General features: G+C 46.2%; 1 protein-coding gene across 6 annotated transcripts; it reads right to left on the bottom strand.

Moving 5' to 3' along the window:
* Window positions 1-35,548: 35,548 nt before the first annotated feature.
* MIB2 (MIB E3 ubiquitin protein ligase 2) lies at window positions 35,549-134,300 on the bottom strand. 6 transcript variants are annotated; one of them, XM_075604815.1, is made up of 19 exons: window positions 134,143-134,300; window positions 68,263-68,615; window positions 65,085-65,256; window positions 60,676-60,782; window positions 59,948-60,142; window positions 59,669-59,811; window positions 59,157-59,264; window positions 57,238-57,342; window positions 55,484-55,646; window positions 53,896-54,029; window positions 52,969-53,117; window positions 51,844-52,003; window positions 49,991-50,145; window positions 43,890-44,016; window positions 43,129-43,347; window positions 42,263-42,441; window positions 41,648-41,832; window positions 40,184-40,249; window positions 35,549-36,411 (listed from the first exon to the last, which is right to left on the bottom strand). In XM_075604815.1, the coding sequence occupies exons 2-19, from the start codon at window positions 68,507-68,509 to the stop codon at window positions 36,170-36,172; spliced, it is 2,856 nt and encodes a 951-aa protein (XP_075460930.1). In that variant the 5' UTR covers window positions 68,510-68,615; window positions 134,143-134,300; the 3' UTR covers window positions 35,549-36,169. The 6 variants fall into 6 exon arrangements, with proteins under 6 accessions (XP_075460930.1, XP_075460925.1, XP_075460929.1 ...); XM_075604810.1 differs by lacking the exon at window positions 134,143-134,300 and adding an exon at window positions 133,798-133,818; XM_075604814.1 differs by lacking the exon at window positions 134,143-134,300 and adding an exon at window positions 131,466-131,485.
* Between the last annotated feature and the right edge of the window lie 9,879 nt (window positions 134,301-144,179).

Genomic DNA, 144,179 nt, shown 5'->3' with positions numbered 1-144,179 from the left:
AAATGCTACCAGGTGAGGTGATCGAACCTGACGAGGCCAGAGACGGTCCTCTGGTGTCAGCAAAGCCTGATGACCCAGCGGTTATGCTATGCAATGTGGGCCATGTCGATGCTACCCATGTGGAGGGCCCGTGCGCCCCAACAAACGTTCCAGGGGGTCCGTGCACCCCGGTTCCAGAGGCGGAACTCACGATGGTGGAACCCACGGAAGAGACTGTGACTGCCCAGGGAGGATGGGGATCGCTATCGCTGGTGGTGCAGAAGCGGGACTGCTTCGTGCCGATTGCAGCTAGTGACGGTGAGGGGACCCAATGTTATTCCCCTGCGGAGATGTCCCTACCCGCCTCGTTGGCCGACGAGTGTGATAGCAGTTCAGCGGGGGTGATGCGCCTACCGGCGGACCCCTACAGCGGTGCTGCAAGAAGAGAGCCACTTATCTGTGATGTGGAGCAGGCTCCGATGGAGGAGGCCTTAGAAGAGGCCCCGACCAAGGCTGCGTTGGAGGAGTCCGGAGACGAGGCCCATCCTAGTGCCTACTTCCGCATGAAGGACATCGTTGACCTCCCGGTACCCCGTCTTGCGGATGGCGTACTTCCTGTGCGGGACCTGACACAAGATGAGGCGACCTCGCGAGAGGATGACGTCACTTACAAGGCGACCTCCGGAGCGGGCTGGGACTGTGCTGCGACCGCTCCGGTGAGTAGCGCCCTCTCCAGGCGAGAAATGGACCACTACATTTACAGGGTGGTAGACCGAGGGAAACGCTGGCCTGTCGTGGCTGCGTCCAAGCAGCCAACGTCCCCTGCGGTAGGCCGTGGCCTAGCTGAAGCCAAGGACTTTGCCCCGGACACTGTTGCTTCCTATGCCCCAGTCTCTGGCCCCATTACCCCTGCCATTGCCCCTGTCCCTGTCCCATCTGGTTCGGATTTCAGATACAGTCACCACGGGTCACTGGGTGAACATGGGGCCCCCAAGCCATTCACTGATTACAAGGACTGGGTGGGTTTGGTTCAGGACTCTGGGGATTTGGGTAATGATGTTGTTCATATTGTGCCTTACATCTCCAGGAGATGCCTTGAGAAAGTGTATGGACATGATCCTCTCCGACCATTAGCACCCATGTCTAAATTATGGGATGATTGTAGGTGTCCAGTATGCCACCCAGAGTGTTATGGTACTTCTGATCTAAACCCAGTGGACCATGCTGTGCGCAGGCCACCCAAAAAGGGTATAGCTAGTACAAGTAAATATATATCCTGAGAGTAGGGTAGTAAAGGAACCTGACCCCAGGCATTACTGTTAGTAGCGGATTCCCCACGTTGGGAGTAATCCTAGTTATTTTGTGTCACCACCAGAGGAGGGTGTATAACCTGCAAATGTAATAACACTGTATTTTGGTGAATAATATGTCATGTTATTTTGTTTTGTATAGGTTGTTCACCTGCAGGATGGACACGCAAATTTAGGTCCAAGTGGGGACCATTGGATTCCACCAGAGGGAGAGTATAGCCCTGGTAGGTTTGGGCTATTATTCTGTCCTCCTTCTGTGCAATAATCCCTGGTAAGGGCAGGTTTACCAGGAGTTAAGATGGGTTCTTCCCACTCACTGCAGATCAGTGAGGCAGAGAAAGCAGTGCAGTCAGGCCTGTGTCCAATAAGGGACAGGGGCGGGCTCTTGTTGTATCTGTCTTAATGATCTGCATTTCCTGTATTGAGTCAGTTGCTCCTACCCTGAGAGGAGCTGAGTCTTACCTAACCGAGCTGTCAGGGACCTGGCAGACTTGAGGCCCTCCCCCTGGGAGAGGCTGGTAGACTGTTCCCACTACTCTGATAGGGGGTAGTGGAAGAGCTAGGCCTGCTTCCAGGGCCCTGACTGGGAGTGAAAGGCCAGGGTCATTCTGAGAAGTACTGCTGTGTTACTGTGTTCCTGTACTGCTGTGTTCCTGTGTTCCTGTACTGCTGTGTTCCTGTACTGCTGTGTATGCTGTTCCAGTGAATGCTGGTGGTGCAATAAAGTGTTCCTGATTTATAAAGAAGCGGTTGTGAGACTGGAATCTCTCATCCCTGAGTGGGACGTTCTATTCCAGGGATTCCACCCAATATCCTGGGGCCTGCAATAGATGGAGGCACTGTCACCGTGAGTACGTACTGGGTATGTCCCCAGAAGCCTGTCCTGACCTTCCCCATAATACCATCAAGCGGGAGACTCAGGAGTCCTGTAAGCCAGCAGGTGCGCCACACTATTATGCCTTGTAACCAGAGCAGCATTTCCCCTAGGAGACCCTATTTGCGATTGGGTGGGGGAATACCCGTTACACTTGCTTTACCAGTGAGCCAGAGTAGAAGGTTTAGGTCCACTGGGCGGCATACTGAGTTTTCTATTTCTGTCCATCTCTTAAGACCTGGTTCTGCGTGCCATTGTATTAATTGGCTGAGTTGGGCCGCTTTGTGGTATGACAACAAACATGGCAATGCTAGACCTCCAGCCATACTTGGTCTTATCAGAATCTCTTTGCTTATCCTTGTTTTTTTATAATTCCAAATAAACCTGGTAATTAATGACTGGAGAGATGATATATCTTTCTTTATTATTGGTATTGGCAGTGTTTGGAAAAGGTATAAGATACGCGGGAGCAAGTTCACCTTAATGCAGTGTACTTTCCCAAATCAAAGCATAGATTAGTGGGACCGCATCACCATGTATAACAAGAGAATTGTGTAAAGTGAGAGGTGCTCTGGAGGATATGGTTATAGTATTAACAGTTTTGATCAAAAGCGATCAGAAAGGTTCCCCTTCTATTGAGCACTCAATCCTGGAAAGTCTAAAGTGGACTGAAAATCGCCCTGTAGTCATTACTACAAAAAACTGGTAAGTTGCCCATTATCACCGCGGAAATCAAAAATAATAAAATTTTATTAATTCTACATAGAAAATGTTAAAAACACATATACATTGTTAAAATCCCCGTGCTGTGTGGCTAATGAGTATGTAGTCCTTTTATAGAGCAATAGTAATTGTATGCCTCTATATTCTCATGTGGCCACAACATCACACTAGCCTAATTAGATAGGCGTTGTATATATTATCAATACCTATATGCACGTAGCCATACTACATTAGTAGATGATTATTGGATGTCACATGAGAATATAGAGGCATACAATTACTATTGCTCTATAAAAGGACTACATACTCATTAGCCACACAGCACGGGGATTTTAACAATGTATATGTGTTTTTAACATTTTCTATGTAGAATTAATAAAATGTTATTATTTTTGATTTCCGCGGTGATACTGGGCAACTTACCAGTTTTTTGTAGTAATGACTACAGGGCGATTTTCAGTCCACTTTAGACTTTCCAGGATTGAGTGCTCAATAGAGGGGGAACCTTTCTGATCGCTTTTGATCAAAACTGTTAATACTTTCCCAAATCAGCAGATATTAAACCCTGACCATATCCTAATGTCCTCTCTAAGGGATTTGAGTAGGTTAGGGTAGTTCGCTTGATAAAGCAATTTGGAGTTGTTAGTAATGTTCCCTCCCAAATATTTAATACATTTGGGTTGCCACCTGAAGTTGAAGTTAGATGCTATAATTTTTTTCCACTTCTTTTGGGAGATTTATATTTAGTGCTTCGGATTTGGAGTTATTAATTTTGAAGCCTGATATTTTGTTAAAGGTTGAAAGCCTGGAGAACAGATTTGGGAGAGATGTCAAGGTTTAGACATTGTGAGAATGACGTCATCTGCAAACAGCGCTAATTTGTTTCACCAAAGCCAAAAGATCAGAGTACTGCAAACATGTAGGACCAATCTATCCGATCTAATGGTTTTTCAGCATCCAGCCCCAGTACCATAGTGGGTATCTTTTTTTTGTTAGCCCAGTCTATCAAATCTATTATCCTTCTTGTATTATCTGTGGCTTGCCTACCTTGTATAAATCCCACTTGGTCTGGGTGCACCAGTGAGGGGAGAATTGCACTGATTCGGCTTGCTAGAATTTTGGAGTATGTGGCCAGGTCCCCCCTGAGTCCCCTTGCCCCCTTACCTCCTGCTGTGGCTGCGACCGGCAGCAGAGACAGGGGAAGTGCGTGGGTGCATCTGGCACGTGCCGGGAGTGTGCACGGGCGCTGTGGGCTGGTAGAGGGGCGATCCTGTCGCCGGAGCTCCTCAGCACAGGCGGTGGCCTTCTTGGGACTCCTCGCGCATGCGTAGTATGGCTCGCGCATGCGCATAGGTCTTCAGAGTTGCACCGGCCATCTTGGCACACCCCACGCATGCGCAGAGCATCACATAGTGGTGACCATTACAGCAAGGGCTTCGCATGGGTAACTACAACCCACAGTAGCCACTGGGGCTGCAGGACCAGGTGGCTAAGCTTAGCCAATCGCGCGTCCGGATTCCCCTTCTCTGACAGTGGATATATTTGGCAAACTTGCAGCCATGCCATTTGGAGCTGGGACACTGAAAGGTAAGGTTGTATGTTCAAGGTGTTTGTGGCCCCTGCACTAGGCCAGAGACCCCCTATTAAGCCCCGACTCCCCTGTAAGTTTGTGGCTGCTACAGGGACAAGCCCCTTAGACAGGGACATTGACCCATTAGCTGATCACTGTCAGGGACACAGCTGAAGCAGCATAAGCGGCTTGTGGTCCGGGACCAGACCACCACCGTATGTAGAGCCAATTAAGGTGAGACCCTCCAGCTGGATACCACCCCACGTGGAGGCGGACTCATCGCTGACGGCGATGGCGTGGAACCGGATGGATCCCGTCATCTGTTGGTGCTTCCAGGTGTTGGAGCACCCAGCATGTATCACACTGTCTATAAGTGCACTAACTATAAACTTACTATGGGCAACGCTGTTACACACTTCCGGTGGGTTGGCTTCTGGGGACACCAGGTTGGGTAGGTGCCCAGTGCATCTCAGTACGTTGGGGACACTCTCAACGGGGTGTGGACTAAGTAGATAGTGTGATAAGGTATGTGGGTAAGGCCGTGCCAGGCCTGAGTATTCATATTATAGTGTTATCATTTGCATGTCAGTAAACCTGTTATTATATATACGCTGGGTGTACTTATTGCATTGGGTCCTGTGAAGGGATTATCCAGCGCTGTCAGGATCCCTCACAGGTGGAGGCGCTGTCACCAAAAGATCCAGGTACACCCCAGGCTCCCAGCAGCAGAGGTTCAGGCCTCCTGTGAGCCGCAGGTAAAGCACCACACACACTTAGTAGCCGCCACATCTCCCAATAGGGTGGGGGAAACAGCGCCACAAGTATATTTTCAGATCTGAGTTGATCAGCGAGATTGGTTGCAGTTTGTCTGATCATTTCCTTGCTTGTGGATTAAAGTGATAGAGGCTTGCAACATGTTAGGTGGGAAAGAGGATCCTGTTAGGATTGAATTAAATACTCTCAGGAGGTGCGTGGCCAGTAGATTGGCAATTTTTTGTGTGATAGAGGTTCAGAACCCGTCGGGTCCTGGGGATTTGGAGAATTTTAGGTTTTTAATGACATACAGAATTTCCTCTAGTGTGATTTATTTTCCTAGTTCCTCTCCCTCTGCTTCATTTAGTGTGGGAAAAATTGCAGAGGCTAAAAAGTTGTTTAGTTCATTGGAAGTTTTTTTACTATGTCGTTATATATATCTGCATATTATCTTTGGAATTCATGTGCCATAGTTCTGGGGTTTGATGTCGTCATGCCTGATCCTAGTTTAACTGCGTGGATATTTCAGGACGAGTGGTTATTTCTTAATTTGGTCGCTAACATGGAGTCAGGCTTATTAGATTTTTCATAGAATTTTCTTTTTGACCAACTGAGAGATGGTTCCGCTTGTGATGTTAAAAGTATATTAAGTTCTACCTTGGCATATTTGAATTGTTTTAGCATGGCTTCCTTTCCATCCTTTTTGTGGGCATCAGAGAGTTCTGTTATTTGTGCTTGGAGTTCTATGGTTTTCTTCATCCTAGCTCTTTTCTTATGTGTTGTTAAGCTTGTTAAGAACCTTCTTAGTGTTGCTTTGTGTGCTTCCCATAGAGTTATCAGGGAGGTTACACTTTCTTTATTATCTCTGATGAAATATTTAATTTCTTTGCCTATGCTTGAGCAGACTTCTGGGATTTTTAATATAGATTCGTTTCCAGAATGTTCCTTGTTACTTTATATTCAGCTGGGTGCAGCTCAATTCATTAGGGGCGTGGTCAGACCAGGTAATATCATATATTGTGGAGTGTGAGATTTTGGGAATTAGACCACTTGACAAAAAATAACCTATTCTAGTGTAAGAGAAGAATTGGAAAAAAATGGGACTCATATACAAGTGTGTGCACTGCATATATTTGCTTCACATAATCATCACTGAAGCATCAGTTAGCACACTGCAACCATCCATTGAACTAAATGTCCATAAACATGTGCAGGGGGACAAATGACCCAGTGGTGTCCACTTGACTAGCGCAGCCACTGGCCATTGTATATAAACCCCTCTCTAAGCCAGAACATCCCCAATGATAGGACCACAGGTAAACATATGGGGGTTAAAGCCCGTTACCTGCCCCTGGGGGTAGCCAGAGGTAATCCAGTGTTGCAGTGTTCTGGAGCGTGCAATCCTGTAGAGTAGAATTAACAGCAAGCAGTGTAGAGCAAAGGAGCACAGCTGCAAAAAGATTTTTCCAAGGAAAAATAATAATTAGAGGGCAACTCCAAAGTAAAAATAAAAGGTATTTAATTCATCAGCTCACAAAAAGTGAAAGAAACGCACCAACACGTTTGATCCCGTGGGACTTTGACAAGGTGTAAATTACACCCTGACAAAGTCCCACGGGATGAAACGCGTTGGTGCATTTGTTTCTTATCTGTTTATCTGTAAACACCCAAATAAAAAATACTTTATAAAAAAATAAAAAATAAATTTTAAACAAAAAATCATTGATTGTCACTGTGGATAACTAGGCCCTCTCAATTGGGAGCCTACATAGCTATAATAATAAAAAGTAAGTTAACAATAAGAAAATATATTAACAATCCCTCTTCATTACCGTAAGGGCTAATCGCTAAGGTAATGAAGGGGTTAACCCATCCCACCACCCCCTGGGAGGTCTAACCACCCACACGGGGCCACTACCACCTCACCCCCCTCCCTCACAGTTAGGGGCAATATTCCTATTAGACAAATGTACCTTATAGGACATTTGCCCATTGAAAAGCATAAAGTGTGAACATTTTAACATTTAACCAATAAAACAATTCAGCATTGAAACCGTAGTCTGTATCTTTATTTTGACTTATCCCGCTCTGGGCCTTCGTCTTAATCATATTGGACTAGACCATGGGTGCGCAAACTGGGGGGTGCAAGACTTTTTTTGGGGGGGCGTGGCTCACTTACCCGGCTTCAGTCTCCATGGCAACGCTGCGTCAGATGGCTATGCTTTACTAAGCACTAAGATGGGCAACAGGGGTTAGATAATTTTAATCCGTTTCTTTTTTTAACGTATTAACCCTTTTTGGTGCCTGTGGTATACCTTGGTAACCACAGGCATCAAAGGGATTCATGTTATTTCTATCATAGGATTCTGTAATAATAGATATTACAGAAGTCTATGATAGACATATTATCGTAATGCGGGGTAATTATGGCATTATTAACGGTCGTGTTAATTCCCGCATCGCAACTTTGCTGGATATCACACCCGGTAAATTATTACCACAATCTTGATATATACCAACTTAAAATTGCAATAATAATGCCTGTCATTTATTTTTATTTTTTACTGGGTTTGATCTATCCGAGCCATAGGCTGAATACTCTCTAAAAATATATATATCAATATTGTCCTCCTTGATGAAAGTTGTGTAGTTCCAATCAAAGTAACTGGAAACTCTCCACTTTCTACCCTAATAGGAGTTCACTATGTCTGTAGGAGTTCGTCTACTTAGATTTGGCAAAGAGGTTAGGCACAAAATAAAGTAAATTGGACTCAGTAAAAATATTTGCACCTGGATTGAAAACTGGTTGAACGATCGACAACAGATAGTTGTCTTAAATTGAACTTTTTCAGGTTGGGCTAAAGGTGTGAGTGGAGTACCTCAGGGATCGATACTGGGACCCCTGCTTTTTAATTTGTTTATTAATGACATTGAGGTGGCATAGAGAGAAAGTCTCCATCTCTGCTGATGACACTAAATTGTGTAACGTAGTAGAATCAGAGCAATTGGAGAGTCTGGAAACGTGGGCAGGTAAATGACAGATGAGGTTTAATACAGATAATGTAAGGTTATGCATTTGAGGAAACAAGAATTAACAGTATACTTACAAATTAAATGGGGATAAATTAAGGGAATTCTTGATGGAGAAGGATGTAGGAGTGCTTGTAGACAGCAGGCTTAACAATATTGCCCAAAGTCATGCAGTAGCTGCAAAGGCAAACAAGATCTTATCTTGCATTAAATGGGCAATGGATAGAAGGGAAGTAAATGTAATTATGCCCCATTATAAAGCATTAGGAAGACCACACCTTGAATATGGAGTACAATTTTGGGCATTATGGCATTATGGAAATAGAGAGAGTGCAGAGAAGAGCCACCAAATTAATAAATGGGCTGGACAGTCTAATTTATGGAGGTGAGGCTAGCTAAATTAGATTTATTTACATTAGAAAAGAGACATAATAATAATAGCATGTTCTTGTATAGCGCTGCTAGTTGTACGCAGCGCTTTACAGAGACATTTTGCAGGCGGAGGTCCCTGCCCCGTGGAGCTTACAATCTATTTTTTGGCGCCTGAGGCACAGGGAAATAAAGTGACTTGCCCAAGGTCACATCTAAGAGGGGATATGATAACTATATACAAATATATTAGGGGACAGTACAAGGAGCTTTCAAAAGAACTATTCATCCCAAGGGCAGTACAATGGAGGAAAGTAGATTTCACCAGCAACAAAGGAAAGGGTTCTTTACACTAAAGGCAGTTACAATTTGGAATTCATTATCCATGGAAACTGTGATGGCAGATACAATTGATTTGTTAAAAAAAAAAAAAGGTTGGACATCTTTTTTTAGAAAGGAAAGATATACAGGGATATACCAAATAAGTAAACATGGGAAGGATGTTGATCCGGGGATTAATCTGATTGCCAATTCTTGGATTTAGGAAGGAAATTATTTTTCCATTTATGAGATATCAATGGATGATGTGACACTGGGGTTTTGTTTGCCTTCCTCTGGATCAATATACTGTAAGTACGGATATAGGATAAAGTATCGTCATCTAAATTTAGCATGGGTTTAACTTGATGGACGCACGTCATCTACTATGTAACTCCCACGCCGGCCAGTATAATACTGAATATATACATATACTATATGTAGGTTGAAGGAAAAAAAGCTTGTATCCTGTATGTTCTCAGTTTATTTGAATTATAATTAGTTACTCCTTCAAAAGATTATTACTAATGCAGACACAATCCAGTGGTAGAACATGATGAAGTGATCATTGAACAATTTTGTACAAAACTAAGCTGTTTATTTCTACTTATTTATTCCCAAAGAAGGGCAACAGAACATAGTGTACAGTTCTTCACTACCATGCGTTGCAAGCCCCTCTGACAGTGCCAAACCTATTGGAAGGTGTTTAGTTACAAGACATGCAAAAATGTAAGTGTAATGTTGTGCCAGTAACAGCCACTTTGTATCTTGTCCCAAGGTGCATCATGTCTTATCATACAAGACCTGAGCTCCCACTAACCTTCCAGGTAAGCTCTGCTTTTATGTATAGATAGAACTTGGGTACCGTTTTCATATTCTTTAAATGTCATGACCCCTTTAATCAGCAGATCAGTTACAATTTCAAATGGTCTTTGAGCGGCGTTATGTGCTTTGTACCCCATCTCCTGCAAACCTTCACATATTCCCACAGTTGCTGCAGTTCATATAATGTGTGCCAGTGAAGTAAGTGCATAGAAGGTGTGTCCTCTCATGAAGGTTCTTGTTTCTGAATTAGAACTACAGCAACCAGAGCTTTAGGAAATGTTCACACAACACTACAGAAAGATAAGCTTTATGTACCAATGTAACCCCTTAACTCTTAGGGCCCAGACTTATATCTGATGCTGAGGTGGGGGCCTGAGCCCTTAAGGATACTTAATGTGCAACGGTCAGAGGGTGAGAAATAAGGACACAGTGTGTTTGTGATACAACTACTTTTATGTACTCACTGTCCACTCTCAAGAACCCTGTCATCCTCAGCAAAGGATTACTACTCAGCTTATAACATACATAGAAAAAACAAGAAGAGCGCACAACTCAGTGTAGTAAATAATGTAATATTTAGTGAAATAGGTTGAAGTAGCGCACGTACGGGACAGATAATACTTAAAAGCATGTCATGCATAAACCAGCATGGTACCATAGACAGGCAATGTAGCCGCACAGATAGACACCGGAGTAAGCTGCTGGCTCAGATGTCGATCAGTCTTTTCCTCCAGATGTTGTGCAGACACAGTCCAGGCTCCGGAACAGCAGGAGAAAAGGATCAAAACACCCAGGGGGTCCCGGCAGTAATACAAGTCACTGGTGAGGGCTCGCACAGCAATATAGAGACCTGTAGCACAGCGGGTGAGCACACACTGATCATCGGTACACAGCAAGCGCCGCGGGGTGATTGGCGGCTCAGATCCTGCACAGGTGAATAGCTAGTTGGTGTTTACTGCAGTTGCAATGTCAGGTGACAAAATAGTCCCGATGGCACAGTTACCGTTTAGAACGGCACAGAAAGTCCTTCTCTACTGGCTAGTAGCAGAGCTTACCGTATAAGCAGAGGGCAATGCTGCAGGGCATCACACTCAAGCAACAATTAAAGTGCAAGGATAATAACGTCCAAACAAAGCCACTCATTTCTGCACGAATAAAGCAAAACTGCTCAGAAGCCACAATAAGAGATACACTTATAGAAGATGAAACTGGCATAAACAACAAACGTCCAACATGTTTCGTAGGAGCAAACCTACTTCATCAGGGATACATTTACAAAAAAACATGCTGGTATTTAAACACCTAATGGGTCTCCCTTAAAGCTGCAGTTCAGTCAATATCCTGCATGTGTGTTTTTTTTAAAATAAATCAGTTCTGTAGTAAGAAAAAATTGTTTTAGCATTTTCTGTTTTTAAAAAAACAACTTTGAAAGACCAATTTTCTTGTATTCTATTTTAACAGCCATTTGCTAAGGCACTGCCCCTTCATGGCCTGTCACAAGCCCTGGCACACCCCTTTGTCAGCACTGCCCTCCCTCTAGCACTTGTCAGTGCAGGAGTGCTCATGAATATTCATGAGCTTCCACTGACTGACAGAAGCAGATGAAAAACATATCCCTTCTCTAATTATGTCACCAAATTTTGCCGATCAATACATGGAGAACGAATTGACCTGCAGCTATACAGTTCTTTAGGTAATTAGAGATTGCCCACATGAAACTATTGAAGTAAAAAAATAATTAAAAAAAAAAAGACTGAACTACAGCTTTAATTGAAGGGTGTGCGTAATACAACCAATCCAGACACTCTGGTGATTGGACAGGTGATAACACTACAATTTATACAAAACTGTTCAAATCTGTTTAATAAAAAGGGGAGCGGAGGGGGGGGAAAGGGGAGCGGAGGGGGGGGGAAAGGGGAGCAGAGGGGGGGAGAGGGGAGCAGAGGGGGGGGAAAGGGGAGCGGAGGGGGGGGAGAGGGGAGCAGAGGGGGGGGAGAGGGGAGCGGAGGGGGGGGGAAAGGGGAGCGGAGGGGGGGGAAAGGGGAGCGGAGGGGGGGGAAGGGGAGGGGGGGGAAAGGGGAGCGGAGGGGGGGGAAAGGGGAGCGGAGGGGGGGGGAAAGGGGAGCGGAGGGGGGGGGAAAGGGGAGCGGAGGGGGGGGGAAAGGGGAGCGGAGGGGGGGGAAAGGGGAGCGGAGGGGGGGGAAAGGGGAGCAAAGGGGGGAGAAAGGGGAGCAGAGGGGGGGAAAGGGGAGCAGAGGGGGGGAAAGGGGAGCGGGGGGGGAAAGGGGAGCGGGGGGGGAAAGGGGAGCGGGGGGGGAAAGGGGAGCGGGGGGGGAAAGGGGAGCGGGGGGGGAAAGGGGAGCAGGGGGGGGAAAGGGGAGCAGGGGGGGGAAAGGGGAGCGGAGGGGGGGGAAAGGGGAGCGGAGGGGGGGGAAAGGGGAGCGGAGGGGGGGGAAAGGGGAGCGGAGGGGGGGGAAAGGGGAGCGGAGGGGGGGGAAAGGGGAGCGGAGGGGGGGGAAAGGGGAGCGGAGGGGGGGGAAAGGGGAGCGGAGGGGGGGGAAAGGGGAGCGGAGGGGGGGGGAAAGGGGAGCGGAGGGGGGGGAAAGGGGAGCAAAGGGGGGAGAAAGGGGAGCAGAGGGGGGGAAAGGGGAGCAGAGGGGGGGAAAGGGGAGCGGGGGGGGGAAAGGGGAGCGGGGGGGGAAAGGGGAGCGGGGGGGGAAAGGGGAGCGGGGGGGGAAAGGGGAGCGGGGGGGGAAAGGGGAGCAGGGGGGGGAAAGGGGAGCGGAGGGGGGGAAAGGGGAGCGGAGGGGGGGGAAAGGGGAGCGGAGGGGGGGGAAAGGGGAGCGGAGGGGGGGGAAAGGGGAGCGGAGGGGGGGGAAAGGGGAGCGGAGGGGGGGGAAAGGGGAGCGGAGGGGGGGGAAAGGGGAGCGGAGGGGGGGGAAAGGGGAGCGGAGGGGGGGAAAGGGGAGCGGAGGGGGGGAAAGGGGAGCGGAGGGGGGGAAAGGGGAGCGGAGGGGGGGAAAGGGGAGCGGAGGGGGGAAAGGGGAGCGCAGGGGGGAAAAAAAAGGGGAGCGGAGGGGGGGAAAGGGGAGCGGGGGGGGGGAAAGGGGAGCGGGGGGGGGAAAGGGGAGCGGGGGGGGGGAAAGGGGAGCGGGGGGGGAAAGGGGAGCGGGGGGGGGGAAAGGGGAGCGGGGGGGGAAAAGGGGAGCGGGGGGGGGGGGAAAGGGGAGCGGAGGGGGGAAAAGGGGAGCAGAGGGGGGGAAAGGGGAGCGGAGGGGGGGGAAATGGGAGCGGAGGGGGGGGAAAGGGGAGCGGAGGGGGGGGAAAGGGGAGCGGAGGGGGGGAAAGGGGCGCGGAGGGGGGGGAAAGGGGAGCGGACGGGGGGGAAAGGGGAGCAGAGGGGGGAGGAAAAGGGGAGTGGGGGGGAAAGGGGAGTGGGGGGGGAAAGGGGAGTGGGGGGGAGAAAGGGGAGTGGGGGGGAGAAAGGGGAGTGGGGGGGGAAAGGGGAGTGGGGGGGGGGAAAGGGGAGTGGGGGGGGGGAAAGGGGAGTGGGGGGGGGGAAAGGGGAGTGGGGGGGGAACGGGGAGTGGGGGGGGAAAGGGGAGTGGGGGGGGGAAAGGGGAGTGGGGGGGGGGGGAAGGGGAGTGGGGGGGGGAACGGGGAGTGGGGGGTGGAACGGGGAGTGGGGGGGGGAAAGGGGAGTGGGGGGGGGAAAGGGGAGTGGGGGGGGGAAAGGGGAGTGGGGGGGGAAAGGGGAGTGGGGGGGAAAGGGGAGTGGGGGGGGAAAGGGGAGTGGGGGGGGAAAGGGGAGTGGGGGGGGAAAGGGGAGTGGGGGGGGAAAGGGGAGTGGGGGGGGAAAGGGGAGTGGGGGGGGAAAGGGGAGTGGGGGGGGGAAGGGGAGTGGGGGGGGGGAAGGGGAGTGGGGGGTGGGAAAGGGGAGTGGGGGGGGGAAAGGGGAGTGGGGGGGGGGAAAGGGGAGTGGGGGGGATGGAGTGCAGTGGGCATATGTATTGTCATAATTTATGTATGTGCATGCCCCACCCCTCCTGGTTCGGCGTGTGGTCGTTCCCCGTGACTCGCCCCCCCCGTGACTCGCCCCCCCCGTTCCCCGTGAGTGGCGGCTCGCCCCCCCCCCCCGCACATGACTCGCGGCTCATGGCTCGCCCCCCCCATTCCCCGTGACCCCCCGTTCCCCGTGACTCGCGCTCCCCCCCCCCCGGCGCCCGCTTGGTCCCCCGATGTGCCGTCCGGCTGAGCGGCGGTAGGAAGAGCGCCCTGTGTGGGCCTGAAGCGGGACGCGTAGTGGGCCTGAGGCTGATGATGTGCCATCCGGCTGTGCGGCGGTAGGAAGCGCCCTGTGTGGACCTGAGGCGGGACGCGCAGTGGGCCTGCGGCTGAGGCGGGACGTGCAGTGGGCCTCAGGCTGAGGCGGGACGCGCAGTGGGCCTGAGGCTGAGGCGGGACGCGCAGTGGGCCTGTGGCTGAGGCGGGACGCGCAGTGGGCCTGCGGCTGAGGCGGGACGCGCAGTGGGCCTGCGGCTGAGGCGGGACGCGCAGTGGGCCTGCGGCTGAGGCGGGACGCGCAGTGGGCCTGAGGCTGAGGCGGGACGCGCAGTGGGCCTGAGGCTGAGGCGGGACGTGCAGTGGGCCTGAGGCTGAGGCGGGACGCGCAGTGGGCCTGAGGCTGAGGCGGGACACGCAGTGACTTACCTGAGGGGGAGGTAGCGCCGGGGAGGTAAGGGAACGGCTGGGGTAGGAGGGCCGCGCTTCCCCTCCGTCCGAAGCTGGTGCAGGGCGGCGCACGTGATGGGGGACGGACGGACAGAGGGGGGGGGGGTGGTGTGTCTGTGTTGAGGATGGTGGAGTGTGTGTGTGTTGAGGAGGGTGGAGTGTGTGTGTGTTGAGGAGGGTGGAGTGTGTGTGTGTTGAGGAGGGTGGAGTGTGTGTGTGTGTGTGTTTTTTTGGCCCGTCACTCTGCCTCAGGCCAATGAGAGGTGTGCGGGGGCGGGCGGGCGGCCCAAGGGACCAATGAGATTTCCCCTAGGGACACCGGACATCCAGACAGGCAGGCAGGCAGGCATACAGTGCTTTCACTAATATAGTATAAGATTACACACAATAAGAAAGGACAAGAACACCAAGGGAGGCTCAAATGAGAGATCAGACACATGAATTAGTCAAACGTGACAGAAAAGATTACTACATATATGAAACAGATACAAATGTATCAGCATATGGCAAAACAGAGTAGAAGGATTACATATGGAGAGCATGACAGGATGCTCTAATTTTACAGCGGTGTGCAAACTGGGGGGCGGGAGATTTTTCTGGGAGGGGGGAGGGGGGGGAGCACGGCTGTTGCAGAGTTTCCGCGCTCTTCCCCCAGGCATTTAATTTAATGCCGGGGGATCACGGAGGCCTCTGCAACAAAAAAAACTTACTGGGATTCAGCCGCTGTGACGCGTCTCCATGGCATGCGGCGTCAAATGACCCCGGAGCGTCATTTGACGCAACTGGTAGGTAGGGGGGGGGGGGCACAGCTTTGGCAAAGGCCAGACAGGGGAGCGCAGCAGGAACAGTTTGCGCTCCCCTGCACTAATACTAGAGCAGCAGCAAAAACCCAAATAAATAAAAGCCTAAAAAAGCAAATGGCCTTAAAGATAGAGGCATTCAGAGATAAAAACAAATGACCGCGCAACCGGATAAGGCATCAAATGAAAACTATTAAATAGTATAAGAATCAATAAAATAAATAAAATACAACAGACCACTTAAAAGATAGAGGCACAAAAACAAAAGCCACTTATTAGAAAATGGAGTTGAGTTTTTGCGCTCTTCTTGTTTGTTCTGTTTTAGTTCCTGTGGTGCTGAGCCGTCCCATCTGATCAACAGCCAACTCTGTTTATATTTCCGTCACTAAGGTCATGTATTCTTTGTTGTAGTTGTGATGTTATGTTTTCACACTTTTCACATTTATTATCGATTTGTTATTCACAATTTTTAGTGCACAATTTTATATCTATCTGTATAACATACATGTAATATTACAATTAACAGTAACGCTGCACCGGTGTGTATCAGTGTCAGTTGAGAGTGAGCCACCCATTCGTGGGTATACAGGCATACCCCACATTAGCGTACGCAATGGGACCGGAGCGTGTATGTAAAGCGAAAATGTACTTAAAGTGAAGCACTACCTTTTTCCCACTTATCGCTGCATGTACTGTACTGCAATCGTCATATACGTGCATAACTGATGTAAATAACGCATCTGTAACAGGCTCTATAGTCTCCCCGCTTGCGCACAGCTTCGGTACAGGTAGGGAGACAGTATTGCTGTTCAGGACGTGCTTACTGGCGCATGCGTGAGCTGCCGTTTGCCTATTGAGCGAGATGTACTTACTCGCGAGTGTACTTAAAGTGAGTGTACTTAAACCGGGGTATGCCTGTATTGGCTTTTGTGAAGGTGCAGGCACACAGTGGGAGCTCGTAGTGCTCTAAAGTGTCGCAGGCCTGTACTTCACAAAAGGTGCTTCGGTATCACTGTAATTGCAGCCGTTGAGGGTCCCCTCCAACGGCACTCAATGCTCTTTGCAATTTTCCAACTTGGGTGTGCTGGTCCTCTCGCCATGTGTACTGCTATCTCTTATATCTGATCTCATCTATCATGGCCATCCTTTTTAAAGGCTCTTCACCCTCTTAGTCCCACCTCTTCCACAGCCTTTGTTACTGGCTGCTTTTATGTCCATCAACACTCTGGAGCTCACTGGAGAGGGCCAGAGGGCAGTGCGAGTGTGTTGATTACATCACACAGAGGGTTACACCAATATTTAGATTCCAGAACAGTACACTTGGTCACATTTGAGCCCCATTGCAGCCGTTAGTTCTTGGCATACAGGACGCTTGTACTGTCCCTTTAAGGGCACGTGCACACTCGCTTGCAGGCACGCTGAGACAGCCTGTGTAACCGGAGGAGGAAGTGAGGAGAGCAGCCTCACGTGGAGGAGAGCTGTGAGCCCCACAAGCAGGCCTCCAACACTGCCACTGTTCCTGTTAACCCCTGGAGGGAGAGTCAGCACGAGAGTCACGGTGCAGCAGGAATCACATCTCTGCAAAGACATCAGCAGCAGCCGGAAGACTCTTTGTTGCATTGCCTGTATTTGCCTTGCTGCTTGTAAGTAGGGCTCTGATTTTTCACATCTGGATGACCAGCGGTGTTCTCATTTGTCCAAACCATTTTATGGCATAGTTCTTTTTATTTAATAAATAGTTTTTATAGTCACTAGGAGTCTCTATGTTATATGTGCAGTGTGTGTATTAGTGTAGACCTGTTTTAACCCTACAGTGTTGCACTATGATCTGTGTCTGTTTGTGTTTTTTCCCCTATATGGCCTGTCAAGCAAGTGTGCTGATCCCCTGAGGAGTACAGGATTATCCAATGAACTTTTGGCGCCAGGTTTTTCTTTGTTTTCACTTTCACTTTCTCTGTCAGTACTGACAGTATTACTAGGCAGTATATATATATATATATATATATATATATATATATATATATATATATATATATATTATATATATATATATATATATATATATATATATATTATATATATATATATATATATATATATATATAAAGGCTGCCTAGTAATACTATATATATATATATATATATATATTGCAATTGTCACACTGGTGTTTTAGTCTTTAGCGCTTGTGCACATTTTTTTCTTTTCCAGAACAGTACCACTACTTATAAATGGTGTTTCTTAATACTGTATCTGTGGCATGAGTGATACCTATCTAAACTCTCAATTCTCCATCAAAATCCAGGAAAAGCTTCTCTAACAAAGCTTCAACTTTTAGGGAGAAATACTCAATAAACATGAGACGTTCCAGCTGGCAGAGAACATGGAATATTTTGCATAAGTTGTTCCAAAATAAAGGCAAATACAGCATATTCACAACTATGTGCCAGAAAAAGAAAGGCTGGAGTCGGAGAACTAGGTCAGTGACTTATTTAAGGTGCATTTCCATTTAGACATTCCTATTTGTTTTGTACAAATCACCTTTTCCCCCCTTTTCATATTTGTGAAATCCTCAGTCTTCACTTTTGGAGAAATATTTATGTAAATTATATTTTTATTAATTGAACCATAGTGTGATAAAAAAAAAAAAAAAAAAAAAAAGATATTACAACTCCCCCACAGTTTCTGGAAACGTCGTAATCTCTGTAATTAAAAAAATCTGTACTGAAGTTACATTGATTCAATTTTTATCCGTGTTGTTTTTAAAATTAGGCTCCCACGTTCAGATTTTCTGCAAACATACAGTACCTTCAATTATGAAACATAAAGTAATACCGTAATGGTAAATAAAAAAGTTACATGGCTGAGCGTTCTTTATTGTGTTTCTAAGCGAGACAACACTTGAAGTATGTGGCTATAGCAATTAGGAGATGGGAGGGAGTATTTTGGATAGAATCCTAAAATATAGAACCCTTTCTGTCCTGTAGAGAATCAAATGTTCAGCCAGTCTTTCCTAGAACAAAATAAATGACTTCTAGAGGCATTTACGTCATTTTTCTGCGATTCCGCTAGCAATGAAAAGGATAATAATTTTTATGTATTTGTGTAAGATAAAAGCTTTGGTCCAACCAAACCAACATAGTTACAGCTAGAAATTGCTGGAGTTGAGTTAGCAGCATGTAAAGGCCACATTTGCCTCTAAATCCTACAACTGATGATTGCCCAAACACAGAGATTCTCATTAGAAATATATAGGCGATGACAGTGGGAGAAGTTACTTACCTTATAGTATCTATGAAGTGAAAATGGAGTTGATGGCCCTGCACTGTGATGTAGAAACTTCCCTTTGAGTCTCAGTGTCATCCCGTTGTGGCCTTGGGGAAGCCACTTTGTCCCAATTAGATTGTACCTGACAACTAACTACAGTTTGGTTCATGTATTTCTCTCCTTCTCTCCCCTCCGTTTCATGCATTCTTCCTCACTCACCCCCTCTCACCTCGCATGTATTTATCTCCACTGCGTCTCACTCTTACTCCCTCCTTTCCTCACTCCCTCACCTCATCTCACTCGCCCCTTACCCAACGCCAATTACCCCACTCTCACTCAATCACGGCACAAAATACATACCAAAAAACCCCACCCCAATACATATTAAAAAGACCCCCATCCGCCCCCTAATACATAGTAAAAAGATCCCCACCAACCCTCCCAATACATAGTAAAAAGACCCCACCCAAACCCAATACATAGTAAAAAGACCCCCAGTCCCCACAGACCCCCACTCCCCCCAATACATAGTAAAAAGACTCCACACACCCCCAATACATAGTAAAAAGACCCCCAGTCCCACCAGACCACCAATACATAGTAAAAAGACCCCAACACCCCCAAAAATAGACTTACCTTGGGGATGTAAATAAACAAGGTAACTGGGGCGCTCCCTATAGGTAATCTGCACAAATTGCAATACCAATAAATTAAACAGAATAAGAAAACACAATATAATTGGACCAAAATAAACATGAATAAAAGAGAGATTAGATCATATATACTGGCCCCTTAACAATACTGCTGCTTGACCAGGAGAAGATCATCGCTTGATCCTCATGAGGCAATGAGGCATTACCGTGGGGATGGTCAGGCTGTCCCAGTGGCTGCAGGGCCCGCGGCGGCCAGTGCTGCAAGTTTGCCCTGAACTCTGGCCAGGCCTGGCTGCCAGACGCGGCCGGGCCCTGGCTCTCTATCAGCTGTAGGCCTCTTGCTCACTCTATCCCACGCCGATCTTCAAAGTCAGCGCACACCGGAAGCTAAGGCCCAGCTAACTTCCAGCGCACTGACGTCAGAGAAGCCCGTCGCGTGCCGTCAGCATTGAAAGCTCGGCATGGGACACAGTGAGGAAGAGGACTGCAGCTGATGGAGAGCCGCGACCGTCAGCCGGGCCTGGACAGAGGTTGGGGCCAACTTGTAGCGCTGGCCGCCGGGCCCGAGACACCTGTCCTGGCTGTCCCCCCATTGGCGGCCCTGGAGACAGGTGGGAGAAAGGAAGGCTGACAGCAGTAGGTCACAGTAATCGAGACGGGAGAGAATGAGGGCCTGAGTCAGAGTTTTAGCAGTCGAGCAACAGAGGAAAGGGCGTATCTTTGTTATATTGCGGAGGAAAAAATGACCGGTTTTAGCTACCTTTTGAATGTTAGAGAAGAATGTGAGAGAGGAGTCGAGTGTGACCCCCAGGCAGCGTGCTTGGGCTACGGGGTGAATGATAGTACTTCCAACAGTAATGTGGAAGAAGGTAGTTGGGCCAGGTTTGGGAGGAAGTATGAGGAGCTCAGTTTTTGACAAGTTAAGTTTAAGTCGGCGGAGAGCCACAGAGAGCTTTTAGCCACAAGAGCTAGATATAAAGGGCTATATTTATTAGGAGCTGCTATTCTATCAGACACCTTCTGGTACTGCAAGACATCTTACAGCTTATTCACTTAAATGGGCCTTCTGCCAATAGGCAGTATTATATGGGATAGCAGTGACCGTTTCCTTGATCAGTTCAATCCATAACCAATTCTATAGCATTGATTAGAAAAACCAGCCGTGACATTTCATTTTGACCTCCATGACAAAATAACAGAACTTCTCATACAACCCATCCTTTTTACAGATGTGTCAGTGCCTTTACCTACGATTAGATCATACTTATATGTATTTTCACTGTAGTTTTAAGTAAGTATTGCTATTTAACTTCAGAAACAACTCGAGCCTGGATATTATTCTTTTTCCCTCCCCGAAGCTTTCATGCAATAGCCTAAGATTTCGGAGCCACAGAATGGGACGTGTAGTTTGTTGAGCTTTGTGTTCTCTATTCGGCCTTGTTCTACAGGTTAGGATGCACCGAGATATATACCCATGTGAACATTGGCTACGCTGCCATGATGCGATTACTCTACTGCAAGTTGTACATCTTACTGTTGCTATCAATGTCCCATGTCTGTATAACTGTTAACAGGTTCGCCGACAGGTGGGGAGAGCCGGGACAAGTGTCCCCGGCCTGGCGGCTGTGGGGGACCTGGCCGGCGCTGGAAGTTGGGCCCGGCCTGAATTTCTGCATCAAGCTGTTGGGCCTCTGGTTGTTGCCGCTGCCGTGCCCCGGCTCTCCCCAGCTGCTCCCTCCTCTCCCCACGCCGTCCTTGCTCTGCCAAGTCAGGCCCAGCTTCCGGTGCGCAGTGGCGGGAGAAGCCCGGTGTGTGAAGAGTAGGCAGCAGCTGGAGAGAGCCAGGGCCCAGCTGTGGCAACCAGAGGTAAGTGGTAAAAGTATTTGGGGTGGTGGTAATTGTATCTGAGGGAAGGGGGGGGGTAGTGGTGGTAATTGTTTCTGGGGGGAGGTAGTGGTAATTGTATCCTGGGGGCAGTGGCGGCTTTATCTGTTGTGTCTGTATTTGGGGGGGTAGTGATGTTTGTATTCGGGGGTACTTTAGTATTGGGAGAGGGTATTGTGTGTGTATGGGGCCGGGGTTGTGTGAGAGGGGGAATTGCATGGGTTTTGGGGGCAATTGCTGTGTTTGTGGCCATGTGAAGAGGGGGAAATGAGTTTCAGGAGGGAGGTTGAATGAGTGAGGGGTAATTGAGTTATAGTGGGGGATGACCAGGGGAGAGAGTGTGAGGAAGTTAAGTGATTAAATATGTGAGAACCAAACAGGAACACTGCAACCTCTTCAGGGCCTGCAGCACATTGCGGAGTTAGAAATCGAAATTTAGACTGAGAATGTATTGGTTTATGTCAATACTAAAAATTAGTTAGACCTGTTCTTATGGAACCCCCTCCTCCTTGGTTAAGCTACCCACCCTACTTTAATCGGCAGGTCCTGATTTATAGCTGTGTTGACCAGTCTATTTAGAGACTTCTTCCTCCAGTAGAGAGGTAAACAGAACATATCCAGGTAGTGGAGGACCTGCAGTAAAGGGTTAAACATGACGTGGTTGCAGTCTTATAATGCTCTGGCCAAATGATTGACTAATGACCCTTACTTATAAGAAGAATAACAGATAGTATTTAAAGCAGCAATATCACATTACCCCGTTCTTTTTTTCTTTTTATATGTAACGGTGTTTCCCCCACCCTCTAGCAGATTCCTGTTACCAGGTGTATGGTGCATGCTACCTGTTGGCTCACAGGATGCTGAGTTGTCCGCCGACGGTTGTAGGGACTGCAAAACAGGCTTCTGGGGTATATACCTGTCATTTACTCCATGGTTCACAGCGCCTCCATCTGCCGTAAGCTCCAGATGTATGGAGGCAATCTCCTATGGTAGAAACGGTTACCTCTCCCCCCAGTAAGATCACGCACCAGGCAGGAGGTATATTCAACTGGAACAGATTTATTCCTGTACACTCAAGCACTCAGCAGTCCTCTATCTAATACAGTCTCTGTTCTGGTCTCCAAACTTAGGATGGCCCCTGGATTTTAACTACGGGTCAAGGGTCCCTGCAGCAGTCCCTGCTTTTCCCCGGCCCTCTAGCAGGACCAGGGGAAAAGGTAATCACTCACTCCTCCCCTTAGGGAAGAGGTCCAGGGCCTGTCAGTGCACAGCAATCCTGAGTGATACCTTTTCTCTCTCAACGGTAGAGACACTACTGAATTTGGGGTTGCAACTACCCTAAGTACAGTTGTTGGAAGGTACTTGGTCTGAACCAAGGATTGGGCAGCACTCAGACCTAATCCCACCTCCTCCCCTGTCACTCAAGGAAGTGCCTGTGTGGGGAAAACCCATAATTGGTACTGGTACTGCCTGCTCTTACCAGGACTTGCATGCCAACGAGGGCAGAATGGTTGCCAGAAACCAGCCATGGCTACATGTAAAGCTTGTGAAAATGTATCATTCTACATTCTTACCTAAACTGGCAATCATTTGGTGCTCCTGTGATAACTTTGGCCGCCTTCTAACTTTGTGCTGCAGTCTGTGAAATGTTGCATCTGATATGTAACATTATATTACTGCGTGTAACACATTGTTACAGCTTTCAGAGTAATAAGACAGTCTGCTGTTTGGAACAAAGCAACAGATCTGTTTGTGATACTTTGTGGCCAAAGGGCTGAGCACAAAAAGGTGTGTGTCGGAGCCCGTTTCAAAAGCAGCAGTGGAACCAAACAATGATCGGTACATTAAAAAAAAAATTACAAATGGCATTAGGAGTTAAAATAAACAATGCAGACAGTATTATCAAATATGACAGAATTGATTTATTAAAAAAAAAAATATATAGTATTTTTTATGTTTTGCTGCTTTAACTTAATAATTTGTCATGTTGTATATACAGTAGCATTGGGGCTTTTTGATCTTTTGCCAAAATAAATATGACAGCTTTGCATCTCTACTGACAAGAGTATGCTGTTCTGCCGGCTCTTTCCTCCTCACATAAGTTAAAGAACTAAGTTTAGAAGAGCCTTCAGTGGATATGCTCTCCCCGAGCAGCAAATGATCGAGGTTTACTGAGGAATTCCTAAACTATTTTGTAACAGATAACAACAGATCCAGCATTCTTTTAATATCTGTGGAGGGAACAAGGCCGGCCTGTGGGAAGCCTCAGCCATTTTAGTGGCATAAAAACTAAATTTAATTTTTTCCAGTCAGCCATTGACATGAGGATGCGTATCCTCAAACTGTACCAATTTAACAAGAACTGTACCAATTTAACAAGAATTGTAGCAGTTTTTTACGTCCTGTACATATTGAAACCCCCTGTACCTTTCGTGCCTATTTCTTGCTGTGTTAAAGCTCTGAGCCCCCACCTAACTAATGCAGCTTGAAGACTGATGACTGATTTGATAAAGCATCATTGTAATGTAGGGAATTTATCCCCACTTCTATTAGTATAGATAAGTGTATATACAAATAAATCCAGAAGTTTTTTTTTTCTTCTTCATAAAAATAATATTTGCCTATGATAAATTGCATGTGTTATTGGGGCTTCATAGGAAGTGCTTGTAAACTCCCGTATCTCCCCATTGACAGAGGAACTAAAGTGTACCTATTTTTATGTGCCCAATGTCGGAGTTTCCGTGTAGCTAGTGGTTGTAGATAAACTCTATCTTCTCAGAAACATAGGTGCTGGCTCTTCATGTAACGATGGGAGCAGACATGTGTAAACTAGTTCCGTTTTATTTCACATCTTTAAGTGTGAATATTGTATAAATGGTGTAAAGCGTTTCTTTTAATGAAAAAGGGGTGCAATATGTAACCCCGTTTTCAAAATTTCGCAAAACTGGCGGAATTAAAAAAACATTTGCCCAATTTTTTGTTTATTTTAATAACTTTGCATATCAGAGTCTTCTGACCCTACACATTTTGGATGGAGAAAGTTTTATTTTGCAATTTTTCTTTTTTTTTAAATAGCAAATTTCACAGCGTTTGCAAAGTTTTGCCAATAGTTCGTACAACTCGAGATGTGTTAGTTAGAATAGGCGAGGTGGAAGGGGGAATGTGCTTTAAAGGAGGCGCAGTGAAGAACCATTGTCTTGCATACATACAGACTACATACTGTAGTTTAACCTCTACAGAGGAGGAAGAGGCATTGATCAGTTTTGTATTGCTTGCCCATCTGGTACTGGAGGGGTTAGACTCAAGGTGGGCAACCCTGTCGCCAATCGCCACAAGTGGCGAATTTGAGTTTGGCAGCTCCCACAGTAAAATAAACTTTTTCCTGACGGCGTGTGCTGGTTTCCGCTTTCTGAATGAGTCAATGACGCAGCACAGCCATCCAATACTCCCCTCTGCCTTCAGTTGGAGTCTAGGTCCGACCATTAACTGTTATGTAGTGACGCAAGTAAACGAAAAGCATGGTGCAGCGATTTTCACTTCTCATTCGCCACACCTGTGGCTACATTAAAAAATAGGTTGCCCATCTCTGGGTTAGACGATGCATAGAAGGGATGGGAGGCCCAGTTTCCTTGGGCTTCTGAAAGCAGTTGGCTCTATTGGAGCAGATTGGATTTCCAGCAGCAGGACCAGGGGGTTTCCTAGAAGAGGCAGATTATGGGAACACACAGTATTTGCATGCTGGCTGCTTCAGACCTGTTTAGCTAAGAAACACAGTAATTATTGGGGTACAGGTTCTCACAGTTTATGTGGACAAAAGCCTCTTGTTTGGTTTATGAAACGGGGTTGCTTCTTTAAAGCTCTGTACATGAAAACACCTGCTGTACAGACCGAGCAGACCAGCTACACATGGTTTAGATTTGCTGACATTGGTCTTTCTTTCTTGGGCTATGAAAAGTTTTCTATTTGGAGAAAGAACAAGGTTTGTGTAAATAACAGACTAACACATGTAAAACAGCTGAGAGCAATGTAAGTAAAGATGTCTATCAATGCCAATTTACCATACAATGTTCATAAAAGAATCTCATAACGTGTGAGGTCCTCCGAACACAGAAGAATGATATAACACACTTCATGTAATCTTTTTAAAGTGCTACTAAACGTGATTGACATGTTGGTAACCCGGTTATGGCTGATGGGCCCACAATACGTAATACATGGCATGGCAATTTGCTGCGGCCCCAAGTGCGGAGATTTGTCACATTAAATTGTCATGGGTACTTATCTTCACTTCCCAGGCGCTTTGTTTAATATGTACACGTGTGGCTGATAATACCTTGTTGAGTTTTTATTGGGTTGGAGTTATAGTCAAGGCTGCCAATTTTTCCAAGCTGAATATTTGTGGCGGTAACTGCAAATACTTTGAATGGAAACATCTCCTGCTTTTGTAGTTGTCTCATAGGTTTAACATGCAGTTTATACCATTGCAACAAAGCACAACAAACATTTAAGTACAATGCTATAATCAAAAAGTATTATTGAGTGTCTGCACACACACAAAAGAGGATTTTCTAAAAAGCATTGGTGCTCGGAGTCCTCTAGAAGCAGTAAAGAAAAAAAAATCTTATAAGCTCCTCAAATGGCTACAGACGTCATGTAAGTGATGGGGAGAAGAGTAAAAGATCGTCACTTGCACCATTGCACTGTCCTGATTTTGCAGTTGTGCTACTCGGAAGAAAATACTCTCTCCCAGCTCAATCATCTTACTGCTCTGGGAAAAGAGGATCCTCCTGGACAACACTAATGCAGTAAGAGGCAAGTCCAGCACAGGTTTATTCATTAGATTTGAAACATTTAAAATCTCATTTTTGGGGGTTGAAGTTTTGCAGGGAGGCAACCAAAGAAAAGAAGTCTCACTTAACTAAGAAAGGGTGAGGGTGGTTGTTGTCACAGGAGACTCCTGTAGCGGGTAGGATCTCAGTGGCCGGAACAGCAGGAGTGTAGTAGGGGTCACAATCAGAGGTCCGAGGCAGGTGGCAGATAGCGTAGTCGGGTAACATGCAGGGGTCCGAGGCAGGCGGCAGATAGTGAAGTCAGGTAACAAGCAGAGGTCGGCAACGAGGAGACTGGAACAGGACAGGGGAGCAGGAACAGGTCTCGGAGCAGGGACGGAGACCGGGGAGCAGGGACTGAGACCGGGGAGCAGGGACTGAGACCAGGGAACAAACAGCGACAAGCCAGATTACCAGCAAGGGCCTTTACTATGAACAGAATCAAATACAGGACTGGTACAGGAACAGATCAGGATCAGAGACAGAAGCATGTGCATAGGAGTCTGACTCAAAACAAAGGCAAATGAACCAACCAGGAAGCAGAAGCTATAAAGGACAGAGACAGGAGCAACAAGAAGACAGACAGAGGAACCCTAGAGCACACAGAAGGCAGCAGCACACCCGGTGAACAAAGAAGAACTATGGCTAGGCAGGAGGCCTAGGTGACCCTGACATTACTCCCTCCTCTCGAGAGCGTTTTCCGGACGATCCTCCAGGCTCTTCCCGGAGGCCTTGATGAAAAGTGGACTCAAGGTAACCCACCTCTGGTGGTTTGTCAGCAGGCAGAGGGTACTCCACAGGTACAGACTGAAAAAGTCCATCAGAAAGCTGACAGAGCAATTCAATTCTCTCTCAGAACAGTTGAATGTCAGGATGCATGAACCCAAACGCCAGAGAATCTGTGAGCAGTAAGCTTGACTTTGCAGAGTAGGTCACAGGCTCAGCAGAGGACGCATCAGATCTTCGTAGATAAACGGAAGAACGTGCGCTTGTCTTCACAGTGGGAGCAGAGGAACCAGTAGATCCTCTTGACAACCTCCAGGTTTAGGCCTCGGTCCCGCTGCGCTCGTTGGCGCGGGCGGCAATGTCGCGAGTTCCCCACCAGCAGGGGAATCCTCGCGAGCCGGTCCCGGTCCCCACTGGCGGCACAGCTGACTACACGCTGTCGCGCGTCAGCCGCTGGAGACACCAGAGAATGGTGTTTTCTAGCTTTGACGCGTGACGTGTGTGGCTGTGAGCCAATGGGGAGGGGAGGCTTCGGGAGGAGGAGAGGCTTCGGGGAGCGGGGAGGAGTGTGGAGTGAAAGCAGGTGAGTGCCTTTCTCTGTGTGTGTGTCTGAGTGCGTGCCTGTCTGTGTGTGTATGTGTCTGAGTGCGTGAGTGCCTGTCTGTGTGTGTGTGTGCCCGAGTGCCTGCCTCTGTCTGTGTGTGTGTGTGTGTGTATGAGTGCGTGAGTGCCTGCCTGTGTGTGCGCCCGTGTGTGTGTGTATGAGTGCGTGAGTGCCTGCCTGTGTGTGTGTGTGCGCGTGTATGAATGAGTGCCTGCGTGTGTGTGTTTAAACTTACCTTCCAGCTCCAGCCCGAGTCTGTGGAGGGAGGGGGGGGAGAGTAGCGGGTCCCTCCGCTCAAGCCACGCCCCCCCTCCCTGTCAAACCGCCCACCTCCCGATCAAACCTCCCACCTCCCGCCCACCTCCGGCTCCCGCTCCCTACAGACCGCAGATCGCGGTCTGTGTATCTCAGCGCACCGCCTGTCAGCAGCGCAGGTGCGCTGACTCTGGGAGCGGGGCCTTAGCCTTAGCAGGGTGCCCCTGAAGGAAAGCCGACTCACGATGGCCTTCGGACAACACTCCATGTTTCGCAGGGACATAGAAATCAGCAACGACTCTGGACAACCCTCCAGGCTCTTCAGGGAAACCTTGATGGAAGGCCAACTTAGTGTGTACGTCAAGTGCTCATGGGAAATCTGTGAGAGGTGCATTTATCCTAATCACAGGAGCAACAGGTACATTGGGTTCTGCAAGGAACCTTCGAATGGGTGCGTTCAACCCAAATGCAGGGGCAGAGACATTAGGAACGTGGGCATCAAGGACGGGTGCAGCCTTTCCACATGAGTCAGTGGGGACACAGCGTTCGCTCTCCATGGTCTTCTCTTGCGACTGCCGTTTCGTGGCATCACCCAATGAAAGACCAGCTATTTGAGTTTTCAGCTCTTGAAGCTGTCCTACTGCACTCAAAGCAGTTGTCAGTTCAGCTTCTTTGGAGTTGAGTCGCGACTCCATATCTCCCAGCTGACTTAGAACAAGGCTTAAATGTGTTTCTTTTTCTTTATTTCTGACCTGTAGCTGCCGGTACTCCTCCCAGACCTTGTCCAGCTCCAGGTGCAGCCGGGCCTTCTCATGGGCTGTGTGATCCAACACTTTGCAGGCATCAGCCATCTTGACCTCATAGCGCAGTGTCAGGTCAGCCACTTGACGGACGGACACCTCCTCCCTCTCTTTTTTTGGCAAGCTGTGGCTTGAGCTCAGCGATCTGCGCCTGCAGCGCTGTGATGTGTGTTCAGCTGTCAGCTTTAGCTCTTTCATTTGTAGGTGTTGTTGCAATTTCCATTCCTCAGTGAGAGATCCCTGGTTAAGTGCATCCTGCAATTCTCTTCTCAGGGCTTTCATCTCTTCACTGTGATCATTTTGAGCTCGCTTCCATGCATCCCTCATCACGTCTTGGAGCTCTGCAAATTCCTTTGCTATGGTCTCAGCAGCTTGTCTTTTCCAGGTCTCTTTCTCTTGGGTGTACTGGCTGTTAAGGATGGAGCAGTGTCTCTGCTCCTCTAAGTCTTGCTTCAGTGTCTGGACCGCCTTGTGCTCCCTCTCATACAGGGTTACCTGGGCTCTAAGCTCCTCCTTCAGAGAGGCTCTGGTTATGCTCAGTGTGGCCTTCAGCTCCTCATGCTGCTCTTTGGGGACACACTGGGTACTCAAATACTCTTGCAGCATCTTTACTTTGTAGGCAGTCTGGAAACTTTCTTCCCGCAGAACTCGCTGCTTTTCCTCAGCATTCACCCATTTCTCCCTCGTGTCCTGCAGATGTGTACGCAGTTCTTGCAGCCGACTCTGCAGCATATTTTCTGCTTGTGTGCGCTGCTCCAGCGAGACACGTTCTTCTTGCAGCACTCTCTCTGCATTATGCAGGGCTGTCTGCACGTCTAACTTTTCCTGGGCTAACTGTTTCTTCTCCTCTCCTAATTCATGGAGTTTCTTATCGCCTTCACTGACTTGGACATAGAGATTCTTGCACTCTTGGGTTACAGTTTCAAAACTGCTATTTAACCCTTCGAAGCTCTCTCTCACAGAACGTATCTCTGTTTTAAAGTAGCAAATCTCCTCCTGGGAGACTTTAAGCTCTGTATTAAGCCTGTCAATTTCCTTCAAAGAGATTTCCAGGAATTCGTTACTTTTAGAAGCGAGGCGCTCATCCTCGGCAGCATCAGCATATGCCCTCTCCAGCTCACCTGACATGACATCCAGGTCACTCTCCAACTGGTGCTTTTCTTTTTCCTGGAGAACACACTTGGCAATTGCTGAGGATAGACAGCTTTGTAGTGCAGCCTTGGCTTCTTGCGCTTTATCTAAACGTCCATGAAGACAATCAATCTCTTTTCGTGCAGATTGAAGTGTCTGAGTTAGGGCATCTCTTCCTTGATTAAATACTTCTTTCTTTTCTTCCACTATTCTTGGGATAAGTCTGTGAGTTGCCTTAAGCTGCAGCATATCTCTTTCATAAAGTGCAGACTCTGAGGTAAAAGGTTCATCCTTAATTCCTTCTGCAAACTTCCACAGTAATACCTCCTTTCTTTTTCTTCTTCTTCCTTGCTTTGAGAAGTTCTGAAGAATCAGTGGTACTGTGTTCACATTTACTGCTCAAGACTGTTTTCAGAGTGGGAGCCATAACTTCGGACATACTGTAGGGAAACCAAACTTCCCAAGAAACCAGTAAAGCGGAAATGTGTCTTTAAAGCAGAAGCATTAAAATGAACAGGAATATTAGACACAGAGAGACACAAGATAGGAGAGCTGACCTTTTGAGACCTTAGCATAAGTCACAGAGGTATCATAAATGCAAGGAAAAAACAGACAGAGAAACCTGTAGTTATATCTGAAACTTTAGACATCAGGCGTAGGGATATCATATAGACAGAAAACCTGCAGTTAAATATGAATCTTTACACAGGCATAGGGATATCATATAGAGAAACCTGCAGTTAAATCTGATACTTTAGAAATCAGGCATAGAAATATCATAGACAGCAGGAAACTACTACAGAAAAACTTGCAGTTAGATCCAAAACTTTTGATATCAGACAGAGAACCCTGCAGTTAAATCTGAAACTTTAGATATCAGGCTTAGGGATATCATAGGTTGCAGAGAAACAAACTTCAGGGGAACTTGCAGGTAAACCTGAAACCTTAGAACCAATCATAGGAAGAACTACAGATTGCAGGAAAAATCACAGCATGCAGTAACAAAATAATGGAAGCACTCTTGTCTTTTGAAATGGGAACCCTGTGAACAGCAGTGGTCCAACCAGGGAAAGCAGTAAATCATTGTAACCGTCTTAAATAGAAATGCGAGTCTCAAAATCTGCAGTGGCCCACCCACAATGCAGAGACAATCCTTGTCCAGGTAATGAAAGTCTGAAAATGGCGAAAACAGGTACTGCAGGGAAGGCTTTTTTTTTTTTGTAAAAGGGAAATCTTCTCAGGGAGAAAGTGGCACAAAAAACCCCGCAGAAACCTTTGCAGCAACAAAACCTTCAGGATCCCAACTGGGATTTCTAAAAAACAAAAAAAAAGTACTTATCTTTCTCCAAGCGGATGGGATCTGCTGAAGCAGGAAGGCAGAGAATCTGTTCCGGCGAGATCCAGAAGTGGCCTTTGTTTTCTGTCACGGGAGACTCCTGTAGCGGGTAGGATCTCAGTGGCCGGAACAGCAGGAGCGTAGTAGGGGTCACAATCAGAGGTCCGAGGCAGGCGGCAGATAGCGATGTCAGGTAACAAGCAGAGGTCGGCAACGAGAGACTGGAACAGGACAGGGGAGCAGGAACAGGTCTGTGAGCAGGGACGGAGACGGGGGAGCAGGGACTGAGAAAAGGGAACAAACAGGGAAAAACAAGGGCCTTTACTATGAACAGAATCAAATACAGGACTGGTACAGGAACAGATCAGGATCAGAGACAGAAGCATGTGCATAGGAGTCTGACTCAAAACAAAGGCAAATGAACCAACCAGGAAGCAGAAGCAATAAAGGACAGAGACAGGAGCAACAAGAAGACAGACAGAGGAACCCTAGAGCACACAGAAGGCAGTAGCACACCCGGTGGACAAAGAAGAACTATGGCTAGGCAGGAGGTCTAGGCGACCCTGACAGTTGTATTGCAGGAGCAAATGTTGGTATTTTTTCATGTACAGTAAATAAAGATATCACTTGTGAGCACATTCACATGTCTCAGACAGCTCTGCTTTTCACCATTTTCTCGTAGCATATAGTGCTTCCACTGCAGCTAGGGATTCTGGGTAATGACATGCAAATGAGCAGTGTCACCTTTTGCTTCTTATCCATTTTAACATGGACCCCTCTAAGCTTATGCCTGCCACATTACACAGCTTTTCAGCACAGCCTGGCTTAACGTGTGCCAGTAACCCTACTCACAGACCGTTTCTACCTTTTGGGTCTCATCAGTGTGAGGCTGGTTATACTGGCGTTGCCATTTGATGCTGGAACAGGTTTCAACCACATCTTATATAAGTTATGGTGGGTAAAAAAAAAGTAACAAAAACCCTCCATGTAAATTCTATTTGATCCTTCAGCGAAATGGTGAGTGATCCAATCAGCCAACGACAAGAGCAAATTCTGAGCATTATTTGGATTATTGAAGATGATAATAAACCAGTTTTGTACTATATGGAGCATGTAAATCAGTAGGTTTTTGAAGTTTACAATAATAGTATTGCTAATGTAATTTATATGTTGCGTGCATGTGTATTCATGTATCCTGGTGCTTTATTAATTTGGCTCTGCTTAAGTCAGTGGGTAATTGGTCGCAAATTTAGCACTCTGTGAATATTTTGCACATCTCTGATCATGTTTTTAAAACTGCCATGTGTAAAACAGAAAGAAATTCTATTTGAGATGCAAATACCACCATAAGACTGCAGAATCGAAATAATGATAAAAATGGTGATGCATAAAGTAACAGAAGTTATTTTTGCATACACACGTAGTGTCTGGAGTAGAACGGTTTGGTTGAGACTGGAGGATTTCTAAGGAACGCAGAATTGTATCCGTTATTTGTGGTCACAGATTTGCAATGGCATACGATACTCTGAGGTTTGATGCAAGCAGGAGGTGATGCCAGGAAATTAATACCTGGTCCACCCACTGTACCCTTTTCCCAAACATCTATAATGCCACATGATTTATCTGCAGCTATTTGTTGGTTTCCTTTATTTCTACATCCTTATTTTTGTTGAGTTGTGTTATTCATTTTCCCCTACTACCTCTGCAGCTCCGCGTATAAATCACACTTTCACTCTATGGAGGCACGTGGTGGTAATATCTGATTGCTATATAACTGCAATGATTACTGCCAGTCAATAATATTGTTGGTGGTATTAGGGGGGGGGGGGGGGGAGAATTAAACTCTGATTACACCAATCTACTTAATGCAAGTGAATTAACACCTTGCTACATCAGTTATTCTCAATATATTCTTTATATATATATTCAATATATTCTTTTTTGATTACACTGTAGGGCTGCTTGCCGACTTTCCAAATGCAATACATTTGCAGCATTGTGCAGGTCTATGCATTAAAGCAGGGGCCACAAACAGGCCAGGTTTTATGGATATCACTGCTTCAGCACAGGTGGCTCAGTCTTCCACTGAGCCACCTGTGCTGAAGCAGGGATATCCATAAAAGCTGGCCTGTTTGTGGCCCTCGAGTACTTCGTTTGATACCCCTGCATTGAAGAATGTGCGGCTTCCGTTACGGTTCTTGATGGTTTTCTCCTTAAAGGCGGCGCGAGTATTTTTATTTTTCAGAGAATACTAGCGCAGTATGCACCAAATAGTTTTTAGATTTTTTACGCAAAATGCGTCGGTGTAAACAACTTTCCCCATGGTTTTACAAGTAAGAACTATTACTTTATGTATTTTAGTTCTGTTTTTCTTTATTTTGCTTAAGGTTTTCCGTTTTAAGGTTAGAGAGGTATTTGTTTGTATTTTTTCTTCAGAAATACAGTTGTGTGAATAAGAAAGTACACCCTCTTTGAATTCGATGGTTTTACATATCAGGACATAATAACAATCATCCTTAGCAGGTCTTAAAATTAGGTAAATACAACCTCAGATGAACAACAACACATGACATATTACACCGTGTCATGATTTATTTAACAACAATAAAGCCAAAATGGAGAAGCCATGTGCGAAAAAGCTTTAGTTTTGTTAAATAAATCATGACACGGTGGAATATGTCATGTGTTGTTGTTCATCTGAGGTTGTATTTACCTAATTTTAAGACCTGCTAAGGATGATTGTTATGTCCTGATATGTAAAACCATCGAATTCAAAGAGGGTGTACTTTCTTTTTCACACAACTGTATGTCATCGTGGGACACTTGGTTGTGGGTATCAGGACATTGTTGTTGAGAACCACTGTGTTACGAAGGCCCTCATTCTGTAAGGTGTGAGTAGGGCAGATGACGTGCTATCGCAGCAAAAATTCCCATTTCATGGGATAGCATGTTATCAGTTTATCACACCTTACAGAATAAGGGCCTATATCTCCAATCTGCCCTGTTCTTTAAGTACTACTACCCTGCTTTAGGCCTGTGGGCCCTTCTGGTAATCCCATGGGTTAATGTTTTCCATACCATCAATGCAACAGTGTTCTGTTGAATGTGAATTTTTCCCTCAGAAATGTGTTTGAATAGTATGGGAAGGAGGAGGAAAGCAAAAAACACACAAAATAAAGACATTCATCTTAAATCTACACTCTAAATTTGGATTTGTCATAATAATTGAGAAAGAAAAATATCACAAGTATTTAATGCCTCTACTCCCATTTCACTTTAGATAGGAAACAGCAGCTATTTGACAAATTTACAGACACACATACTGTAAGCCCCGCAAGCTCAGAACCCAAACTCTGAGCTTGCGGGGGTTGTGTGTGTTTATTGTCGAAAGCATGATTTGTGTGCACTGAATGCAGTACACTTGAAGAAACCTAGTGTGGTTTTGAAAGCTCTGTACCCAGACCAACATAAAATGAATCTGGAGGACAATATATGGCTACTAGAACTTTGAACTACATGCAGACATGGTGAAAAAATGTTTGTTAAAAGGACAGAGAAACACAAAAATTAAATTGGAAGGTTGTAGTTGGAAACTGCACTAATAAGAGTCTTTAAATGCAAAACTTGTAAGAAAATAGTAGCATGAAAGCCAAATGAAAATATCCTGTTGGCAGAAATTGGATTTGACAAATTAAGTGCTATATTTTTTTGCACCACTGTTTCCACACGCAGTCTTTCATAAATAGCTCCATTAACCTCTGTCCTACAGAAAGATGCTGTATGGCTAAAGAAAAGCATTCACAACTATGTTTATTAGGAAACGAGGAATGAGGATAAGATGGTCATATATCTCCGTTTAATTAAGTAGCAGGCACAAAGTATTTTGTGAAACATTTATTAGATTGTATCAATGTTTTGTCTTCCCGGGGATCTTACAGGACACCGAAAAGAAATTGATATTATCTAATAAATGTGTTGGTTATTTCCTGAGTGCTAAAGGCTCGAGGCTGTTATTTAAAAAATAGGTAAGTGTTGCTATCAATGCAATATACTATTACTAAGCCTGCTTGTATTTCAGCATTATACACATTATACAAAGAGTAAAATGAGTAAAATGAGATTTCCTAGTCAACTCCGTCAACCAATAATGTTGAAATGTAGCATCTTTGCTCTGCAAGGAGTTGTAGGCTCCTCTGGCGCGCTTATGGTTTATGTAGTACTGGCCCCTCTGATAGTGAAAGGGTTAAATATAATCTATATCCCAGCACCTGACAGAAGGCTGGAGACCCTAGCATTAAAGCTGCAGTTCAAGCTCCCATTTTTTATTGTTTTTTAAACTTCAATAGTTTCATGTGGGCAATCTCTACTTACCTAAAAATAACTGCATTGCTGCCGGTCAATTTGTTCTTCGTCTATTGATCGGCAAAGTTTGGCGACATCTTTAAATATGGGGAATGTAAATCGTTGTTATGGGAACAAGCATGCTTGTTAAAATAGAATACAAGAAAATTGGTCTTTCAAAGTTGTTTTTTTTAAAACAGAAAATGCTAAAAGTATTTATTTTTTTACTACAGAACTGATTTATTAAAAAAAACACACATGCAGGATATTGCATGAACTGCAGCTTTAAAGAGGTTGCAATTGTACAATTTCTTGGAACACTTTATCCTGTCCAGTTTTACTGCCACCTCATTTCAAAAACCAAAAACAGAGTTTTTTTCTGTGTAAGTTAAACAATAAAAAAAATGAAAATAAAAAAAAATAAAAAACGCAAACCAAAACAATAATGTATTTTTTTTTTGTAATTCAATTCCTTCAAATGTCCCCTTTCAGGACTTCCTGTGCAGCTCACAGGTATCAATCCCTCCTGTCCCACCCCCTTCATTCCTTGGGCCCGTATTGGTTGGCTGTCCTAATGTATTGCTTTAGTAGCTATAACCTGATGAACGTGTATGAAAGGCCTTTACAAATGCAGCATAGTTTTATTGGAAGCTGTGAATCAAGTTCTGTTGCAGAAACAAAGAAAATAAAAACCCATAGTCCGGTTTCTGATGTTGGGATTGGCCAATGATAGCGTCATCATTCTAATAAATGTGATAATTGCGGCAGACTCATCTGCTTCAGAATAAACTTCCTCTGGAAGACTGCACTATGGGTTAGCCCTTCCAATGCAGATGAATAGATGTTTTTGTTTGTTTACAGAGTGTTAAACACACACACACACAGCAGCCACACTTCTTCATAAGCAGAGTTGGGTCTTTCTCCACTTAACACCTTGGTGTGGAGAAGGTTACATAGCCATGCTTGGCATAGACAGTTTGCCTTGTGTCTTTAGGATCTGAGTCGAGATGTTGGACACTGACAGCAAGTGGGTTCTGATGGAACAGAGGCATCTACATCCAACCTCAGACAAATATCTGGATCCTCTCTCGGATGGGCTGCCTACAGATGGGACAGGCGGTTAGGGATGTGCTGCAGTCTGTGCAGGAACCGTGTCCGCACTGGAACACCAGCCTGATGTGGTTGTCGATGCAGATGGGACAGGTCATCCGTTCCTCCATTTGACGGTATCGGTTCTGAAGTTCCTCCATGATCTTGCGCTGGTCTAATGCTTCTTCACTGGGGACACCGTCAACCTCTGTGCCGTCTACAGGAGGAGACACAAGGAAAAAACGCTTACTGTCGAGTGCTCACAGGTTGTACAATAATAATCTACAAGAGAAGAATTTGATTTATGGAGATGGATTTATTCATTCATTTTAATTAAGGTCTTTGGGCGAAATGTACTAGTGCGATGCAGTTTATGGCACTGCGGTCCTGCGTTAACTGCCATTGAAATCATTCGCAGTTGACACGGGATTAAGGTGTGATAACCGGTATCACACCTGACCTGATTGAAACCTGGTGTATGAAAGGTACCATCCAGTGTAGGAGCTGGAGCAGAACTGGGACTCAAGGACAAAAATGTAGGTGAGGGCTGGACTTCTAAGCTAGTAAGGGAGAGGGAAGTGCCCATTTTTCCATCCTATAAATGTTGGCTTTAGCTTGATAATTGCATGTACTTGTCCGTTCAGTACTAGTCATTTCTATACCAAAGGAAAATATAATTGATTAGATTAAAACTTTGTGACATACACTGTTTCTTACCTGTCTTGTTTAATATTTAATTATCTTACCAGTGTACTATATTGGCTTTTCTCTGTATTTTGCGTTCTTTGTATGTTTATGTCACCCTATAGCTAGGAAATGAAGCCATCCTGAAGTAACATGCCCTGCTCCAGTAGCGAAAAGACAAGTTATTTTTATTTAGTATGTTCTAAGTTACTAGTAATTAAACAAGTTAGGAGGTACTTTGTCTTCTTAAGAGGACGCAAGACAAAGGTTTTACAACCAGCAGTCAATGCTTAGATAACAGCCGGTGTGGAGTGAGGTACCCAAATGTGATATGTAATGGATGCTTATCTGGTTTTGAGCAAATTAAAAGAGTTTTACAATCCTGACACAGATCCGACCCTAAAATCATCATACAACGGACAGTATAGTCTTTATTATTACATGCCAACACAATTAAAATAATTTGAGTTGTGTTCAACCTGCAGCAGTGTCACAAGTATGTATAACCTGACCAGAATCGCCTGTCAGTGGTGGTTCATTAATTAGTACCCTATGACAAAAAGTTAAATATATCTATCTTACCCTCACGGTCTCAAAGAAACGTATCATATTCAGGATAATAATATAAAAATCTATCGTGACAAATTGGAAAAAAGGGCACTTGCGCACCCCCCCCCCCCCAATTTTTTTTTTGTCTAATTGTAACCCCCCTCCCTTTACCTGCTGTCGAGTGTTACAGGTGACATGGTGCAGCCCTTTTTTATGTGTATTGTGCCTTTTTATTTTAAGGGCTAAACTGCTGCCCTTTTGCTGTATATACGTAACATTTGCGCTTCTGGTTTCAGAGGCAGTCTGTGCTCAGGGAAAGACAGCGTTCAATAAAGGACTGTCTTGATTGGCATCTCCTGTACACGTGACTGATGACGTTAGCCAGCACGCAAACTACAAAATCTGATTGTCGCCTAAGAGCAATCACTCCTGGAAGAAGCCCGCAGTGGCAAAACTGCCGTCGGAGTGTGTCATGCGGGGATCCAGCTTTCTCTAATCTTTGTCTTCCTGCCCCAATGCGAGTGGCTTCCAGGCGGGACCGGACTGCAGTATGGATCTAGGAGCGGATAACTTATTGGTGATATGGACTCTTTATTTTGCCATTGACCTAGCCGCCCACCATCCTTTGTATACAGACCTGCTACCTCCTGTGTTACATTTTGGGACTTGATTCCAGTACACAGCTTGCACTTTAATCTGCAACCTGTCCCCTTATGTATCTGGCACATATTTGCTATGTAAAGGCTATTTAGGGCATCTATTGAGAAGATCACACATTCACTGCCCCTTTTACCATCTTTTATTTTGCATATCCTACTAGCTTTCATTGGTGCTATGTTATCCGTAATCACACATTGCTCTGATTGTTTTGGACTTTGTAAGCATTTGCCTTGCATGGATATCAGGCTTAGTATAGAAGCATTTAGGGTTAGTCTTGTTTGCTACTTATGCACACTCATCACAACAGTAGAGCTCTTTGATACCATGTGGTTTTGATTCTGTATATTCAGCTTACCAGCTTTTGATAATTTCTTACCTGAGTTTAGCTGTGTTCTATTCCACCAAGTGCCTTTATTTCTGTTCTGAGCTCTGTGCAGTTGCTATGTAGACCAGCCGGTCTTTACTCCCAGTGGGAATCTTTGTGATCCCACTGCTTGTACAGGGATTCTCCCTTTCATCTTGCTGTCTAGGTTACTCTAGCACTGATTTTTATCTAGCTGTTGTTATTTTTTTGTGCATATTTGTGTGATAGTGGTTTTTGTGTTATATTTTTTGTAGGATGTTCTTTGATCCTCATTTGGCCTTAATCTGTTTTTTTTTAATATCTTCTCTTTTGCTCTTTTTGTTACTTTGTCATTATTAATAAACCTTTTTGTACTTTTCTCATATTTGATCAGAGTGCTTGTTTTGGGACTTTTTCATCTGGGTTAATATATATATTAACAGTTGTATAAATTTGTATTCATGCAACCGTCTCTCTTTCGGTGTTCTAAGATTACCTTTGAGTACGGCCACCTTCAGGTAGTTCATTTTATGGCCAGAGTCAGAGAAATGTTCACCGACAGGACTGTCTCTTATTCCACGTGTGATGCTGTGGCGATGCAGATTAATTCTCTTGTTTAGCCCCTGTCCCGTCTCACCTATGTAGTAGCAGCCCCCTTAGCATTTCATGCACATGATGAGGCACACGACATTGCTGGAGGAACAGGTGAACCTTCCTCTGATTTTGTACTCCAGATTCCTGTGTATTTTTATTGTGCCCGCTTACGTAGCGTCTCTTTGTCATGGCAACGCGGCGTCGTAGCCATTTTCAAGGAAGATGCCGGGGGAAGACACTGAAGTTTGACAGAGAGATGCAGGAAAATGCCGGGAGACGCCGCACCACCCCGCTGCCGGTAACACTCAACAGCAAGCAAAATGCACTCGCCCCAGGCGAGGGGGCGAATGCATTTGTTGAGCCCATACATGCATTATGATGAAACGGGTTCACAAGATCAAAATATACATTGTGTGTAACATTTCAGGTCTGGAACACACAAGTTACATTCACATTGGGGTACACTGTGTGTGGTGGTCTCACATTTCCTCCTCATGATCCCCTGATGGAACCTACTCCAAGTGAGTTGAGGTGCTGCTCACAGCAGCTCCTTTGGTATAGTTTTTTCTGTCTGATCCTATTTACTGTATGTTATTTTGTAATCTTTTGAATCATCACGGACTGTTAGATTTAATCCCACATTGAATAAATACTGTCTTTCAGGGTTAAGTAATCCGGTGTACGTTTTGGGCTAGTCCTTTTTTTCTGTCATTTTTTAGCGTCCTGTTGGGATTTTGAATATGTTTTGTGGAAAGTCGGGGTGCCCCCTGCTCTTAGGGAGCCTTGATAAAACACGGTTGCACAAAATATGTCGCCTATGTTGCTTCCTTTTTTTTTTTTTTTAAACCTGAGGGTTTATTTTTGAAGTTACCCTCTCTCATTAAATTTTTGCTCCGGCGGTGCGTTGCAATTATTCTACTTCCCTTGCTATAAACCCTTCAATTAATTCTGGTGGTGGTAGTATGAGACTTTTGGGGATGCGCATGTTCAATTAAGTGTCTCGTTGGGAGGCCAGAGAAACTGGGCTCACATACACACACACACACACACACACACCTTTTGGTTTCTCATGGTGTTGTACACACTAATGCAAATGTGATCATTTATTTAAATGGAAAAGAAAAAAAACAAAGCCAACACATGAATGTCGAGTACTCACCTTGCCTCATTTTTTTGGTTATAGTGACCTGACACTTAATGCATTTCTTCATCCGCCTGGAGCATTCTGCAAAGGAGACAGAGAGGAAAGAGTCAATACAGGTATGGGATTTGAGATGCTTTAAACCTACAGTACATCAGGATGGCAGCCATATAACACAGGTAGGTACAAATACCCTTCAGTATTCCACTTATTTTACTGTGTTATACTGTATAAGCAAATTGGACCCTAATAAACAGTTCAAGAAATAAGTTCATTTTTATCATATATACTGCAAATACTTTTAAAAAATCAAATAAATAATTGTGACCCTAATTGGGTCCGGTTCTGCAGTTGGCCGACACAAAGCTGAACCAATTTTTTTTCCAGCTCCAGAGAATTCTATACTTTATTCTGTATCCTGTTTTTAGAACATTTAATTGTTATAACAGTTTCTGAGAGCTCTTATCAGCCACATAGGGGGTTAGTTATTAAAATCTTCCAGTTGCAAAACTGTGTCAAAATGAGAAGAAAAAAATTGTACCAGATTTATCAAAGCGAAACCCCCTATTTTTTAATGTAATTCCTTTGTGCATTGGTTTTACAGTGGGAGACTTTAATGAATGGATAAATGAATGACCTCAGGACTTCTTTGATATGACCACACAAGTGTCACCACCATGCCTCCCCTTCACTGCTCCTGTCCACTAAGCCAGCGTGCTCAGGGTTAATTTAATCAAGAAAGGACAGACACAGCTTGAAAAACCCGGGGACCGTCTCCCCCCCTGCACTTTTGCTGGGAGGGTCTGTTTGCGTTCAGCTGCTATCACTTCACCTCAGTACTTCTTTGATATGAGACCACAAGAGTCTCCCCAAAGGTGGCAGCCAAAGGGCGTCAGCCCAAGGGGAGCCAAGGGGCGTCAGCTGTTTGCTGCCGTTCGGTGATGTTAGGGATGCTCTGTTACAGTTTCCATAATAATTTCTTATCTCTAACTGTCCATGAAATGTCTGTAAACTGAATGTATAACCTCTGTTCATTTATTGTACACCCCTGTACCCTATGTTTCCACTTACCCTTCCTTTATAGATTGTAAGCTCCTTGGGGCAGGGCTCGCCTTACCTACTGTAATAATGCACGTTACTGTTTTTAATCGTCCTCCAACCCTATTGTATTGCGCTATCGAATATGTTGGCACGTTATAATAATAATCATTCTGGCTTTGCCTGTCTCATGTGAAACAAAATAATTGAATTTAATAACATTAATTCTCAAACGGACTGTAAAGTATTGCGATGCCCCCTTAAGTGGAGGCCTGTAATTACTTAAAAAATCAATGATGATGATCCCATAGTATCAGCCACATTTAATTTATGAGTGCCACTTTTTGATCTGAATCTCTCCCTTTTTCCCATGATAGCTTCAAAACTTGTGTCAGAGATCAAGGTCCTGCCCAGGGAAGGGCACAAGTACGAGTGGTCACTTACCTTCACATACTATGCTGTGCTGACACGGGAAGAAATTAATGAGAGCTGCAAGCTCGGAGCATACTAAACACTCTGCAGGACTGGCACCGCTGGGCAGGCTGAGGTTGGTCATAGTGTTGGGCGTCGTGTGCACCCTGCGGATGCTGCAGCTTATTGTGGAGGAGTCGGACTCAGCCTGCTGCTCCCTGACACAGAAAGGACTGTAGTGAGAATCACCGGCAAATCATAATGACAAAGACCAACCGTCTAAACAAATAGTACAGCAACCACAAATGATCCCACCAGAGGACAGAGGAGAGGTGAGACTAGTAATGCACAGCGCCACGTCTCGTCTTGGCTAAAGTACTTCCATGCGGTGTACAGCAGGTGACAATTTAATCTGTTTTTGGGAGGCAGGAAAGATTGTTTATGGTAATCAAGCAAGATGTGATTAGAGTTTAGTGGATAGTGACCTTGGGTCTCATTTTTCACAGCACCTAGAATGGGAAAAAGTCGGCCATGAACTGTCCAAGAAATGCTATTTCCGGCCCCAATAGCAGGAGGGCCCTGCTTTGAGTATCTATCTTTCCATCACGTACCCGATGTGGATAGATGGTAAATGCAATGCTTTGATACCTGAATTTCTGGGAAAAGTTTTTGAAAAGCTGAGATATCCTCCCATCTGTGATCAGGTCCAGTGGGGCCTTCCCACGGTGATTAGCATAGTTGATATCAGCACCTGACTGTACCAAGAAGCAGGCAATCGCTGTCCCGATATTTAGTTCTATGGTCCCCAGCAACCCAGACGCCTGCAGCTATGACAAGAAATGCGGACGTAATATGAAACCCCTTTGCCTAAACCCAGAAATGGAATGCAAAACTCTTATAAATTAGATAAAATAATCTTATTTTTAATCTCATCCGGCAGTGGCCAAATGATCATGAAATAATCAGATCATCTAGTGCAGTGGGGCTCAACTCCAGTCTTCAAGTCCCCCAACAGGTCAGGTTTTCACGATATCCCAGTTTAAGCACAGATGGATCAGATGCTCAGTCGAAGACCTATGCTGAAGCAGGGACTGTGAGCAACCTGCACTGAAGCAGAGATATACTTAACACCTGACCTGTTTGGGTGGGTGGGGGTGGGGGGGGGGGGGTGTTGGACTGGAGTTGAGCACCCCTGATCTAGTGTAACATTCACTCATAGGGTCCATGGCCATGCGACCAAGAAATAGTAAATACCACCACATTTCAGTAATTTGTTGCATACTTTATAATGGCTAAAATTAACTTCACCGGTGTAACCAGCAGCTGACGAGATAAGCAAATGTCCTGATATTTATTAAAAATAATTTTTCCAATATAAAAAACAATGCTAGAAAAATATAATAATAACCAGGCTCCTCCTAGAACGTCCCCGATACCAACATGTGCGTAGTGGTTTTAGTGAAACTTTTCGGATGCGCGGTTCTTGCTGGCATTAGAAGATTATCTTTCATTACCTTAGTGAGGAGAGATGAGCCATCGCCTTCTGGCTCGATGGATGCGAGATGCTGGTGAACCAAGACTATGTGCATGGGGGTGTCCCCATCCTCGTCCTCTGCGTTCACGTCAGCGCCTTCCTTCACCAGGACCTGCACCAGGTTGATGTGGCCCTGAATCACTGCCAAGTGCAGAGGAGACTGGTTTCGGTTGTTCCTGAGATTGATGTCACAGCGTCCCTGAGCCAAACAAGCATAATGATAGCCTTTAAAGGCCAGCAGAATGAGGGGAGGTGCAGCAAAGGACTGGCTACAGGTTAATGGAGCAATCCAAGCCAACAAATATTTGTATTTATTATTTTTTTTTAAATATAGCTTCCGCGTCACATGGGCCAATAAGGAAGCTGCATCGATGACATCACGGTTTCCTATTGGCCCACAGGATGGGAAATCTCTGAAGAGCAGACGTATTGGGGACCCTGGTAGCTGAGGAGAGCACCGAATTTGCAAGTAAGTATCTTCGGAAGCGGGGCGTCCCTGGAACTGAAATTAACGGGGTTCAGCTGCGGAGACCCCCTGCTTCAAATAAATAAATATAAATAAATAAATCCGCCATATGGTATCTGATCCTCCCCTGCCCTTGCTCACGGTTCTATATTGTACAAATCCAGCCTTTAAATTACAATGGGGATGCAATTTCTCTCCATGCTTTTTTTTTTTTTTTTTACTAGTGGCCGAATCAGGGAGAGCCATTAATTTAAATGCACTGAAGCCTATTTCACCTCTTTGATTAAGATGTCTACCACTTCCTGATGATTGTTTAGCGTTGCCAGGTGCAGGGCACAGAAACCATCTTCTTTTTTGGAGTCCACCAGTTGTCGAGCCCTTTCCAGGATCTTTCTTACAGCCCTGGAGAGCAGAAGGACATCTTACCCAGTGGTTATATTATGTTACTACAGCGTTGGCCACTGGGTGCCAGCTTTTGTGAAAATCGCTTTTGGCTCACTGGGTGAAGGGGAACATGCATTAGACCAGGGGTGGGGATATTACGACCCGTGCGCACTTTGGGGTGCGGTGCCTGCAGCAGGGAGGACAAAGGAGGAAGTGGGCAGTGGGAGCAGAGAAAGTGTGCGACGGAGGAAGATGGCGGGAGCAGATGGCGGGGGGTGGAGTCCACCCCAGTGGCCCGACCCAGAAGTAATAACTACTGGTGTTGGCCGCCAGGGAAGACGGTCACTGCTCCGCTCCACAGCCAGGTAAGGGGGAGGGGAGGAGTGAAATGCAGAAGACGAGAGAGATGCGGAAGAGAGAGACAGATAGATGCAGAAGAGGAGAGAGAGGGAGAGAGACAAGAAAGTGAGAGACAAGCAAGGTGGGGGGGAGAAGCTGGAGAGTAAAGGAGAATGTAGGGGAGAAGCTGGAGAGGAGGGGAGCTTCGGTAAGCTTCAGGGGCCACGGACGTAATGTAGATTCTATATTAACTAGGTGGCCCATGAAGCTTATCAAAGGTTGTCAAGCGGCCCTCCAGCCAAAATAATTGCCCACTCCTGCATTAGACTTATCATGTTATCTGTTAGAGTCCCCTGTGAGCTAAATGAGGGTTCTACACGGGGAACAATGTGTGCAGTCTGACAGGGACCCATATTTACTACATATTTATATCGGGCAGTGTACAGTTTTAGCATTAACAGACGTAAACATAATGATGAAATAATGTTCACATAGAGGTACTGTAGGACATAAGTTATCTAGTATTCCCCATAGTGGGAAAGTGACCCTTGCAGCATCACATATTGTAGTTGAAATAAAGTAATGGCTCCCATCTATGTGACACCTCACTTCACCCTTCACCAATAAGGTTCCTTATTTAACATGCTGTGAAACTGCTTCTTAGTGCTGCGAAAGAAACCAGATCCACTCAAATGCATCTAAAATCTTCACCTACATGGGGAAGATATCTTCAAAACATGTTACATAAGAGAGAACAAGTCAAGGCTGAATTCAGGTGACCACCAGGCTTAATTCCCATTTCATTAGTGGAGAATAGAAAATTATTGTCTGGTTAAGTTATCATTTAATTAATACTTTTTTTTAGAAATATTTTGATCTTATGCACAAAAGTAGATTCCATTTTGTTACAGAAATACACAGATTAGCTACTGTGCTTTCCATGCTCACTTAAAACACTGGATTCAAGTAATTTATAGTCATATATTATTTAGTTTAATTGCAATCCACATGCGCTTTTCTCCTCATAATATTGGTTTCCTTAGCATTTAATTTCAATTCTCATTGCCAAAAACAGAAAATGATGCTAAGAAAATGAATAATTTAGCAACATTTAAATTGTATTAAATATCTATATAGGCAAAGTAGGACACCCTGCTACAAACAGCTTTGTCTTGCTATTAAAAGAGAGCAGACAACCAACAATAAAACAAATGAATACAACTAAATCACATGGAAAAATATTGAAAAAATAATATGTATATATCTTGGTGAGATACAGAAATGCATTTAGTCATTAAGGGCAGCTGCCGGCACAGCTCGTGCCTGGGCTTCTAAGACATGCAGTGGAAAATCTGATGAAAGAAAGCTGGATTTCACAATGAGGCTTTTTGTTTGTCTGTGAGATGGGAGACGTTGGGCTAGTGGCCCAAGTCTCTGTGCTGTCTCCATCATATCACTGCCGCTGTGAGTCAGTGTCATGCAGTAGGAAATGTTTCTACATCAGGACAGACTCCAGAAGAAGGGGTTTTAATGACATTCTCTGCAGGGATCATCACAGAGAATCAAGTGACTGATTCTCACAGCGGCTGGCGTCCTTGTGCAGAAGGTCTTGCCTCTAGTTTATTAAGCACACTGGGGCAGCAAGGTGGCCCTTTACAGCACATCTGTATCACTTCTCAAAACGGTTTGTAAACAGATTAGCATTTGTAAATAAACTGCACTGTTTACTAATTCAAATCAATTTGATGCAATAATACTATGTTCCCTGGACCTCTGGCAACTTTTTGGGGTTATGAACTTTAATGTGGAACCATATCTAGAAAGAGAGGATCCAAATTCAAACAGCTGTAAATGTATAATCGATATACCGGGATGTTGTGTAAGAAAATGTTGACCAGGGATTGAAGAGGCACAAAGATTGTATTTAGGATTAGGATGATAATCTTACAAATCCCTTCCTGTGGAAGTTTGCGTAATGATAACCCACCCAAGGGAAAGTGCACACCTGCCAACCAACTCCAGATCAAGGGTAACACTTATAAAGTGCCGTTACGGGATATCGCACCTGTTCCGACGTCATCTTTCGTTGATTTAATGAGCGTTAACGCTAGAACAGGTGCGATAAAGCGTACTGCCACTTGATATGTGCCTCCGAGTGTGATAATACAGTAACCCCATCCAGGTGATGTATTCTTTTTGGTTTGTTAGCAACATTGGAGTAAGATCTAAAGAAATATTAAACCAGGTTATTATCAGACTGTTGACCTGATATAAGTTATCAGGTGTGAACGTTTCCGAGAAGGAGGTGGGGAGGAAGGCATAGTTTTGAAAAGCAGGTAAGAGAAAAGGCAGTAAAAGTGGGTATAGTATAAACTACATGTGAAGTGGGTTCATAATCATAGGTAGTAACCTACTCATTAATGTAAATATATACAAATTACAATAGTATGCCACAGCCACTCACTGACCCCTTCTGTTCCTCTGTGGTGTTTGTAGACCAACCCAGCATTCGCATAAAGTGGTGAGAATGTGACTATAAGGACATGATCGTCAAACAAGTATATTACTAGGTCTAACCTTGTTGCGGCCTTGTCATGGAATCTGCTTCCAGGCAGAACTTGGTCATCAGCACTTAAATAATCAATCCTAATTGTTCATGGGATAAACATCACTTCCTACATACAATCAGGCATTTACTTTGTGTAAATAATCAGGCAGCTGTCTCCTGGACTTTACCGAGAAATTGGCCATTATCCACATTTTAATTTTGCAGGAATAAAAGTGACCATTGTCTTTTTGTCTAAGAATCTTTATGTAGCTGGTTTGTTATTCAAATAAAGAGTAAAGCTGCCACAGGTGATCAGAATTTAAATAAATTTAAAAAAAAAGGAATTAAAACAAAGAACTTGTTTCTCTTTTCAAGACAAGTTCAGATTAATCCCACCATTACTAGGGTTTTCTGGTTGTTAAGATTCTCTTGACCGTTGTTCCTGGTGAGATTCAATACTCGAGTGTAACAAGTATACAATGTTATTGAAATTGTGTCATGAATGACAAGACTGAAAGTTTAGTTCATTCATAACAGAAGTTGCGTTTCAATTTGAGTCGGTCATTCAAACATCACAAATCCATTTCATTGACTAAAGTGCCAGTCCAAAGACTAAACCAAGATTTCATTTCATCCAATAAAGTCAGACTTTACATTTAAACATAAAATCAGAGAGAGAAATAGAAAGAAGTGCCAACACAATGCTTTAAACCCAATAGTAAACCTATAACAATGCAATACTACTGAGATATGAAGACCAGTCTGCCTGCTAAGGGAGCAGGAAATCCCTAATAAGGGAATGCCAGCCTGGGGGACTGTAAATTCTTCCCACAAAACCCAAAGTACTTAAAATGGAAGTCTTCCTTGGCGCCAAATAACTAACTATGACACTAGGATGATTAGGACAATCCTTGGATGTAAATAACCTTTGTGTCATTGCTAGAGAAAACTAGAAGTATGAATGCTTCTCTGATGCAACTGAAAAATGAACACAAAAACAAGCGAACAAAGCTCGGTAACGTTCAAACCATTTGTGGCTCCAAAAATTCCCGATGGAAACGTACTCACACACAAAATTGAATGAAGTATTGTCTAGGGAGCAATATATGGACGGGTGCTAGGTGATATCAGCAGCTATGATGCATCGATGATAAATCCACAATGGCCCAAAGATTAACCAAAAACGATATGCAATAGTGGAAGTTACAAAACACAATTTAATAATGCAATTCCAGCCAAAAAGTACACTTATAATGTGGCTGATGATTGCGTGCCTTTATAAAATGCCATCCGTAGCATGCGCTTTTGTCGGCGTCTCCTGCCGGAGTGACCGTGCTGCCTCCCGCCTCGATGGTTCTGCACTTGTTGTGTCTCTCACAGATGACATCACGCATAGGTCTAAACTCCAACCACCGTCTATGCGCTGCTACGTAGGTTACCGCACTATGTTCGCTTGTTTGTGTGTTTATTTCTCAGTTGCATCAGAGAAGCACCAATACTTCTAGTTTGCTCTATCAACGACGCATAGGTTATTTACATCCAATGATTGTCCGCATCGTCCTAGCATCCTAGTTATTTGGCACCGAGGACTTCCATTTTGTCAAGTATTTTGTTTTTTGTGTTCTGGGAGAAGAACTTGCCCCCCCCCCCCAGGCTGCCGTACCCTTATTAGTGATTTCCTGCGCCATTAGCAGGTCGTCTGGTCTCACAGTTACCAAGGAGGACTTCCAGTTTATAAAATCAAAGAGAAACCAATTGCAGCAGGGTGCTTTCAGGGAGGAAGGAAGCTCAGGGAGGAAAAAAACTCCTACAGTACATTACAGCTAAAATAAGCTTCAGCGCTTGAGGAACCAGAGTGCATAGCTTGTTGCTCCTCCAGAGCAGTGCCAAGGAATGGAGTAAGAGCGCATGGGTATTCTGATGCTGATATTTTAACCCTTTCACTTCCGTTGGTGGTCCCTCTGGCAGCGAAATGACTAGTTTCCAGAAACTATGACCATAAAACTCGATTAAATCACTTTACTGCCGACTTGCAAACCACTATAAAAATTTAGCCAAAGGCTGGAAACGGTTTAATCTTATCCTCAATGCTAAGCTTGTGGTGAATTTAAGGTTACCATATATAGCTGTTTGTTCTATGCGGCTGAAAAATAACATGTTGTGGAAACAGGGATGTTATTTCGACTTTTTATGACCAGATGTGGCTGGCATATTACTCAAAACCTTCAAAGCATTTTAAAGTTTTTTTTCCCCCCTTGAGAACAAAGTATTTTGCCAGCAGATCCTGAAAAAAAACCTACAAGGTTATTGTTTCAAGACAAAGGAAAGTTTGCCTCAACACAGGGGTGCTCAACTCCAGTCCTCAAGCCCCCCGCAACAGGTCAGGGTTTCAGGATATCCCAGCTTCAGCACAGGTGGCTCAGCGGCTCAGTCTTTGAGGACTGAAGTTGAGCGCCCTGCCTTAACACATTGCCTAGTTTTTAGCACGCCGTTGTCTCAGATGTAAGAAAGGAGTTAATCTATTTTCTTACATGTAGTGCGCATTGTTAAAATTAGATGTCACACCTGGTAGATCTTTGTGTTGCAGAAAATAAATAAAAATAATGTGTAGAGAATTTGATACACCCCATTATAAACTGTGCACTGGGTAACTCATCCTGTTCACACATTCCCTAAATCACAAGGTGGTACACTCAGTGGATCAACGTTAGCGCTCGATAGATTATATTTTAGTGATGGATATGGAGAACAAGATGAGGCTTTTCTGGCAACTTAATTCCCGTTGGGCACCACAGAATATTTTGCTACAGAAACATCAGATTAGATAAACCCCTGAACAATTTTAGCAATACCCTACATCAACAGTGTGTACAGTAAACAGCTAAAGCCATGTATACCAAGCTAAAATATAAAAAATTTAACAGTCCTTTTATGTGAGTGGGGCACGAGGTGTCTTACCCTCCTGTAATGTGTCTTATGGCTTAGTAAATATTACCCCATGTACAGAAGAATGATTCATTTGATAATGGATTAATGGAGAAAAAAAAGCAAGTTGTGCTGACAAGCAGATGGATAGAGGAGTTAGAACAAAGAGTGTTTACTTACAAGCTGTTCCCTTTCAGAGCCGAGTGATGCAGAAGGTTGAACCCTTGGCGATTCTGTACAGTGAAATCTATGTTGGGTACTTCAGTAAGGATCTCGATTATGCTTCTGAAGTCTGCTGTTATAGCATAGTGCAGTGGTGTGTCCCCAATCAGGTCCTAGAAGCAGAGAAACCTGGTTACCATTTCCCCTTTATGTCTTATTAGCAGTGTTCGACAAATCCATTAAAATACAGGCCCGTGGCAACTGGATTTGACCCCGTGGCGACCTCCTCATGGCCGACACCAAGCAGGGCGGGATTGGGAGAGGGACTAGGTGGCGAGTAGATTTTTTGGTTCGGCGAGTAGATTTTTGGGTGATTTGTCAACCACTGCTTATTAGTATAATGCAAACACTATATCAAGGTGGGCATTAAAGCTATAATAAAACCATTTACTCATGTGACATGCAGTACATATGATATAAAGCTGAACAACAACTTCTAACCTTGCAAGTCTACGAATATGTAAACGAAGAACATTACAGAACTCCACCAAGGGTTATGGTCCATCAGGCAGACAACAGGGAGAAACTAACAAACAACTGCATTAAATTATGAAATAACTAATGACCTTGCGGTTGGCATCAAGAGCAAAGTCTCCATCTTTGTTGATGATACTAAATTGTGTACGGTCGTAGAATCAGGGCAGGATGTAATTTTTCTCCAGAAGGACTTGGAGAGACTGGAAAATCGGGCAGGTAAATGGCAGATGAGGTTTAATACAGATAAATATAAGGTTATGCATTTGGGAAGCAAGAATAAACAGGCGACTTACACATTAAATAGGGATACATTGGGGGGAATCCTTGATGGAGAAGGATTTAGGAGTGCTTGTAGACAACAGGCTTAGCAATAGTGCACGAAGTCATGCAGTAGCTGCAAGGGCAAACAAGATCTTATCTTGCATTAAACGGGACGTAAACATAATTATGCCCCTTTACAAAGCATTAGTAAGACCACACCTTGAATATGGAGTGCAATTTTGGGTGCCACTCCTTAGAAAAGACATTATGGAACTAGAGAGAGTGCAGAGAAGAGCCACCAAATGAATAAAGGGGATGGACAATCTAACTTATGAGGAGAGGCTAATTAGATTTATTTACATTAGAAAAGAGGGGTCTAAGAGGGGATATGATGATAACTATATATAAATATATTCGGGGACAGTATAAGGAGCTTTCAAATGAACTATTCATCCCAAGGGCAGTACAAAGGACTCGGGGGCATCCCTTTAGGTTGGAGGAAAGGAGATTTCACCAGGAACAAAGGAAAGGGTTCTTTACAGTAAGGGCAGTTAAAATGTGGAATCCATTACCCATGGAGACTGTGATGGCAGATACAATAGATTTGTTCAAAAAAAGGTTGGACATATTTTTAGAAAGGAAAGGTATACAGGGATATACCAAATATGTAAACATGGAATGGATGTTGATCCAGGGATTAATCCGATTGCCAATTCTTGGAGTCAGGGAGGAATTTATTTTTCCCCTTATGAAATATCATTGGATGATATGACACTGGGGATTTTTGTTTACCTTCCTCTGGATCAATATGCAAGTATAGATATAGGATAAAGTATCTGTTATCTAAATTTAGCATAGGTTGAACTTGATGGACGCATGTCTTTTTTCAACCTCATCTACTATGCAACTATGTAAAAAATAAAAAAAGTCAAAACATATCTCAAGTCTAATAAATGGTGTCACAACCTATAAAGAAACCAGTTTTATTTCTAGCACCAAAACCACTGGTAAGCCAACCAGACATCTTTTTAAACAAGTAGATATAGGGTATGACATCTTTTGAAGTGTCTCACCTGGATATTGATGGCACAATTTGGACTGGAGAGGGCTTCTGTGACCACCTCTGTGAATCCCTTGTTGACTGCAATGTAAAGAGCTGTACACTTGGCATTGTTCAGCAGCTCTGCATTGACTCCTCTAGCTATCAACACGCCGACCACTGCCGCCTGGTTTCTGGAGAAATGGATGAAGAGAAATGTTAAACTGAACAAGCTCATGTCATACACAATGGGAATGTTCACACTTTAAATGGGTAGTCTCGCCTAGGATGAAAGTAAACTATGGACAGAGGCATGTTTAATCCTGAGTGTCAAAGGGGTCGTGGTTCCAGAGTGCCACGGCACAGTGCAGTCACCCGACTATGGTGGCCATTTGGACGGAAACGGAAGAGGAGGGATTATCCTCACTGGTTAGATCGCGTCCTGTGCTCCATAAAAACGCAGGACACGAACTAACATGGAAAATAGAAGCCCTCTAAGCATGACATAGTCACAACGTCATGGGGCCCCCATAGTACCAGGGCCACGATGTAGTGACTACATCCTGGGGCACTGAAACGGTTAATAGGTTAGTAAGGTTAATAGGTTAAATGTAGCCAAAACAATGAATTTATTTTTTATTGTACATGTATAATTCTTTTTTAATCATTTTTAAACTTAACATTTTTATAAAAAATAGAAGTTTTGTATAGTTTTAACAATCTTTATCTTGCATGCAAAGTAGTTACGATACCATCATTAGTCAAACAGATAAACATAAGTAGCTGATATGCTTGAATCCAGTGCTGTTGAAAAATAGAGAGTTAGACACTTACTTTAAGGGTGATATAATCTTCCTAAAGAACTCCGTTAATCTTCGAGTCTTTGACTCGTGTGTCAAAAACTTTTTGACGCACTACATTGTACTGCCCCTTTAATTACTACGATTTAGAAGTGGACAATTATCCAGATATTTGAAGAATAGGAAAACATGTAATTCTTTAATCAAAGTTAATAATTATTCAAGCAGCCCTCCACACTTTCCCCAGATACTCTCAAAATGGGTCATCAAATGTGTTGGAGATTATTTTCGTATATAAAGATATGCTTGTTTACAGCACAATTTTTCTTTGAAATCCTGCACCCATGAGTAGCTCTTACCCATAAGCAGCGTAATGCAAAGCAGAGTCCCCCTCATCATCCTTCAGGTCAATGTTTGCATTGGCTTGAAGCAAGACCTTCACCACCTCTGTGTATCCCAAGTGCGAGGCCACCTGCAAAGCCGTCCTGCCCTGATTCCTTATATCCACCTAACATGGAAAAAAAGAGGCAATCATGAAAACACATACACAGGTCTTGTGTGGTTGGATTTCTAAACTGAGAAAGCAGCCATTGAGTCACGCATGGGGCTCCGAATAACCCCTGGGCCGTGTCATATTTTGTTCTCACGCCCTGCAATTCTACACATGTGCATGCAACCATCACAGAGTTCTGCAGAACATCAGCTGGACTGAGCTGTGGCCAACGGTGACGTAGCCATATTTCGCCCTCACATTTTGATACAGATCACAGTCAAGTACTTCAGGGTTGAACTTGATGGCTAAACCTTTATTTTCACAAGGCTGAGCGTGTGACGATAAACAGCTCTGGTTCTGGTCAGCGTAATTTCATAAGAAGGAATCCTGTTGGATGCCAGCCAGAATAAGCTAACGAAGCAATGGACTATGGAGTACACAGAATATGTTATAGGATGGAAGAGGAAAATCTGTAGGACATGCACTCTACAGCTTCATCTAGGTTACCCTCAGCATCTTTCAGACAGCAGAGAAGCGTACCTATCCGAATATACTTTGGGAAATTCTCTAGGCCAGGGGTTGCCAACTCCAATCTTCAAGGGCTACCAACATGTCAGGTTCTCAGGATGTCCCTGCTTCAGCACAGGTGCATTCGAAGACTGAGCCACCTGTGCTGAATCAGGCATATCCTGAAAACCTGACCTGTTGGTAGCCCTTGAGGACTGGGAGTTGGCCACCCGTGATCTAGGCAATGCGGGAAGAGCATACATGGTAGAAGGGTGACGGCATGTACCTTGTCAGGATATTTCTGCAGCATCTCCTTCACCCTGGCTACATTCCCTTGGGCTGCTTCAATAACCAAGGAACTGGGATTTTCACAATCTGTCTTCTGCGCAAGAAGCTTTTCTAAGATGGAAAGCAGAGTACCTGCCAATGGGAAACACAGACACAAACGTATTATCACTGTCCTGATTCGGAACCTCCGCTAACCTTGCTATCTATACAATAGGCAGAGATTAATCCATCTTTGGCAATACATTAGAAGGAGGACTGTTCACACGCGCTACGGTTTTCTGTGAAAAGGGGGCTTTAACCCCTAATATACCAATGTGTTGCAGACCCTCTAGCAGTGGAGGGGTAAAATGATATTACTGAAATACCACTAAAAGACTTCATTTAAATGTACAATTTTACTTACAGTAAAGTAGCACAGGAGTGGCCAACTTCAGTCCTCAAGGGCCACCAACAGGTCAGGTTTTAAGGATATCCCTACTTCAGCACAGGTGACTCAATCAGTGGCCAGTCATCGACTGAGCCACTGATTGAGTCACCTGTGCTAAAGCAGGGATATCTTTAAAACCTGACTTGTTGGTGGCCCTTGAGGACTGAAGTTGGCGGCCCTTGAGGACTGAAGTTGGCCACTCCTGGTGTAGCAGTATGTACAAAGTTACAATGATGTTCAAGTATCTGCCAACCTATTTTACACAAGTGCTTCCATCTTTCATACGGATAATCTCACTGTACCCAGTACAGATTTCATATATGTATACACACACACATACGTTCTTTCATATGTCCCTAATATCGGGCTGGGGCCTCTAGGCCCCACTGGGAACTGTACTTTTTGGGCTCCCGGTTTCCCCCTCCGACCACAAAGTCGTCAGCCGGCTGCTGTGGTTTTTTTTTGGGGGGGGGGGGGAGGTAGTGTGCCACCATTGGTGGCTGGAGCCTGCCTGGGAGGTGAGAGAGGTTGTAAAAAGTAGAGGGTCCGGCAGGCTGACCCCGAAAGTCAGAGCACGCTTCTTCTGATGGGCCTGGGACAATACCCCGTCAGCAGTCCTGGCATGTTATGCCTGCCAATAGGGCACTCCAGGATTGTGGGCCTACTTGGGATTTCCCCAGTGGGCCAGTTTGACCCTGTACATGTCACAGTTCTCCCTGATGTCTCACACAGGAAGGGTCTTGCTGTTATTGAGGAACATGGTACTGCAGCTCTTAGGGCTAGTGCAAATTCCCAAGCAATGCACCCAAGTTATTCTATCCTTACAAAGTCCCTCATTTTGGTTAAGCAAATTGCCTCCAGATGTTTTGCCTCAAGACCTTCAAAACTAGAACCCTCTCATGGAGCACATGCAAAAAACAAACACACACAAAAAAATAAAGATTGTGATTGCGTCACAACCAAACATGTTCTGAAGCCAGTACCTGGATGCTGCCAGAACCTCAGTGTTAGAACAGGTGTATTTCACATAATAGAGGATTTTCACACTAGGGTTCTGCGGCGGAGAAAATAAAAACCCAGATCCCTTCTTCTTTAATAGTAAGATATTCCTATGCACAAGGTGACTGCATAGTGGGCCCATGCCCTTCATTACCCTTACTTTTAGATTCCGTGGCATTTTCAGTAGTCATGAGGTTTGCATCTTCTTCTCGCTGATGGGAGGTGAGGCAGGCGGGGTTAAAAGTCCAGGACTGGCCTCCAACCGACACCCTCATGTCTCCATCCCCGAACACTTTGATCACTTTGCCGATTTGGCCCAGTGCCTGATGTGACAAAATGGAGATAGGATGTGACCCGTCGGTGTCAGTTTTAGCTTTTAAGGTGCCCGCCCCTACTAAGCCCATTATTTAATATGCTTCAAATAAATGGTCTTGTTAGGTTTGCCTAACAAGGAGAAGCAGCTTCACGGGGCTTTCCATTAATGAAGTGGTTCAGTGTATTTTTGTTGGATATACATATCGGACAACGACTGTATGGAGGAAAGCTATTGTAATCCACGTATCTGTACAAAATCTAACCCCTTAAAAAGGAGCAATGGAACCCGAATCATAAGCATCAGATTCTCACAAAGAGGAATGTGCATCAAGGGTAAAAAAAAAGGCCATTATAACATTAAAGCGTGTTTTTGTATTTTAGCATTGTTATTAGTATTTTTTTACAGTATTCTGAGTAAGGGGTCACCCCAGGACTCAGAGCTATTTTCAGGCAGTGCACTGGCACAAAAAACCCCAAAGTATCTTAGGAACGGAGAAGCTGAAAATAACATGCTTCAGTTCCAGTGGATCCCAGATCAGAATACTGTAACCAAATTAATTTCAATTCAAGACGGGATTGCTACTGTGGAAGTCAATTTCCCCATTGCATCGGATTGCAGTAACGCATGAAGGTGCTTTTCTCTGCTTGTATCAGAGTGAATTCAGGAGTGGTTAATGTACTTTGCTACCGAAAGGAACAGCTGCTTAGCGCTTTATTATATTAGTGGGATGTACAACAATTTGCGTATGTAATTGGCCACAGTTTTCCTTTGTCTTTGACGCATCAAAATCCACCAGCTCTTCGCTTTGGAAATCGGCATTGTATGTGAGCAATGGAAACAACAAGCCTCATATGCTAGCCTCATGTACCGCAACAAGGAACACGTTGCATAATATTCATGCATGTTCCACCAAGATTCACTTGGACACAAACTGTTGAGCAGAGTATTTCAAACGCAAGATAACAGATAACATGAATCACACACATTGCGTGCAACACTGAATTAGTGACAATTTCACGTGGGCAAAGCACAGAAGCATGTTACCGAGATCTGAAACACGGAGGTCCATCCGTTCAAATCTAGAACATTTTTAGCATTGTGAACATATTTCTCAACAAAAAAAAATTTGTTTTGCAAAAAGTTTCCTTTAGACTCTTACGAAATATGTAGTATGTAATCAGACAGAGCACACAAAATAGTACAACGGGCAAACCACAGAGGGGAAAAAAAGAAGACTTCGCTACCTGTTGCAAGAATTTGAAGGAAATATGGATAAAAATCACACATGTATCACGGCAAAAGTGGTGCAATTCTAGGGCAAAAATAATGCTCCAGGGGTATCAAAGAAAAACAATATAATTGATTGCAGAGGGGATTTTATCCCTTTGATGCAGTTTTTTACCCCCAGAATTGCACCCCTTTTTCCTTGATACATATGTGCCATATATAGGATATTAAGTTATCCAAAGCAATTAAGTGGATCAGAAATGTGAAGAGGTAGCAACTTCCACAAATTCAGATTGTGCTGTTAAATAGCCCCATCCTATTTTAGAATGCCTGTCAGTATTTGGGCTCATTGGTTACTTCAAGTCACTCACAGGGCCCATATCATCTGTCCATTCCCCGTGATCAACTTGGAGCTTCTTGACTGTATCCATGTTATCCATAACAAGCACAACATCACCAACCCAAATGCTGTTGTGCTAAAAGGAAAGAAAAATAATAAGCTTTTTCTATTTTATGCACAAGGGAAAGGGGAAGCAACAAATAAAAAAGTACAATGCATTTAGGATATGGGAAAGCAAAAAGTCACATTTAACACATCCCATCACACAGCACAGAGGAAAAGCAGCATGTATGTGGCATGGATTATGTCACTCAGCCATGACCTTGGTCAGTTACACTCATGGATAAGTCAAGGAGCCACCAGTATTTTGCTAGATCATACTGTAAATATTTCTACAATGTTGACATAATGCTCAGTTCCACCGTGTATTTATTCCCATATTGTTACCCAGCTTACCCTCTAAAACATGTTTCCAATACATCTAGTTTTACCTAAACCCTTTAAATGTAGACTGGATTATTCTCCGGCACTATAAAGCCTGTGCCCTCGCATACCGTTTTTGCACATTAGTTTGTTTGTTACTAAAGAGATCAACAGGCCTTGAAAGTGAAAGAGGGGCGAATATATGATGGAAAGCCCTGCACTCCAAGAACTATAGAGGTAGTCAAATACCTGGGCACCAGATATCTGAAGATAAAGATATGGCTCTAGGTGTAATCTTTGGGACTGCGATCTTTCAGATCCTCGCCATGGCTTTGTAGTTAGTGACAGATCTTATAGCTAGTATTAGATTTGGACAAGTGCAAAAAAAAAAAAAAGTACTGTACCAGATTGAGACGACAAAATAGAGATCAGTCTACAAGCATGGTTTGAGCAATTTTCTATTTTTATTGCATTACTTTGGAGCTGTTGGATCATTATCTGATTGTCATTGTATTGACAGTTTGAGCCCTAAGGATCAAAATAGAGACCCTACAAAATTGCACTCTATGATATGTAAGTATAGTGCTGTCACTTGTATTTATACCATACAGTAGGATCTGTTTAAAACCAAAAAAAAAATTATTACATCAAAAAAATATATAGTGACATGGTGAAATGAATAAAAAACAACGTTAAAATCCCCGTAGCGGAGTACTGGACTAAGCAGTACACAATGTTGCATTACTTTGGAGCTGTTGGATCATTATCTGATTGCCATTGTTCAATTTTCTAGCTAGTTTACCAACCTTGGGGGTATGAAGGTTTTACATTTAGATACACATAACTAAAGAGGTCGGTGGTGGCTGGTGGTTTGAGAAATTGGGTAAGATTGGGTTTAGAAATTGGGTAAGATTATGATAGGTTTAGCCCTAATTTAGTCTTGCACAGGTCACAGCAATGTCAGTGTACTGTACTATACAGCTGCAGTAACAAAAAGGTAAAAAAATAAATGGCCTAGAAGACACTGCAATTCAGCATTGTACCCGAGGCTCATGGAATGTCCCTAAAACTCGTCTCCAGTTTTGCATTTTATCAACTAGCCAGGAAAAAGAAACCAATCACAGCGTTGTACAGGACAACGTCATATCCTCCCCATGTTTATTCTGATGCAACTCTGCAGCACAGAGTAGTTCTTAACCATGGCAGCCGCAGCATGCACACTAATAGGAAATGTGACAAATATTCCAGTGCTAATACTTTCATGGGAGTGCAGGAAACACATACTATTTACTGTAATCAAAAGACTTCTTTCCCAAAGTACTACAAATCCCAAAGACTACTGCAAAACAACTATTGTTTTTAATTTAAATATATTTATTCCGCTTGTGAGGTATACCGGTCATCTTGTATCCATCAGGTGCCTTAAGTACACAAGCCATACAGAGAAATACACTGCATATCTTCCCTCGTCACATCAGATCTATTACAATCATGCATCCAGTATGGATACACAGTCCCTGCATGTACCTTTGTCAAAGCCCCAGGGTGAAAGGTCCAGCGAGTTTCACTGTTGTACTGGACTCTGACATCGCCTCGCTCAGTGATCCTGTGAACTGTTCCCGTTTGACCAATAAACTGCACAGACAAAACACACACTCAAAATTAACCCTTAAGGGCAACTATCGTCGTCAAAGCCCCAATTTCGTAAGGTCTCCAGCGCCTACCCTGGCCCTTCTACACCCCATCCAAGATCAAACATGCTTGTGTGATGACAGTAAGCCACTGCAATTAGAGCAATTCACATTACTCACGATGACATTTTAGCAATTTCACCCTACAGATCACAAGCGGGAAAGCAACACATTGAAAATGCCAACCCTCGACTTAATGTAGCAATTGCTGATGATGGTCGCAGTGGAAAATGATGTCTCGCAAACCTGTAGTTATTAGTATAATGGTGAAATGACAAACACGTAGACACGGTTAAAGAATTGCTATTTTTCAAGTTAATGATCCAAGTAAGTAAGTGTAGCCATTACCTCTGCCATTTTGGGGTTCCACCCTCCATGCCCCTCTTGCATCTCTCGTAAAATATCGACATCCAAGAGACATTTCACTTTGTCCCCATGCTGGAATGGGTGCTGTTCAGAGCTCTCTTTCCTCTGTATCTCGGCGGGTTTACCTAAAATAAAGCAATATTCGGACTGAAAGGAGGCGATTAAGAGTACATTTATTATACTCCTTCCAACAAGCAAGAAAGGGAGGAAAATCAAATTCTGCATTGTGCATCAGTATAGGTCCCCAAACATCCTACGTACCAAGCTTGGGCAGGTGGTCTCTATAATAGTGGCCTCCAGGAGCGTCAGTGATGCATTTCAGATCCACCTTGCCCTTGTGACCCACTCTGTATACATTAGTAGTCCCGTCAACCCACGTTATGCTAGCCACGCTCCGTCCTGTCTCCACGTCCCATCCACGGATATCGACTACTCGACCAACTTTGGCTTCCCCACCTAGTGGGCAGAATAAGAATAAAACATTGTAATAAATGATCCTACAAAATACATATTTAATTGGGTTTCTTCAAAATCACAGCAGGATTTGAAGCTTTATATGGTGACTCGCTTCTATCTTTTTGTTTTTACTTATTCCATCACTGCCAGAGCTTGCAATACTGCAGGGGGTCACCAACTCCAGTCCTCAATTGCCACCAGCAAGTCAGGTTTCAAGGAAACCCCTCCTTCAGCACAGGTGGCTCAGACACCTGTGCTGAAGCAGGGATATCATTAAAACCTGACCTGTTGGTGACCCTTGAGGACTAGAGTTCAACACTGTTGTAATACTGGTCTTTAGAATAGGTGTCCAGATAAGTAAAGCAGTACAGTGAAGCACATCAGCACTCACAAAGCACAGCAGTGGACAACGTTGGCTGATTATCACCTTTATGTTTACTTGCCTGTTTAACCTTTAAATCAGCGGTGCCATGTCGGCAGTGCCCCCACTGCACAGCTGTAACTACCATGCAGGTTCTCTGGTCGGTGCTTACCATCCTGGTTTCCCCATTCCCAGTCAGGACCACGGACCACCTTGGCTCCTTGGAAGATGCCTTTCAGCACGATACGGGGCATGCCCTGGCGTGGGCTCAGCAAAACTCTGCAAAGAGAAGACCACACAGTAAGCTTGTTACACCAGTCTTAATAAAATTCTGCTTATAAAACAAGACAGATACATTCTCATCAAGAGAACAGGCTTTTATGAGACTGTGAACATGATGGGATCAACTACAAAGTCAATGAAAAAGTTATTTACAAATGAATTCAATTGATCATTATGCATAGAGAAAATACATTCCCAAGTAGTAGAGATGTTGACAATGTATATAAAAATTTTATACAATGGAATTCACTTATGTGAAACCTTGTACATTTTAGTAAACTCCCTAAAAATTACATTCAGCCTGTCCCAAATAATACTTTCTCCAAGCGGCACAAAGAGAGACACGTGTGGCCAAGCACCACATATGTATCTTCAGCTTGCTCATTACCCGCCAATACTGATTCTTGAAGAGGACACCGTTAAAAATGATATAAGACAGACCATGCACACTAAACTATTGCACATGTCACTCATTCAGTTCCAGTGAAAGTACAAAATTGTGATCATAAAAATAATAATTGCTTGAAATGCTAAGAAAAGTAGAACATGAAAACTCACAGTTCACAACAAGTCACGTTACCGATATAAGAAAGCATTCTCCTACCAGGTTGTTCCTGCCAATACTGCCAGAGTAAAAGCTGCTACACCAATTGCTGCTACTGTACCAAATTATGTTGATTTAACGCATCTGTGGATCATTTGCATTGCTTTATTCATAGACCCCCTGGAGCGAGACAAATCTAGCATCAAAGTGTCCTCCATAGATCTTACGATATCATCAGACTTCCAACATTTTGTTTTTGTTGCTTCTGGCTAAATTGTTCATCACAATTAAAAATAAAATGCGTATGTGGTCAGTCTCCAAAAACAGAATATTATAAAACATATGCAGAGGATCTGCGTTCTGTTGCAGGTCCCTTCACTACTGACGTGATTAAAGGAGTCGGTGGACAAGTGATTTACAAGATGTTTGTATTGAGAATGCCACACTCCAACCTACAAGACGGCAAACCAGTCAATATGTCAGGAAGAGTGTGCCATTAATTCAAATTGATCTCCATTGGCAGCACAAACAAAATGATGCAATAGATAGGCAGAAATTCCCACGAGAGCATAACCGATCGATGTGTTTTTTCAACTTGAATGGGCTTATATATCAACGTTATTAAACATTAGCGGCCACGGTTACTAAGCGGTGCTATGCCAGAAGACATGTTCTAGTGCACGTAGACCGCTTAATAAGTTTAATTCAAGTGAAAAGGCTTTAAAGTGTCTTCCAGTACTAGAAGGTCTTATATAGTATGTGGCCAGGTCCTCCCTGGGTCCCCTTACCTCCTGGGCGGCTGTGGCTGGCAGCGGAGGCTGGGGAGAGTGAGGGGAGGTGATCGGGTGCATCCAGTGAGTGCCGGGGATGTGCAGGGTGCGCAGCGGCAGGCGGTATGGCGATCCGGTTGCTAGAGATTGGCCGAAAGGGGCCGCCATTTTTAATATGCGCAGTAACGTCTAGCGCATGCGCAGGAGGAACCCGGAGTTGTGGCGGCCAGCACAGGAAGCAAGCGCAGAAGCTTGGCAAACAGCAGCCATGTTAACTATAGGCTCCGCATGGGGAACTACATCCCCCATGATACATGTCAGGTGGTTAAGCTTAGCCAATACGGCCGCAAGGGTTCCCTGCAGCGGGGGATTGATACATTTGGCGCGTTGAGACCACGCCAGTCGGAGCTGAGTCACAGAAGGGTGAGGGTGTCAGTAGGCCCCTGCACTAGGCCAGAGACCTCCTTATAGGCCCCAGCTAGGCCCCCGATTCCCCTGTAAGTTTGTGGCTGCTACAGGGACAGGCCCTTAGATAGGGAGACTACCCCAATTATCCACCATAGTGTCAGGGACACAGCAGGACGCCACGCAGCAGATGCGGCTTGTGGTCTGGGACCCGATCACCACTGCAAGGTTAGAGACTCATCAAGGTGGGACCCTCCAGCTGGATACCATCCCACGTGGAGGCGGACGCCGTCGCTGACGGCGATGGACCAGACGGTTTCTCTTCAGTCGGTGGTACCGAGTGCCGGAGCACTGGGCAGGTATCATAAACCATCTACAAGTGCGCCAACTTTAACACTGATTGTGGCCAGCGCTGTCACACATACATTGGGTGGGTTGGCTCCTGTAGACACTGGGAGGTTGAGTGCCTGGGCATCTCAGTACTTTGGGAAAAACCCCACCAGGGTGTGGACAGGGTGGTTGGACAGGGGGCAAGGTGTGGGAGTACGGTCCTGTGAGGCCGGTGTTATTCAGTGTACTGTTATTTGCATGTTCCGTAAACCGGTTATCATATACGCTGTGTGTACTTATTGCATTGGGTCCTGTGAAGGGGTTATCTGGTGCTGTCAGGTTCCCTCATAGGTGGAGGCGAACTCAGCCACTCAATGATAGCAGCATTTTTACAGAAGATTAGGTTTCATCAAATGGTGCGAATTACCTCTGGAATGTTCTCAAGTGACTTTGCTGCTCTTTGGCATATTATGCAATTAGCCGCAAACATGAAACATCCTTTTACCAACCAAACATCCTTACATTGCTCACAGTATTCAGTTCAACAAGGGATCTAAATACAGTTGGAGAAATATCACCTTCCTCTTGAAATAATTCAGAGGACCTTCCTTCCAAAAATGTTGCATCTATTATGTACCAAGCAATACATAGAGCTCAAGATCTTCTCTTGAAAAGCATTAGCAAGGAATGGAACATCTCAATCCTGGAAATCTCCAAACAGTATCAACTCCATTGGATTAAGTAAGTGATTGTGTCTCCCCCTAGCGTCATACTTTGTAACTGCTATGTTTCTCCTCCTTACTCTTAGGCCTCGGATATAGTACAGGCACGCGCGACGGAGCGCATGGCGTCACGCACGCCTGTAGGAGAAGAAAAATGTTTTCCTTTAGCAGTGTTACCAGTAATTTACTCAATACTGAAGTAAGGCTCACAGGCCTGTAGTAGACACTGGGATATTCCCTACGTCTACTCTTCTGAAATCTGATTAACAGTCCTCACCTTCTCCCATCTAGATTCCTGTTGTCTATCTTTGGTTCCTCTGTTCCCTGTTGCCAAAATAGAGATTAAGCAGAAATACTGTAATTATTTATTATCAATTACTGTTATTAATTAATTAATTCTGCCCTAGGCACCTTCAACATCTTGGGGGATTATTTTCTATCTGCTGAAGTGGACAAATCTGGCCAATTTGGCCTGAAATAACCCAATGAACTCAACAGGGAAATGTGTTCCTTAAACGGCCTGATCAGCCATTACGGCAGATATAGAATAAGCAGCTTACTATTCCTCACTTCGTTTTTATGCGTTTCTATCCCTAAAAACTATCTTTTGAAACTATCATGTAACTACCTGGGTTACAGATGTGGTGCATACTATTGTTACAACAGAGGACAGAGAAGCCCAGTGCTACATCCAACATGACAGAAACACACAGTAAAATACTTATATATTCTCTTGAAATAGGGTCATTTAGTTTAACCCTTTGGCCAAAGCGTTGTAAGCTTGCAAGCCACGACAAGGCAGACACCTGTTCTGTTTTTACTCCTGCAAGGATCTCCCTTTCACCTTTTCCACTCTTTCCCAATTCCTTTGAGAACACTAGAGGTCTTTTCAGCTTGTGTTTACCTGTCTGTCCCATTCACTATATCCCTTTTTGACACCTCACCACCCTGGGAAGTCCCCTAGCACCTTTGCTTTTACATTAAACAACACCATTTGAAATCCCTGGCCCAGTCTTTCATTATGATAGTAGCATCAAGGATTTCACCAGCTGTAAAAACAGAGTTCCACATTGCTCCCAACAACTTAACTGCCTGGGTAAAGCCATATTCTTCTGGAATCTACAATGCCCTTGTTCCTCCTGATTTTCAATCCATAATAAGCAGGAACAATGCTCAACTCTTGTCTCGTCCTTATTACCCCACACATTGGTAGAAAACTGTCCAGATTCTGCTGTCAGTGCGTCCTGTTTCTTTTCACTTCTTCATTTCACTCATTCCGGTTTTCTACCTTGAGGCCCTACCTTCTTGAATCTCTCTCTTGCTGCCAACGGTTTTAAAACACACCAACTTAAAAATATTTAACTGTAGTTGCATCAAACAAAGCAATGATATGATCTACCTCAGGTGTGAACAGGACGTCTCTGTCTAAATGGAAGATCCAGAATAATGAGATGAGAACCTTGCAGATGCATCCAACTCTATAATGACCACACTATTTTACCAAGCATGTCTCTGCATCAATACTTACGGTCGTGAGTGGGCAGTCTCGTATCTCTCAAACGCATGGGACAAGTCGTGCTTGTTGTTCATGTAGCATTGTGTGCACAGGTCATAGTCGAAACAGACTTTGCACTTCCAGCGCATACCCCGGATTCCATGCTTCTTGCAGCAATCACAGATGATGTTGGGATGGCGCACCCCTGAAAGACAAGACAACCAATTGTAAACAAGTCATTGCAACTTAGTAAAGAGGTGAAAGCACATGTTGCTTTGTAGTATGGTACTGACTGCACTGCAGTGCTCTCCAAGTCATTTACCCTCTACTTATTCAGGGTCATGTGGTTCCCTAAAGCTAAGATTATAGTCCTTACTTGCGTGCACGCCGAGCGCATAGCCTCACGCACGCCTGCAACCCCAGCAATGTGTGTACTTGGCTGCAGGAGATTGGGGAGGCGTGGCGGACCGTCACGAAGCTGGTTCGCCCTCATTGGCAGAACCGCTCACGTGACGCGGCTGCGCTTGAAAAGACAAAAAAACTTGTATTTTCAAAACGCGGTCGCGCCATCGCGCTCACTAGGGGCGGCCACATAGGGATTATGCCATTTGTGTTTGTCGCCCGCGCGAGCACCAATCACACGGAGTATCATCTCAGCCTAATACTGTACTGAAGAGTTAACATCTATGGAAAGGTTCCACAGATCTCTTGAGCATTGACAAGTTAAAAAAAAAAAATGACATTAAATTGATGAGAACTTTGTCCAACAATTTTTTTTTTTAAACAGATTGTAATACCTGATAACCACACCAGATCAGTAAAAACCCTAGGAGATTAATTCTTTAATGTCCGAAGCGACTGTTCAGGAATTTATTGGTGAAACGGATCCAAAAAACTGCTTCTGCCCATATATAATTTATTCCTAGACTGTGTAAAAAATAATCAACAACACCCAGAGGAAATAGTATGTATGTAAGTATGTAAGTCTTTATTTATATAGCGCCATTAATGTACATAGCGCTTCACAGTAGTAATACACGCGACAATCATATAAATAACAAATAATACATAATTGGAAGAGGTGCTTCAGACATAAAAGTAACATTTAGGAGAAGGAGTCCCTGCTCCAAAGATCTTAGGTAGGAAGAACGTACAGAGAAGTCTGGTAAGTCTGGTAAGTGCATCTGCAAAGGCCAAGGTTTATATATGAGGTGTACAGTATTAGCCACGGAGCAGGTGTGTTTTAAGATGGGTCTTAAAGGTGGATAGAGAGGGTGCAAGTCGGATATTGAGGGGCAGGGCATTCCAGAGGTGTGGGGCAGTCAGTGAGAAAGGTTTAAGGTGGGAGAGGGCTTTAGACACAAAAGGGGTAGAGAGAAGACATCCTTGAGCGGAAAACAAAAAAGTCAGGATGGTGCATAGCGAGAAATTAGGCTGAGATGTAAGGAGGGGCAGAAGAGTGTAAAGCTTCAAAAGTGAGGAGGAGAATTGAGTGCAAGATACGGGATATGATAGGAAGCTAGGAGAGGGATTTCAGCAGGGGAGACGCTGAGACAGATTTAGGAAAGAGTAGACTGATTCTAGCAGCAGCATGTAGGATAGATTGTAGGGGAGACAGGTGAGAGGCAGGAAGACCGGCCAGCAGGAGGTTACAGTAGTCGAGACGGGAGAGAATGAGGGCCTGAGTCAGAGTTTTAGCAGTCGAGAAACAGAGGAAAGGGCGTATCTTTGTAATATTGTGGAGGAAAAAACAACAGATTTTAGCTACCTTTTCAATGTGAGAGGAGAATGTGAGAGAGGAGTCGAGGGTGATCCCCCAAGGCAGCGTGCTTGGGCTTGGGTGTATGATAGTACTTCCAACAATAATGTGGAAGGAGGTAGTAAGATGTTATGTTTAAGTCGGGGGAGGGCCATTCATCATAATATAGCAGAGAGACATTCAGAAACTTTGGTCTGTACAGCAGGTGTAAGGTCAGGGGTTGAAAAGTAAATTTGTGTGTCCTTATAATAGTCTATGCCAACCATAGAATCTGCAATAGTGTGGTAAAGGATACTCACACTACACTATAGGGCACTTACAAGTCACATATAGAACTGTATCATCTCTAAATGAATAAAATATCATGCAACGATGTTAAAAGAGACGCCTATACATACAGAAGGCTATGAAAATACATAGTCCTAGGATCCAATAATCTATAGGTCCTGTAAGATCACACAGATAAGGAAGGAAAGCTTCCCTTCCATGATGCAGGTAACCCGGGTACCAAGTAATATAGGACTGAAGTGTGTGCAGATCAGGATAATTCGTCATAGCATGAAATACAGACCCTTCTAAACAAAATTCAAACTGCAAGAAATAAAGTCCAACAAAATTATTACACATAATCACAGTCTCAGTGTTTCAAACTCCAGACTGGGTAACACTGGTGAAATCCCTTTGTGATATTCATTGTATCCCTCGTTTGCACACTCCCTCTGCTCTGCCTGGTTCTGATCACGGCCAATCCAGCGATTTGTGTGAGCTCGTGTGAGGAACTGTTTGGTTGACCAGATTGCAATACCTTCTAAAGACAAAAAAGGAGCTCTTCATAGATGTGTAGTAGTTCGTACAGAAGTTTCCAATACCCATCATTCTCTTCTTCTGGTATAGTGTAACCAGAAGAGATTTTTTTTTGGGGGGGGGGGGGGGAAGTTTGAAAGCATGTGTGCAACATTTATGAAAAACACTGATGTTTGCCCATTGAAAGGTATCACAGTCAGTAAGGAACATTTCTCCCGGTCAAGTGCAGTTAGAAGAACTTCACTCATCATTTTCCTTAAATACAAACTGCATTGTGTACACCTCCAGGTCTTATCCTTTTTTTTGGAAGATGACAAAGCTATAAGAAGTAAAGGAGTGACAAACTGTGCTCATTTGCATGCCATTACCCAGAATCCCTGGCTGCAGTGGAAGCACTGTTTGCCAAGCGATAATGGAGAGAGGCAGGGTTGCAGGCTTCTCTAAGACATGCAAATGCAGCAAAAGTGGTATTTCTATTTACTGTACACTGGACTGTTTGTCACCTTTGTTTTACCCCCCATAACCTAACATCGAAGCAATTTCTCAGATCTGCCATGTTTCTGTGGTGCCCACTGCCCTCCGACATTGAAATGAAACCTTTTCTGCTGTTTATTGTGAACATGCAACTGAAGAGGTCTGTGTCTTTACCTGTTTGAGCGTTGTCATACAACATCAGGTCATAGGCTCCCTGGAAACCAGTTCGATAGTTCGTCCTGGTACCATGATCCCACTGGACAACTACGGTTTTATCAGGTGTTGTAGGGCTGCCCTGGCGTCCAATCTCCACCACCGTGCCCATGGTGCCCTCGCCATTGTCCTGGTTGCCCCATTTCCAATCCACACCTCGCACCACGCGCATTCCCACCTGCATGGCGGCTGAGGGGTCCAAATCCATGTCAACCCAACAATGTAATCCTAGAGGGCTCAGAGAAGACTTCCTGCTGCTATGGTGAGGTCTGAGAGACTGATGTGTATTCCAATGCCACAGAACCAAATTACACCTGAAAAAACAAAGTCATCTGATTAGTGTAACAGCAGTAACCTCAAGGTACTAAATATAATTGACACATTAGCTAATATATTATAGTAAATGTTATATGATACTGCTGGTGCATGAAGTGCTATATTTACTAACATAAGAAGAGTTCAGCCAGATATTTTTTTTTTCAAGGCTGCACAAGTGGCCCTTGAACACAAATTATTTCCCACTTCAGAGACAAGTACCTTAACCATAACGATGTAGCGTTCTACTTCCAGCTGGTAGGTTACCATAAGACACACTTGTGTTTTATACATTTAACACTGATAAGCCTGAGGACTCAACTAGAGCTGATAGATCTTTTCCATTCGGACTATTAACTGCACAGAGATAATTCATTCATTTAAATGCATTACACTGGGGTTTTGTTTTGCGTCAGTGAGTTTTATATCCATCGCGTAGAACAGGACAAAAATCAATGTGGTTAGTAAACAAGTGATCACTCTGCTGGCGAGAAGGGGAATGGCGCACATGAAATGGAAAGGCGTAGGTTGCTCAGGCTCATACACTTTCACCGAGTCTCCTGCTTTTGTAAATCATTTACCTGCCATCATTATACAACTTCAAAAACAAAACAAAACATCCACTCAGAGTTTTCACTGGTGTCTTGTTGCTTTCTTATATGAACTTGCTAAACATAGAAAATATCCACGAGAGCCGATCCAATGAAGCATGGCATTTTTATAACTATTCTATGCAGCTTCTTCAGCTTTAAGTAAAACACAGACACAACCCTGAGCGCCTCCCTCTATGGAGTATGCAGCTAGGAAAAGAATTGGCCTCACATTTATAGCAAAACAACTACACAAACCCTGGGCTCCTCACAAAGTGGCTTGAAATTTATTAGTGAAATTCTACATTTTGATCCTTAATCTAATAACAAAGGAGTCGTTTAGTTGCATCTTTTGATGAAGAAATGATTTAAGCCTGCTAACCCCATCAAGGTAACCTCCATTTCAGCAGGTACATATACTGAATGCATATTATTTCTTATTGGCCTGTATAGAATTTCAGGATTTGTGTATGTTGTTTCCCATAAATGTGAGGCCATGCTTTCCCTTGCTGTATAATCCATAAAGGGAGGCGCTCGGGATTTGTGTATTTGTCTTCTGCTTTATACCAGTCAGTTTTTCAATCCAAGATGATTTTTAGACCTCAAGCTTTGATCCATTAAAAAGGATATGCACGGATTGAAAGCTAAATAAGAGGGAAAGACATGTCATGGAAATCGGCCTATTCCAACATTATTCTAGCTGCATTTCAGAAGTATCAGTCAAGCTTAGAATTTCTTACAGTGGTTTCACATTCCGATTGCACACAGCAAATGCACATAGCACGTGTGAGCATATTCACACGTCTCAGACAGGTCTGCAACCCTGCTTTTCCCCCATTATCTCCTAGCATACAGTGCTTCCACTGCAGCAAGGGATTCTGGGAAATGACATGCAAATGAGTAGTGTCACCTTTTGCTTCAAATCCATTTTGACATGGACCCCTATAAGCTTATACCTGCTGCATTACACAGCTTTTCAGCACAGACTGGGTTAAAGAAGTACATAGGCAGTAAATATACGCAAGACAGTTTTTTTTTTCTTTTTACCTTCTGGGTCTCATCAGTGTGAGTCTGGTTATACTTGCTTTGCCATTTGAAGCTGGGTAGGTTTCAACCACATCTTATATAAGTTATGGTGGGTAAAAAAAGTGCCAAAAAGCCTCCACCGTATAGCATACAGCAAATGAAAATATCACTTGTGAGCACATATCGTAGGCAGGTCTGCAACAGTCTAGGACATTTGGTCGTGACTCACTCCGCCACCGGCTACTTTGCCGCTCAGGTAATGAGACAAGAGGACACAAATAACTTTGTATTCACAGCTGTATTTAATCTGAACCCCTTCAGAGTACATTCAAAAGGCGGACAGCCTTTGGCACAGCCAAAGGCTGTGAGCTGTTTGCTGATGTTAAAGCTTCTCTATTTCAATCTGAAACTCACCAGCCCTTTTATCCCCTGTACCCAATTTTCCAACTCTATCTGTCCATGAAATATCTGTGAATTGACAGTATAACCTCTGTTCTTTAATGTAACCATGTATTGTTATAACTCTGTGCCCAGGACATACCTGAAAACGAGAGGCAACTCTGAATGTATTACTTCCTGGCAAAGCATTTTATAAATAAATAAAAGGCAAGTGCCTTACCCTAAATCCCCCCAGCCTAAAAGTCCTACCCTAACCACTAAAACCCCTTAAATTAACCCCCTACCCTAACCACTAAAACCCCTTAAATAAACCACCTACTCCAACTACCAAAACCCCTTAAATTAAACCGCTACCCCAACTACTAAAACCACTTAAAATTACCCCCCCCTTACGTCAAGCACTAAAACCCTTAAATTAACCCCCTACCCTAAGCGCCGGCGGCCATATATGGTCTGCTTTTCCCCATTATCACGAAGCATACAGTGCTTCTGGGAAATGACATGCAAATGCCTACTGCAGAACACTGGAGTATGCTTTGTTTACGTATGCTCCTATGCCTCATTTAGTTCCGGCAATCTGCTTGCTATATAGGTTATATTAGGTGTTTGCCCCCAAGGGAACTTATTTCAGCACCTGGCATTGAAAATTAATTAAAGCAAGCAGGAAACCAAATAAAAAGATAATGATGGGCAGGATGGGGGTGGCCGAGAGCGAGAAACGTGTTAAAAAAATAAAAAAAAGTGAGAGCACAAGGGAAGAGACATCAACCTGACAATAGTGTTGATTTGTTGCTTCTAATGCTTACAGTAACATTGCTGATCTACAGTTTTGCCCTAACTCCTTGGACATGTTTAACCCTTCACTGTAATAACAATAATCTAAAAAGGGACAGCTTCACATTTGTTTTGTTTAAGTGGAATCGAATCTTTTTTTTAAGGAAGCCAATTAAATTAACAAGTATAACAATAATCTAAAAAGGGACAGCTTCACATTTGTTTTGTTTAAGTGGAATCGAATCTTTTTTTTAAGGAAGCCAATTAAATTAACAATTTTACTTGTATCCTGTGAAAAATAAATGTTTTCCTTTTCTGTGGATCTTTGGCATTCAAGCATATCAGCTTTTCTAATTACTCTACAAACAACCAAACCACGTACACGTAGATTCAAAAAACAGTGTCATCACCAAAAGACAACAGCTACAGAACCTCCAAAGCATCCGTTTTCCATGTTAAAAGTAAAACAATGTATATGCAAGTACATGTGGTTCTTTTTGTCCAATATGTTCTTTTTCAAAAAGGTGTTCGATCAGTTGCATACTTTTAACCTACAGAACATGCCATTGTGCTCGGTTCACTTTGCTCCTCGGAGGGACTGACCCTATCAAATAAAATAAGGCCCTATAAATACTAAAACGGATTATGATAGAGCGAAGCAAAATTGTGTGTGAGCAGTCATACGATATGACGACTACAGAAAATGCAGGGCTTGCGTTTCTTCCCAGAGCAGACTCAGCAGTTTCACTAGTTTGCGTATTTTAGAAGATAATTTGTAAAGGAAGACACTGTGAGATGTAGAAGCTCGTTTCCATGTACAGATGCAGCCACCAGATCACTTGCCTTGGAAAATCTGGGGCAATCTCCCAATAAACTGCAACATTTCTGTGAGATTTATGCAGCCAGACTAATGGCCCATCGGATTATACAGCGTGGAGTCCCTGCAGTCCCATGCAAACTGAATGGGACTGCAGGGACCCCTGCTGTGTTAAACTGATGGGCATTAGGCCGCGCTTATAGTGCCTGCGACGTCGCTTCAAAACAAGTGTATTGAAGCTGTTGCGTGGGCTTATAGTAAGTAAGTTAAGTCACTTCAATTTGATTTTTCCAGCGACCGTACAAGTTACAGGGGTTAAGATCCCAAACAATCATGGCCTTTTTCCAGCACTGGCCACAGGAAACATAGTAATACAGTGGGGAATATTACTGATATGGAACAAGAGCAGGATTACCCCCACCCGTCCCTGAACAAAGCAGTAGCACTGCTTTTGCAAGGTAAAATACTATATGCATTACAGTACATGCAAAACATGGGATAAAAACAGTACCACTGCTTACAAATGCACCATACAATATAATGTATATTGGAATAAAAGGGCAAAACCTGGGTACCCAACATTAACCCCATGGTTAGATGAGAATAAGCAACAGGGCAGTGTCCCAGGATTTTTCATCAGCCTTGCCATCTATTTCGTCCCACCTATTTATTCCGATATATACATGCCTAGTTGATATTCATTAGGATCTGTTTAATTATTATTGTGTTCCTTTATAAAGCTGTGTTTTTCGGTAGTTGTAATTTTATTCATGTTTATATTCCTATGTTTTATATTCAAGAGAACATTATTCGCCTTTTGTTGATAGGCATTTATCATACTGTTAACAAGTTGATGTTTCAGCTAATGTCTATCGACAGTTATGTTTTAATAAAAAGAGACCACACACACACACACACACACACACACACACACACACACACACACACACACACACACACACACACACACACACACACACACACACACACACACACACACACAGGTTAAGAAGATCTATTCAGACGTTAAATAAAACAGCAATACCCTCCCCCAAAAAATAAATCGAAGTAGTAACACAACTAATAATAATAATAATAATAATAATAATAATAATGTGTATTCATGCTGTGTAGTCACCTACTTTTGATCACACTGGCATTATGTTTGCTTCGTATGTGTAAATGGCAGAGGCCATTTTAAATTCCCAGTGCAGAACAGTTTGAGAAAACATATCTTGGATCAGGAGTGCACAAACTGGGTGGCGCGGCGCTTACAGAGGTCCTGCGCTCTTCCCCACAACATTTAAATTAACTGCCGGGGGAGCGCGCGAGGCCTCTGTATATCCCGCACCTTGTCTCCGGCAGCTTCTGGCAACGCGTCGCCATGGCAAAGCGGCATCAAGTGACATCAGAGAAAAGGTACGAGGGGGAGCAGGCAGCTGGGCACAGAAAAGCTTGGGCACCCCTGTCCAGAATAACAATAAAGAACACAGCAAGACAGCTTAAATTAAAAAATACAAATACTGTATATAATAATATTGTGCAAAGAAAAATAGCCAATGTTCCAGAGGTTCCAAAACAATGCACATTTCGCTATGCACAATTGTATTGTATTTTTGATTTAAGTTGTCTTGCTGTTCTCCTTATTATCACTAATTCTTTAAACCCATTGCAGATGCGATGATTTCCTACCTAAACACCAGAGTACCAGCTGACCTCCAGGTCATGTGGTCGACCACATGATGCGATTAAGCTCCGGACACCGGAAACGAGCGGTCAACCTGGTCACTCCTTGGAAAACGAGTAAGTGCCCATGATATACCTGGTGTACGTCATAAGGACACTGTAACGGTTAATGGATTTCATATTTCCAGAGTGTAACTACAACATCTTACATGGTTCACATCACTAAAAACACTAGAACAGAAAAAAATAAACACGTACAGGCAGCGATGTATTTCCAGATGGGTATTTGAAGCAGGGGGTCTCCGGAGTTGAACCCCGTTAATTTTACCTCCGGGGACCCTTACTTCCAGAGAAACTTGCCTCCGAAGTAAGTGCTGTTAGCTGCTCTGGCTCAGCAAGCAAGGATTTCAGGTTTGAAGCTCCCGTGTCACATAGGCCAATAGGAAGCTGCACCAATGACGTCACAGCTTCCTATTGGCCCGTAGGACCTGAGTGCTCTGAACAGAGGCCATATTGTGAACCCTGGTAGCCGAGGAGAGCCTCTACCGGCACCTGTAAATTAGGTATCTCAGGAAGCAGGGTTCTGCAGAGATGAAATCAGGTTCAAATCAGAAGACCCTCTGCTTCAACCCTATATTAAAATAAATTTAATCGACTAAAAAGAATTTCGCCTCTGAGATTGCTGCTTTAACACAAAGAAAAATGTAAGAAGGTTGTTTCAGAGGCTTCTTATATCTCACACAGAGAGATCACTATCACCTCACACCTGGCAGATTTGGGGTGCAAATAAAAAGGGGAAGATATGGAGCAGGATACAGTAGGCGCAAAACAGGGTACATTTCAATATAATATGTGCACCAGGTAACTCCTCCTACAGATATTCCCCATATCGCAAACTGCTGTATACAGGGCAAAAATGCAGCAGAGGAGCCTTAGGCCGCGTCCATAATGGGTAGGTGTGCGCGCGCCTCTAGCTGGAGCGATTTGTGCGAGCTAAGTAGACGTGACGGAGGATGAGGAGCAAGGGGAGGGTGTGTGTGTGTGTGTGTGTGTGTGTGTGTGTGTGTGTGTGTGTGTGGAACCAGTCATGTGACCCGGCCGTCGCACGACAAACATTTGTTTTCTCCTGCATCGCGAGCACCGGCGCTCTGGATCGGTCGCGCGCATAATGGCCGCCGCATAGAGGTCGCGCTCACCATGGACGCAGCCTTATACACTGAACCAAGGAGGCACAATGCAAAAACGCCTCTTTTCACACTTTTGATCCAGCATTGCTGGACTACATACTTATCAATGCTTTTTTCCCAGCAAGCAGAGGAGGCTGCAGATTTGGAGAATCATTGTGTACTTTTTTTCCCTTCACAACTAGGCATGTATCACTTTAGTAAAGCACCTCTAAATGACGCTTACAATGGCAACAGTGTAATACCAGCTCTAAATTACATTTACACGGTGATTAACAGGTTCATTACCACAGCGCATCCACTGTATAATAGGAGCAGCTTTGTTCAATGCAATGCTGGGCTGTCAAACAATATTTTCAGTGCCAATTTAGGAGACAAAAAAAAAAAATATTAAATATATATATTTTTGTGGTTCTAGATCAGCAGAAAATAGATTTAAAATATGCCAAAACTAAAAGAAGACTATTACCCAGAAGTCCAGCGATAGGTCAGTGGTTTCTAGTAATGGGCTGGTGACTCACATACAGTCAGTAACTCGGCTCCAGTGTGTTATTACATCACAAAGGGGCAGCCATGGGACGAATCACTGATTCGTTCTTGCTAAAAGCAATGTATTTGCAGATATGTGATGATCATTCAATGTAAAAATAGGTTCTTGTGAAGCCCAACACTGGCCTCGGAATTAATATGTTTTTCTCTACACATAGAAAACACATTTTGAACATGACACCACTTCTCAGTAACACTATGGTATGCAAAGGAGGCCGCCTATGTCAATGCAATAGTTCTACATTCTATGAACATGCCCCTTTTTCTGTGGGATTTATTTTTACAAGATCCAGGTTCATTTGTATGTTTGCTATTTTTCCTACCGATATAGCACGTGATCGAGTTACATTGTCATAGGTGACCCCAATGTCACATGTCCCATTCACAAATACTCAGCAGTGTCAGAAGTGACACCAACATATTTTTTTTATTAAAGCAGGGACCCCGTCAATCCTGTAATAATTATTTTATTTGTTTCGATGTCACTTACTACATACTGTGAATAACAACAGATTGGTTTGGTTGTTTTGCTGTCACTCGCTGTATTCCTGCTTAGTAAAAGCAGAAGGAAATGTGCTCGTGGAGTTGTAATCAGGCAGTATGCATTCAGTGCTGGGAGATGGTGATGTTAGAAGAGTGACTGGCACTGTATCTAGGGATTGCCAGACCCCAGCCCAGCCTCTAGCCTTAAAGCAGCAGAACCTGCAAGACTGCACAATGTTTTATTTTATTATTACAGGATTGAAGTGGGGGGTCTCCGGAGCTGAACTGTCTTAATTTCAGCTCAGCGGACCCCCTGCATGCCGAGATACTTACCTCTAATGCAGTGCTGGTATCTCTGTGACGTTTAAATGCCCAGGTCATGCTGGCCAATAGGAAGCTGCACTGGATGACGTCATGGCTTTCTATTGGCCCACGTGATGTGGGACATTTAAGCCGCCATTTCGTTAGGCACACAAGATACGGTGGCTGCAGATACCAGCACCGCTACAGAGGTAAGTAACTCGGCAAGCAGGGGGTGAAATTAACACAGTTCAGCTCTGGAGACCCCCCCGCTTCAATCCTGTAATAATAAAATAAAACATTGTGCAGTCTTGCAGGTTCTGCTGCTTTAAGGCTAGAGGCTGGGCTGGAGTCTGGCAATCCCTAGATGCAGTGCCAGTCACTCTCCTAACATCACCATCTCCCAGCACTGAATGCATACTGCCTGATTACAACTCCAAGAGCACATTTCCTTCTGCTTTTACCAAGCAGGAATACAGCGAGTGACAGCAAAACAACCAAACCAATCTGTTATTTGCTGTAGTGATCCTGAAAAACCACAGGCTTTTGTGAACGCCTAATGTTTCCTTACCGTACCTCCACAACAGGCTCAGGAGACCGCTCAATTAGCATCCAAGAAATGAGGCAAGGAGGCAGATGTTATTAGGCTGCTGGTGATAAGTTCATCTGACTTCCCAGTGTGCAAACATGGTCGGAGTAGCGTATATTATCGTAGCTTCCTGTCTCGTCTTTAAAGGTAGAAGAATCACAGCACGGAAGATCTGTGTTCACGTGAAGATTAGATGGAATCCCTCTCCCAGCTTAGTCCGTGTAATTCTGCTGTCGCAGGCATGCGCTGATTGCGAACGGGGGAAGAAAAAAAAACCCTCCCTATTAATAACAAAACAGAAAAGGCTGGATCCATATCCATTACAGAAAGGCACAAGTCTGTGCTGTGTGACGATGAAGCAGTCAGTGGTATCTTGTCACTGCTTGTGAAAGCAGACTGACAGCTCGCAGATATTAGCACTTCTGGGATAGATATCCTCAGGGCATTTCGGCTTTCTATTGTCCTTCCTGTGCCAGAGAAAAGCGCAGCATAAACAGGCACCAGGCGGTGGGCTGCTTCACTACCCCTGGTGAGATACAGGGGCACAGCTCAAGGCAGGTCTCATACCCAGATGTCAGTGAGAAAAGACATATAGGTTTTTAAAGGAGCAGTGATCTGGCTGGTTCTACGCCCCATTCTCATTGCAATTGCCAAACTATAACACAACAGAAGTGATTAGGTAGCAGTGCTCAAGTCAAACACCATACTTTATACAAAAAGTCCACATTTTTTTAAAATTTGGATCAAGCATTTACAGATGAGATCAGGGGTGGCCAACGCCGGCCCTCAAGGAGCAAACAACAGGTCAGGTTTTAAGGCTATCCTTGCTTCAGCACAGGTGGCTCAATCAGTGGCTGCACCACCTGTGCTGAAGCTAGGATATCATTACAACCTGACCTGTTGGAAGGTGTCTTGAGGACTGGAGTTGGGCCCCCATGGATTAGATGATAGCAGATCTTGCTATTTTCATACACGTTTGGTCCAACATGATTTCCCTTAATAGCTCTATGTCCTTTAATTTCCTCTGTGACACAGAGAATTGCATTTCATGCGAGTAAGCCAGGAAATTACCCACTCGTTTGCTGTTGGATGGGCCTGCAGTGCACTGCAGAATAATAATCGTGAAAAGAGCACATATATTGTACTGTATTTTCAGATCCTACTAACTCCGTTTTCTTATGTGTCAAATAGGGAGAATACCGCCTCAGCCACCTTTAATCTCACTTGGTGGATTCACACATAGAAAGAAAAATTCCCATGGTGTGAGGTCAGTGTTCCACATACAGTAGATCAAACCGAGAGTTGAAGTGTTTCAAAGTTCTTGTCCATAATTCACTGCAGGCACGAAGGCAGTGTTTTGCAACCCGTTTTTTGGTTAAGGAACCTTCTAATTATATTGTGAAATTCTGAGAAACCCCAACCTCCCTAACAGTGCGTCTGAGATCAGATGCATAGATCTGGTTTTCACTAAAAACTTCTCTCTGATTTCTCCATTTCCCCCCTCCTCTCATCTCATTTTCTATCTCACTTCTCCACCTCGTTTTTGCAAAGGCCTGTGCTCAATTAAGCTATCAGCTTTTGATTCCATTTTACGCTCCTCACTCTCCTCCAGACCCCGACAAACTGGTCAGGAACTACAACTTTGCCCTATGCTCCTTTCTTGATCTACATGCCCCGCTTTCTCTCTGCCATTCTCACCCTTCTAAACCCAGACCCTGGCTAAATTGCCACACGCACATGCTGCGTTCCTGCACTCGTGCCTCTGAACGCCTCTGGGAGGAAATCTCACACTATCGCATACTTTCCTCACTACAAATGTATGCTATCCTGTTTCAACTCTGCCCTCTCTCAGGCTAAACAAATCTACTTTTCTTCACTAATCAACACGCACAAGTCTAACACACGCCAACTCTTCTCTGTCTTTGACTCCCTACTCGGACCACCCTCGGCTGCCTGTTCTTCTTCCTCCATCTCACCTCAGGACTTTGCTGACTATTTCAAGGAAAAAGGTGGAATCCATACGTCAGGACATCCCCTCCCATACTACACCTCCTTCCTAAGGCGACATCCATGCTGCCGAAGAACTCGTGGAGGCGTGCGCACGGCACGATCAGAATGCCTTAAGGCAATGATCGCGCCCATAGACTGCGCGTGACAGGAGGAGGGGGCACGTGGTGCGCGAGAAATCAGCTCAATCTGATTCCTCGGCGCGACAGCCAGGTCACATGAGCGGTTCATCCAATGAGGGCGAACAGCTCCGTGACGCACCAAGACACGCCCCCCACGGCGCGTCTAGCATGTCCAAAAAACGCTTCCGCTGTACGCGGGTGGCGTCACACGCGCGGTCTTCGGCAGAATGGACGCAGCCTAACTCTCCCTCTGCCTTCCTTGACTCTTTTTCTGCTGTCAGAGGAGGATGTGTCATTGCTGATCGCCACTTCTCCCTGTACCACTTCCTCTTGACCCCATTCCATCCCATCTCCTAAAACCTCTTGCTCCTACTCTAATCCCTACGCTCACACACATTTTTAACTACTCCCTCTACTCTGGTACCTTTCCCTCCTCCTTCCAACATGCAACAGTTATACCATTACTTAAAAACAGCAAGTGTGACCCGACCTGTCTTTCTAACTATCGACCTGTCGCCCTCCTGCCTTTTGCCTCTAAACTCCTTGAACGTCTTGTATTCTCTCGCTTGCTCCATTTTCTCAACACCTATTCGCTCCTAGACCCTCTACAATCTGGTTTCTGCACCGCTCACTCCACTGAAACAGCCCTCACTAAAATAACTAATGACCTCTATGCTGCCAAAGACAGATGTCATTACACTCTGCTCATATTACTAGAACTCTCTGCAGCATTTGCCACCGTGGATCACCCTCTTCTACTTAACATTCTCCATACTCTTGGTATTCGTAACACAGCTCTATCCTGGATCTCCTCTTACCTCTCCCATTGTACTTTGTGTTTCTTCTGCTAACACGTCCTCCATCGATCTCTTTGTGGGGGTACCCCAGTGCTCTGTCCTGGGACCTCTCCTCTTTTTTTCTTAACACACTCTCTCTAGGTGTCCTAATCACATCTCTTGGGTTTAACTATCCCCTCTACGCCGACAAGACACACACACACACACACACACTTACTTTTCAACCCGACCTTAAACCTGCTGTACAGACCAAAGTTTCTGAATGTCTCTCTGCTATATCATCCAGGATGGCCCTCCACTGACTTAAACATGGCAAAAACATAGCTTCTCATATTTTATCCCAAACCTGGCCCTACCTCCTCCTTCCACATTACTGTTGGAAGTACTGTCATACACCCAGTAGCACAAGCATGCTGCCTAGGGGTCACATCGACTCCTCTCACATTCAAAAGATATCTAAAATCTGTTGCTTTTTCCTCCGCAATATTACCAAGATACGCCCTTTCCTCTGTTGCTCGACTGCTAAAACTCTGATTCAGGCCCTCTGTCACGGTAGCTAGTGATAGGTTATAATATACACAAAATATCTGGGTTGAATTGAACACGACTTAGATATAATAAATATAGTTTATTCCTTAAAGAAGGTGAACACACAAGATGATACAAAATATAGCACTTACTTAGGGGTTGGACAATGAAGCAATCAGGTACAGGATTGGCAATTCATTCAGCAATACAGGATATAAATGAAGACATCACGAAGGCAATGGGTATAGGGTTTACACTGGTTTATATGGGATTTCATTCCTATACCCTGGCATTGAGTGCAGGACATTGGATGACAATTATCTGCACCCAATCCCTCCTTGCCAGCTAACGTGGGAACATTGTTAGATCATGCCCCCAGTTAGTTGGCACATGCGTACTTCTGGCCCTTGGGGTCTCATTTCTTTAGCCCCACACAAAAGTCAGGGTGCCTAAAAGTCTACCAGACTTGGATCTGGTCAGGAAATCCTTTGTCTGTAAGTGTGAATTACAGCACTTACAGACCACTCAAGCCCTGTGTTTCTCCGCCCTAATGTATACAGCCAGAGTGGCTGAGCCTTTGATCAGGGGGTCTGTTGTAGACAATGGGTCGCCAACCTGAGCATTAACATTAAGCAGAACCATTAACTTTCGCGGGCTTTCCCCCCCGCCTTGAAACACAGTACATTTCTTTATATATATTAAAATAATCCGTTCGGCTGGGCTGAGCGGGTCGAAACTTGCCAGACCCTCATGCCGGAGGGGACTCTCTATGGTGGCCAAATTTCAGCTCGCTGCGACCCACCGGACCGGAGTTAGACAATTACAGTTTAAAAGCACTTTTGGAACATGAGGCTTTTTTCTGCCATGTAAGTCAATGGCAGAAACCCAAACTTTGCAATTACCCTGACTCCGTTCTGTTGCCCCGAGAGGGTCAGTATTTGCCATGCAATCCTGCCGGAACTAGGACTACATGGTGGCTGAATCTCAGCCCTCTATGTTGAACAGAACCGGAGTTATGGGTTCCAGGTTTCCGCCATTCTGACTTAGCCGTTTTTTACTCGCGGCTTTTCTCCATTAGAATCAATAGGGCCGGCGCCTCCATAGGAAATGCATGGGCCGGCGCCGCCATAGGATTCAATGGGACCTCCGCTATTAGAGTCTATGGTGCGACCCTTATAACGAGCGCAACCCTTTACCGGGGTCATTAACTCACGGACCCGGTTGGGGTCGTGTGAGGGGGTTCCTAGGGTCTAGGGGCAAAAAGAATTTTATTCCTGGGTGCCCTAGAACCTAAGTTTCCCATGCCAATTGACCATGAACTTGACCGGGGAGTGATCAAAGCTCTCTTCAACGATAATGTATCCGCTTTTGCGGTCTGGATGGCTGCCAACCCGTTCCTGGAGGTCGGCCTCGAGGAATCCCCATTGAAATGAATGGCTCCATTGACTTTCAATAGGGAACCGCCGCTCCTCCTCTCGGGCGCCACCTGCAGGTCTTCTACGGAAACTGGCCCAAATCGCCGGATTCGCCATAGAATTGCATGGAGCTGCAATGGCGACCTATGGAGAGCTGCAAAATGGAGCCTACAAAGGCTGGAAAATGGAACAAAGGGCTATAATCACTACATAAACATTAACCCTTTTCCTCCCGCCTGGATCCCAGTGTATGTGGTTGCTGCATACACTGCAAAGGTACAAACTCCAATAATTGTACCAATATACACATCTTAGCAAATAAAACCGTTTGCCATGAGGCAGGGGAATAAACATACATTAATTCCCTCTAAATGTGGAAATAGGATAACCAAGGGACGTACCTTTTGGTTGTGAAGCAGGGGAACATATGCATTGTAAGTACATTTCGGGTTAACCCCTCACTTCCCAGATGGTGGAAGGGGGTGCCTAATGGGGATGACCCCTTTATTACTCGCTTGGCACCCCTCCCCCGTCACACCCTCATTCTCTCCAGTCTCGATTACTGTAACCTCCTGCTGTCCGGCCTTCTTCCCTCTCACCTGTCTCCCCCTACAATCTATCCTAAACGCTGCTGCCAGAATCACTCTACTCTTTCCTAAATCTGTCTCAGCGTCTCCCCTACTGAAATCACTCTTCTGGCTTCCAATCACACACACACACACACACACACACACACACACACACACACACACACACACACACACAATTCTCCCCTCACTTTTAAAGCGTTACGCTCTTCTGCCCCTCCTTACATGTCAGCCCTAATGCACCATCCCGACTCTCTCAAGGATATCTTCTCTCTACCCCATTTATATCTAAAGCCCTCGCCCGCCTTAAACACTTCTCACTGACTGCCCCACACCTCTGGAATGCCCTTCCCCTCAGTACCCGACTAGCACCCTCTCTATCCACCTTTAAGACCCACCTTAAAACACACTTGCTTAACGAAGCATATGAGTAGTATCAGCCACCGTGCAATACACCTGATACATAAACCTTGGCCCCTTGTAAACGAACTTACCAGAATGCCCTCCTACTGTCTGTGTACATTCTTCCTACCTACCAATTAGATTGTAAGCTCTTCGGAGCAGGGACTCCTCTTCGGACTGTTACTTTTATGTTCCCAAGACCTGTTTTTATTTGTATTATTTGTTATTTATATGATTGTCACGTGTATTATTACTGTGAAGCGCTATGTATATTAATAGCACTATATAAATAAAGACATACAGAAGAATTTACAATGTTTCTATGTATGTATTTGGTTCAATTTTCAAATTACATGAAAATAGCAGGGAATCCTTTAGGGATGCCGAGGGAAATTCTGTTGAAAAAACCCTGCACCAAGGAGTCAATTTATTAAAATGCGATAAAGGCATCTCCGTATTCAGTCATCCAAAAACCATGCGCAATGCCATTTAGAGCCGTATGGAAATGCTGTTAAACCGCAAAACGACATCAATTATGCTAGTTTGCAGATCGCCGGGACATCTCTCGCTCCCCCTCCTGCAAGCGCCATATTTCTCCAATCTGGGGGAGATACCGAGCTGTCGGTCTCCGGCTGGTATTGCAGCAAATCAGACCAAAAGCAAATGAAATGTCAAACCTGTGATTTTTATGCACAAATGATTCTTAATGAATACAGAGAAAACGCCTGATTTCTATTGCGTCACATTACATGCCATTTTCGGGTGATTTTGTATTGGTAATATTCAAGTTGAAAAAATAGGCCCCGTATATAACCTACAGATGCAGCGGCCGTTATCCAATCACTTCTCGAAATGGTTTTCGAGATTTCCCGAGATTCTTTCAAAATTTGCCTCGGGTCCCCGAGGCTGAAATCAACTTTGTTCAGCTCAGGAGACCCCCTGCTCACGCACACTATGAATACAAATAAAATGTAAGCAGCTTCATAAGCTTAGCAGCTATCTGCTAAGATAATGATTTTTTATTTGATACTAGTGTGCGTGAGCAGGGGATCTCCTGAGCTGAACAAAGTTGATTTCAGCCTCGGGGACCCCCTACTTCCCGAGATATAGGCCCCATTATCCCTCTGCTTTGTTTAGATCCCACGGTCATGTGACACACAGGGTTTTAACATGGGGATACCGGCACCACATAACGGGGCCTGTATCTCGGGAAGTAGGGGGTCCCCAGACCTGAAATCAATGCGGTTCAGCTCCTGGAGACCCCTGCTACATTACTGCAAATTTTCAAATTAAATAAAAAAACCACGATCGCCTGTGAGAGGCGTGCAGCTAGAGTGACTGATTCAGCCTCTCTTAGGCCTAGGTCCTAGGACATAGATTCAGCGTCGCTGAGGCGGGCTGAGCCGCGCTGAACAGATGCACGGGGAAGCGATGTGAGCGGACCGCTCACATCCAATGGGAGCGAGGGACTAGCCTTGTCCCCCGCTCTGCCTCCTGGCACGCCTCCGCTCCGCCCCCTGAGCGCAAGGACAGGAAAAAGCAGCATTTTGGAGCAGGCGAGGCAGAGCAGGAGCGAGGCTCAGCGCCGTTTGCTCCTCAATGTCCCAGGCCTTACTGGGCATCTCTTACAGACAGGCAGACCCCGGCAGGACTAACACAGCAGGGACCCCTGCGGTGTTAATCTGATGAGCCATTTAGTCTGCAGCGGACCATCTCGGACCACAACGCGGTATAGTGCAGGATTTACCCAGGTAAATGATCGGATAACAGCCGCTGTATCTGCATGGAAAGTCAACGAATCCCTCTATAAAAAACAACTGGAAAATAAAAGTTGCCTAATTGAGCTCTCAGACATCAGGACTAGGCCTCCATACGTTTTACCTTGCAGATGGTTACATTGAAACTGCCAATAGCTTTGATTTGCTTCTGGTTTGTTTCTGCATAGCTTGCAAGTTTACGTTGAAATGACCATCTTCTATCAACAACACACTCCGATTTTCCCTTTGCCGCAAATGGACTTAGTTATCCCATTTCCTCATTAGCAATTATAATGTTTCCATCAAATGAGCATCTAGACTGCCTGCAGACCGCTTAGGGACAAGGCCACTTTGTTTATTGCCCCCCAGAGATTTCCTTATTGCCCAATTCAGAGGAGTGATTAAAAAAACAAAAACAAAAAAAAACACTGCAATTTATTCAGATGCTCAATAATTCATAGGTACCTCCTCATCCTTCCTACAAATGTGAAAAATTATTAGCATGCCCGTGTGCCCCAGGGTACTAATTAATATTTACATGTTCCAAACGTGCTGCTTAGGCTGTGAATGTGGGCGATAAAAAAAGTCTACATAAAAACATTTAGAAAATGTCGGGGTTTTTTTTGCAATCGAGGGTGATATCACTTTTTGCCTTTTGTGCGTTTCCGTACACTGCATGGTGCACGCGTTGCAGGATTACGAGAACAATCTGCAAGGTCACTGCGGGAAAGCATATGACATACTGTAGCACACTGATCCCTTTTAATCCACAGACTCCCAGGAACGCCCAAGCATCTTTACTTAATGTCCACAATCTCCTCTTCATATCATTGTTCTATCACACACTCACTGATACAGTGCATTGCATGGTATACATATAGCATTAACATCTAAAGATATGGTGCTTTGCTATGATTAGATGGAGTGGTGCATGGGATGGGGTAAGAGATAAGTCATTCTGTGTTGTTTGCCCCTGTGGTATTGTACTCATAAAGACAACAAGAGCAGTTTTTGGGGAATGTCAGTTCCTTCTGCAAAACAAACTGCAGACTGTTGGAAGTATGTAAACACTCATTACGGACGGTACATTATCTATGGATTTAAATTCCAATAAACATAAAAAAAAAAAAAAAAAAAAGGTATGGTGGGTCAAGAAAAAAGTGACAAAAACCCTTTATCGTACAGTGGATGGTTTTTGTTGCTTTTTTTGTAACCACCATAACTTTTTTAATGTCTGGTTATACCCACCAGTAGCGCAACCTGTGGGTGTAAGGTTGTAAGCACGATATCACTTCTTGTGCGGTGCAAATGCAGAGGCCCTGTGCTCTTCCCAGCAGCAATTAAACGGATTGCCGAGGGAGTAAGCAGGGCCACAGTATGAGAGCAGCCGTCCGAATCAACGTCGCCATGACAACACGTTGCCATGATAACGGGCCATCATATGGTGACGTAATGTCGATGGGGAGGACTGGTAAAAACTGCACGGGCCAATAAGAATTTCTGATTACACCCATGATACTAGGGTTGCCATGTTGCTTCTCCACAAATATTGGATAATGGTGAAAGGTGTGACGCGCTCGAAAGACACACAGAAGCCTCTCTCCGCTCCATGCTGTTCCCTCCTCGCCTTGGCCCCAACCTCAGGCTCCTGACACCTCCTCCTGATTGGTTGCATTACACATGATGGAGGAAGCTACCCAGCCCCCTAGCAGGAGCCCAGCTCTCTCTCTGCTTGCGGAAATCCCACAGCCCCCAAAGCTGGGCAGGTCACCATGTCCAAAGATTTAATACTGAACATATACATGTCCAGTATTACTAGGGTGACCATTCGTCCCGGTTTTGCCAGGACAGTCCCGGTTTTTGCTGGGCTGTCCCGGGAATGTCCCAGTTTTTCTCCCTGGTGCGCGGGGGAGTCGGCGACAATGCGCACGGGGCAGGGGGGTGGTGCGCGGTCAGAGGATCTCGGGGGCGGGGCTTAGTACCGGGGCCGGATGGAGAGCTGCTTCTCAGTGAGCTGAGCTCAAAATTAAAAACCGGGACACATTAAAAAATTATTTATAAAACAAATTACATCATGTGACGCACCCTGTTGCCATGACAACGAGACACTGACATCAGGCGGTGACGTTGCCATGACAATGTGGCATCACGTGATGCCTCGCCGCCACAATATGTCCCGTTGTCATGACACACACACACACACACACACACAGTCATTGACCCCCCCCCCCACACACACAGAGCCACCCACACACACACACACACACACACACAGACACAGAGCCACACACCGGGACGAATGGTCACCCCAGCAATAAGCACAATGTAATTGTAGTGTTGCCTGGAGACTATTCACATTACGTAGTGGATTTTTTCCCTCTCTTCATTTGATTTTCAAGCTTTTTTCCCCCCATGTCGGAAAGAAAGTTATAGAATAAATCGCTCTTATTCAACATGTTGTGAAGCTGTGTTCCCCTTTCAAATGATAGGTGTCTAAAATTTCCTGAACGAGGGTGTAACAGGGGACTTATCTTTGTTCACAAATGTGCCTCTAATCCAGCAGTGTGGTGGTTAACTGCTGGTAGGCAATTAACTACCACCACCTGGCGGATTGCAGGTGGTAGAAAAAGCCTGCCTTTGGGACAGGAAGTTAGACTCCTTAGCTCACACCTGAGCTGAACTAGGAGACAGAGCAGAGATTCCTGAGTTGCACAATTGGGGAGACTGACCAGAGGAACTGCTGTCTTGAGCTGCAGAAGGACTGGACTGTATGCTGATAGCAAGACAAGGGGACAAGACCTCAAAACCTGGACAGACATTGCTGTAGCACACAAAGGTGCTTACCCAGGAGAGCAGAGAGGACTTCCCCTACAGCGTCAGGAGAACAGATAAGACTTTCTTTTGGAACTGTAATATTGTTAGGATGTGCTCACCACAAACGAGACGGGACCGCGGTGCTGAGGTGGGATAGGAAATAACGCCACCCACAGCCACGAGGGCACGTCTTGATTGAAGAGTGGTCTGGGATTCCGGATCGGGGTAGGAGAGGTGCGGTAGGTAGAGGGGCCGTTAGCCAAGTCCGGGGTAAGAGAGAGGGACGTTGTAGTTTACCGTAAGCCAGGATCGGGATGCCAGAGGTGCGGAGAGTCGTGTAGCTGTAAGCCGAGTTCGGGATGCCAGAGGTACAGGTAGACGTAGCGGAAGCCGGTTCAGTTCACGAGGAAGTCTGCGGAATAGACTAAGGAGGCAGAGAATGGTGAGAACAACTGGTTCTATGCTCAGCCAACGAGTCAGTGACTCTGCAGGGTATATATAGGAGAGAGGAACCAATAGCAGCGCAGCAAGGTAGGGGTGTGTGGAAAGGCCAGGTTACAGCAGGTATAGGTCCAGAAGGAGTCCCAGGGGAGGAGCCATAAAGCCCAGCAGCCTGGCTGAGTTTGGTGGTAGCCATCAAAAGAGGCGCTGTGCCTTTAAGAGGCGGGAGCGCCTCCGTGTGGCCGCGCCTCCGTGAAGCAGTGCCATCGGCTGCGTGCGCGGACCCACGCCCTGCTCTGAGAGCAGAAGAGGAAGGAAGATGTGCGCGCGCGCGTATAGAGGGAAAAGCTGACGGCGGCTTGCCTCCGGAGTCCACGTGTGCCGCGGGAGACCCAAATGGAGCTGCAGGTAAGTGAGGAGCACGCCGAGAGCGGCGTGGCTCCAGAATCCTCACAGTACCCCCCCCTTCAGGGGCGACCTCCGGGCGACCATGATAAGGCTTGGAAGGATTCTTGCGATGAAAAGCCTGTAGAAGACGAGGTGCGTGAAGATCCCGGTGAGGAATCCATGAACGCTCCTCTGGTCCGTACCCCTTCCAGTGAACCAAGTATTGTACTCCTCCTCTGGAAATTCTAGAATCCAGGACAAACTGCACCTCGTATTCCTGTTGACCTTGAATCATAATCGGACGTGGAGGAGAAGTTTCTCTGGAAAAGCGAGGACTCTGAAACACTGGTTTCAGTAAGGACACATGGAAGACCGAAGGTATCTTCATAGAAGGTGGAAGACATAGCTTGTAAGCCACAGGATTAATCCTCCTAAGTATGGTAAAGGGACCGAGGAACTTGGGAGCAAGCTTCATGGTAGGAACCTTCAAACGGATATTCCTGGACGTGAGCCATACCCTGTCTCCTGGGGCGAACTCCGGTACTTGACGTCGAAGTCGATCAGCCTGGAGTTTCTGTCTCCCTGTAGCGAGCTTCAAATTCTCCTGAATTTTAGACCATAAGACCCTCAGGCGAGAGACGTGCTTGTCCACTGCTGGCACCCCTGAGGAGAGAGAAGAGAAAGGTGACCGAGACGGATGAAATCCAAAGTTTATAAAAAATGGAGATTCTTGGGTAGAATCATTGCGAAGAGAGTTCAGAGCAAACTCGGCCCATGGAAGAAGATCCACCCAGTCCTCCTGTGTATCAGTTATAAAACATCGAAGGTATTGTTCCAGGTTTTGGTTGGCCCTCTCCGTCTGTCCATTGGTCTGTGGATGGTACCCAGAAGAGAACTGAAGCGAAATCCCCAACTTCTGGGAAAAGGCACGCCAAAACCTCGACACAAATTGAGACCCACGATCCGAGACAATGGTAGAAGGTACTCCGTGAAGACGAAAAATCTCCTGAATGAAGACATCTGCCAGCCTGGGGGAATTTGGTAGACCCCTCAAAGGAACAAGGCGCGACTGTTTGGAAAAACGATCGATGACCACCAGAATGGTATTCTTTCCTTTGGACTCTGGAAGCTCTACAATAAAGTCCATAGAAATATGGCTCCAGGGACGGTCTGGAATGGGTAACGGAAGTAGAAGCCCAGCAGGTCTGACCCGAGGCACCTTGTTGCGAGCGCAAATATTACACGCCTTAACAAACTCCTCCACATCTTTAGCCCTCTCAGGCCACCAGAAGGTACGTTGAACCAGATCGTTGGTCTTCCGTATCCCTGGGTGTCCTGCTGATTTAGAGGAATGACACCACTCGAGAACCTTCTTGCGGTGTTGAGGTGCCGTGTAGAGTCTTCCCTCCGGAACCTTGAGTCCCTCAGGAATCCGTGACTGTTCGGATTGAATTTTGCCCATGATATCAAACGAATTAGCGGAGAGGATACAACTAGAAGGAATAATAGACTCCAGCTGCTCCTCAGACCTGTCCTCCGCCAGGAACTGTCGTGATAGGGCGTCCGCTTTTAGATTCTTGGAGCCAGGAATGAAGGAAATGAGAAAGTTAAATCGTGAAAAAAACAAAGCCCAGCGGGCTTGTCGAGCGTTCAAACGCCGTGCCCCTTCTAGGTAGAGGAGATTCTTATGATCCGTCAGAATGGTAATGGGTGTCTCAGTCCCCTCTAAGAAATGTCTCCACTCCTCTAAAGCCAACTTGATCGCTAAAAGCTCCCTATTCCCGACATCATAATTCCGTTCAGCGGACGAAAATTTCTTCGAGAAAAACGCACATGGATGCAGTCTGGCTAAGGGAGAAGTTCTCTGGGACAGAACAGCCCCAGCCCCAATGTCCGAAGCATCCACCTCCAAGGTAAATGGGAGTTTAGGATCTGGGTGGGTGAGGATGGGAGCAGACACAAAAGCCCTCTTAAGCAGATCAAACGCCCTTATGGCGGACTCCGACCAAGATGAAGGATCAGCACCCTTCTTGGTGAGGGCAGTTATGGGAGATACGGTGGACGAAAAATTGCGGATGAAACGTCGATAATAGTTTGCAAAACCTAAAAAACGTTGCACGGCTCTAAGAGTAGTCGGACGAGGCCAGTCCAGAATAGCCTTAAGTTTCTCTGGATCCATATTAAAACCAGAGTCCGAGATGACGTAACCCAAAAATGCAACAGATTTGAGGTGGAACTGACATTTCTCCAGCTTCGCAAAAAGATGGTTCTCCCGAAGACGTAACAGTACTTGTTGAACATGTTTGATGTGTTCTTGAGTGGATTTAGAAAAAATGAGGATGTCATCCAAGTAAACAATAAGAAATGAGTTCAGAATGTCCCGAAAAATCTCGTTGACAAAATCCTGGAAAACTGCTGGTGCGTTGCACAAACCGAACGGCATAACCAGATATTCATAGTGGCCGTCATGAGTGTTAAAAGCAGTCTTCCACTCGTCCCCCTCTCGTATCCTTACTAAATTGTAGGCACCTCTTAGATCCAGTTTAGAAAAGATATTTGCTCCCTGGAGACGGTCGAAGAGCTCCGGAATCAAAGGCAGAGGATAGCGATTTTTACGAGTGATATTGTTCAAACCCCGGTAGTCTATGCATGGGCGGAGAGAGCCGTCCTTTTTTTTGACAAAGAAGAAGCCTGCTCCGACCGGGGAAGACGATTTTCTGATGAAACCCCTCTCTAAGTTCTCAGCGATGTAAGTGTTCATGGCCCTTGTCTCTGGGAGAGAGAGAGGATAGGATCTTGCCCTGGGAAGAGGTGCGCCCGGAAGTAGGTCGATAGGACAATCAAAAGAACGGTGTGGAGGTAGAATCTCGGAACGTGCCTTGTCGAAAACATCACGGAATTCCCAGTACTCAAAGGGTAAGGAGTTAATCTTCTCAGATAAGGTAGACAAACCACCAATTCTCTTGAAAATCTGGGTACAGGTCTTGGCACAAGAAGGAGCCCACTGGATAGGTTTCTGATCCGTCCAGTCGATGCGAGGATTATGAAGTTAAAGCCAAGGAAGACCCAAAATCAACTCAGCAGAAGGAGTGTGGATTACATCGAGGGTAATGATCTCCGTATGGACGTTGACGAATAGTAGAAGAAGAGGCACCGTCTGTAGCGTGATAAAAGCTGGTTTAAGCGGTCGACCGTCAATGGCCTCCAGTCCTACCGGCGTCCTCCTGTTGACCAAAGGAATATTGTTCAGTCTAGCAAAAGTCTCATCAATGAAATTACCTGCAGAACCAGAGTCAATGAACGCTTGTGCCGGAGTGTGAAACCCCTCTCCAGACAGTGTAATGGGCAAGGTTATCCTGGTGGGAAGGATGTTCTGGACGATGGGAGAAAGTGTCAATATTCCCAACGAAACTCTCCGGGATCTCATTGGGAGCTGGCGTTTCCCGGTGCGTGAGGACACTGGGGTACAGCGTGACCGGAATTGCCACAGTACATGCAAAGACCGGCCTTGCGCCGACGCAGTTTCTCAGCAGGAGACAGCCTATTGCCTCCCAACTGCATGGGTTCTGGAATGTCCCCGGAAGGAGGTAGCGGAGCCACGAAGGAGGGAGCAAGAGTTCTTGAAACCCGTATACGGACATGGGAACGCTCGTATCTCCGCTCCAGCAGACGCTGATCCACACGAATGGCGAGAGCGATCAACTCCTCCAGGTTAGTGGGACGATCTCGTGCAGCAAGCTCATCCTTTAGGGTCTCCGACAGACCTTGCCAGAATGCAGAAGATAGAGCCTCATCATTCCAACCTGTCTCAGCAGCAAGGGTGCGGAACTCCACTGCATACACGGCAACCGAACGATCTCCCTGGATTATGTGGTGAAGAGCAGAAGATGCAGTTAACCTCCGTGCGGGAGTATCGAAGACTCTTCGGAATTCCTCGACGAAGAGATCGATGTCCTGTGTGATGGCCCCCTGTCGTTCCCAAATGGGAGAGGCCCACGCCAGTGCCTGGTCGGTGAGAAGGGAGAAGATGTAGCCAACCTTGGAGACAGAAGACACAAAGCGAGAGGGAGAGAAGTTAAATTGGACGAGACATTGATTAATGAAACCCCGGCATCCTCGAGGATCCCCCGCATAGTGTCTGGGAGGCGGAATCCGTGGTTCCGGAGCAGACGCAGACGGAGGTGTCGGAGCAGGACTAGCCGGTACAGGAGCTGCCACGGGAGACAGTTGCTGAGAGAGGGTACGAACTTGAAGAGTAAGGGTATGGACGGTTTGCTGCAAGGTATCTGTCCGTTTATCTGCTTGGTCTAGGTAAGTCTCTAGTCTGGCAAACAGAGCAGTATGAGCGTTTAAAGTGGGCTCCACCTCAGCGGAGTCCATGTTTGTTGGGCTGAGCATAATGTTAGGATGTGCTCACCACAAACGAGACGGGACCGCGGTGCTGAGGTGGGATAGGAAATAACGCCACCCACAGCCACGAGGGCACGTCTTGATTGAAGAGTGGTCTGGGATTCCGGATCGGGGTAGGAGAGGTGCGGTAGGTAGAGGGGCCGTTAGCCAAGTCCGGGGTAAGAGAGAGGGACGTTGTAGTTTACCGTAAGCCAGGATCGGGATGCCAGAAGTGCGGAGAGTCGTGTAGCTGTAAGCCGAGTTCGGGATGCCAGAGGTACAGGTAGACGTAGCGGAAGCCGGTTCAGTTCACGAGGAAGTCTGCGGAATAGACTAAGGAGGCAGAGAATGGTGAGAACAACTGGTTCTATGCTCAGCCAACGAGTCAGTGACTCTGCAGGGTATATATAGGAGAGAGGAACCAATAGCAGCGCAGCAAGGTAGGGGTGTGTGGAAAGGCCAGGTTACAGCAGGTATAGGTCCAGAAGGAGTCCCAGGGGAGGAGCCATAAAGCCCAGCAGCCTGGCTGAGTTTGGTGGTAGCCATCAAAAGAGGCGCTGTGCCTTTAAGAGGCGGGAGCGCCTCCGTGTGGCCGCGCCTCCGTGAAGCAGTGCCATCGGCTGCGTGCGCGGACCCACGCCCTGCTCTGAGAGCAGAAGAGGAAGGAAGATGTGCGCGCGCGCGTATAGAGGGAAAAGCTGACGGCGGCTTGCCTCCGGAGTCCACGTGTGCCGCGGGAGACCCAAATGGAGCTGCAGGTAAGTGAGGAGCACGCCGAGAGCGGCGTGGCTCCAGAATCCTCACAAATATATCTGTATATATGTTTATATTTTGGGGCTGGTAAATAGATTAGCTAACCAACCCAGTCAGAGAGGGCTGAGCTACATGTGTAGATAGTCTCCAAAGCAGAGAGAGGTTTTTTGTTTGGCTTATTTTCATATATTTTTGCTGTGTTTAAAGCGACATGCACAATAAAGCCTTGTTTTAATTTCACCTTAAAACAGTCTCCATTGTGTACCTCTGCACATGTCCTCCTACAGAGGGGAAGATAGCTTCCCAACAAATTGAATCGTGGTCTATGTATTGAGGCAGAGAAAACTATACTTAGCAACAAGACAACTTTATTTTCTGTGTCAAATGCAAGCATTTTGCTGATGCAATAAAGGGGAAATGAAGGATTTGCATTCACAATGTTAACACTTTGCACGGTAATAATAATGCTAATTTCTCAACTCCCCCTAATTTATTTTGCTGACTCTCCAAATGCTGGCTGATTTATATGGTGAAAAGTACTTTGATACACTGACAAGGGGGGGGGGGGGGGGTATTTATTAAACTGTGATGGTGCGATTTGTGCCACAATTACACTGAAACTCCCCTAGAAGTCAATAGGACTTCTGTGCGATAGTGCCCAGATCAGCACTATCAGAGTTTAATTCATGAATAACCCACTATGTGATGCCTCTCTGAGCATCAGTTTAACTGCAAAAGTGCATGTAATGTAAGTAGCAGAGGAGGAACAGGGTTGTACGATTCATTTGTAAAACTGTATGGAAAACCTGTTTTGCTTATGATTGAAAGAATTCTGCCCAGGGTCTACAAATTATAACTACCTGTAGTTCTTGGTGAATCTGCCCTTTGACACCGACGCGGAGCTGGAAATTACACTTAAACTTGTCTGGCCTGGGTTTTTCAAGACAGGGAGTTGGCAGTTCAAATATGTGCACGTTTGTATACAAGCAAGAAGCTGCCGCTTCAAGCTTTTTTATAGTGAAGCCTGTTTAGACTAAACATTTGAGTGATTTTTACAAAATCGGACACACATTTTGTCTGTGTGATCATATGAATGTCCCATCTTTATATAAAGCTACCCAGGGCCATTATTTGCACAGGACTGTACAGGAGCACGGCAGCCCTATCTATACTCCATCTCCAAAATATCGCTGGCTAACGTAAACCTGTCCCAGGCTGATCCTTCCACGCATGTATTCGCTTTCTCACGCTAGTAACTCATTTCCCTGTTACATGGGCCAGCAATGTTGGTACCTTATACTGTACCACACATTGTTTTATTAGTTGTTGGGATCAAATAGTTTTATGGTTAATTCCTTATTTTAAAAAATAAGAATCCGGAAATAGTTTGCGGTTTATTTTCCTTATATTAAAACCGGATAAAATTGGTGAAAAAGAAAATCTCTGTGTATTACTACAGGAATTGCTTTAATCAAAAGACAATTTTTGGTAAAAATCGGAAATACTGAAAACGTGGAACACTATTTATCCTGTATATGTTTTGAGTTATATCTACTTATCCATGTATTAAATGGAGTTGTGTTGCTGATTATTCATCACATTGTCCTTGTCTCTATTTTTAACATAGTATTCCCCATGTGATTAGCACTATGTGGAACAGGATAATGAGTCCTCCCACTCCCTCTAAAAGACCCATTTCAGGGTCTGGATGTGAGTAAAGTCACCTTTAGCTCTGACATAACCAACGTCACGTTAACTCCCTGCGGTAGCTATAACGGGGCTCTGCGGATGTACGTTGTTAGATGGAACACCTCTTTTCATATTATTAGCACTAACCTCCGTTATAGTAACTGAGCTTTTATAGCCATTATAGTAACTGAGCTTTGACGATCCCTGTCAGCACTTAAGGCCTGGGGCATAGCAGGTTCAGCCGCACTGAGCCGCGCTCCTGCTCTGCCTCGCCTGCTCAGAATGGTCCTTTTTTCTGTCCTGACAGGCGAGGCAGTGAGCGCGCTCTGGGGGCGGAGCGGAGGCGTGTCAGGAGGCGGGGCTAGTCCCTCGCTCCCATTGAATGTGAGCGGTCACGTGACCGCTCCTCCGCTTCCCCAAGCGGCAAATTTTAAACTTGCCTGTCTCGGCAAATTTTCTGAGCCTCCGCACGCATGCGGAAGGGGATACTATAGCCGCGCTGATGACAGATGCAGGGGGTTAGTGCATCTGCTCAGCGAGGCTGAACCTACTATGTCCCAGGCCTAAGGAGGCGTTAATGTCTCAAGTCATTAATAGTCTTTTGAAGATCTACCCCATAGGGGGTTATTCATTAATGTGTGACAGTGCAGATTGGGCTGTGCTGCACAGAAATTCCCATCAAGGCCTGGGTTGACATTATCACAGTTTAATGAGCAACCCCGATATAATCCCTTTCGCACTTACGCTCTTCAAACAGGTTTGTAATTGTCAAGTCATCGTGTCCATTTTTCTGCTTTGTAATCTAGGCAGTCTATGACCCTATCACATTTTAAAAGCAGCAATTACGGGTTTCATTTTTTAAAATGTGTTATTTTTTTTATTAAAAGACTGAAGCAGGGGCTCTCCGGAGCTGAACTGTGTTAATTGTAGCTTCGGGGGCCCTCTGCTTCCGGAGATACTTCCTTCCGTAACTGCCGCCGGTATCTCTGCGCAGTTTAAAAAAGGTCCTGGTCATGCAGGCCAATAGGAACCCGCACCGGATGATGTCACAGCTTCCTATTGGCTCGCGTGACATTTTAAACGCAGTCATTATGACTGCAGAGATACCGGCGCCCCCTACGGAAGCAAGTAGCTCTAGAATGAACAGTTCAGCTCAAAAGATCCCCTGCTTCAATCCTGTAATAAACACATGCAAATAAAGTGAAACCCGTATTTCTGCTTTAAAGCAGCAATACCTCTAGAGGCCTACTATACAAGTTTAACTCCTATAATGTTTGCATCTTGTCCCCGAGTAGGATAGACAGACGGACAGATATTATGGAGGGTATAATTAGGGTGACCAGATTTACAAAAGTAAAAACCGGGACACATGAAAATTTTTTTTTATAAAACAAATGATATCACCAACTGCGCCCCTTCTCCTTTGTCTCTCTACCCCGCTCTGTCCCCCCTTCTTTCACACACACACCCCTTTCTCTCTCCCTCCCCCCATATCCCTCTATTCTCGTTCTCCCCACCCCTACATTCTCATTCCACCCTTCCCTGTCTCTCTCCCCCATTCTCTCTCTTTCCCCCCCTACCCCCTCATTCTCTCTCCCACTCCTCATTCTCTCTCTCCCCCCCACATTCTCTCACTCTCTCCCCCAATTCTATCCCTCTCCCAATTCTCTCCCTCTTTCCCCCCTCCCCCCCTCCTCTCCCCTCCCCCCCTCCTCTCCCCTTCCCCCCCCTCTCCTCTCCCCTCTCCTCCCTCTCTCCCCCCCTGTCCCCCCCCCCTCTCCCCTCCCCTCCCTCTCATTCTGTCTCTCCTCCATTTTCTCTCGCCCCCCCATTCTGTCTCTCTCTCTTTCCCCCCCATTCTCTGTGCCTTTCCCCCCCATTCTCTGTCTCTCTCCCTCCCCCCATTCTCTCTCTCTCTCTCCCCTCCATTCTGTCTCTCTCCCTCCCCCCATTCTCTGTCTCTCTCTCTCCCCATTCTTTGTCTATATCTCTCTCCCCATTCTTTGTCTCTCTCCCTCCCCCATTCTCTGTGTCTCTCCTCCATTTTCTGTTTCTCTCCCCCCCCATTCTCTCTGTCTCTCTCTCTCCCCTCCATTCTCTGTCTCAATCCCCCATTCTGTGTGTCTTCCCCCATTCTCTGTGTCTCCCCCCCATTCTCTCTCTCTCTCCCCCCCATTCTCTCTCTCCCCTCCATTCTGTCTCAATCCCCCCATTCTCTTTGTCTTCCCCCATTCTCTGTGCCCCCCCCATTCTCTCTCTCCCTCTCCTCTCCCCATTCTGTGTCTCCTCCATTGTCTCTCTCCCCCCCATTCTCTGTCTCTCTCCCCCCCCCATTCTCTGTCTCTCTCCCCCCCCATTCTCTGTCTCTCTCTCTCCCCACACTCATTCTCTCTCCCTCTCCCCTCCATTCTGTCTCTCTCCCCCATTCTCTGTCTCCCTCCCTTCTCTGTGTCTTCCCCAATTCTGTGAAACCCCCCATTCTCTCTCTCACCTCCCCCCCATTCTCTCTCTCCTCCCCATATGCTCTCTTCCCATTCTCTCTCTCCCCCCATTCTCTCTTCAACCTCCCCCCCATTCTCGGCTCTCTCCCCCCCCCATTCTGTCTTTCTCCCCCCACCCCCTATTCTCGTCTCTCTCTCCCCTCCATTCTGTCTCTGTCTCCCCCCCCTTTCTCTGTCTCCCCCCCATTCTGTCTCTCTCCCCCCATTCTTTGTGTCTCTCTTCCCCCCCCACACACGCTGTGCCCCTCTCCCCATGCTGTGCCTCTCTCCCCACACTGTCTCTCCCCATCCTGTGCCTGTGCCTCTCCTCATGCTGTGCCTGTGTGTCTCTCTCTCTCTGCCTCTCCTCATGCTGTGCCTGTGTGTCTCTCTCTCTCTCTGCTTCTCCTCATGCTGTGCCTGTGTGTGCCTCTCTCTGCCTCTCCTCATGCTGTGCCTGTGTGTCTCTCTCTCTCTCTGCCTCTCCTCATGCTGTGCCTGTGTGTCTCTCTCTCTCTCTGCCTCTCCTCATGCTGTGCCTGTGTGTCTCTCTCTCTCTCTCTCTCTCTCTCTCTCTGCCTCTCCTCATGCTGTGCCTGTGTGTCTCTCTCTCTCTCTCTCTCTCTCTCTCTGCCTCTCCTCATGCTGTGCCTGTGTGTCTCTCTCTCTCTCTCTCTGCCTCTCCTCATGCTGTGCCTGTGTCTCTCTCTCTCTCTGCCTCTCCTCATGCTGTGCCTGTGTGTCTCTCTCTCTCTGCCTCTCCTCATGCTGTGCCTGTGTGTCTCTCTCTCTCTCTGCCTCTCCTCATGCTGTGCCTGTGTGTCTCTCTCTCTCTCTGCCTCTCCTCATGCTCTGTGCCTGTGCCTGTGTGTCTCTCTCTCTCTCTGCCTCTCCTCATGCTCTGTGCCTGTGCCTGTGTGTCTCTCTCTGCCTCTCCTCATGCTCTGTGCCTGTGCCTGTGTGTCTCTCTCTCTGCCTCTCCTCATGCTGTGCCTGTGTGTCTCTCTCTCTCTCTGCCTCTCCTCATGCTGTGCCTGTGTGTCTCTCTCTCTCTCTGCCTCTCCTCATGCTGTGCCTGTGTGTCTCTCTCTCTCTCTGCCTCTCCTCATGCTGTGCCTGTGTGTCTCTCTCTCTCTCTGCCTCTCCTCATGCTGTGCCTGTGTGTCTCTCTCCCTCTCTGCCTCTCCTCATGCTGTGCCTGTGTGTCTCTCTCTCTCTCTGCCTCTCCTCATGCTGTGCCTGTGTGTCTCTCTCTCTCTCTGCCTCTCCTCATGCTGTGCCTGTGTGTCTCTCTCTCTCTCTGCCTCTCCTCATGCTGTGCCTGTGTGTCTCTCTCTCTCTCTCTGCCTCTCCTCATGCTGTGCCTGTGTGTCTCTCTCTCTCTCTGCCTCTCCTCATGCTGTGCCTGTGTGTCTCTCTCTCTCTCTGCCTCTCCTCATGCTGTGCCTGTGTGTCTCTCTCTCTCTCTGCCTCTCCTCATGCTGTGCCTGTGTCTCTCTCTCTCTCTCTCTCTCTCTCTCTCTCCTCATGCTGTGCCTGTGTGTGTCTCTCTCTGCCTCTCCTCATGCTGTGCCTGTGTGTCTCTCTCTCTCTCTGCCTCTCCTCGTGCTGTGCCTGTGTGTGTCTCTCTCTGCCTCTCCTCATGCTGTGCCTGTGTGTCTCTCTCTCTCTCTCTGCCTCTCCTCATGCTGTGCCTGTGTGTGTCTCTCTGCCTCTCCTCATGCTGTGCCTGTGTGTCTCTCTCTCTGCCTCTCCTCATGCTGTGCCTGTGTGTGTGTCTCTCTGCCTCTCCTCATGCTGTGCCTGTGTGTGTCTCTCTGCCTCTCCCCATGCTGTGCCTGTGTCTCTCTCTCTCTCTCTCTGCCTCTCCTCATGCTGTGCCTGTGTCTCTCTCTGCCTCTCCTCATGCTGTTCCTATGTGTGTCTCTCTGCCTCTCCTCATGCTGTGCCTGTGTGTGTGTCTCTCTCTCTACCTCTCCTCATGCTGTGCCTGTGTGTGTCTCTCTGCCTCTCCTCATGCTGTGCCTGTGTGTGTCTCTCTCTGCCTCTCCTCATGCTGTGCCTGTGTGTCTCTCTCTCTCTCTCTGCCTCTCCTCATGCTGTGCCTGTGTGTGTGTCTCTCTCTCTCTCTCTCTCTCTCTCCTCATGCTGTGCCTGTGTGTGTCTCTCTCTCTCTCTCTCTCTGCCTCTCCTCATGCTGTGCCTGTGCCTCTCTGCCCCCCCCCCCCATTGTGTGAGTGTGTCCCATTCTGGACCATACCTGCATGGGTGGGGGAAGCCATCTTGAGCCCTGGCAGCAGACACCGGAAGTTCTCACTGACACTTCCGGGTCTCACTGCTGGGGCTCCGCAGTTCAGACCCGGCCCCTGTTCTCCGCTGCCCCCCCTGCTCTGATGGTCAAAAGCGGAACAGCCACAAAAAAAACGGAACATTTTACAGGATGCAGGGCAGCCGGGCAGAGACTAAAAAACCGGGACAGAGACTAAAAAACCGGGACAGAGGTTAAAAAAACGGGACTGTCCCGGTTTGGTCACCCTAGGTATAATATATATATTTATTTATGAGGGTACCACTTTGCATCTTGATGCATTTAGTCTGTATAGACGAGCAGTATGTGGGATACTGCCTGGTCCCTGTGTTCCTTTCTGCATTGTGGTGTTTGGGGATTGCACACCTGAAGATAGAATTGTGCGAAGCTGAGCTACAAAACTGGTTTTAGTGAGGAAGATCACCGTCTTTTGCTAGCAAGTGCAAAAACAGCCCCAGATTTACCAAATGAAGAATAAGCAATGGCTTTAAAGAGGTGACGTTAAAACTTTTTTTTTTTTTTTTTTTTTAAACAGGGGGTCTCAGGAGCTGCACTGCGTTGATTTCAGCTGCAGGGACCCCCTGCTTCCCGAGATTATTACCTCCATTGGTGCAGTCGGTAGGAGCCCTGGCTGGGTTCATAATATGGCGATTTTTAAGTCATCGGGCCAATAGGAAGCCGCAATGCCACCCCGTGTGTCATCCTACTGGCCCACGTGATGCGGGATCTTTAAACTATGCAGAGCGATACCGGCAAGCATCTCGGGAAGCAGGGGGTTCCCGGAGGTGAAATCAACGCGGTGCAGCTCCAGAGACCCCCTGCTTCAAACCTATTTATTTATTTTTAAAAAACAAAAAACACATACTGGAGTGCTTCTTTTAAAAGGGTTTTTAACTCAAAACAAGGTCTCCACACAGCAATGTCTCCCTATCCCTTAAAAGCAGAAGAGCTCCTCCTATTCCAAGTTATACTTGTTTATATGATCGCAGTGTGTGCATCTGAGGCTCATTTATTGTCTCTGCAACACTATTGGGTTCAGCTGTGGCCAGAATTGTTATGGCTGTTTACATAACAAAGTACTGTTCGGATGCTTATACCGTGTTCCTACCCTTTATTATGAGTTGACACATTTATTTTCCTGAACATCAACCCCCAGGGTGTAAACTTTTAAGTCCAAGGTCTGTTTCTGTCCCGCCAGTTACCAACATTTCCTATTAAAACCCCCTTAATTACAGCGATCTATTGGAATAGGCTTGAGCACAGTCTGGTACACTTGAGAGAGAGGGGGATTTGGCAACACGTTTAACCCTTTCACAGCAGGAAGGGCCTGCAATTCATAACTTTGCAATATTGTGCTAAATGACCAAGACTTGGAACTTGCTACCAATTATTTTACAGTAACCGCTTTCAAACCGCGGTCACTGAATTAAAATGATCATCCATTACTGACCAGGAACATATCCATTTGAAAGCATTTTCACCCAATAAACCGTGCAAAGGAATAGGTCTGGAATTTTAGGCACAGAACCGTTTAAATAGAAAATTAAAGCAGGGGGTCTCCAGAGCTGAACACCATTAATTTCAGCTCTGGGGACCCCCTGCTTCCGGTGATACTCCGCTCGGCTAGCAGGGTTCAAGTGATGGTGGAGTTTCAAAGCGCCCGGCGCACCAATAGGAAGCCATGACGTCGTCATCAGGCTAAGCTTCCTATTGGTCCTCGTGATGCGGGAGCTTTAAACGTTGCAGAGTAACCGGCTGTCCCTACTGAGGTCTATCTCGGGAAGCGAGGGGTCCTCAGAGCTGAAATGAATGGGGTTCAGGTCTTAAGATTCCCTGTTTCAAACCTATGTTATAAAATAATAATTAAAAAAAATTGGGTTATTCATGAATGTGGGATAGTGCTGACCGGTCACTACCACATGAAAACTACCACTAACTTAAATAAGAGTTTGTGTGGTAGTGACCAATTGGCCCTAATAGCTGGGCAATGAATACCCCAAACAATAACACAGTATTATTAGTAATCATGTATTACTACTGTGAAGCGCTATGTACATTTTATGGCGCTATACAAATAAAGACATACATACAATACATTCACAGGTTGTATACCAATGCAGTTGATGCAAATACCTGAAAACGTCTGCAAGTTTTCTACATAAATTGATGCTAAACACAAAACTGGAAAAGGTTGTTAGGATCATCCCTTCAAGTATCGTCTTCTGTGTATTTTGAGGGTATTTCACACTAGTGCAGTCTGGAGACACTTCACAAAGTGACCACTCCCTGAGCCCCTCTTCGTTTCCGTCTATGAATCCCCAGTGCGCCCTCCATGGTGGGACTAGCACTGTCCTCAAGCCACAGGGTGATCCCCATGCCCTTTATTCGTTGTGCAGTGATCTCCCCCCCAATCTCTTCTAGGACCAAAGAATCGCCAACTCATGCCAGTGGCATATTTAAGAGGATACATAGGAGTAAGGCCTCTTTTTACCCAAATATGACACTTATCGGTATTTTTATATCATTACTTTATAAACATAGTGGAGCTCAGACCTGGACGGGTTTGATTCCCACTGGCTACTCCTTTTTAACTGATGTCACCGTGTTCAACAGGGTTTGCACAGGCAAAACCCCTCTCTCTCCCTCCCCTTATCTGTGCTCTCTCTGTTAAGAACAGATGGGATAAGGGTAAAGAAAACACTTGATTGACAAATACTTCCCCATTCAGAGGCGCCATATAATTTGAAATTAATTAAAAAAAAATAAACAAAAAGCAGACAAAAACATTTGCTTTTGGCACAGTTAGATTTGTTTAAGGAAGCCAATGGGCTTGTTAAATATTTTACAAAAAGGATTTATGTTTGGCAGCTATATGGGATCACACCTTTCAGTTCTGCCGGATAGAGATTAGCCTTGGTTGCAATCACTTCCATATTACTTCCCCAGCCTCACATAATGAAACCCGTGGTCCTTGACAACACTGCAGTGTATTCATCACTTCCTGGTGCTTTATAAATACTGTAGCTTCCTGGGTGGGATTAATGATAATACTTCAGTGTCTAGAGTTGGTCTTCAATAGAAGAACGTAATTTTCTACTGTAAATTAATCGGATTCCAAACTTCATTATCAACGGTTGTATTCAATAAAAATAATAATAAAAACAAATTATAAAAAAAATGCATCACCTAGATTTAACCCCTCAAACATGTCCACCGCCTTACGTACACTACTTATGTTATATCACTCTAGAGATATCAGCTTAGCATTTTTAGCTTTCGTGAGGGATAAAACAGGATGGTCACCATTTTGACCACAGATAAATGAATGGTTTTGAATGATTACTTGTAAAGTTATAACAAGAAATATTTAGAAATTAAAAAAAAAAAAAAAGGGTCCCCAAGAGCTGTACTGCACTATTTCCAGCTCTGGGCAACCCCTTCTTGTTAGACTTACAATGTTTAAATCTCATGGGGAAACAAAATGGCTCTCAAATCTCCAGCCAATGGGAATCTGTAACATCGATTGTGGCTTTTTTTGTATAGCCATTTAACTTCCCTTTAAAAACCAGGAGGTAATACCAGTAAAGTTATTCAGAACAGGGGGCCTAATAAAGCTGGAAATCGCGTTGATCAAGCTTGGGTGGACCCGTTGTTCCGTTTTCCAGAAAAAAAAAAAAAAAAAGAATGGGGGTTAGTTAGGGGGGATTGCGGCTTTAAATTTGATAAGAGAGAGAGAGAGAGAGATTAAAATCAAACTAAACACTGGAACAAACATTGATAAAAAATAATGTAGATATAGATAAATACAATTGTGGTCTTGTCTGGTTTTGGCTACTAATCTACCCTCCATGACATGCAAGCCCTGGTAACAGTGCAGGCAGTGTCAGGACCAACCCTTTTCCCCCCACAGTAAGCAGCTCCCTTGAGTGACAAGGGAGGTGGTTGGCTAAGGCCTGTGTTCTGCCCAATCAGGGGCTCAGACCATGGACCTTCTTCCTCTGTACTTAAGAGGGGCTGCACTACCAAATTTAGTTAGTGGCTCTCCACCCTTGAGAGAGACAGGTACCACAACAGGGGTGCTTAGAGCTCTGAAACCCTCTGTCCCCTCTCCTTGGGGGTGTAGGGCGAGTACCTCTACCTCTGACTATTAGGGAATCAGGGAAGAGCTGGGATTGCCCTTGGTGCCCTAGGCCATGGGTGGAAGTCCAGGTACCATATGAATGTTGGAGACCTAATAAGATCCAGTATATGCTGTATACTATGTTGAAAAATAAAGTGTTCCTGTTCAACTATACTCCTGCCTGGTGTGCAATCAGCGGGGAGTAGTGTAAGTTCTCCTCCAAGGATTGCCTTCATCTAACTGGAGCCTGAACTAAAGACCAGTCATCTACCCCAGAAGCTTTGGGGAGCATAGATGGGAAACTACATAGTGTAATCGGCTTCACACAATTGGGATCTAGAATTTCTGCCAAATGGAAACTCATACTTTTCTAGATGTAAAACAGCCTTTCCCACTCAATATGTGGTTCACGGAATGCAATTCAAAGCTTCTCTGGCAAGGGTCTTTGTGGTAATGGTCACAATGTGATGTAGTGTATTCTCGATGACGAAGAAATAGCACATCTATATTGAATACCATATTGCACTTACATAAGTCACAGAAGTACAGTATTAGGCACGTAAAAATCAGTTGATCAGTTTCTCCCCTGTCCCAGTCTGCGTCTCTGTCCTGTTCGCCAGGCTCCCGGTGAGCATCACGTCACATCCGGTGGCGGGTCGCGTCACTTCCAGTGCCTTCAGGATCGGGATCGTATGGGAGAACGGGCAGCGCTTGTCTTTGGGGATTCTGTCACACTTACTACGTCGACTCTACGCGTTTCGCTATACAGCTTCCTCAGGAGTCATAATTGCTCAGTCTCATCATTACCTATTTGTAGCCCTATCTTGATTCTGATTGGGTAATTAAGTAAAATGGCCGCTTTTGATTGGCACAAAATCCCATAAAAGGGTGGTTACATAAATATTGAATACAATATAGTTAAAAACCTACTGCTAACATACATCATAAATGAATAACTTTAATAATCATAATACTACACTTAATTGAATACATAAATGTTTAAACAGTAATAATAAATATGGTAATAAAAATACAAAAAACTAAATACAGATAAAGAACACAATTGAATCTAATAATACTCCCTAATGACACATTCTTACAATATAAAAACATTTTTACAATATAAAAATACAGCAATATACATAAATCTAATGATGAATTAAATTAATTAATAATTGACTATAAAAGATTGGAACTAATACATGAGTAATTTAGTGGTTACTTGTTTAATAAGGGAACATCTCTAACTTATAAGCTCATTGCTGGTATCCAGAAGATATGGATGTTTGGAAGAATGGAGAGAAAAATGGAGAAGAGATAAATATAAAATCATTAGATTTATGTATATTGCTGTGTTTTTATATTGTAAATTTTTTTTATATTGTAAGAATTTATGTGTCATTAGGGAGTATTATTAGATTCAATTGTGTCCTGTCCTGATGTCCCCACTACCAGCACTGCACACACCTCCCAGAGGGTGGGGAAACTCCGTTACACAATTATCATAACTCCCCTTAGTACTCCATATAAAATCACTCGCACACATGTATGTACAGTATATTTGAATTTATATAATGCTAACAATGTATGCAGTGCTTTAAAAAACAATAGAAGATAGTGAATTATAATTAGGGATTATAATTTTAGATTTTAGCAGCACATTAAATAAGTTCTGGTGGGTTAAAAAAAAAAGGGGGGGGGGGGGACGACAAACCCTCCACGAATAGTGTACAACAAATAAAAATATCACTTGTGAGAATATTCACATATCTCAGACCCCCCCACCCCATTATCTCTAAGCATACCATTCTTCCACTGCAGCCAAGGATTCTGGGTAATGACATGCAAATGAGCACAGTGTCAGGGTTTTAACAGAAACACAGGGAAAAAAACCCACAACTGATTATCTTGCACTTCCAGTTAAAACGGATTAAAAAAAATAAAATGGAAATGTAGCATTATTTCCTATTGAATAATAAGTGCAGCAAACATAAAAGCAGACAATAGTAATCCCCCCTTCTTTACATATTATGAAGACCTGCGGAACACCCCAGTGCACCTATTATTCTCCTTGCTCAGGAAGATGTCATAACCATTCCAATTAATAGAGCTGAAATCTTCACAAGCGTGGCAAATAGGCTTTCAAAGCATAAAAGCATATTAAATAGTGGTCTGACAATTTGTAAACACAATAATGCATTTAGAAGTGTGCTTCATAGAGCCGTACAAGAGATTAGATGTATACTCTTTCTTCTTTCTAAAACCAGGTCAAGTGTATAAGGAGGAGTGGGGGAGGGGAGATTAGAAACCACCCATCAGCGAAGGGCAGGCCATAAAAACCATCTGCAGAAAATGCACAAAAAGGCGTGAGAGTAACATGGTTTAGGCAAGATGTACGTGTCACCTCAGGCTGAGAAGTAAATCCATTGCCCATTCCCCACACAAAGTAAATAATACATTGTTAATGGTATATCATCTATTTCCTTCCAAGCCCCACATGTCTGGAAATACTGTCTTGAGTAAAGCCAATGCGTTCAAAGGAATCAAGGTATAACTCAATAAAGTGGTTGCAAAACATTTGCATCCACCTGTGGCTACAGACAGTGGACCCGTCAAGAGCTTTCAGCCGCCCTATCTCCATGCTGTCCAGTCATAAATAAGCAGCTCGGGATTCTATCACAGACAGAAATAGTATAGTCGAGGTTTGCTGAGGTGACATTTTCTAGACAGAGGATGGCTAATCCATTACCGCAATTAATAAATCCCTCCATGGGATTTAGCTGGATTGAAAAAATCTTATGGTTTGCCATTGGCTGATCAGAAATAAAGTGTTCAAAACTGAATTAGGAATGACTACATGCAAAGGTCTTAGTGAAACGATTAGCTCAGCTCATAATCTATAAATAGCCCAAAACGGAAAACCTTACGACAGCACTAAAGATATTATCTTACTCTTTCGAGGTGTATTTTTTTTAACTAAATAAGTGTAGCCCTTTTTCTGACACACTAAAGCGACTACGGTAACTGCACGCACCTGCGGCTCCAGGAGATATGAGCCTCCGCTAGCTGGGAGCCTGGGGTAACATTTATAGCGCAGCGCCTCCACTTACCCAGGATCCCCGTGATGTGAGATTCCCCTGGGCAAGAAACATATGCACACACATGTATGATGCAACCAACTTTACTATATGCACAATAACCTTAGCACTCTATCATATTAATACACACGCGGCATATAACCCAACACATATCCTATAATGCAATATAACTTTAACGCAGCTAAATGCTAATGTCCTTATACCTTGAGTGGCTCGGCCACGCTCTTAATGAGTATTGTCCTGTACAGTAGTGGCTCAGCCACGCTCTTAATGAGTATGTCCGGGTCCCGCCACCGCGTGCCCCACACACCGTGTCCTTGCGCTAGTAGTTAGAATAACTCAGTATATTAGGCCTTTGGTCACTCACTAGTGTCCTCAAAGAGTTATGCCTAAGGCGGGATCAGCGCCTGTTGACCGGTGTTGGTGCACTTAACGTAAATACCTTCTGGTCACGGCGGTGACCGGTAATGCTTCGAAAAGGATCAGCTGAATCCTTGCTTGTCTTTGATGTCTGCAGTGCAGCTGTCTGGTCCCAAGCAGCTCACCAGCAAACCTGCTCCGCACACTTGTCCCTAACTGTCTACACAGTAAGGTGACTGATCGCTAACACTATGGCGTCCCTGCAGCACAGCAACCTTCTGTGACTCAGGGGTTTCTCCTAAGGGCCTGCGGGGTAAAGCTAGCCTATGCAGGCAAGTCACGGACCCCCTGCACGCATACACCCTCCTCCTTGTCCTTCCAGAACCCCTCTGACTAGCGTGACCTCTCCCCCACGCTTCCCTTTCCTGTCCCTGTCATCCTAACCTTCTGATTGGTTCTTCACATCAGGTGACTGCCCAGGAGCTCATGGGAATTGTAGTTTCTCCACGGAGCCTCTCTGCCTAATCTGAACAGACACACAGCTCAGCTATTGCATCACACTGCCTGTCTCACTGCTAGGGCATACTACAACACTGTTGCAAACACTCCACAAGCTTCTCACTGAACAGAGGCAGCACAACAACCGGACACACACTGAACACACATATGAGATTCCTACCACATCCTTACATAAACTTAGTACAAAATTCATGATACTGTCAAAATATATATATATATAATAATAATATAGAAAAGTATAGGTTCTATAAAATTCAGCTGTTTTCAATAGGAATTGTATGTGTAAATAAAAACTAATTGGCATACATTTTCCCAAGGAAACATGAAGACTGATAAATGTGATAATCTCAACCCTATACAACAGGGGTTATAGAAGTCACAATACCCTATTTATGCCATCAGGGTAAGCAAGGTATTGCATCAACAACTGAGCAATAACACCACCAGTGTCGAGAGCAAAATAATCTTTACTGAACGTGGCAAATCGAGTTTTGAATGAATTTGTTTTATTGGATAGACCCATTAGTGGGAAATAATTGGTAACAGAGGTAGTTAATAAGATAACGTTTAGGAAAACAGACATTTCATTTGAAAATATTCTCAATTATTGTAAGGTAGTCTCGCTCATTCCTACAAAAATCACGCATCGGCCCCCACTCAATATGCTGTGTAGGCCACTTCTTGTTTCAGAAGATTTCAGCTCCTTTCATCATAACGAAGCTATAAAATAATCCAAGCAAAGGGGTAGATGCACAGAACTCTAAAATCAAGTGCCGGGACCCATGGAGAATCCAAATAAGAACCAATCTATAGACATACAAAGCAGAAGCAGCAATCAACACTAAAACTCATCTCAGACTTGAAAGCAATAGGATATGCTTAAACAAAAGCATTCGAAATAATGCAGAGAAAGGAGCCTAATGGGGTCATATAGTTCACTGGGTAAGATTTATTCACTGCCTGCACTTTCTGCATCCATTTTGGGGGAACTACTGTACATGAGACGTAGTGCTTGTAATTCCAGTGATTTCAATTTCAGAACATGGACATATGAAGTTACATATATCTTCAAACGCTGTACTCTGCCCCAGGGGTGCGCGAACTTTTGTCTGCGCCCCCGTGCCTCCCCTTACCTTGGCTCCGCGGGGTCATGTGACGTCAGGTTGCCATGGCGACGCGTCACCCGAAGCTAAGGTAAGGGAATTTACAGAGGTGTTGCGCAGTCCCCCAGCATTTAATTTAAAATGCCTTGGGGAAAGAACACAGGACCTCTGTAACCGCAGCGCCCTTCCCCCCCTGGAAAATCCCACGACCCCCTGGGGGGCTTGCCCCCCAGTTTGCGCACCACTGCTCTATGCCACTCTTTCATTTTTAACATCTGAATTTAGGGGTTGCCCAGAACTGAACGGTGCTGTGCTATTTGCTGCTCTGGGGACTCTCCAGTTGAAATTAGTACAGGTAAACCCCGTTATAGCGCGACCCGTTATAACGCGAAATCGGTTATAACGTGGTCTGAGCATGGCTCTCGAATTGAAAGCCTCCATTTTGCCGCCTTCCCTGCATCTCAAATGTCACTGTTAAATCTTAAGTCTATTTCTAGATGTCTATGACATCAGACAGGTTCTGTGGTGTAGTGGTAGACCTCTTAACCAACATATGAAAGGGTCCTGGGTTCAATTCCTGTATATGATATGATATGGTATAACATTTTTTAATAAATTATTATTTTAATTATATTGTATAATTTATAAATATATAATTATTTACTACTAGCTGAGAGACCCGGCGTTGCCCGGGATGTAAATGCGTAATAGGTCGTATTATTTATAAATCGTGGAACAATAGATGACTATTTGTTGTAAAGGTTTCATAATAATGTTGAAAAGAAAGATGGAAGAAAATGTAATACGATGTTGTATAAAAATGGTTTATTGTAAACACACCACAGTACAATGTATATTTTGGTGACATAAGTGATGTGAAAATGTGAGGCGTGTGTCTTCCTAGGGTGTGAGGCGGCGGATGGGTGTTCAGTACGGGTGGCGCGTGGGTATTGAGTGCTGGCTGTGGGTTGGGGTCCTGCTAGGGTGTGAGGCGGCGGGTGTGTGGCGAGTGCGGGTGACAGCTGGTCAGTGATATTGTTGCGTAGGGGCAGGATGCGGCAGGTGTGTGTCGAGTGTGTGGGTTGTCTGTTGAATGCGTGCGGCGGGTGGGGGGAGGTGGGGGGAGGTGGGAGGTGGTGTGAAGGGGAAGGGGGGGTGGAGGCGGTGGGAAGGGGGGGTGGAGGCGGTGGGAAGGGGGGGGGAGGCGGTGGGAAGGGGGGGGAGAGGCGGTGGGAAGGGGGGGGAGAGGCGGTGGGAAGGGGGGGGGAGGCGGTGGGAAGGGGGGGGAGGCGGTGGGAAGGGGGGGGAGGCGGTGGGAAGGGGGGGGAGGCGGTGGGAAGGGGGGGGAGGCGGTGGGAAGGGGGGGGAGGCGGTGGGAAGGGGGGGCTGAGGCGGTGGGAAGGGGGGGGAGGCGGTGGGAAGGGGGGTGGAGGCGGTGGGAAGGGGGTGGAGGCGGTGGGAAGGGGGGGGAGGCGGTGGGAAGTGGGGGAGGCGGTGGGAAGGGGGGGGAGGCGGTGGGAAGGGGGGGGAGGCGGTGGGAAGGGGGGGGAGGCGGTGGGAAGGGGAGGTGGGAGGGGGAAGTGAAGGGGGGTGGAGGGGAGGTGAAGGGGGGTGGAGGGGAGGTGAAGGGGGGTGGAGGGGAGGTGAAGGGGGTGTGGAGGGGAGGTGAAGGGGGTGTGGAGGGGAGGTGAAGGTGGTGTGGAGGGGAGGTGAAGGTGGTGTGGAGGGGAGGTGAAGGTGTAGAGGAGGTGGAGGGGGGGTGGCGGGGAGGTGAAGGGGGGGGGGGTGGCGGGGAGGTGAAGGGGGGGGTGGCGGGGAGGTGAAGGGGGGGGGTGGCGGGGAGGTGAAGGGGGGGGTGGCGGGGAGGTGAAGGGGGGGGTGGCGGGGAGGTGAAGGGGGGGGTGGCGGGGAGGTGAAGGGGGGGGTGGCGGGGAGGTGAAGGGGGGGGTGGCGGGGAGGTGAAGGGGGGGGGGGTGGCGGGGAGGTGAAGGGGGTGTGGAGTGGAGGTGAAGGGGGGGGTGGAGTGGAGGTAAAGGGTAGGTGAGGGGGGGTGGAGGGGAGGTGAAGGGGGTGGAGGGGAGGTGAAGGGGGGGTGGAGGGGAGGTGAAGGGGGGGTGGAGGGGAGGTGAAGGGGGGGTGGCGGGGCTAGGTGAAGGGGGGGGGTGGCAGGGAGGTGAAGGGGGGTGGCGGGGAGGTGAAGGGGGGTGGAGGGGAGGTGGAGGGGAGGTGAAGGGGAGGTGAAGGGCGGGGTGGAGGGCAGGAGGGGAGGTGAAGGGGGTGGAGGGGAGGTGAAGCGGGGTGGAGGGGAGGTGAAGGAGGGTGGAGGGGAGGTGAAGGGGGGGTGGAGGGGAGGTGGAGGGGAGGTGAAGGGGATGTGGAAGGGAGGGGAAGTGGAGTGAGGGGAGGTGAGGGGTGGGTGAGGGGAGGTGAAGGGGGGTGAGGGGAGGTGAAGGGGGTGAGGGGAGGTGAAGGGAGGGGAGGTGAAGGGGGGGGGTGGAGGGGAGGTGGAGGGGAGGTGAAGGGGGGGTGGAGGGGAGGTGAAGGGGGGATGGAAGTGAGGGGAAGTGGAGTGAAGGGGGTGAGGGGAGGTGAAGGGGGGTGAAGGCCGCTCACTCACCCGTCCGGCAGGTCCCACGTGGATCTGAAGCGGGAGGCAGCGTGTCGTGGCCGCTCCCCCGCTGTGTCCCGGGCGCTCGCTCCCCCGCTGACTGTAGCGGCGCCGGGGGGGGGGGCGGGGGGACTGAAAGCGCGGGAAACAGGGAGGCTTCCGGCCGCCGCCGCGAGTGAGGCCGCCGCCATCTTGGGCACTCGGTGCCGCGAGGCAGGCTGCCTGGCCACTGGCTGTTCCCCCGCCGGGGAGGGGGGTGAGTTGTGAGCGCCGGGGAGGGGGGGGGCATGTATATGTGTGGGGGGGGAGAGGTGGGAGATATAGAGGGGGGGGTCTCGCACGGCCGCTGACACTGGGTGGGGGGGCGCTGAATCGGTAATAATAGTGTGTGTCCCGCTGACTGTAGCGGCGCCGGGGGGGGGGGGGGAGCGGGGTGAAAGCGCGGGAGACACGGGGAGAGGAGGAGGTGCGCGCGGGTCACGATGTTCAGGGAGGTGTGTGTGTGTGTGTGTGTGTGTGTGTGTGACACTGTGTGTGTGTGTGTGTGTGTGTGTGTGTGTGTGTGTGTGTGTGTGTGTGTGTGTGTGTGTGACACTGTGTGTGTGTGTGTGTGTGTGTGTGTGTGTGTGTGTGTGTGTGTGTGTGTGTGTGTGTGTGTGTGTGTGTGTGTGTGTGTGTGTGACAGTGTGTGTGTGTGTGTGTGTGTGTGTGTGTGTGTGTGTGTGTGTGTGTGTGTGTGTGTGTGTGTGTGTGTGGACACCGTGTGTGACACTGTGTGTGTCACTGTGTGTGTCACTGTGTGTGTGTGACACTGTGTGTGTGTGACACTGTGTGTGGTGACACTGTGTGTGTGTGTGTGTGTGGGTGTGTTTTTTTTGGCCCGTCACTCCGCCTCAGGCCAATGAGAGGTGTGCGGGGGCGGGCGGCCCAAGGGACCAATGAGATTTCCCCTAGGGACACCGGACATCCAGGCAGGCAAACAACCAGTGCTTTCACTAATATAGTATAAGATTCTTTATTAAGTAATAATTATTTATTAATCAATAATGATGTATTAATAATAATTCATTATTAATTATTCTTTATGATTAATTATGTATTAATAAGTATGATTATTAATTATTATTATTAACAGTTAATTAACTAATAATTATTACTAAATACTTGATAATTATTAATACTTATTAATAAAACATATTAATATTTAATAATTATTAACACCCAATTAGTAATAATAATTAATACTTAATTATTAATAACAATTATTAATACTTACTAATAATTAATAATTAAGTATTAATACGTTTTATTAATAATTAAGTATTAATAATTATTATTACTAATTGGGTATTAATAATTATACCCAATTATTAATAATTAAGTATTAATTATTATTACTAACAATTATTAATACGTACTAATTATTAATTATTAAGTATTAATACGTTTGATTAATAAAGTATTAATAATTATTATTAGTAATTTGTCTATTAGTAACTATTAGGTATTAGTAATACTTATTAATTAGTAAAAATTATTAATTGTTAATGATAATTAATAATTCATAAATAATTATTAATATAGAATTATTATTAATACTTAATACATAATTATTAATACATAATTATTACTTAATAAATAATAATAATAATTATATATTTATAAATTATACAATATAATTAAAATAATAATTTATTAAAAAAAAATTATATTATACCATATCATATCATACAGGAATTGAACCCAGGACCCTTTCATATGTTGGTTAAGAGTTCTACCACTACACCACAGAAGCTGTGTGATGTCATAGACATCTAGAAATAGATTTAGGATTTAACATATGCCTCCACACCAAGCCTATGGTGTAGAGGTAAGAAGCAAGGCATTGGTATCAGAAGGTCCCGAGTTCAATTCCTGCATGTGTTTTGTACAAAATGTATTAATGTTTAATTGTATCTGTGTCTGGTAGTCAATAAAGCATTGAATTGAATGTTTGAAAAAATGGCAAATGAGCAGAGCAGAAAGATATGATCACGTGGACAGCAGGAAGAGGAGAGCACTGGTAAGGCGGCAAAATGGAGGAGAATTAAATCTGTAATGAGGACGGCAAGAGAGCAGAGAGATGAGCAGAGCAGAAAGATATGATCACGTGGACAGCAGGAAGAGGAGAGCACTTGTAAAGCGGCAAAATGGAGGAGAATTAAATCTGTAATGAGGAGGCTCAATAGCTGATGCCGGTGAAATTTTAACGCGACCCCAGTTGTAACGCGGTCTTGGGGTTGTGGACCCCAAGGACCGCATTATAACGGGGTTCAGCTGTATTTAGTCTCTTTTGACCTTATTTCTTTTCCAGGAGAAACAACAACATGTTCCGTGAAGTCAGCGTAATTTTCTCTGCTTGGCTGTCTTAACATATGCCTCCATAATCTGATAAAACATCAAAACTAATCTATATATGTCTACATCTCATGTCCACAAATGTATAGAGCATTCTCTTCCAGCCTGCCCACTTCTCTCACAAACTTGGGCCCGGTTCCACAGAAAGGTGCTAAGCTTTAACACGGCTCAGCTTCCCTTCATACTATATGAATGGCAGTAAAGTCGTGATAATGTTTCGAATCTTTTGTCGATATGGGCCTTCACGTGATACAATGGGCATGCAACCCTTATAGGTGCATCTAATCTATAATGAAGCAAAGGTCATTTATTCACCTTGAAAAATAGCGAATTTAAAAGCCACCAAGAACCCCTAAACGTTTGTATTGTGAATAATCTCTGTGAAAAGCGGAGGGATACTAGCGACAAGAGTTGTGCAATATACTGATATTATAGTAATATATATAAAAAAAGTCAAGTGGATGTTGAAATCTTTTATTACAAGCAGTCCTAGGTTATCCAACAGAATCCGTTCTGGAAGTAGCGTTGGATAGTGAAACCCTTGTAAAGTGATGTTAATCAGTGGCGATGAGCGTTGGATAGCGCATTCACGTGTCGGGTAACACATTCCGGCGTCAAAAACGGCCCATAGTGTTGCATTGTAAAGCGTTGGAAATGCCTTTCGTTGTAAAGTGTAACGTTGGATAGCGAGGACTACCTGTATTCCAATATTGCTGTCAGCCGTGGGAGTCATTGATAGATTTATAGTAAGATGGCGTTTAAGACGCGGTAACTTCAAAGAAACGGAGTCGCGGCACCTGATGCCTCTCCGCACCCTGGAGGATGGCTTTTACCTGTGTTTTTCTATTCTTGGTGATCCCTTAGTTACATTTCTCATTTCAGGAATGAAATAGGAGTTTGTTAGGGGTTTTTTTTACATTTAAAAATGCAATTAAGTAAAACACATTTAACGTTAAATTTATACTAAATATCTTCCAAGTCATTTCAAACAATTAAGTTATTTTTTTTATATGAATCATTGAGGTCTTCTGCGGTTTTTATTGCAAGTTTAGTGTTCTTTTGAAATGCTTCCTATACTGTATTTATCTTAATAGATTTCTTAATACTGCTATTGTGGGGAATTTTCTGATATTGCCCAAACCTATGGACTACAAAATATGCTGCCCTAATTTACTTCATTTTGCACCCAAACAACCCCTCATACATTCGTTAAGCTAACTAAAGATATGATCCATTTTAAACGGACCAACAAGAACTTTCGAAATACACCAAGTTTCTTCTCCATGTGTTACATCAAACATTGCAATGATTCAACATAACACCGATAACAACCATATGTGTGTTTGCTGTCACAATTCTTCCTAACTCTGGCAATACCCGAGCCTCTCATGCCACGCTCGTTTTTGTACAATAGATAAACAAACGCCCACACCCAAGAAGACCATTGGACAGATACAGTCTGACAATAGCCCACAAGATGAGACCTCTTGTACGTTCCACAATGGGCCAAACTCCCAGCCAATTCTCATCATTGTTTCTGAACAAAAATGCAAGCTTCTTCTGTTGCACAATTGTATTGTATTGTATGTCTTTATTTATATAGCGCCATTAATGTACATAGCGCTTCACAGTAATAATACATATGGTAATCGAATAAATAACAGATAATATAAATAACAGATCATGGGAATAAGTGCTTTAGACAAACATAACATTAAGGAAGAGGAGTCCCTGCCCCGAGGAGCTTACAATCTAATTGGTAGGGAGAACGTACAGAGACAGTAGGAGGGAGTTCTGGTAAGTGCGTCTGCAGGGGGCCAAGCTTTATGTATCATGTGTTCAGAATGTTCACAGTGCTATTCGTATGCTTCTTTAAGCAAGTGTGTCTTAAGGTGGGTCTTAAAGGTGGATAGAGAGGGTGCTAGTCGGGTACTGAGGGGAAGGGCATTCCAGAGGTGTGGGGCAGTCAGTGAAAAAGGTTTAAGGCGGGAGAGGGCTTTAGATACAAAGGGGGTAGAAAGAAGACATCCTTGAGCAGAACGCAAGAGTCAGGATGGTGCGTAGCGAGAAATTAGGGCTGAGATGTAAGGAGGGGCAGAAGAGTGTAAAGCTTTAAAAGTTAGGAGAAGAATGGAGTGTGAGATGCGGGATTTGATTGGAAGCCAGGAGAGGGATTTCAGGAGGGGAGATGCAGTACGAATATGTACTGTACCATACTCATTGCTTTCATACTCTAACCGCTCTGTCAATGGGTTTCAACCATTCCAGTCAGACCAGATAAACTACAAAACAGGACTGCAATTAGCTATATATGTATGAGTGAATATGTATTAGAGGAGATTGGTTGGTTTACTAAGCATATGATGAGAACCACAGCTGGAAGCACAGGAAATTGATTAACAAAAAGTATCTTTAAGAAACATTATGGTTGGATTGCTAATGATTAAAATAAATGACTAAATAGGACTACGATTCCCTGCATTTCCTCTGCCTTATTTTTCATTGCAAAAGGATAAGTTAGAACACGAGTTGCCATTGATAATAAGGCTGAACTGTAGCAGCCAGAGGAAATGCACAAATAAGCTCTGGAAGCAAGCATTTCTAAAGGCTCCTGTGAACTATATTTGTGATCAATAACCTAGCCAACGTCCGATTTATCATGACTTCACAAATGGCTTTCCTGAAGGACGTTAGGGGCCCATAAAAACGGCAATGTTCTGTTTTATGTACACCACATATTACATCCCACAATCATGGACAAAGTAAAGATACTTTGAGACGAGCATGCGCTCTATTCATTACCTCCACCTGAACTTAGTTTGCCTCGAACAGAGATTAATTTTAAAATGCTAAAATACAGTATGGTGGACTGACCTAGCTCTTCTCTTTCAGAATCCAAAAGCAATGCTAGGAATGTAGCTCTCAAAGAATAGAACAAGGCGTTTAGCATTCCTTGTTGGAGTCATGTATTACTAATATTTTGTCAGTCCCAGCATTCAACCTGTATTTGAACAATTTTTGCAAGACTGTCATATAAAAAGCCCTTAAGCGCTGGACAGGTTCGCAATGAGTTGCAGACACTCAGTACAAAAATGAAATCACACAGTGATCCCCTCCCATCTCCCTGCACCCCCACCTCAACACAGGGATCCCCCTCCCCCATCTCCTTGCACCACCTCACACAGCGATCCCCTCCATCTCCCTGCACCACCACCTCACACAGGGATCCCCCCATCTCCCTGCACCACCTCCTCACACAGGGATCCCCCCAATCTCCCTGTACCCCCACGGCGATCCCCTCCATCTCCCTGCACCACCACCTCACACAGGGATCCCCCTCCCCCATCTCCCTGCACCACCTCAGACAGCGACCCCCCCATCTCCCTGCACCACCTCACACAGCGATCCCCTCCATCTCCCTGCACCACCACTTCACACAGGGATCCCCCCAATCTCCCTGCACCCCCACGGCGATCCCCTCCATCTCCCTGCACCACCACCTCACACAGCGATCCCCCCCATCTCCCTGCACCCCCACAGCGATCCCCTCCATCTCCCTGCACCACCACCTCACACAGCAATCCCCCCCCATCTCCCTGCACCACCTCCTCACACAGGGATCCCCCCAATCTCCCTGTACCCCCACGGCGATCCCCTCCATCTCCCTGCACCACCACCTCACACAGGGATCCCCCTCCCCCATCTCCCTGCACCACCTCAGACAGCGACCCCCCCATCTCCCTGCACCACCTCACACAGCGATCCCCTCCATCTCCCTGCACCACCACTTCACACAGGGATCCCCCCAATCTCCCTGCACCCCCACGGCGATCCCCTCCATCTCCCTGCACCACCACCTCACACAGCGACCCCCCCCATCTCCCTGCACCCCCACAGCGATCCCCTCCATCTCCCTGCACCACCACCTCACACAGCAATCCCCCCCCATCTCCCTGCCCCCCCACGGCGATCCCCTCCATCTCCCTGCACCCCCACGGCGATCTCCCCCCCCATCTCCCTGCACCCCCACGGCGATCCCCTCCATCTCCCTGCACCACCACCTCACACGGCGATCCCCCCCCATCTCCCTGCACCACCACCTCACACGGCGATCCCCCCCCCCCCATCTCCCTGCACCACCACCTCACACGGTGACCCCCCCTCCCATCTCCCTGCACCACCACCTCACACAGCGACCCCCCCATCTCCCTGCACCACCACCTCACACAGCGACCCCCCCCATCTCCCTTCACCACCACCTCACACAGCAATCCCCCCCCCCATCTCCCTGCACCCCCACGGCGATCCACCCCCCCCCATCTCCCTGCCCCCCCACGGCGATCCCCTCCATCTCCCTGCACCCCAACGGCGATCTCCCCCCCATCTCCATGCACCCCAACGGCGATCTCCCCCCCCCATCTCCCTGCACCCCCACGGCGATCCCCTCCATCTCCCTGCACCACCACCTCACACGGCGATCCCCCCCCATCTCCCTGCACCACCACCTCACACAGCGACCCCCCCATCTCCCTGCACCACCACCTCACACAGCGACCCCCCCATCTCCCTTCACCACCACCTCACACGGTGACCCCCCCCCTCCCATCTCCCTGCACCACCACCTCACACAGCGACCCCCCCATCTCCCTGCACCACCACCTCACACAGCGACCCCCCCATCTCCCTTCACCACCTCACACAGCAATCCCCCCCCCCCATCTCCCTGCACCCCCACGGCGATCCCCCCCATCTCCCTGCCCTCCCACGGCGATCCCCTCCATCTCCATGCACCCCAACGGCGATCTCCCCCCCCATCTCCCTGCACCCCCACGGCGATCCCCTCCATCTCCCTGCACCACCACCTCACACGGCGATCCCCCCCCATCTCCCTGCACCACCACCTCACACAGCGACCCCCCCATCTCCCTTCACCACCACCTCACACAGCGACCCCCCCATCTCCCTGCACCACCACCTCACACAGTGACCCCCCCATCTCCTTGCACCACCACTTAACACAGCGACCCCCCCCCATCTCCATGCACCACCACCTCACACAGCGACCCCCCCATCTCCCTGCACCACCACCTCACACAGTGACCCCCCCATCTCCCTGCACCACCACCTCACACAGCGACCCCCCATCTCCCTGCACCACCACTTCACACAGCGACCCCCCCATCTCCCTGCACCACCACCTCACACAGCGACCCCCCCATCTCCCTGCACCACCACCTCACACAGCGACCCCCCCATCTCCCTGCACCACCACCTCACACAGTGACCCCCAATCTCCTTGCACCTCCACCTCACACAGCGATCCCCCCATCTCCTTGCACCTCCACCTCACACAGCGATCCCCCCATCTCCTTGCACCTCCACCTCACACAGCGATCCCCCCATCTCTCTGCACCACCACCTCACACAGCGATCCCCCCATCTCCCTGCACCACCACCTCACACAGCGATCCCCCCATCTCCCTGCACCACCACCTCACACAGCGACCCCCCATCTCCCTGCACCACCACCTCACACAGCGACCCCCCCATCTCCCTGCACCACCACCTCACACAGCGACCCCCCATGTTTCTGCCCCTCCACCTCACACAGCGATCCCCCCATCTCCCTGCACCACCACCTCACACAGTGATCCCCCCATCTCACTGCACCACCTCACACAGCGACCCCCCCCATCTCCCTGCACCACCACCTCAATCAGCGACCCCCCCATCTCACTACACCACCTCACACAGCGATCCCCCCACCCCATCTCACTGTACCACCAGCTCACACGGTGACCCCCCCCCCATCTCCCACGGCGATCCCCCCAATCTCCCTGCACCTCCACCTCACACAGGGATCCCCCATCTCCCTGCACCTCCACCTCACACAGGGATCCCCCATCTCCCTGCACCACCTCACACAGTGACCCCCCCCCCCCCCATCTCCCTGCACCTCCACCTCACACAGCGACCGCCCCCCATCTCCCTGCACCTCCACCTCACACAGCGACACCCCCCATCTCCCTGCACCTCCACCTCACAGGGATCCCCCCATCTCCCTGCACCACCTCACACAGCGATCCTCCCCCCCCCCATCTCACTGCACCACCTCACACAGCGACCCCTGTGACGATAGTGAGGGTTTGGCCCGGGATTAACGGGGTTACTCCCCAAGGGCCCCCCTCTAACCTCGCCAGGGAGACAAGGGGTTAACTGGGCTGAGGTCCAGAAATGTGATTTAACCCTTGTTATAACATGAAAATGCTTATTCCCCTGTGTAAAATGTATTGTTGCTGGGTCAGTGTCTGCATAACCCACCCACTGGGACTTAAGGGGTTAATCTTATATGCAGTGCTGAATAAACAGTTACCTGAAAACTGGTAATTTGGTAACTGAGTAAGCCAGGACCCTGAGCCTTGGGGGTACAGCCTCCGGGTCACCCCCCCAAGTACACACATATTAAAAATATAACTTTGTCATAAAGAGGGACATATATTTTTGATAAAGTGACTTTCTGCAGTTTTTAAAATGTACAGGCCAACTGCTGTGACTCATGAGTCTATTCATGTTTGATATGCAAGCTTCCTCTCTGGAAATGCATATCAAAAGAGAGGTCTGGGCTAGGTGTGATACCTAGTAATCAAGAGAGTGATTACCTAATTGCTATGCAAGACCCAGGAAGCAATGAAGAGGATGTTTTTGTAAACGTGGTAACTCACACTTACACACCAAGGTTTCCTGCAGGAGGGAACATGACAAATGTCCTCCCTGCTTCAAAATGTTTTATTGATGGGGCCAGGGTGGAGCTACCCCAAGCAGGATATCTGAATGGGTGTCCTTATTAAATATAAGAATATTATGAGATGTCCTTGGCTGAAAAGGCTAAGAATTACATATGTGTATCCGTGGGAGTTAGCCGATCTTTTGAGTCTAAACATTGTATATTTAACCGCTAGTAAATGCCAGATATTAATATCTCTATTAATTTTCATATTACACTGTAATGTTGGGTCTCTCTGCGAGCGTCAGGTGGGACGGGATGTATTAATAGGTCTCCTCTGCTTGTAGGTATTACGGAACGGGAGTTAGGCAATGATTTGCAGTAAATATGAAATTTTGGTTGAGTTCTGAGGAACCCCTGTTGTGATGAGCAGGAAAGGCTAGAATTTACAAGCCTGGTCATCAAAGACCAAATTGCTAATTGTTTATGCTTGGCCTAGGGACCAAGGGAAGTGGATGTTTTTGTAAATGTGGTAATTCACACTTCAATGGAAGCCAAAAGAGCTTCAAAGACTTTTTGCTAGCCGTCGCGGCACCTAGGGTTAAAGAGATGAGTTTGACATAGTATATAAGTCAAAGCCACCCTTTGCCCAGGTTGTTCATGTTTTGCAAGTTCTTCATGTTGTTCATGCAAAGTTCTTCATGTTGTTCATGTTCTTCATTGTCTTGATGCAAATGATCTTCATGCATGCATGTATCCTGCCTGTTTTGCTGTGATGTCAACTGAAATCTGGGAGAAGTGGCCAAGTCTGTGTCCTGATGGCCTTCTGTCCTAATCTTTAAGTAAGTGTCTATATTTTGTTGTTATTTGTATAATCTGCTGTGTTCACCTTTATCAAGGAATAAAATTATATTTATCATATCTAAGTCTCGTCCCAGTTCAAACCCAGGTATATATATATTTATATATAGTTTTGGTGTAAATTACAACCTGTCACAAGCTACCGTGACAAGCTTGTAATTAACTGGTGGCAGCTGGCGGGACTGAACTGGACCTGGATTACAGTATTCTGCGGGGTACTGTGATCCAGTGGGAACTTGATGGTAATTGCAAGTTCCTGGGACTAAAGATATTGAACACACAGTGTACAACATATAACACAAGATATGGCACCTCCTCACTGTTCCCCTACTTGTGAGAAGCATTTCCTCCAGAACCAAAGTGCCGGCCATCCGTCTGACTGGAGCCGGGCACTGAGACCAGAGGAGTGCATCAAGTCGGCGCGGGGACCAGCAGCCAGCAAGGCTGAGAGAGACAGCAATCGGTGAGCATGAAACCCGGCAGGCTGAGCAAAGATCCACAGCTGCAGCTGCTGTAACCATCACACCGCCCGGAGAGCAGGGAAGGGACCCAGCTCCGGGACGGCAGAGACTTGTGGAGGGAGCGGGTGGTCTCGGAGACCATGGAAGTCTTGCACCAGGAGAGGTATTGGCCGTTGCGGCGGCCAGTCCATTTTACCCAGAATTGCTGGCCCTGATGTTTGCGCAGGGAGAGATGTCCCCAGCAGAGCGGCTCGAGCAGCTGAAGCTGGCAATGATCCGACCCGCTTATCCCCTCCCAGAGCCCGGCGCTCAGGCAACTCCGCTCTGGACTCCGTTGCCCCTTGCTGGGGTTAGTTCACCGGTGGCGGAGAAGCACCAGCAGTTGCTGCGGCACTGCCAACAAATGGGCCACAATAATGCCCAGTGCCCTGACCGTGCGCGGTCAGGCGAAGAAGCCCCTCAGGGCCAATGCTCACGAGCTGCGGAACAGATGACCCAGTTAGCGGCATCCTCTGATGGCTCCCGCCCAGCCGGGGCGACAACCCTCCTCGGGACGTCTCCTGGAGAACCTGGACGGGCTGCATCAGCAACAGCGGCGGAGAGCAGCGGCCATCCACCTGATCCCGGCGGAGAACCAGCGGCGGCGGCAGAGAAGACGCCGCCGCGCCGTCATCCTGCCGGCGGCAGTTTTATTTGGGGGGAGGGACAGGGTTTGCGGGAGGGGGTTATTTTACCAAGTTTGCATGGAGCTGTGTTCCTCCACAAAGACCTGGGACCCTTGTCCTGCACCGTTTTACCTGTACCCAACCCGGGCGCTGTTACGGCAGCGGCCCGGTGCTGCCCAGCCCAGATGGGGCCGGCGGCGGCCGCTCCAGTCCCCCTGCAATTGGGACCAACGAAGGCGGCGGTCTCTGCGGGGACCAGCAAGGTAAGCCAGGCCAAGTCGCAGACTGACTCTGACTTATGTTTCCCTATGACTGTACCCTGTTGTTTCACTATAGGGGTGACCGGGAGGTGGCAGGAGATAGGGGTACCAGGGGAGGGGAAGGACGAGCAGCTTGTAGGGCAGCTAGACGTCCCCATTACCCTGGTGGAGCAGCAAGGGGACTCTCAGTTAAGAGCCGCACTGTTGCAGCCTTGCTATGGGCTGGAGGTGTCCGGGGTTGTGGCAAAGTTAGACCACCCCCGGATTACCTGCCAGCCAAGAGCTAAGGTGGGTGCATCTGCACCAGCAACCCTGAGCTCATCCCTGGTAAGGGGGACACGGTGTCAGGGAGATGGCCTCACTCAGGTGTCCCTAAGACCCAGGTTAGGGTTAGCTAGGGAGAAGCGGAGTGAGGGGAGGCTGCAGGTAGGTAGCCAGCAGCAGATCTCAGTGAGAGAAGGAGGGCTAGTGGTAGCCAGCAGCAGGTATTGCAGCTAGAGTTTCCCGTTACCCTGGCAGAGCTCCAGGGGGTTTCTCAGATCAGCAACCCCCTGTTGCAGCCTAGCTATGGGCTGGGGGTATCATGGGCAGTGGCCAGTTTTTGCCACCCCAGGGATACCTGCCAGCCAAGCGCTAAGGCGGTTGCATCTGGAGAGGTGCCCCTGAGCTCATCCCTGGTAAGGGGGAGACAAGGTCAGGGAGGTAGGTGCACTCAGGTAGTTCCAGGGTCTGGATTGCCCAGGGAGGAGAGGAGTGCAGGTGGGCTGCAGGGAGGTAAGCAGCAGGAGTCATCAGCAGGGGCTGAGGTGCTGGGCCTAGGGGAGACTAGGCAGGGAGGCCCTGGGAAGCAGGGGAAGATAGGAAGTCAGTGGGGAGTCAGGCAGCTGGCAGAAGCGAAAGATGGGCTAGGTATGCAGAAAGTCCCTTGCTCTGACGGGCCAGGAGTGACCCCCTGACAGAGTCCCCAGGGTTCCCAAAGGAGGGGCTGTGGGTAGATAGGCAGCCAGGGAGGAGAGTCAGGAGTATAGCGGAGCAGCTACAGGTTGGCACTGAGCCAGGGCAGGTAGGGTCCCTACAGAATAGTGACATAACCCTTTCCCAGACTTGGTTGACAGGAAAGCGACGGTCTGTGCTTGATAGCTGGTCTCCTGTTGGTGCAGAGATATGCCAGTCTCTGGGCAATGTGCAGCATAGGCTGCACAGGAGCCCCTTTCACCATGGACTTGGTTCCCAAGGCACTGGGTGGGGGGCAGAGGGAGGCAAAGGAGAATGCCCGGCTTTGCAGGATCTGGACTTTACAATCCACTGTGTACTGGTCATTGCCGGAGGACAATTTTGCCAGGCCAATCCCTCAGGACGTATTGAGGGCGTCAAGGGCGCCAGTGGTACCCCAGTGCCTGGGGGAGGCAACTGGGGCACCAGGGCCCCAATGAGCCGGGGAGGTGTGACGATAGTGAGGGTTTGGCCCGGGATTAACGGGGTTACTCTCCAAGGGCCCCCCTCTAACCTCGCCAGGGAGACAAGGGATTAACTGGGCTGAGGTCCAGAAATGTGATTTAACCCTTGTTATAACATGAAAATGCTTATTCCCCTGTGTAAAATGTATTGTTGCTGGGTCAGTGTCTGCATAACCCACCCACTGGGACTTAAGGGGTTAATCTTATATGCAGTGCTGAATAAACAGTTACCTGAAAACTGGTAATTTGGTAACAGAGTAAGCCAGGACCCTGAGCCTTGGGGGTACAGCCTCCAGGTCACCCCCCAAGTACACACATATTAAAAATATAACTTTGTCATAAAGAGGGACATATATTTTTGATAAAGTGACTTTCTGCAGTTTTTAAAATGTACAGGCCAACTGCTGTGACTCATGAGTCTATTCACGTTTGATATGCAAGCTTCCTCTCTGGAAATGCATATCAAAAGAGAGGTCTGGGCTAGGTGTGATACCTAGTAATCAAGAGAGTGATTACCTAATTGCTATGCAAGACCCAGGAAGCAATGAAGAGGATGTTTTTGTAAACGTGGTAACTCACACTTACACACCAAGGTTTCCTGCAGGAGGGAACATGACAAATGTCCTCCCTGCTTCAAAATGTTTTATTGATGGGGCCAGGGTGGAGCTACCCCAAGCAGGATATCTGAATGGGTGTCCTTATTAAATATAAGAATATTATGAGATGTCCTTGGCTGAAAAGGCTAAGAATTACATATGTGTATCCGTGGGAGTTAGCCGATCTTTTGAGTCTAAACATTGTATATTTAACCGCTAGTAAATGCCAGATATTAATATCTCTATTAATTTTCATATTACACTGTAATGTTGGGTCTCTCTGCGAGCGTCAGGTGGGACGGGATGTATTAATAGGTCTCCTCTGCTTGTAGGTATTACGGAACGGGAGTTAGGCAATGATTTGCAGTAAATATGAAATTTTGGTTGAGTTCTGAGGAACCCCTGTTGTGATGAGCAGGAAAGGCTAGAATTTACAAGCCTGGTCATCAAAGACCAAATTGCTAATTGTTTATGCTTGGCCTAGGGACCAAGGGAAGTGGATGTTTTTGTAAATGTGGTAATTCACACTTCAATGGAAGCCAAAAGAGCTTCAAAGACTTTTTGCTAGCCGTCGCGGCACCTAGGGTTAAAGAGATGAGTTTGACATAGTATATAAGTCAAAGCCACCCTTTGCCCAGGTTGTTCATGTTTTGCAAGTTCTTCATGTTGTTCATGCAAAGTTCTTCATGTTGTTCATGTTCTTCATTGTCTTGATGCAAATGATCTTCATGCATGCATGTATCCTGCCTGTTTTGCTGTGATGTCAACTGAAATCTGGGAGAAGTGGCCAAGTCTGTGTCCTGATGGCCTTCTGTCCTAATCTTTAAGTAAGTGTCTATATTTTGTTGTTATTTGTATAATCTGCTGTGTTCACCTTTATCAAGGAATAAAATTATATTTATCATATCTAAGTCTCGTCCCAGTTCAAACCCAGGTATATATATATTTATATATAGTTTTGGTGTAAATTACAACCTGTCACAAGCTACCGTGACAATCCACCCCCCATCTCCCTGCACCACCAGCTCACACGGTGACCCCCCCATCTCCCACGGCGATCCCCCCAATCTCCCTGCACCTCCACCTCACAGCGACCCACCCCCATCTCCCTGCACCTCCACCTCACAGCGACCCCCCTTCTCCCTGCACCTCCACAGCACACAGCGACCCCCCCATCTCCCTACACCTCCACCTCACACAGCGACCCCCCCATCTCCCTGCACCACCTCACACAGCGACCCCCCCCATCTCCCTGCACCTCCACAAACAGCGATTTCCCCCCCCCCCATCTCCCTGCACCACCACCTCACACAGTGACCCCCCCATCTCCCTGCACCCCATCTCCCACGGCGATCCCCCCAATATCCCTGCACCACCACCTCACACAGCGACCCCCCCAATCTCCCTACACCACCACCTCACACGGCGATCCCCCCCCCCCCCGCCCCATCTCCCTGCACCACCACCTCACACGGTGACCCATCTCCCACGGCGATCCCCCCAATCTCCCTGCACCCCCACCTCACACGGTGACCCCCCCCAATCTCCCTGCACCCCCACCTCACACGGTGACCCCCATCTCCCTGCACCACCTCACACAGCGACCCCCCCATCTCCCTGCACCACCACCTCACACAGCGATTCCCCCCCCATCACCCTGCACCACTACCTCACACAGCGACCCCCCCCATCTCCCTGCACCACCACCTCACACAGCGACCCCCCCATCTCCCTGCACCACCACCTCACACAGCGACCCCCCCTTCTCCCTGCACCACCACCTCACACAGCGATCCCCCCCCATCTCCCTGCACCCCCACGGCGATCCCCTCCATCTCCCTGCACCACCTCAGATGGTAACCCCCCCCCCATCTCCCTGCACCCTCATCTCCCACGGCGATCCCCCCCATCTCCCTGCACCACCACCTCACACAGCGACCCCCCCATCTCCCTGCACCACCACCTCACACAGCGACCCCCCCATCTCCCTGCACCACCACCTCACACAGCGACCCCCCCATCTCCCTGCACCACCACTTCACACAGGGATCCCCCCCCCCCATCTCCCTGCACCACCACTTCACACAGCGATCCCCCCATCTCCCTGCACCTCCACCTCACACAGCAATCCCCCCCATCTCCCTGCACCTCCACCTCACACAGCGACCCCCCCCACCTCCCTGCACCTCCACCTCACACAGCGACCATATCTCCCTGCACCTCCTCACACGGCGATGGTGTATATCGAGGGATGTCTGTGAGATATAGATATATCTGTTACTATTAATGTGGGAGTGAGAAGTCTGTGATTAACAGAGCCAAATAGTTGCATTAGGGAAATCATTGAGGAACAATTTCGCAACTCCAGCATTTCCTCCGAGCATAACCGATACACAATCAGATGCAAAACAAATGGCATTTTCCTTCAGATATTGCATCAAAAATCCTGAATTATTTAGACAGTCTAAAAGTGCTTCATAAATGTTTTTCGATTTTGCACCACATTGTAAATATCGTCAGATTCAGCAACAGGGGTCCCTAAGCAAATGACAAGAACAGTTTTGCCATTGATTATAGTTGATTCAACCACCATAACATGTAGATTTTTTTTTATTCAGAATACAGTATTTTGCGCCTTACGCATTTCCTGTGGGATGTGACTTGCAATATCTGCGCAAGATTTTTCAGGAATGTAAAACTTGACCCAAATCAATTCCGTTGATTTCGTGCACTACAATGCCATGTTCCATATCTGTAAAAGGTCTACCTTTTTGGACAATATTATAAATGGTTCTAAAAATTGTGCATGTTTTTTCTTCCTGTATCTTCCATGATTTATAGATTGTTTGTTCTATTGTTTGTTTATTTGCTGTATTTAAAAATTTTTGACATGCAATCTGCGTTTGACCACTTTTTGTGTTTGAATGTTCCCTTTAATTCTTTCAATTGGTTGCTATTAGTACCACTTAATTGGATTTCAAAATTACTCCATTCTTGAGATAGATGTATTCCACGGATTTGTTCGGCCCCCAAATGAGACGTTGCAACACACTTCATCCTATTGTTTTATTTTGTCATAATTCATGGATATTCTTTGTTAAAAAAAACATTTCACGGGTCCAACAATCTGCAATATCACTCATGGAATTTTGACTCTCTCGAAGTTCTGTAGATTTAGAAGTCGATGCCTTGGGACTGGGAGGCTCGGGGATGAGGACGTCCCCGTCAGTGTCATCTTTCTCAGACTATTTAAGTTTTTTTTATTGTCCAGCTTTCACCAACACCAATCGGGCTCAGTGCAGTTTCTCTTAAAATGAACATGAACGTAAAGTTTGAATTAACCAAAAGTCAAGGGTCGCTGACCTTTTTGCATGGGTTCCTGGGAGTTCAACACTAGCAGGGGTATTTCCCTGCTAGAAACGACAACTCCCATGAACCCTTGCAGCAGGTCAGTGATGTCAGAGTGCCCTTATTTGGCTAGATGTGTCATATAATGGCACTAGCATCACTGCGAAGACTACAAATCCCAGAAGACCTTGCTGGTTGCACTTTCAGACCAGGCTGGGACAATGCTGATGCAAGGAGCTGAGGAAAGCTTGGCTAGTGATCACCTCAGCAGGGGTTTCCCATTCAAAGCAGGGACCCTTGCTGTGATAATCTTAGATGTAGCCAACTTTACTGCTGCTTGCGGTTAGGGTACGGTTACCTCACAACAAGCAGTTGCAGAGCTGGAGACAGTAAAGCTGGCTACATCTGTATGAAAAATAGTTAATTACAGTACTTGGTCGATAGGTGGTGTTAGCAGGACTATATTAATTAAAATAAATCTTTAAAAAAAAATAGTTACATATATAAATTGAATTTGCCAATTTCTTATTTCATCTACATTCCCCCCTCCCCCGATCTCTGGAACGAAGGTGCCATCTCTTCTGCACCCCCCCCTCCCCCTCCAGCCCTGCCAAACATCCATTTGTACTTTCTTACTCTCATAATAAGGCCATGTTCAATATACAGTGAAGCTGGGGAACATTTTAGTGACAATCGTGCAAATTGTGCTTTTCCAGTTCTGGGAAATGGTTTTACTCTTTAATGCAGGGGTGCGCGCGGCACTTGGAGGCCCCGCGCTCTTCCCCGAGGCATTTCAATTAAATACCGGGGGGGAAATCGCATGAGGCCTCTGTAACTTCCCTTACCTTGTCTCCGGTGATACGTCGCGATGGCCACAGGGTCCGGCGTTACTTGACGCCGGAGACAAGGAGGGGAAAAATATTTGTGCACCCCTGCTATAATGTATAGGGCGCCTAAACTGATTATACTAAAAAGGGAAAGCGTCATCTCATATAAAATCCTTATTACATTTCCGTTACTTTATTGCCATCTTTGGCAATAAGTTAGCAAGAAGGAAACGCAAACCTGAGCTCCCGTAGTCCCAGGACATTGTTTACTGGCTTACTGCGGTGGCCATCTTGTGAATGGCATGCCCTTCAAGACTGGATACATGCTGTGTGACACAGGAAGGAGTCAGTGCTGAGGAGACCGGGAGATCAAAAGGAAGTTTGTCCCAGGAGCCATATTAGGTCTCCCAGGCGTAGACAGTTTTCCCCTGAGGTCCCAGATAGGCCCTGAGTCATCTACAGTTTGTGGGTTGTAGGGTGCTAGGGCAACTCACTTAGAGATCCGGTTGTGACCCAAGAAGCAGGGGATTGGATCAATGGAGATAGACTTCACTCTTCCAAGACCACGCGTGCTGCGGCCTGGTGTGAGGCGAGTGTGGTCGGAGGCCCTGCACCGCGGCACAAAGTCTGTCTCGGAAGGAGTCAGACCACCTTTGCCCCAGCTACATAAAAAGGTACCCAACAGTATCACAGTACTACAGGGGTAGCGCTACCTCCAACATTCTCCGGAGTATTACGGGTACCAAATTGTGGGCTGCACATGCATGGCATCCTTCAGGGAGGGGATAAGAGTTAGCACGGACATCTCCAGGGCTGGAGACAGTGGGACGCAGTACTATGTGCCACAATAATGTTTCTCTTGTTATTGTTGTTATGGTGTGTGCGTTATACCCACGGTTGTGTTTCTGTTGGTAAAGTATAAGCATGTTTACGCTGTTGCTTACGCGTGCTTATTCAGTAACTGAAGTTCCTGTGAGGGATTATCCCTGGCTCTGGCCAGACTCCTTCAGGTGGAGGCGCTGCCAAATCATACCCCAAGCTCGCACTCAGTGAGGGCTCAGAATCCAAATAGTACCAACAGGTGAGCACCAAGGACATCTCCTACTGTTGATATCACGATCAGCGGGATAGGGGTGTTACATAGGCATTAAACTTATATAGGCTTCTGGGGAAAAATTGTTATTTTAAAGTAACGGTTTGCATCCAGCAGCAGGGCATTCTGGGGTGTTACGGCAGGGGAATCAGGGAGTGCAGTGAACCGTTAAAACAAAGGAAGCCCCATGCAGGGGCATTGTACGATAGTCCTGGAGAAGTGCCTAGTGCTGGAGTGTGGTAGTCCAATAGACAGTCAGCTGCTGCAGAGCGGACGGTGCGCTGGCGGCTTCTCCGCGGTGACAGGCTGTGACTCTCACTTCTGGGCTCTCCTGCTCCTATGATCGGCGGTCCCACGTAATGGCGCCGATCCTCAGGCACTTCAGATCCAGGGCATACAGGGGGTCAGGACTCAACGCGTTCGTGTTTCGCTTGGCTGCTTCGTCAGGGGTCCGTGATACCCTGTCAGTAACTAGTTTCCTTATTTAAACGCAGACTAACCAATCAGAGAGCTGGAAAATCGTGAGGTACATTGTGGGGTGTGACTTTGGAAGTTCCCACAGTAATTGACCGCTATACCACCCATCCTTTCTGCACACACCGAGGTGCAGTTAGGGGCCCAAGTATGCGTGTTCCCCCCACAAGCTCAGGACACTATACTGGCTGGGATCGGTAAAACTGTTTTGTTATCAATAGTCTGATGAGTAGGTAATAAGATTGATTAATTAGGGGTTATCCGAACAAATATTTTCTAGCTGGGGCACAATGTAAAAAAGATTGGGAACCACCAATATACCTTAACCATGCCCACAAATGCATGCACTTCACTGCAAGCCTTGTGGTCTTTACATTGCAACTGCAAACAGTTATAACATATAAAGTGGTATTAATCTCTCTTAATGACTAGCATGTTTGTACCTAGGGATACTGCCTAAATTAACCCAGCATACCTCTGATTTTGTTTGTTTTCTGAGACCCTTTCTTAGTTTGTGGGAACGTTTTTTTGCTACTGACCCAATGAATGGGCGTCATGTTTTTCCCCATCCTAGTGCATTTGTAGTTTGCAAACGTTTAACTTACATTTCATGCAAAGGAGGGGAGGCTTTCCTGATGTACGATCAATCCAATACTGTAAAAATAACTGCGTGTGCGTAGAGAGGGAGAGAGTGCAGAGTGCTGCCGTAAGTTTATTTTGAGAATGTACTGCATTTATGAATGACATTCACTTGCCTTTTGCTCTGCATTAATGATACAAGCAGGGTCATTTATCAAAGTCTCCTGCCAACCTGGGTCGATGATGTTGCAAAAACAGCTGCCGATAAGTCATTGCAAAAAAATTTCATTACTTTCAATGTGACTTTTTTTTCAAGAAGTGTGGTATTATTTTATGCACCACTATTGCACCAGTTCTGCAGCCTTGGGTTTTTAATAACCAGACCCAAGAAAGGTAAAAGTAGCATACAGGGTACGGTAATACTATGCCAGTCCCCAAAAAGAGAACCCTAAAATATAACCACAACTAAAAGAACAATAATTTTCCCACAGATAAAAACAATCATCTGGAGCCCTCACTAACCACTTTAAAAAGAGTAATCGGTATTATATTGGAGGACAATTCTATCACTTATTACTATGGACACGCCAGGACTCTTCAACACGTTCTACTAAGGGGCCAGATCAGAACCCAAATTAGAGTTGAAGAACCACAGCCGTATGTAATTTTAAATGCGTTGAAGACTCACAAATGATAATATTTAAACATTTTGCAAGATCTATAACAACGGTACCAAATACATTTACATTGCTTTAACAAGTGAGTATCAGAGTGAAAAAAAAAAAATGCATGTAGCTGCTTATATTATACAGCCTGTGCGCCCGCGCGAATAGCCTCCCGCACCCCCAGCGATCTGTGACTATGGCTGCAGGAGATTGGGTAGGCAATCTGGAGGCGTGGCGTCACAAAACTGGTTCGCCCTTATTGGCTGAACCAGCTCACATGACGCTGACGTCACGCGGCGGTGCTTGAAAAGACAACATTTTTCTGTCTCTTCAAATCGCGGTCGTGCGTGTGCACATGGAGCGGCCTTTTAGGCTGCATCCCTGCTAGCGCTGAGGTTACTTACATATATAGATACAAGTCCCCGCTCACGCGCGGGCACACGCTCACCGGCGCTCGGCCCTTATGTAAACAAAAAAAATCTAACTTTACAGCGCGCTCAATGCCCCCCCACCCTCCCGCGCGCGTAAAATGACAGGACACCCGGCGCTCATGCTTGGAGCGCTCTACAAGCGCGCTCAGCACCAGCGGGGACTCAGCCTTATAGGCATAGTCAATTTGAGGTTGGCACGTGAGGGCAAGCTGTATAATCTCAGCCGTCACTGGTAAGAAATTAGCAGGAGAAGAAGTCTAAGGGTCACTTCAAGGCCACCAGTTGAGAAGCCCCATCATATAGAATCAATACAGCAAAACAAGCACGAGTGTGGGATGCAGAGCAATGTGTCACCGGCAACGATAGGGTTAAAAGCAGCAAGTCACATCTTGGTCTCTTTTCCCCCTCATCCCCTGGACAATGAACATGCTGACGTATGTACAATGTACTATACATAATACACACTGTATACTGTACTGCGTGGCTGCACAATTTCAACCATCCTACTTTGTTTTAATATAGAAAATGTGATCACAAAAAGCCTGGTGATAATACAAAAAGCCTTTGACCTCCCCCCCCCTCAAATCATTACTGGGGGTACGGACTGACTTGGCCTCTACCCTGAAATTCATTGCAAGACCCAGTGGCAGGGAAATAAATGGTTTATTGTTCACCAGTGTTTGGGATAGACAGAAGGCTATCCAAAGTATAAAAGCAAGTCAAGGATCAACTAGGCTAGTCTGAGGTTTTATATAGGGCAATGGGCAAACTACAGTAGGTGGGCAAGTGGTTCTAATCTGCTGTCATTTTCTATGTTTGGTTACCAGATGGTCACTGGGACAGTTTAATGGGTTATTCCATTATCACAAAAAAAAAAGCCCTACAAACCTGGGGGGTTTATAAGTAAGGAGCAGATCTATTTACATTTTGCTAAACATTGTGGCTGCTATACATTCTCATGGTATCAATGAAACAAACAAACAAAAAAAATCTTCATGGCAGCATCTGCTCCCAGCTAAACATAAATGATAGCTTATGTATTACAAATGACTAAATACAATAATGTCTCTGACCGTAATCCTTATTCTCATTACATTCACATCCTCCTTTCCCTGTCTATTTATTCACATATTAGCCTTCTAAATTACATCAGCTGAACCCACTGACTGCAACGTGATCACCCTTTTACAAGTCAAGTTAATTCACTGCCATTAACCCTTTGTTAGTGCTAGAAGGGGCAGACATACATTGCTCATACTTACAAAGATGTAGATGCAGTGAGGGGTCTTTCTATTTCTCTTATGTTGGATATAATTAGGTAACAGTTTGACATTTGACAAAAAATGTTAAGACAAATAGAAAGTATAGCAACATTAACCCCTCGATGGCTTGCTAGTTTGTCTAATGATTCATAAACAGAGCCCCTCCCAGATCCCAATGCACTAAACCCGAGTTGCAGGTAAACACAAAACACCCAAAGTGTCATCACCTGTCACCTGAAAGCACCCAGCCCTGCTCCATATCAATAACTGTCAGCTCTGAGTCACCCTGTGCAAAGCCCCTTCGTGTTAATGGGCTGCAATGCAACATGCTCATGCGGTACTTACCCCCAACCGGGTGGGCGCAGCACGTGTCTCTCCCCCTGTCACTGCTGCCCCTTTTGCCTGTATTCTGCTCAGGACACACAGACCCCCAATCCCTGCATTCCCCTCCTGTGCTTTATCGTTCCTTCCTGACAGAATGAACAGCTCAGCCCTGGGCTCGCGGTGGGGTGCTGGGAGTTGTAGTTCGCGGCCTCTTTGAAGCACGAGACCGGAGCTGTCAGAAAGACTACAATATCCAGCTCCAGTGGGTGGGGGCAGCAAGCTGAAGAGAGCGGAGCCGCGTCGTTTGGACGGGGCTCCCCTAGTGCTCTCTGCAGTGATGTGACATGCTTTGTGTAAGCAGGGAAATGCAATAATGCAACAGGGGAATACAATGCTCACTGTCCAATGGCTATTAGAAATAGTATGCAGTATATAAGACCGCCCAATCATTTCTCTAATTAACAATACAAAGTTCTCACTCAACTGTTTAACATATATTATGTTATTAACGCACTCTATTAATAATAATAATATTAGCATGTTCTTGTATTTACATAGTGCTTTACAGAGACATTTTTGCAGACAGTCCCTGCCCCATAGAGCTTACAATCTATGTTTTTGGTGCCTGAGGCACAGGGAGATAAAGTGACTTGCTCAAGGTCACAAGGAGCCAGCATCAGGGAATTGAACAAGGCTCCCCTGCTTCAAACTCAGTGTCAGTCAGTGTCTTTACTCACTGAGACGCTCCTTCTCCCATTGTGTCATACGCCGAGTCTACTGGGACGGTTTCAGAGTTTGCCTCCCAGTGGGCGTTAGGCGGGGTGCTTTGCTCGGTATCCACCAATCAGGGTTCTTCAGATTTAACCCTTCTGTTTTAAGTGCACTTCATCAGTGCACTTGTTGGGTTCATTTAATTTTTGTTTGACTGGTTTATCTTTGTTCTACTTGGTAACAAGTAGAATTGCTGTTCAACTGAATTGGCCGGCTTCGCCGGCCAATCAGTTTCAAACCAGATCAAAAAAGACCCATTGTGTCATATGATTGTCACATGTATTACGACTCTGAAGCACGATATAAATACAGACATCCATACATACTTCAAGTTATTTTACATTTCTTGTATCCAAGTGATTGTGTTTGTTCTTTTTTATTTAGTGTGATACATTGTTTATGGCATTTCTAAATATTTTTGCATAGTATTTTTTCTTTAAAATAGCTGTTTCTTTGTAATTTTTCTGTTTTCAATGTATTTTTATTGGCATGTACATTTTCTATTCATATGCTGTATGATGCTTTCTTTTTGTATGCAGGCATTGTCTAGACCAGCGGTGCGCAAACTGGGGGGCGCGAGACTGCCGGCGGGGTGGGGCGCAGTGTTTACAGAGGCCCCGCGCGCTTCCCGAAGGCACTTAAATTAAGTGCCGGGGGAGCTGAAGGGCCTCTGTAAACCTTTACTTACCTAGGCTCCGGCGGCTTCCTTCCTGCGTCGCCATGGCAACGCGGCGTCAAAACGACGCCGTGAGGTAATGTGACGTCATGACGCCGGAGCGCAGGTAAGTGGGGGTTAGGGGGGGCGCGGGAGTGAGGGGACCGCCGGCAGGGGGGCACAGGGAAAAAAGTTTGCGCCCCCCTGGTCTAGACTATTATGGGCCTCTACCCAAAGAGCTTACAATTTAGTTTGAATTTGTATATTACAATGAAGCCTCAAGAGACATACAAGCAATGGGGGAGCGTGGGATTAGAAAAACATTTGACAATAAAAAACAATAAAATACAATAAAATTAATGTGGTTACAACAATATTGCTGGGGGTTGGTGAAAATATTAAATACACTTACACGGCCATGTGCAAGCGGACACGGTAATGTGGTTTCTTTAAGCAATTCCAGTCACTCCCAACAACAGGTAATGGTGGTTTAGAGGGTTTTGAAATAAATATATAAATATATCTGTACTCACACGGCCATGTGTGAGTCCTTGCAGGAAATTGGTAACTTTGGGGTTAAATTAACCCATCTGCATCTCCCCCCAGTGTAGACTCTTCTTTGTTTGCAACCAACGTGGGATTCTAACTCCAGTCTTGGGCATCAGATGGGGACTCTCTCCAGTGGTGGTAGTAGGGGGGGGGAGTAGGTAGAGAAAGTGAGGCACGTTGTCAGTGGGGTTTAAAACACATTTATTAGTTTTAAAAGCAATTGGTACAACAAGACTCACATACATACATAGTGGTTGGACCCCTGGCCTCCTCGTGCAGTCCAGGATACAGTTTAAGCAGCCGTTATTGCCAATCACGCGTCCGTGATGCAGGAGGAAAAAAAAAAAAAAACTTTTTCTCCTTATCTGCAATGGCTGCCTGGTTGATCCGGCTACGGGAGCCACGTTGGGCCAAATTCAGCAGGAACTTTAGAGCTACGCGTTTCGTCGAATCATCGACTTCCTCAGGCTCATATTCTGACGTGGAGGGGGTCTCTGAGTTTTATAAACCCCCTCTATAAACAGGGGGTTTATAAAACTCAGAGACCCCCTCCACGTCAGAATATGAGCCTGAGGAAGTCGATGATTCGACGAAACGCGTAGCTCTAAAGTTCCTGCTGAATTTGGCCCAACGTGGCTCCCGTAGCCGGATCAACCAGGCAGCCATTGCAGATAAGGAGAAAAAGTTTTTTGTTTTTTTTCCTCCTGCATCACGGACGCGTGATTGGCAATAACGGCTGCTTAAACTGTATCCTGGACTGCACGAGGAGGCCAGGGGTCCAACCACTATGTATGTATGTGAGTCTTGTTGTACCAATTGCTTTTAAAACTAATAAATGTGTTTTAAACCCCACTGACAACGTGCCTCACTTTCTCTACCTACTCCCCCCCCCTACTACCACCACTGGAGAGAGTCCCCATCTGATGCCCAAGACTGGAGTTAGAATCCCACGTTGGTTGCAAACAAAGAAGAGTCTACACTGGGGGGAGATGCAGATGGGTTAATTTAACCCCAAAGTTACCAATTTCCTGCAAGGACTCACACATGGCCGTGTGAGTACAGATATATTTATATATTTATTTCAAAACCCTCTAAACCACCATTACCTGTTGTTGGGAGTGACTGGAATTGCTTAAAGAAACCACATTACCGTGTCCGCTTGCACATGGCCGTGTAAGTGTATTTAATATTTTCACCAACCCCCAGCAATATTGTTGTAACCACATTAATTTTATTGTATTTTATTGTTTTTTATTGTCAAATGTTTTTCTAATCCCACGCTCCCCCATTGCTTGTATGTCTCTATATCTTTAAAAGGGTTCCGGATTAACCCTTCCCTGGGGTTGCAGCAGAGGGGAACTCCATGCTGGCTCAAAGCATCTGTCATAGAGCCGTGGTCTAACTTACTGCCACATTGTAAGCACACCTCATATATTAAGCTTAAGGTAAGCGCCAGGTTTTTTCCTATTGTCTCAATGAAGCCTCAAGGTCAGCAGAGACTTAGGCGGCGGACATAGTGACGCAGCACATGCGGAGACGCGCTGAGGCTGAGGGAACGCGGGTGTTTTCCCTGGCCATAGTACTCGGGCCATGGGGGCGTTCCTGGGGGCGCTCCCAGTGATGTCACGGAGCTGGTTCGCCCTCATTGGGCGAACCGCTCACGTGACTGCCCTGTCGCGCGAGACAACAGTTTTAACTGATTTCTCGTGCATCACGTGCCCCCACCTGCCTCCGCGCGCACGCACCAGCACGCCGCATGTACGCGAACACTGCCTTAAGGCAGTCTGTTTGCTCAGTGTGCGGACGCGTATGCGCGGTCTGAGGTATCATGGACGCAGCCTTATATAGTCATTCAAATTAAATTCTTCACTCCAAGGCTGTTGCAAACCTGTTTATCCACTCCTTTTAATTATTTTGATTTAAATATACCATTTTTTATTATTGTTTACAGTATATTTTTTTCAATCATTTATATTATTGTACTTTATTCATGTATGTTGTTTCTTTGCATTTGTTTGATTATCTAATTTTCATTTGTTTCATTTTAATCTAATGTTTTTACTTGAATGTAAATATTTATTTACTTTACTTGTATGTAATTTGATTTGTTTCATGTATATAAAATTGTCATATACTTTCAACTTAATAATTGTGTTTTCCCTACCTAACTCCACCACGAGGGGGCAGTAGAAGTTTTCATTTCCTCTCCAGCACTTTCCACCCAATGTAGGGTGACCAGATTTTCAAAATGAAAAACCGGGACACAATAAAAAATTATTTATAAAACAAATTACATCATGTGATGCACCCCGTTGCCATGACAACGAGACACTGCCGTCAGGCGGTGACATGTTGCCATGACAATGTGGCATCACGTGATGCCTCGGCACCATAATGCGTCCGTTGGTGGGGGCTGCAGTGTGTCTGTGTGTATAGGAGGTGGGCCCTGCAGTGTGTGTTTGTGTGTATTTAAATAATGAAGACATTAATTAAAATTATTAACAAATTAAAATTAAATAAAAAAATGTAGGCATTAATTAAAATTAAGACTTTTAAAAATGTGACATTCCTGACCTTGTGTGTATATTACACTTTGCAAAATAGGGTCTCTTGCTCTCCTCGTGGCAGTCAGTGACATCACTGCCATGCAGGGCCGCAGACAGCTTTCCCGGGGCCCAGGAAGAATGTTTTTACCGGGGCCCCCTACCCACGTTTTGGTGGCCTTGTGAGTACCCCCCTTTCTCAAACACCTCCTCACTTTCACCCCACCTCACACTCCCCAGTCACCCATTCCTTCCCCCTCTCTCTCTTACACCCCCACCCCCATGTATTTTTCTCCCCTCCCCACACTCAACCTCCCTCCCCAATATACGTGCACACACAGTGACACACACACACACACTGACAAACACACACAGCCCCTCCCCTCCTCATACTTCCCCCTCCTCTCCTCATACCTGCCCCCTCATACTTCCCCCTATCCTTATACCTCCCCCTCTTCTCCTCCCCTCATACCTCCCCAACTCTCCATATACCTCCCCTCCTTTCCTCATACCTACCCTTTCCCCCCTCATATCTCCCCCCCTCCTTATATCTCCCCTCCTCATACCTTCCCCTCCCCTCCTCATACCTTCCCCTCCCCTCATCATACCTTCCCTATCCCTCCTCATACCTTCCCCATCTCTCCTCATACCTTCCCCATCCCTCCTCATACCTTCCCCTCAGCTCCTCATACCTTCCCCTCAGCTCCTCATACCTCCCCCTCCTCTCCTCATACCTCTCCCTCCTCTCCTCATACCTCTCCCTCCCCTCCTCATACCTTCCCCATCCCTCCTCATACCTTCCCCATCCCTCATCATACCTTCTCCATCCCTCCTCATACCTTCCCCATCCCACCTCATACCTTCCCCATCCCTCCTCATACCTTCCCCATCCCTCCGCATACCTTCCCCTCAGCTCCTCATATCTCCCCCTCCTCATACCTTCCCCTCCCCTTCTCATATCTCCCCCTCCTCATACCTCTCCCTCAGCTCCTCATACCTTCCCCTCAGCTCCTCATACCTCCCCCTCCTCTCCTCCTATGACACACACACACACACACACACACACACACACACACACACACACACACACACACAGACAGGACGCGCACACACAGACAGACAGACAGGACACACACACAGAGAAGCAGCTCTCCATCCGGCCCCGGTACTAAGCCCCGCCCCCAAGATCCTCTGACCTCCAACCAATCCCCTGCTTTTACTCTTTAAAGCCCAGTCCCCCCGGCATTCTAACATGGAAAAAATACTACCCGGCTGCCGCATCCTCCTCGGCGGCGGCGCTGCTCGCTCCCCCGCGCATTGCCGCGCGCGCATCGTCGCCGACTCCCCCGTGCACCAGGGAGAAAAACCGGGACAGGCCAGTAGAAACCCCTCATACCTCCCCAACTCTCCATATGCCACCCTCCTTTCCTCATAACTACCCTTTACCCCCTCATATCTCCCCCCCTCCTTATATCTCCCCTCATCATACCTTCCCCTCCCCTCCTCATACCTTCCCCATCCCTCATACCTTCCCCATCCCTCCTCATACCTTCCCCATCCCTCCCCATACCTTCCCCTCAGCTCCTCATATCTCCCCCTCCCCATATCTCCCCCTCATACCTTCCCCTCAGCTCCTCATACCTTCACCTCAGCTCCTCATACCTTCCCCTCAGCTCCTCATACCTTCCCCTCAGCTCCTCATACCTTCCCCTCAGCTCTGCATATCTCCCCCTCAGCTCCTCATACCTTCCCCATCCCTCATCATACGTTCCCCATCCCTCCTTATACCTTCCCCATCCCTCCTCATACCTTCCCCATCCCTCCTCATACCTTCCCCATCCCTCCCCATACCTTCCCCTCAGCTCCTCATATCTCCCCCTCCTCATACCTTCCTCTCAGCTCCTCATATCTCCCCCTCCTCATACCTTCCCCTCCCCTCCTCATATCTCCCCCTCCTCATACCTCTCCCTCAGCTCCTCATACCTTCCCCTCAGCTCCTCATACCTCCCCCTCATCTCCTCCTATGACACACACACAGACAGGACACACACAGAGACAGGACACACACAGAGACAGGACACACACAGAGACAGCACACACACAGAGACAGGACACACACAGAGACAGCACACACACACACAGACAGGACACACACACACACAGACAGGACGCGCGCACACACACACAGACAGACAGACAGGACACACACACAGAGAAGCAGCTCTCCATCCGGCCCCGGTGCTAAGCCCCGCCTCCGAGATCCTCTGACCTCCAACCAATCCCCTGCTTTTACTCTTTAAAGCCCAGTCCCCCCGGCATTCTAACATGGAAAAAATACTACCCGGCTGCCGCATCCTCCTCGGCGGCGGCGCTGCTCGCTCCCCTGCGCATCGCCGCGCGCGCATCTTTGCCGACTCCCCCGCGCACCAGGGAGAAAAACCGGGACATTCCTGGGACAGCCCAGCAAAAACCGGGACTGTCCCGGCAAAACCGGGACGAATGGTCACCCTAACCCAATGTCAACTCCAAGCTACTGTATATTCATTATACAGCATAGGTGTATGTGTGTGTGGGGGGGGGGAGGGGAAAGTGTGGGGGGGGGGGAAAGGGAAAGGTATGGGGGGGGAAGGGAGAGGTATGGGGGGGAAAGGGAGAGGTATGGGGGGAAGGTGTGGGAGGGGAAAGGGAGAGGTGTGGGGGGCAGAGGTGGGGGGAGGTGTGTGCGGGGGAAGGGGAAGGTGTGGGGATGAGATGGGGGGATATGTGGTGGAGAGGGGGGAGGTGTGAGGGGAAACGGGGTGGTGTGAGGGGAAAGGGGGAGATGTAGGAGGGAGGGGTGAGTTGTGGAGAGGAGAGGGGAAGGTGTGGGGTGGGAGAGAGGGGAAGAGAGGGGGAGGGGAAGAGAGGGGGAGGAAGAGAGGGGGAGGTGTGGGGGGGAAAAGGGGGGTGGGGGGGGAAAGGGGGGTGGGGGAGGGGAAAGAGGGGTTGGGGGAGGGGAAAGAGGGGTTGGGGGAGCGGAAAGGGGGTGGGGTGGGGGTGAAGGGGGGGGTGTGGCACGAGACCATGCAACAACACACACTGCAAACTTTGTAAACATATATGCCAAAATCCCACAGCTAGTTACAAACATAAAACATTCAATGTTAAAGGATCATAATACTGCACATCCAGGAATGTGATATATTTGATTAAATGCAGCAAATGAGACCAAAACTTCAAACCAGAATGAACCTACACAGACACAATAACAGACTATTAAGAAGGAAGATACTGCACTCCAGTGGCACACACTTCTCACCACCAGATTATCCCATCAATTATTTAAAAATCTAAATCCTCAAAGGAATGTTTTAAAGCACTCAAGAACGGAAAACATTGGTACTCAAAATGACAGTGCTCTTTGACACTAAAACAAGAGGACTTAATGCTGATATGAGGTTTCTTACACACTATCAGACATTTTTGTAATGTTTCCCTCTACCTCTTTGTTAATTTTATTTTTAACCACTTCTCCCCTGCTGCACCCCCTCCCCCCTCACATTGCTGATGGATATATGGTCCTACATGCCCCCACATTTACCACTATCCCTTTCTTCCATTTATTGCCCTGTCTGTTCATTTGTAGAACAAAATGTTACCAAAAGGCGCCAGCAAAACTTGAATAACAAATATATATTAAAAAAAAGTGTATATGCGACCAAACGGTGGCAGTGTTCAATACTACAAGTAAGTCCTTGGTAGAATACAAAATCAGGTGAGTCCAACAAACGATGACTCCAAATGGTGATCAATCCAGGGGGTACCGCATATGTGAAGAGAAAAAATAGAACAAATATAGTGCAACACTGTGTAAATAACGGACAGGTAATCCAAGAAGAAGGGTTTGTCTGGAAAGAGTGGCACACACCTGGGAGTAGGGCAAACTCCAACCTACGCGTTTCACGGATCCTTCCGCTTCGTCAGGGTTATAGCAAAACATGTGCCAAACAGTGCAGCATCAACGTGCACTCTTTCCAGACAAACCTGGGACCTACCGTGACGTGACGTCATACCCGGATACAAGCCGCAGATACCATTGCCTCTCGCGAGAGAGGCTCGCGGACATCCGGGAGATAGGGAGTTGTACACCAAGTAGAGGGAAGCCAGCCGGAACGACCATCAGCGAGTCGGAGGTTTCTTACGCCCCAGTGGGTCTGGGGGGCGCAACGCTAGGACTCAGAGTAGCTGGTGGCAGCGGAAGGCGATTTTCTTGTTTACATGAGTTATTCTATGCGCATATCCTGCTTGGGTCCAGTAAGTAGGATTCTAATTGCCGTTTGCCATTGTGAGGAGAGGAGCTGTTTTCAAAGTGTTATATTGTTTATTAAATGTACCTTTTATTTTACTCACTATCTTGCACAAATTTTTTCTTCTGGGGTTTGATTATGAGCTTGTCTTATAATATCAATTGTTAGTCCAAATAAAAAAGGTATCACCTAATACTGAAGTACTCATTTATTTTTCCATTAAAACACATTTTTTACACCTCTCCAGATATAGTTTGCATCGGCTGCATCTACAACTCAGTTGAGAAAAAATGGGACCCCTTTTATTTATCATGATGTGAAGGGAAAACTCCTATTTTTCGTTTAATGAACATGAACCTACTGCAGTGTATCTGGTACTTGTTGACATAATACAGTGATATTAATTCAGTTAACATCAGTTGAATGTCTAAATTGTGCTTCTTACATGGTGTTAACCTACATAACAGACCTACAATTGTGCAACTTTGCATGGGGATTGAACGACAAATATATATGTAGCCAGGTCCCCCTCTTACCTCCAAGCTGCGTGAGGGGGGCGGCTGTGGGGTTGCTGCAGGGAGATTGTGAGCCAGCTGCGGCCATTAAACCCATAGATCCGCTGGGAACTACAAGTCCCAGCAGCCTCAGGGGCAGCAGCCCACATGTTGGCAGGCAGCCAATAGGGCTGCTGCATTTATAACAGTGATAACAGTTAGGGAGTTGTGAGCAGGGTACAGAAGAGGGAGGTAGGGTCCCAGGTGCCAGTAGCCCTGGACTAGGCCAACGTTCCCCTGCAGGTCCCAGTTAGTCCCGACTCACAGTAGGCCCCTGCAGCTGTATAGGGAAGCCCATAGTTAGGGACCCTTTTTCCTATGTTGTGCAGTGTCAGGGACAGTGTCTACGCCACGCGGTGACACGTAACTTGTGGTCTGGGATCAGACAACCTACGTTCAGAGACTGTCTATGGTGGGACGCTCCTGCTGGAGACCACCCCACGCGGAGGCGGAAGGCGTCGTTGGAGAGGACTGCTCGATGACTGTTGTTCAGCTACACCCGGGGGCTGGAACACCCGGGAAGGTATACTCATAAGTGCACCAACATTCACGTGGGCAGCGCTGTCTCACACTTGGGGGTGGGAAAGGCCATTGTGGTCTGGACACTGGTGCCCCTGCACCCAAGTACTGTGGGGATATTCTGCGGGTTGGTATACATATAAGTCTATTGCTGTTCCTATTGATGTAATTGTTTATTACC

This window comes from Ascaphus truei, chromosome 6 (assembly GCF_040206685.1).
Source record: "Ascaphus truei isolate aAscTru1 chromosome 6, aAscTru1.hap1, whole genome shotgun sequence".
NCBI classification, from domain to species: Eukaryota; Metazoa; Chordata; class Amphibia; order Anura; family Ascaphidae; genus Ascaphus; species Ascaphus truei.
This window is presented reverse-complemented; position numbering and strand designations above follow the sequence as displayed.

Coding starts and splice junctions, on each gene's coding strand:
- MIB2 (XM_075604814.1), bottom strand. Junction 57,343..59,156: donor ACCCTGGGGCTTTGACAAAG/GTACATGCAGGG, acceptor CTTTCCTTTTAG/CACAACAGCATTTGGGTTGG. Junction 53,118..53,895: donor TGCAGAAATATCCTGACAAG/GTACATGCCGTC, acceptor TTTCCATGTTAG/GTGGATATAAGGAATCAGGG.